Genomic DNA, 144,179 nt, shown 5'->3' with positions numbered 1-144,179 from the left:
CTCTGCCTCTGTTCTCCAGTCTAACACACACTCTGCTCCTTTCCTTCTGCATGCGATCCACCCCACGACCTACCAGATTCGCCCTCCGCTCCGGTCCTCTGGACCCGCCCTCAGGGGTCCGCCATGCCGTCTTTCATTCTCTCCTTTTGTTTGAACTTGGAGCTCCAGTCCTTCTTCCGTGAATGATCTCGACTCTCATTTTCTTCGTGGACTTACAAAGGAGAGTTTAGTCTAAGCAATCTTGTGTAATCACACCCACTCCGATCAAGGTCAACATGCAGTTGGATGTAAAAGTCCACGCTTTTAAAGCTTTCTTTACATTTTGCAGAAGCTACTGAATATTTTTGATGATCTCTCTTGAAACGCTTGTTAGAGAACAGCTTGGAAGGAGTAGAGCGCATCTCCCATAGGTTCCCTGCTAAGCCGTCCCCTGCCCAGAACTCCTCAACGTCTTTCTTCTTATTGGCATCCTGCCGGGTGGTTCTCAGGTTCTCAGGTTCTCAACTGTGGGATTTCAACACACTGGTGTTCTGGAAGCAGCTGAGGTTTTCCTGGCTGGTTGCGTGTTCCTATCCATATTTAAAAAACTAATGTTTATAAAAGGTTTCCTTTTATTTTTTAAACTGGTGTTTATGCTCATGTATGAACCCAGATTGTCTACACCAGCCTAAAAGTATTTCACTGACCATTGGCCCCACAGATTGGGAACAGGATTTATTTGAAAGTGAAATACCTCCATGATCACATTAGTCTTAGAAATACCGGGCTAAGCAAAGTTCATCTTTCCTGCAGGACTTACCCTTGTATATAGCTCATGTGCTTTATGATTCTCCAAGGTGCTAGACAGCATACAACTTCTCCAGAAATTTATTTCTGAACGCAGTACTTTTCAAAGGAGACATCTCGAAGAATTTGTGTTCAGAGAAGATCCCCTTGGCAAATGATGGTCTCAATTGTCATTTTGATGAGAAAACACATTGTTGCATTTTTGAGGCTTCCAACCGACAAGTATGAGGTATCTTTCCATTTATTTAGGTCTTCCTTATTGTCTTATTTTGCAACCGACTACTGTGTTAGAAGAAATATTATGGTGAAGATAATGGTCATGATGCAACTCTTTATGTCTTTGCCTTCTTCTGCAGGGTAAACGGGAAGAGCGCTTGTTGTCCCTAAGTGATCCTAGGTGCATTGTGGGTACACTAGTGGGGGATCCCCTTTCCTCCACCACTGGACTTTCCACACCCCATAGTAAGAAATCGTCTTCCTTCTGCATAAGCCCACAGCAGAATAGAACCAGGTTCCCTGATGGACTGGAGTCCTCAACCCAGAGCTCTAGCTTTCCCTTGAGTCAGGGTTTACTAAATATGTGTATTTTCTTCTAGTCATTTTCTGTGTGTGCGTGTTGTTTTATTACATAATAAAACCATAAGTATAAAGTTTTGTATACTTTTCAACTAACATAAGTCTTTTTTATTCTTGTTTATTCTATTACAGTTGTCCCAATTTTTTCCCCCTCTGCCCTCTTCCATCCAGCCCACCCCCCTCCCACAATCGCCATCCCACACTGTCATCCATGTCCATGGGTCATTCATACATGTTCGTTGCCTACTCCCTTCCCCTTCTTTCCAGCTTTCCCCTCCCCCCTTTCCTCTGACAGTTGTCAGTCCGTTCCCTGTTTCCATGTCTCTGGTTCTGTTTTGCTTGTTATAAACTAACACGTCTTTAACAGTCTTTTAAAAACTGACTTTTAAAACCTATAAACTATTCCATCATTTTGATATACAACACTTTATTCAATCAATTACACATCACTAGTCATTTAGTTTTCCTTTTTTTGTTAAACATCTTTATGCATAAAAATGGGTTCACGCTTCTGATTGTTTTAGGAGAGATTCACATGTATGAAATTCTTATCAAAGAATAAGAACATTTTAAAGATTTTTGGCATATGATTGCCTGACTGCTTTCCAGAAAGACTGCACCCACCTCCACTGCCTCCCCAGTAGGGGGAACATGCTGATCTTATCAGATGTGGGGTGCTGTTATTTTTCAAACATTTTGTTATTTTGATGTTTTAAAATGGCATGTCAAGGTTATTTTGTTTGAAAACTTCTAAGGTTGACTTTTCTTCAAGTTTCCTATTCCTTTGCCTACTTTTTATCATAGTCATTCTTCTTTATTTTTTTAGTTCTTAGGGATGTAAGCCCCTTTTCTGAAATATTTGAGCCAAATGCTTTCTGCCAAAAGTGCTTTGTTGTAAGGTTTTAAAATATTGCAATATTGCCATGACTGGTGTGGCTCAGTGGGCTGGGCAATGTCCTGCAAACCGAAAGGTCGCTGGTTCACTTCCTGGTCAGGGTACATGCCTAGGTTGTGGGTGAGGTCCCTAGTTAGGGGCACATGAGAGGCAACCAATTAGTGTTTTTCTCGCCCTCTTCCTCCCTCGCTTCCCTTCTCTAAAAATAAATAAATAAATGAAATCTTTAAAAAATATTGTGATGTCTTTTGATGGACTTACATTTTGTATTTTTTACTAAGAAACCTATTGTTCTTTTCTGACTCCCTCTATTGGTTATCTGTACAGAAAATTCTTTCCTACCCAGAACTCTGACACGTATTCTTTTCAATATTTTCAAATTTTGGTTTCATTCAAAATATTCTGTTTTATCCATCTGGATTTATTTTGATATATGGTATGTGAGGCAATACATTTTTCTTTGTTTGCAAATAGCCAGATTTTTCAACAGATTTAGATGGACTGAATCTCGATGTTCAGTTGGACCAGAAAAGCAGGGTTGGGGGATGCTGGATGAAAGAGTTGGTGCTGGAGGGATTCATGAAGCCGGGGTGTTCAGAACCCCGAGGGACTGTCGGGTGGGGGCCAGGAAAGACAAGTATTGGACAGCAACTGAATGGGTCCTGGATTGTCCCATCTTTTCTTTTTCCACAAGTGAGGGAACCGTCCTCTTCCACAATGAACTGGTCTGGGTTCTGGCAGTCCAGGGTTGGCACAGGAAAGTGAGGTGCTCTCAGAGCGAGCTGACAAAGATTCTGGAAGGGGTAGAGAAATGTGATTCTCGGGCAGACAGATCTGAGCTAGGAGATCTGCCGACAGCCAAGCTGGTTGCATTCCTTGCATGTTCTCTCAAAATGCTCTGTGCTTCTCTCCAGCATCACACCTACAACATTGTATTATGCTTTCTCTTTGTGGGTTTTCCTTCTTATCCTGCTCCTCACTTTAAAAAATTGCTTAGGGAGGTATAATAATATCTAATAAAATGCATAGATCTTAAGTGTGTCATCCAATGAGTTTTATAAATGTGGAACTCATTTAACACCCCAAGTAAGACATGAAACGTCACCATCCTACTGGAAAGTCCCTTTGTGCCCCGTCCAAGTCATCACCCCCTCCATCCTGAGGCAACGCTGTTCTGGTTTCTGTCCCCACAGACTGGTTGGCCTATTCTTAGCCTTGATATTAATTGAATTTTTAGGTATGTACTCCTTTGTGTCTGGCTTCTTCCATTGCACTACATCTTAGTTCAGAGAGTCATCCGTGTTGGTTCACGTCTCCGTAGTATATTTCTTTTTGTTGCTGGGTAGATTTCAGCACCATTTGTGGAAGAGCCTGTTGCTTCCCCACTGGTTGGCCTGGCTCCTTTGGCAAAGATTACTAGATTGCACTCATGGGTTTTTTCCTATTAATCTATTTGTCTATCTTTTTACCAATAACAGACTCTCTTCAACATTGACAAATGGATACTAACATCTACATGGAAGCATAGTAGACCAAAACAGTCTTTTAAAAAATACTGTAAAACTTCAGAGGGAGACTTGAAAAATCAGGTTGTGTAAGTCCTCCAACCATTTTATTTGTATCAACTTGTCAATTTCTACAGAAAACTTACTTGGAATTTGATTAGAACTGCACTTAATCTGTAGATCAGTTTTGTGAGAATGACTATCTTTTTAATGTTGATTCCACCACCCTATAAGTATGATATATCTTTCTCCACTTACTTGGTCTTTCTTAATTTCTCTCAGCAATATTTTATAGTTCTAGGGTCATGTACATCTTTTTTTAAATATTTGTAGGTATTTCATGATATTGAGTGTATTGGGAATAGTATTCACTTTTTATTTCATTTTCTAATTGATGCCAGCATATAGAAATATAATTGTTTTTCATATTGCACTTATATCCTGAGACCTTGCTGAATTTACTTATTAGATTTAGCAGGACTTGAAGGGTCAGTTCCTTTGAATTTTCCATGTGCAAAATCATGTTGTTGTAGGTAGAGATAACTTTACTTCTTCCTCAGTCTTTATGACTTCTACTTCCTTTTCTGCTTAATGGAAAGACCTACATACAATATTCAATGGAAATGACAAGAGGAGTCATCCTTATCTTGTTTCTGACCTTTGAGGAAAAGTGTTCATGTTTTATCAACTACGATGTTGGGTGTAGAGTTTATATTGATTCCTTTTATCAGATGGAGGGAGCTTGTTCTATTCCTAGCTCGCCTGGAGGTTTTATCATGAAAGAATGCTGATGTCTGCCGAACTCTTTTCCTGAATCCACTGAGATACGTATATAATTCTCTCCTTTATTTTGTTAATGGGAGGAACTATATTGACTGTTTTTCAGTCAATTATATTGATTATTTTAGCCAAACCTGCATTTATGTGTGATAAAACTCCACTTGGCCATTATATGTTATCCTTTTTATATATTGATGGATTTGATTTGCTAATGTTTTGTTAAGGACTTTTACATCTTATTCATGAGGAATATTGATTTATAATTTTCTTTTTTTGTGATGTATTTGCCAGATTTTGGTGCTATGAATATGTCAGCTTTCAAGAAAATATTGAGACAGCCCTTCCTCCTCTGTTTCTGTGAGAGATTCAGATTGGTATTATTTCTCCCTTAAGTGTTTGGTAGAATTCTCTATTAGCACCATCTGGGCCAAAAGTGTTCTTTGTGAAAAAGCATTTAATTGTGAGTTCAATTTCTTTAAAAGATATTCAGGTCATTTATTTTTTTTCTTGTGTCAGTTTTAGAACATTCCATTTTTTAAAAGGATGTATCCACTTCAATTTTATTGGCGAACGTGTGGATATAAAGTGGTTTATAATAGCTTCTTATTATTCTTCTAATGCCTATAGGATTTGCAGAAATACTTTTCCTTTCATTCTTTAAATTGGTCACTTGCATTTTCTTTTTATTTTTTCCCTTGTTTAGTTCAACTAGGGGCTTAGCAATTGTATTAATCTTTCCAATAATTATTTTTCGGCTCTTAATTTTCTGTTTGTCTGTTTTCTATGTCATTGATTTCCATTCTTATGTCCTTCACACCTATTTTGATTTTACTGTTCTTTTACTAACTTCTTGTGGTGGAAGCGAATATCATTGATTTTAGGCCTTTTTTATTTTTTAATACAAGCATTTAACCATCTAAATTTTACTTTTAGCGTCACTTTAGTTGATGCACCCCAGACATTTAAATATGTATGCTTTTACTGTCATTCACTTAAAAACATTACCTAATTTTCCTTGTTTTTTTTTTCTTTAGAAGAGCTGTTTATTTTCTAAATATTTAAAATTTTCAAGATCTCTTTTTTTGTTTTGGTTTGTCATTAAATTCCAGTTAAATATACTTCATGATTTTGATGTTATTCGAGTTTTTCTTGGTGTTACTATGGGAATGCAGTTCCGGGACACGTGTCACATGCACTGGAAGCAGAGCTCCGCCCCACTAACGTGGCCGCTTGGGGGCCAGAATTCTACCTCGCTGTTCTGGATGGCAGTCCTTACTACACACATTCCATGAACATAAGAATTCATTTATTAATAAGCACTGAAGTCTGTAAAACAAGGAAGGCTTTGATGAAAACTTGGACTTGCCCTCAAGTCATTCAAGACGTGCTATGTAAACACCTGGTTCCATACAGTGTTTGGGAGAACTCTGTGATGACAGAAGGATTGGTACAAACTGTACCAGTGGAATCTGGACGCTGTGACTGAAATTTCTCAATTTACAGAGTTACGGTAACTACGCTTCTCCCCGGTCTTTATAGTCAATATGCCTTTTATCAAAGAAGGGAAAGCCTGGTGTAGAATGATCCTCCTGGTTTCTAGAGACCTCACTATTAAGTTCAGAAGTATAATGGACAAAAAACTTGCCCTGGACCATACGGTTAAAAAACAAAGAAGCCAGGATTTGATCCCAAGCACTGTGACTTTTCAGATTTATAAAAAACATTCTGGGGACTATTATCCCTTACTCACTGGGCTTTGTCATAAGTGAGGTAGGGGATAGGCTTTTTGCACACATGTTTGGTCTGCCTTCCCGGAACAGAGTCAGCAAGGAATTTTCAGCGTGCACAAAACATTGTCCAAAATCAGCATGTATGTGTGGTGGGGGAGGGGGGTCCATGAAGGGTAAGCAGAAAATCAAAGTTGGGGCAGAGCCAGCATGGACTGAGTGGGCATAGACAGGAACTGGAGATGAGAGCAGAACCACATGGGGACAAAACCGAGACAGAAACCAGAAGGCAATAGGGAACCAGCATCATTTAACCTGGACCATGTGCCGGGTATCGCGCATGGCCGTTTCAAAGTCATGATACCGTGTCATCTTCGCAACCACTCTGAAGCAATTGCTGTTTTTCTTCCCTTTAGACTGGTGCAAAGCTAAACATACAGTATGTGGTGGCATTTGGTAGACTTAGAATTCCAAGACCCTAACTACCGATTTTTACCAATGCTGGTAGGATGTTTCGGGCCAGGGTCTAACATGGGAGATGGGGTTGGGAAACAGCAGGACTACAGTGACTGGGCAAGAAAGGGTCCCCTTAGTAAGCCACCGCCATTGCAAGCTGGCTGGTGGTGATGTGTCTAGCTTTCTGGGCCCGTCTCCAGAGCTTCTCAGAGGCATCTGGACTTTTAATACAAAGAAAACAAAAGGAGTTTTTAGTTCTATTTTGCAAAGGTCAGAAAATATGCCCATTGCTTGAGATCAATATTGCCATGGGTATAATGTAAATAGATGGCAGAAAGAAAACAGATCCTTTCAGCATTTATGTCCCTCCGCATTCCCCACCCAGGACGGTGACTTCCAGATGGAAAGCTAGGGCTCCCACAGATACCGGTAACAGAAAATGAAACCCAAGGCAAAAAAGCAGGTTCCGAAGGAGACCTTGGGGTCCGGGGCTAGGCCGGATAAATTATATCCTAGCAGACTGCTGTCTGCTTCAAGGGCCAGAAGCTTTGAGGAAAGAGGCTAGATGCCCAGCCACAGTAAAAATGTTGATATTTTAAATAAAGAGCAGGCAGTCTGGGTGATTTACTTTTTTTGTCTGGTGAACTTGATGTTGGTCCCAGGTAAGAGGCAAGGAGTCAGTGCGCTTACCCAGACTTACCCTTTGTTTCTGCCAGAGTTGCTAGACAGGTTTCCCAGGTATTATGTAAACAGAATGCCTTTGAGTTGCTGCAACGCACTTGACAGAGGAAGCCCCTGTCCTTGCCGATGAGACGCACCTCTGGGCAAGGGCTGATGGCGGCCGGGTCAGGTAGATGAGCAACTGATGAGATGCAGAGAACTAATGAAGGGACTGACGTCGATCCAGAGAAAGGATCTTACACACCACAGGTTTCTGGCCTCCAGCTTGCCTTGTTAAGTATTTGTATTAATGAGTTGGATGAAGACATGGATGGCCTGCTGATAAAATGTGCGGGTGACACAAAGCTGGAAGAGATGGCTAATGCATTGGACAGCAGAATTGCAATGCAGAAAGACTCGACAGACTGAGACAGTGGACCAGATCTAATATGATTATGTTTAATGGGGATAAATGTAAAGTTCTACACTTGGTTAAAATAAACAAGCAAATAAAATGGAATAAGCAGCAGAGAGATGTGTTTTGACAGTGGCCTGTGTGAATGCGCTGGAGATGTTTCAATTGATTATCAGCTCAGAATGGGTCACGAGTGCGCTGCAAGCTCAGACTGCAGTGGAACCGTAGGGAGGACATAAGGAGGTGACAGCCTTTCTTACTCCAATGCAATGGCTCACATTTGCAGAGTGCTTTCTGAATGGCCGACATCTTTCTGTGGATTCGCTCCTTTCTTCTCACTACTGGCCTTTGGAGGCTCTTCTCACTGAAGTCTATAGACAAAGAGATTAAGTAACTTGTCTGAAGTCACCTTCTAGAGTCAGGATATGGACGGGGGTGTTCTGGCCAAACAATGGCCTAATCCACCATTCCAGGCTGCCTCGGACCCTTTAGCGGAGACCGAGGGAATAGGTTTTGGTATATCCATTCACCTTATAAAAGTGAGCATTGATACACTGAAGGAGTTGAGGCCTTGAAATCCATTCACGTACACAATGGGGAAGGACGTGGGGCTGCGCTGTGAGAGAGGGGTGCGAGGGAGGGGCCGGGTGTTGTGACCCCTAGCCTCCTGCGTGTAACAGGCTGAGACGGTTTCTCTCTGGGGTCCTGGAGGGCAGAGCCTTGGCCAATGGGGTGAGGATATAAAGAGGCATATTTTTATTCAAACAAGCACACACTTTCTGAAAATTAGAGCACACTGACAATGAACTGACACCTCGTGAGGGGGAGTGGCTAGAGGGCATCAAGCTCCGGCAGATTGACCACTCGCCAGGAGCCAACGCCAGACCAGGTGACTTTTGAGCTCTCATCCCACGGAGAGCTCCGTGCGTCCAGACGGTCCCCAACATCTGGACTGTAGAGTCTGGGCATCTTTGGATGCAGGGAAATTCCTGGGCTTTTCCACTGATTGCATTTCAACAACGAACACTGATATCCTGCTGTCTTCCAGCACGTTAGTTTCTTTCTTTCTTTTACTTTTATTCCTTAAGAATTTTCGAAATAGGTGTTACTCTTTATCTGGATAACAAGTGCCCCTAGACAGCTGCCTCAGGTCCACTGTGAAAGGATTGAAGAACAAATAAGGGAGCAGGCAAGCATGTGATTCTCTCCGCTTCGTTGTGGAATTGGTGTCTTCTCACTTGGTGTCAACTTATCACATATCACTTTTTGGTTCTGTCAGGATTTCATGTCTAACAGCCTTTCACCTCATCTTCCCGATCCCAAACTTGGCCTTTCCAAATTATTTCCTCTATTCTGCTGTTGTCTGATAAAAGGGAGCGATGACAATCGTCATTAGAACCATAAGGAGAAGATGAGTGAATAAGTTCCAAGCAAGGAGCTGAAGACATGCACTCAAGTAAATTAGAGCTATCATACGTGAACTTCAGTCCACCCATTGGATTGCTTAGAGACTTCCCTCTCCGCACCCTGCCGAAATTCTAGAGTATGTTTTTAACCTTTGTGTTGCATAATTAGGATCTGTGGACTGGTGACCCCATGTATAAAATGGCTTTAAAATGTAGCCTCCTGTATTAAAAGAAGAAGCAATGGCCCGACCGTGAGGGCGACATTCCGTCATGCACCTAGCAGCTAATCTGTAGAACAGCTCCTGCCACTCAGCCGGTGGTGGAGAAAGCAGTGGCTGCTGGGTGCAGAGAGACGACATCAGCCATCGTGGGTAAATGTGTCCGGGCCTGCACTCAACACCGTCGTGCTGCAGTCGCATTTTCCTAGGATGCCCCCACCATCTTGATCATGCCTGCCAGGGAAGAAATTCTTTCCTCTTTTTTTTTCCCCAAGACGTATTTCTTCTGTACCGTTTAAACATATTAAATCACTGTTAGTACGCAGAGTGGGCATCATGTTAGCATAAGATCTAATCAGAGCGAGTCTGCTGGTCTCCAAAGGCTTTATTCTTTTTGTCTCTTTCCTCTGTTTTCTTGTTAGACTGAAGAGCTTTTTTTGACATCCTCATTTGTTCTGCTGTGTAATAGCATGGGATCTTTCCGAGCTGTCGACATCTGCTCCACTCTGGAGAGCTGCAGAACCGAGCCAGCAAAGCAATCATAATTATGCCCGAATGGACTGCAGAGGATGCAAGGGATGAGGAGGAAGACAAGGAAAAATACATCCGGTGCAATGGTGTGTTCGTGTGCAGCCTGGGTGTATGCATGTACACGCACTGAGGCCATTCCCATGCGTGTACGTCGTGGACACAGAGTATAACCCTGACAGGAGTGGACTGGCAACGAATCAGGCTCCGAGTTCACTAAAGCCCCCAGTCTTTGCGCCTCCCCCCACAAGGCCGCAGTCAGTGTGGGTGCTGCTTTCCACATGCGCAGTGGTGGTTGGTAGGATGTCGGGGAGGACCTTTGCCCTCGGACTCCCTACCCTTACACACAGCTGGGTCAGGAAGGCTGCAGGCGTGTCTTTTTCACTGGATACTACTCTCTGGGGATAAATTAGTCTCACTGGCAAGATGCAGTAAGTCTCCTTGATTGTCAAGATACTAAGAAGTGGTCTGCTGGCCTCCTACTAATATCAAAACTAGCAGCTGGCATCCATTGAATGCTTAGGGTTCACCTGCCACTGTGTGAGCCCTTCCTGTGCAGCATTACTCACTCTTAAAGAATGCTATAGGGTAGGTGTTGTTGTTATCCCATTTGCAGATAAAAAGATTAGAACGTCTAGTGGTCCCACAGCTAACACCAGGGGGCTTCTGGAATTGACCCCAGGCCTGTGCATTTTTAGCTACTAGGCCATATTCCCAGAGGCCTGGCTTATACAGTAGCAGAGACTGATGTTTTAAGATTGTGTTTACAGAAGAACAAAAGAACAGGTCACGTCATTCATTTGCAATTCTTTAGCTAAGCAGCCAGGCTGCTCAGCGACACACCTGGTCGATTCTGAGAACAACCGATCAGTTTAAGGAAGAGAACCGACATCAAATGAGCCCCCAAAGCTGAGAGCCCACTTTTTTAAAGGGTTCGCTGCTCACAGTGCAGAACCCAGGAACCCTGCCGAGGCCAGGCGTCCAGCGGTCAGTCAGTGCCCAGGGTGAGCAGGCCCTGTGTTTCAGGCGGGTCTTGGGGCCCCACTTCTCCCTGGAGCCGACGCACTGCAGACGGACTGGCCCTCAGCAAAGGTGGGAGACAGGTGAGGCCGTCCAGGGGAGCATATGTTTCCCTCCAAGGCATCCACCTCCCGAACCTTGTTCCCGCCCCGGCCTCAGCCCAGAACTTACCCCACAATGTTCTCCCGACATCCCCTGCCTCTCAGATCCTCTCCTTAGAAGGCCCAGGTGACTCTTCTACACTGAAGGGTCCCCTCCTGAAAAAATTCATTTTAACTAGGAAAAAAATGCCTTAATTAGGCCAAGGGAATACATCTTTAGTAGTGACATTTCGGGGCTTCCCCAAGATATAAGATGGGAGAAGTCTCCTTGGCATTTTTATTATCACACTCAGTGGGGAGGAGAAGGGGCCTTTTCCCTCCTGTGTCCAGGGCTGGCTGGTGGCAGGAGGAAGCAAAGACAAGGGTACAGAACTTTGCACAGGGGCCAGGGTCAAGTGGTGGGACCTGTCTTGCCTGGGAAAGAATTTCTCAAAGTTAACTCTGTCGAGTGTGAGACGCAACACTCTGTGACAGTTCAGAAAGGAGGGTGGGGCGGAAGACCGACCGAAACAAAAGCATGGACAGAAAAAAAGGCAAATGGGGATTACTCTTGGGAGGCAGGCGAAAACCTAGAGCCAGCCAGAGAGAAACAAGAAAAATCACATGCGACACAACGTCTGTAGGCAGCTGTGTGCTGAAAAGTCGCGCCACGGGAAGAGTGGGCAGCCAGCGAGACGGAAACAGCCAGAGCAATAAAGCATCCGGGAGAGCCAGGCTGCTTTGGGCCAGGGACGAAACTGGGGCACAGCTGGGACCAAGATACACCGTGTCCCTCGTGCCTGTGCCCAGCGTTGGCGCACGTGTGTCGGGCGAAGCTGGAGCCAGAAGTAGCTTTAATAACCTGACGATAGCGATGGCCACGGATGCCCGAGGGGCCCGTGGAAACGAGGCTCCCGTGGTCCTGACTGGGAGGTGCACAGAGAGCTCACCCTGAGAGCATCCATGGCAGCCAAAGGCCGCTGCCTGGTTCAAGTCCATGCGCATCAGCAAACCCTTGGACTGTAGTTCTGTGGGGGCTGCTGCTCTTGATTTAACTAGCAGTTCGTTGGTTCACATAATTCTCCTCAGAAAGGACTGTTAGCACATCAAAAGGATGTTAAACGTATCCTTGGTAATAATAGTGTAAACACAAACCTAGTTTATCATTTTTCAGTGTCAACGGGCGCCACTTGGATGCGATAACCTTTCCCAAGGAGGCGCCCCATCGAAGTCAGCAGCAGCTCGGTGGGGAGAGTGAACACAGGCCCAGTCTGTGAACCAGCTGACAGTGAGAGCCAAACGAATTTCTATCATGTTAGATATTTTGTTCATATTTTCCCCAACCTGAAAAATGCCAGAGGCACGTTAGGCGACTTTTCCTTCCTCCCTCCTCGCACTTAAAAGCTTCTGTGGAGAACCCGCTGGGCGGATAGTGCTGTCGCATGCATCTCCAGGGAGGACTTTGTAACAGTGTTTTTAGAACACGGGTTTTCATGAGACCCCAGGGAAAGGAGGCGGGTTATTTACATAAAGTTAAGGATGTCTGTGCAGCGCATCTCTGTCCCCACTCACGAAGGAGAGAGAGGGAGAACGGCACATCTGGAGACGTTAGGAGCCACCTGAGGTTTGATTCTAGAAAGAAAATGCCTCAGAAGGCAGAAAACCTGTGTGTGTGACCAAGGAAGGCCCTCAGTGGCTGCAGACACCCCGCCGTGCGGTGACCCCGAGCAACCAGAGGTCCCCGGGTGTACACCTCAGGGGGACGCTGGGGAAGGTTCCTTCTGCGTGACAAGCGCAGGGGTGGGTGATGGTGGGTTTACAGTCATGAGCACGCAGAACAGAGTTTATTCCTGTATTATTTATTAATTATTGTATTATTTATCTGTACCATAATGGTAGACTTATTTTTGCCCACCCTTGTATACTCAGTAAAATCTATCCAATCTTTCCATGGAAACTCTGACAATGAGGACCTGTGGAATATTTTTAAAAACTAAAATTTAATTTGTTTAGCAAAAAAAATATATTTTAGTCATGTATGTAACACATCCATCCTTACATTCTTAGACAAAAGATACTGGATGTTGTTTTAGCTTCTTTTTTATGATCCTTGGTTAGTGCAAATGAGCCTGGCCTCATTACCTGGGAACTGGAGAAATAAGTTCACAAATTAACAAAATATCACTCGGATAACTGGAATGACTTCTGGCACCGGAGAGGGATGCTGCCCTTTGCCTCCTCAGCATCTGTTCGCATCTCCTCCTGCCGCTCAGAGCTCCGAGCTCTACCTGGCATCGCCCCTCTCACCGGGAAGCCCTCGTGCCTCAGGGGAAGCTGGTCCAAGCCCAGCTTCCCGCCTCCACTAGCTCCAGGGGAGGGCTTCTCTGCCAGGGGTGATCACAGCCTCTTGCCCGGGGTTGGTGCAGAATGGCTGAGTGACAGTTCAAGCCAACGAGGCAAAAAGAGGTGTTTTCTGGGAGCCTCTGGGGCAAGTCCTTGTTGTTCGGAGACTGCTGTGGGAAGAGTCTCTGGACTTGGCTATTCTGGGTGTGACGCCAACTGCTCTGGCCGTCCTGCTGCCGGGCTGAGGCTGAGGTCAGCAGCGGGGGAAGGGCAGAGCTAAGAGAACTTCAGAGAAATGGAGCCATAGACCCATTTGCCACAAAGCCTCAAGTATGTGTAGTATATTAGCTATATTTTCCATTGATGGCAAATTAAGGAATTGGAAATAATACAAGCTGTCAAAAATGAAAACCTTCTACATAATATCAATACTAATGACAAAGACAAAGCATTTGGCTTACACAAGGGAAGACTGTAATGTTGACCCGCAGATACAGAGAAGAGAAACTGCATTGTAATATAACCAAGATGGTGTCCGCTACAGAGCACATGACTAAGTAACGAAATAGTTCAGCACTGGACCTAAAGCATTGCCATCACTCAGGAGAGTTCGATTCTGCCTAGGTAAATGGCTGAAAACTTTAAAACAGGTATCTACCCCAGTTCTACTTAACTTTGGTGTAGAACTGGTTGAAGAGAGTGAAGCAGATACAGTCCAGCGTACCGTTGAAAATGAACCTCAACACGCCGTGGCCAAGAGTCCAGAGACGGCTCTAGAGGCTCTGACAATAACAAGGCAGTCCCCAGTGGGAGTACATGGCTGGGGGAGGGTCAACCAAATTTGTGGAGGCCAAGGCCAGGTGGGGAAGGGGCGGGTGAGGGGTGGGAGGTAAAGAGAAATAGAAGGCTTTAAGGAACTGGGGGGAAAAAATGGAAGACTTCGTGAAATTTGAAAAGTTTCCTCCCTGAAATCCCTGATGTTTAAAACTCAGGAATAAAGACAGTCTCTCAACAAGCGATAGAAGACCTCAAATGCAAATTTGCAGGAGAGCACTAATGTGGTGCCAGAAGGCTGCTGCTCTACAGTGGATATTAGTTGCACTAGCTCTAGAATATAAGCTTCGTGAGACCAGGGATATTTTTGTCTTCTTCATTGCTTTATCTCTTGTAACGGAAATAGAAGAGGAATGTTTGTGAATGGGTGAGTGACAGGTATCTGCGTCCTTGCCTAGAGCAAACGTTTATAGGGGAGAAGAAACTTCGGAGGGTACTCTGTGGCTGAAAGAGATCAAGGAAAGCGGACCATGCAGAGTGAAAGGGGATGAAAATTGGAAACGGCAATTATTTTTTCTCACTTCATTTGGTTGGGGGCAGTCCTTGATGGAGTTCTCACAGTAGGTCCATGTCAGGGAGCCGAAGACTTTGACATCTTGAGGACAGGGAGTCACAGACAGCATTCGAACCGAGTAGCAGAACCAGTTTGTACCTGCACTCTCCACAGGCCTGTCCTTACCTTATTCTCCAAGTGCCAATCTCCGCCCCACCCCTCCCCGCACTCCATCTGTGGATTTATTGTGAAGCTGATGAGGTTAAGCTCGGGTGCCCCTCTGTTCACTGGGAGGAGCCCTAGCGATGCATCCACTTGTCATATGTTTTTGCAAAATTTCTAAACCAGATATTTTGGCCACAACAGCTCAGACTGCTGTCTCTACTCCAGCTTGCCCTCACAGCAGTTGGTATCAGTGGCTGCAGGTATTTGGGGAGCCAGCTAAGGCAAGTGGAACTGGAAACACATCAGTTTGGGTTCAGTGGGATGTATTTATGTGACTCCCAGTCACCTGTATATACAATTATTTGTAGCCATCTTGCAGTTGAAGAGTCTTTTAGGAATATTCCTGTAGCCTACTGTGGAAACCCATCTCCCATTATAGCATAAAGCGCCAGATCTAAACGTGCCGCAGTACGCGTGTATCCTATGGCCTTAGCGGGGCCGGAGGCTGGGGGCGGGGGGAGGTTGGAAATGGAGCCAGAAGCTAGTCTGCGCAAAATGCTTTCCAACCAATCGTGAACAAAGGATCCGGTTTTCACTGCTACCTGGTCCTCCTGTTGGGAGTACACATGAGGATGCCGTGCACATTCTCCTGTGTTTGTGCCATGCAGTCAAATTACTTTTCATATATTTGCAAATGAAGTCCATCGGAATTATTCTGGCATCTAGAAGTGAATTGCACCCCAAAACATTCAATCATTCCAAAAGTAGTAAATCATTAAGGGAAGGGATCGATTACTAATAGAGATACTAAATAGGGGCTTAAATTATTTAATGAAGAAGAGGGAGTGATGTGAACGTATTAGAAAAATACGTAAATGTTTCATGATTTGACAGGAATGTTGGCGTTGACAAAGATGGTGTGACTCCTAAGGCACCACACGGCTCTCAAGACGGTGACAACAAATTAGTCACCAGCGAGGACCATCCATTCAAAACATTTACAATGAGGCGCTAACCAGCAACAAAACAAGCTGGAAACACTCTGAAATGTTATAACTCACACGTGACAAAAGACCTGATGGCATTTTCCAAAGTTGACCATAATCCTACACGTTCACGCGATGGCACTGGTAATGAGTGGTGAAGCACAAGGACACTTCTCTAAATTATTCATGTAAAAAAATTGATCAATCATGCTACAGGAAAGGCTGATTTATTTTTATGCTCTCTAGATGGAAAATATTACAAAATCTTTTCATTTGAACAGGTAATCCAAGGGTTTGGAGCCAAAAAGAAAAAAAGAAGATGATGGAAAAATTTCACAGCGTTATCCAACAGTTAAATAAAAACATTGTGGGTTTGTTTTTATTTTTATTTTCTGATGCTGGTGGAATTTAAGTATTTTTGAAATATGGCATTCATAGGAACTTCTTTTTTCATTCTAAATAAACACACACTCTTGACCTTAATTTTGTATTAGTAAGCTTTTTCTTTAAAAAAAATCTCTTAAATTGTATAAGCTTCAAATCCCAAAAGCAATAATTTATTGAGAAGAGGAGATCTTGGATCCATCTCTGCTTTTGTTCATTCCAGCTCCGGGGGGAATAAACCATTACTCAGATTTTAAAACATACCACACACACGCAAATAAAAAAAATTTTTTTAAATGGGTGAAATGAACTAAAATGGACTTTTCTGTATTATCAATTTTTCCTCAGTAGCACAGAGACCCCCGAGACTGCTTTGCATTTCGGTGGGAGGACGGGACACGTGCACGCTGGGGGTGGGAGGACGTTAATAGGGTTCTGGAATTCAGAGGCCCCCTGAGGGTTTACAGAGTAGAAAAATTGGAGGGTCGCTGCCGTAGGCAATGGTGTCTAGAGAACAGAGAAAACAATTATTTTGGACTTGGAATGTCATGGGTTTAAATCCCAGTCCCTCTACTTACATAGTCACGTGATGGTGAGCCATGGGAGGCTTGATTTTTATATCTGTGAAAATGAGCTGAATATGAAGTGTCTTTTAGAGCTTTTGTGAGAATTAAATGTACCGCCGAAGTGAAACGAAGCTATAAGAGTTAAATGAATGGGGCCGTTCAAAAGAGTGAATGCACTCAGGAGTAGGTGTTCTGCAAACGTTCACTTCTTTCCAAAGTACAGGCAGCAAGGTGTCAACTTATGCACAAAATGTAAATCTGTTCTGGCCATAAATGTCACTGCATTTGCCGACAATGCCAATGAACTCGTCAGACTATGTGGATTACGTTTCACCTTTTGGCCTTATACGAAAGCTAATACTACCAAATAGGGTAATGACATGTACGGGCAATTTATGAAAGAAGAAATAAGAATGTCTGGTAACCTAGCAGGAATTGTTTAATGTCATCCGACACTAGCGTAAACAATCAGGTAGCATTTCATCTCTTATACTGGCAAAGACTAAGAATAACGAGCGTGTCCACCCGCAGGTGGTGAGGTGGTGAGGAGAAGGCCGCCCTTGTAACATTGGATGGGTGGAGTTCAAATCGGTACAACTGTTTGTAAGCCAATTTAAAAGTTGACCCCCGCACCAAAATAAACACTTTTAAAAATATTTACCCTGCATTTAAAGCTAAACAGATGCCTACTTTGTGACCTAGTAATTCTACTTCTAATTTTCATTAAAAAATGCTTGTATATGTTCTCCAAATGACATGCACAAGAGTGTTTATAGCAACTTTATTTATAACTGCCTAAATATCTATCACGGTAAAAATGGAGAGTAAATTCTAGTATTTTCAAAAAATAGAATACTACATAGTAAAGAAAAAAGAACAGAATCCTGCTACATACTATGGCATGGATGAATCTCACAGACATTGTGTCAAGTGAAAGAAGCCAGAAAAAAAATTACACAAGCTATCATTCCATCTATTATGTGAAGTTCAAGATCATGGGGTAGGAATTGACTAGAAAAGAGTGTTGAAAGAGCATTCTGGGGGTGCAGCACATGTCCAACGCGTTGACCTAGTGGTGGTTGTACACTTATGTACACAAAAGTAAAATTAAACTAGCTGTGCACTTAAGATTTATTCACTTGATGCATATATGCCATATCTCAATTTAAAAGTTTTAAGAAAACATATCCTTTGACTTAGCGATTGTGTTTTCACCCTAAAGGAAAAAGTCACATGAATACAAAAAAAGTTTTACATACAAAAATCATGACCACAGGGTCATTTTATAGTAGCAAAAATCTGGAAATAAATCTGTTCCATAATAAGGAGGTGGTTAAATAAATCTATCTTTAAATAATAGACTGCTGTGTAGTCATTAAATAAGATGAAATAGAAGAATAATTAAAAACATAGCAAGTTGTTCATAACACATTGTTGGAAAAAGGCAGGTTAACCAGATGGTATTTAAAGTTTAACCCTCTATGTGTCAGGAAATGATTAGCCATTACGTGACCCTAAGGCACTGGCTAAGACTCCAGCATTCACTTCAGTGTTCTGTTGTTCACCTCGAGCATCTGCTGACCTGGTAGCACCTGTTCTTTAAGGGACAATAGAACACTGCTGGTAACAGAACAACAAACTTATCAGTCATCTGAAAGGACCTGCGGACAGGCAGGTCTCAGGATTCTTCTGCACATGCATCAGATTCCTGCTGACAGCGAGGCAAAGCGCAGCCCGCCATCCCGAGGGCCCCTCGGAGAGGAGGAGCATGGGGCCCGGGCACCCCAGCCTCCAGACCTGGAAGCACACTAGAGAGCCGGCGAAGAGCTGATTTGCCTTGTCCCTGCAGAGGTGCATTGTCAGGCTGAGTTTGTTGTTCACGTTGTGCCCGCGCTCTCCCTCCTTCCTGCTTTCCTGGTTTTCTGTTTCTGGTCCTGCTCTCCTCTGAAACGTCCATTTCCAGAGCTGCTTCTGTGCTCAGGTCCTTCCTCCCCGCCTTCCTCCCCTCCGCTCTCTTCCTTTGCTTCTCTCTTGAGACAGGTCTAGTGGCCTGGTTGCCATCTGCTGCCTTTTTTTTATGAGGTTGAGATCAGATGGCATCTAATCGATCGTCATGGTCTCCATGGTTACCAGGGTGACAGAGCACTTGGGAGAGACACATTCTCCAGCCTGGGGCTGTCAGACCATCTCCGGGAGGGGGGTGCGGAATAAAAGCTCTTCCATCATATTCATACATTTACATCTTTCTCAAATGCAGCAAAACGCAGACCCTGTGTATGTTTTACACAGCTACCTAGTAGCTCGAGGCCAGGGAATGCAGACTTTTTTCTATCCAAAAAAAAAAAAAGTAAAGTTGTTTTTTTTTAACCTCAGAATCTACCTCCTTATCCCCACCCCTGCACACACAGACCATCATCCCATTTTTTTTTCTTTCCCTTTTCAGTGTTTGGTCATTCACTTAGTCATTCTCATGAGTTATTCTTCTTCCAATAAATCACAGAGCAGTTCTGAAACTGACAACGAACACCCATAAGCTTCAGAAAAAGAAACAGCCCTGCGTGAAACTACCCCTTCAGTTAGGAGCAGTGCTGGCGTCAGCCGTGACTTGGTTCTCCGGCCCAGCATTGTTTGTGCTAGAGGATCCATTTTTCCCAGGAAGAACAGTCAGGTGTGGTGAAATGTAAACAAACCTTCCTTAGTGGAAAAAGGTGCTGGGCGTGCTCGGGGTGAGGCTGTAACGCCCAGGGCTGGCGCGTCAGGCCTTATTGTAAGGGAATACCAGGTCTGCTTGAGAGGGGCGTGAGAAAGGCCTGGGGGAGGCCGGGGGCGGGGGTGGTGGTGTGTGTGTGTGGGGGGGGGGATGTACAACTAATGAAACAAAGGCTGGATCTTTGGAGGAACTCAGAGAAAAGGGAACAACCAATCATGGCATCACTAAATAATATTAAAACTGCAAATGGAATACTGTCTTTGATTTATTCACACACCTTTAAAGTTAGGGGTAGATGTCTTGGGGGTACAGGCTGATTTACACCTCCTCCTGGTAGTACATTATGCTTCCCAACGCTGATTAGAATTTTGTTCTGTTGGTCAGAGAAAACCAGACTTAAAATGATGGCGCGGGTACAAGGCCTGCGAGTAATTAGTTTTCACTGAGAGTGAAACGTGTCACCCCAACGGGTGGGCAGAGCTTCCTTTCTTCTCTCCCTCCTTTGTCTGACGGCCCCTCAGCTTTCGGTCTCCAGTACGCCAGCTTAGTGAGATTCAGATATATTCATCTGCAGTGCCTTCGGCTGGTAAGCAAATATCACCGTGATATTTGAAATAGAAATGATGCCATCAATCGGAGGAGAGACTTTAATATAAAGGGAAAATAATTTCTCATGTTCGGGAACCCTCTTATTCACTTCAGACCTCTGCACCAGTGCTAACGCCTGCCCCTCCTTCCCTCTCTGCAGTTCCCACCCCTCCACCCCCCTCCTAACTGCTGATCCTGGGGTCGGGGTCCGGGAGGAGGGAATCGCTTTACTTTAGCCCCACCTCCTCAGAGAAGCTCCCCCATCCTCCGCCCCCCACCAGGCCCCATCACGCGGAGACCTGAGCTCTAATGTTCTTTTGGGCCGCACTTCTCATTCAGACTTGGCCTTGCGCCGTACGCTCCTGCGGATCTATTTGCTCTGTCTCTCTGTTGCCTCTTACTTCCATTGTAAATTTCAGAGGGGAGAAACTGTGACCCCTGCTTGTGAGCTTTCTGTCTAGTTAGCCCTCCCAAACGGCTCGAGGAAGATGAGAGCGGCCCGTTGTGTCCACAGTTGCCGGCTTTCCCTTGCATGCATGGCCTTGGTCCTTGGTGTCCCCTGACCTCTAGAGATTTTACTTTGCGTCCAGCGGAAAGCTCCTCGTCCCTCCTGGTCTCCACAGTGTTATGTGCGAGCCCGCTTCTCAGAGAAGGTGGGTCCCCCCTTTGGAGTGAGATGAGTCGTTTGTTCCCATCAGGAACCACTGCCACAGCGTGGTGTCAGCTCGCTCTTGCCTTCAGTAAATTGAGTTTGTCAGTGCTCAGCCACACAGCTGAGTGAAATGTTGTGTGATGCAGGCTGTCTCCTGGGAGCGGGGAACTGGCGTACACCACATCCTAATGGGATCCAGAAACAAAGAAGCGTGAATGAAGTGTTAATTGCATTCATAAAGACATTAACAAAGGAATTAAAATGGCAGAAGCTTCTGTCCCCCACTCAAGATTCACAGGAAAACATGTTACCCCAAAGAATGTTTTTGACAATAATTGGCAAAGTTTATTGCATGCCCATTGCAGAAGTAACTCTCAATAAATATTATCTTTTCAAAGAGCAAACATTTTTGTCCGTTATCTTGAGTATATTAACTAGCAGATAGTTTAACCTCTCCCCTTGCTACCTTGGTATGATTTAAGTTTCTGGAGAACCAAAAGGCATTTTCAATACTTCTTCCTTCACCATAAGGATGTCTATTACCCGTTGAAACCTGGTCAATCCTACAGTTCTTATTAGAGCAAAATGTTCATTATCGGGAAGCTGTTTTGCTTTTTTTGAAGCAAAATTACAAGACCAGGGATGGTTCGTTTTACAGTCCTTGAATATTCCTGAGATGATCTGCAATGTGGGCAGCCTGGGGCTCTCCCCAACCCACCCCCCCCCCTTTGGCTGGGCCCCCAGGGTTTGACAGCAGGGCTAAGCTGGCTAAAGGTCAGAGGCTGCGTTTGACTGAAGAGGGATCACATTGATGAATATTGCACCTGCTTAATGAAGTCAAGGCCACGGGTTTGGGGTCTTTTATGGTTCTTTTCGTTTCACTCAATTTCACTTTCACAGACCACACCACTAATCCGGCCAATCATTTTGAATGTATATGCAACTGGTGATGGCTGGGTGGGGGTTGGCAGGGGAGACTAGATAAAAGTAAATAAACCCCATCTGGAAAACCGTGACAGGAAATCACTGTCAATACTGATGTTGGAAGTATAAAGTGTGTTCACACAGAACGTCTCGGGTAATGCACAAACCGCTCCTTGAGATGTACAGATACCCGCGTATCCTCATTCCGCAGACAAGGAAACAAAACTCATCGAATCGAAGTCCCAGGATTAACATCCAGGTGTTTTGGACCATGTGACTGCTCTTTCTTCAGCAGGAGTCCAACCCTCTGGGGATCTCATTTGACGCTCACAAGAACCCCGTGAGGTGAGGTGGGCTGTATAAACAAGTGGGTCGATCTGCCAAGAGCCACGTTAATGGAACCAGGGGAGCAGCTGTTCCCAAGCCCACGTCTAGAATTTGGCAGAACCCCTTGGTTACCTAAATGATGATATGTTTCAGTCTCATCCAAATCAACCATACTCGTGAATATGGCATCAACGCAGATTTAAAAGTGACAAAAGGCTGGTTTGTCGCGTGTGTCTGGGCCGGTCCACATGTCCGTCGGAGGAAGGGGGCTCCGAAGTGCAGTCAGCACCTCAGGGGAGCTCATTTTCCAGCCGTCAGAATCGGATCCATTAAATCTCTGGTCACTTCCAATTCTGTCACAGATATTGGGGATATTTTCTCCCGAACGTGACCTACCCGCGAAATCTCAGAATATCCTGAAATAAAAATTTGGGATCACACACCTCTTTGCATTATTGTGTATGGCCTCATAGGCAGTGCGGGGCAAAAGTAGGTTTACAGTTGTTTGTATGGAAAATAGAACAATAATTAATAAAAAAATAATTCAAGAACGAACTCTGTGTTTCCTGTGCTCAAGGCTGCGAACCTGCTCTTGCCCCACCCTGCGTATCACCGGCCACGCAGAAGCTGTTTGTCTTTTTTTCTCCTTCAAACACACCGTCCACACTACTTCATTCCATACTTTCTTTTTTCTTTTCTTTTAAGATTTTATTTATTTATTTATTTATTTTAGAGAGAGAGGAAGGGAGGGAGAAGGAGAGGGAGAGAAACATGTGTGGTTGCCTCTCATGTGGCCCCCACTAGGGACCTGGCCCACAACCCAGGCATGTGCCCTGACTGGGAATCGAACCAGCAACCTTTTGGTTTGCAGCCCATGCTCAGTCCACTGAGCTACACCAGCCAGGGCCATTCCATACTTTCCAAGCTCCAGTCTAGGCATGTCACGAACTTATTCAGAAGTCTGATCCAAACAGCACTTTAAATAAATTATCTAGACTTTATTAATATTATGATTTGCATTGACTTTATTTACACTTTCATAATTTTTTGCCCCATTAGAGGGCCCTGGTATACCTTCTTTTACCGCTAAGATGGCAGATTAGTGCATTGCAATATCACTTGTCCGTGGCTAGGAGTGCGATGCAAAGATGTACAATAAAGGGGGTGGGGATCCAAGTGGGCAGCTGCTTAGTTACATATTCAGTCTAGGCAACTGAGGTTAAAGCCTTCCTTTTGCATCAATAGCAGCAGGCCTGCGTGTTTGTCCTTGGAATTTCCTGGATCAAAATGCATCACTTTCAATTGGCTACACATGTTGACTGAGGACTCAAGGAAGTCTGATGCTATAATTATCTATCGATATGCAAAACACATAGTTCATGATCTGGTAAAACATCTAGGGTTTTTAAAAAATGATTTAAAAAAGAACTTGTTATTTGGGTGCTGAGGAGACAGCCAGAGATGCCACTGGAATATGGGGGAAGGGTGGGGGCAGTTTCAGACATTTATTCTTCCTAATTATGCCCAAATTAAGAGAATTAGTTCATGCTCTTAATTCAAAATTGTTTCATTATCACGAGGTGATCATTTATTAATTTCCATCCATGGAAATCCAAATGGATAGTCATTTCTTTTACTGCATTACTGTTCATTATGGTAGCTACTAGTCAAATGTGACTATTTAAATAAAAAATACTTACCATTTAAAATTCAGATCCATATTCTAAGTGCTTAATAGCTACATGGGGCCAGTGGTTACTGTACTGGACAGTGCAGCTATGTAGAACATTTTTGGCACCAAAGAAAATTCTACTGGGCAGCGCTGTTCTAGAGCAAAAGACCGGAATTCGCACGGGCCACCGAAATACATCCTCTATCCCATCACCTGGTTATTTTTCAAATGCTTAGTGTAGTGTCAGCGGTAGTGACTGGTGGGCCCAGGCGCCGGGGACCTGGGCATCCGGGAGGGGCTGGCCTGCAGCCTTCTCTCTCAGACTGTGCACGGGCCCTGTGCGCCCTGGAGAGGGAAGAGCCAGGTCTCTGGAGAAAGGGCAGGTGTGAACGAGCCGTTTCCATTTTCCACCCCCGCAACTCCCACAGCCTCCAGTCGGACCTGCCACTGCCAAGTTGCGCCTGCACAGGAGCCCAAACCAAAGCGCATTTTGAATTAATTTTCTGGCTGTTATTTTATTTACTTTTTTTTTCTTCACAAAATCTACCTTCTGCCCGTGACTAAAGACTTTCTTTTTGCCATGAATTTAAATACATCTTAACCTAGCAGTGTTCTCCACGAGCCATGAAATCTGGCACAAGCACTGACAAAAGAAATACGGTTTCAAACAAGAAAAGATTATGACAGAAGACGGAACGGTCCCGTCCCCGGCTCCTTGACGGGACATCCTTAAGTAAATGCCATGTGTAGGCTCAACATCATTGCCAGTCGGCACGTAACTACATCCACAGACAACCGATGGAAAGTCCTCCCGGATGGAAAAGGTGGGAACAGCCTCCAGCGTTTGCTGCACCAGCCATTTCAAACTTTTCTCTTTTTTTTTTAAGGGTTTATTCATTTATTTTCAGAGAGAGGGGAAGGGAGGGAGAAAGAGAGGGAGAGAAACATCAGTGTATGAGAGAAACCTCAATCTCACACACCCCAGCTGGGGACCTGGCCTGCAACCCAGGCATGTGCTCTGACTGGGAATTGAACCGGCAACCTTTTGGTTCACAGGCCAGCGCTCAATCCACTCAGCCACACCAGCCAGGGCCATTTCAAACTTTTCAAACTTAAAGGTAATAAATCACATATCATATCTTTTTCTTCATTGTATGTCACTGTAGAACTATCTCTGCTATATTAGGAAGGAGATTGAGGCAGAATATTTGCTCAAGGTTGTTTAGTCAATTACAGCAAGTGCATGAGATATAAAATTCTCATTATTTTTATCACATGAGTCTTCAAAGCAGGCTTATTGGAGGATGTTTTCTCTTCTTAGGAGACTAAGTCCCCTTAAACTGCTAATGAGATGCATTTGCATCCCACAAGTATTTAATACTCTAGGAAGTGCTCAGCACCTTGGTTCAACCTCATGAACAAATATTGAACAATCCAAAGAATGAATATGGATATTGCCAGTAATGTTACTGGCATTCAGAGGAACCCCCAGAGAAGTTTCCAGATGGATTTTATTAAACTTATGCTCAAGTACAAGGGAATCGGCATGGAGGAAAGGAAGTCCGCTAAACTGGCTCAGGGGCTGGCCCCGCTTTGCTGCTTTTAGGAGCTGGGGACAAGGCGGGCTTGCCCAAAGAGATGGGCTTACAGATTACTATTTCAGGATCAGGCGATTTCCTTTTCCAGCTTCACTGACTGGTCACCATGTTCGTGCCTGCGCTGGGGGCAAGATGGCAGACTGCTCATCCCTGCCACCTCAGGAAGGTCATAGAGTGGTCAAACCTTGATCAACGGCTCATGTGGGTCAGTAGTTTCCATGTCAGCAAGGAAGCAGACAGGAGAGAGAGAAAATCAGTGACCTCTGTGTTTTTTAGTAGAGAATGGAGAGGTGGTGACATTCTTTTGGTCAGCTTATGTGGCATTCCTTCTGACCACCTGGTCTTAAGTTGGCTTCCTGGTCACTGGGTATTTTTCCATTCCAGGGCCCAAGTCCCAACGAGACACGATAGTAAGAAGCCAGGAAAATTCCTGGGCAAGCAGAATGGGCAAACTGAGATGGGTAGCTGATTCAAATCGGCCTCATCCAGCACCCTGACTTGCCTGCCTCCTTCTTCCCTGCATGTCCCCTCCCTGGAGCATGGAGCCCTCGGGACAGTGATGTTCCTTCAGCATCAAATAGTCTGAGAAACAAAGACCCCAGTGTGTTGACCGGAGATCGGAGACGGAGTTTGGCCCAGCTAGAGATAACATCTAGGCCTCGGTTTGTAAGTGTGGGCAGTTAGATGCTATTAAAAGAAGGAAGCAAGGGGAATCAGGCATTGTTGAGAGCATAATCAACCTGGGAAGGTAAGCCTGCTTGCTTGGCCAGGAAGCCACAGTTTCCCATCCTCCAGGGGACTGCAGTGTTGCCCAGCAAAGGGAACGAACAGCCCTCCCTCCCCGTCTCCCAGACCCGGGAGGTGAGCACACGTGCAGTGGGGGCTGAAATGGCGCAGGGAGAGGGGCGTCAGTGAGGCGGCTCAACAGGAGCCAAGAATGGCTGAAAGGTGGGCCGAGCACGAGCCCATGAAAGTTTGGGAAATTAATTGGTTATTTTGAAAAAGCTCCCAGTCCTTCCCAAACCTGAGATGATATAATCCCAGGGAACAAAGCCTTTCTCTCTCTTGCCCATGAGCTTGCCCCCGCTCATTTGTGCATTCTCTCCTTCTGGACCACGTGGGTCTAGTAGCCACCCAGCCTGTGACAGACCACGGGCTCCGAAGGCCTCGGCTTTAACATAAAGCAGAAATTCTGGGCACTGGCCTTTGTTTTGGCCTTGCTGAAGACGCGGTTGGACTTCATCCACGGCGGGACAGATGGAGATGGGACACAGGGGCAGACTTCTATTTCTATCCAAATAAGTTTTGCCACACCACAATCTCCCATACATGAGTCCGTGAAATGCTTTTTTCCCAGTCCTGGGAAAGAGCCCCATTTCCACCAACGGTAAGTTGTGTTTCAGCTCCAGGCCCAGAAACGGAGCAAAACCAGGCAAAGTGACGCTGTGACTGACGTCAGGACCAGGTGCAATGACCAGTGACACCCTACGTGGTGCCGACCAGCCATCATAGAGACCATGACCCTGACCCTATATGCTCATTTTGATGAATCAGCATATTAAAGGACACTCCTGGACAGCTGGTGAATACTCTATGGAGATCCTCCTGTAAAATTCCTGTGCGCACTCTCTCTCTAGAGCTTGCCCACACCTTCTTTCTTCAGGTGTGTATCTTTGCTCTCTTTCTTCTGAGCTCTAAGGGTCCCCAAGAGATTTGCAACCGGGGGTCAGAGGGCAGTGGCAGTTCACCCCAGGTGAAGCCCCTGAACCTGTCTCCAAGGGCCCTTCTTCTGCCTCCGTAACTTGTTTCCTGAGCCCACACAGCCCCGCTGGCTCACTTTTTCTGTGACTTTCTTTCTAAAAGGGACAAGGCAGCTTTCTGAGAAGCCTGCCTGGATCTTCTCTTAGAGTGTTCTTTCACTTTGCATGCTGAAAATGTTCCTCTTGCACCAGAGTTCTTGGCTCTGATTTCTTTCTTTGACAAACTCAAGAACCAAGAGCCGACATGGCTGGTAACTTCTACACTGTCTCAGTAAAAAAAAAAAAAAACAACCCGTGTAAGCTTGTAACTTTTAGCTGATAGCTATAGAAAGGGGGGCGGTGGTGTAAGAGTTGCAGAAATTTGAAAAGAAACATAGATTGTGAGCTGAGAAAGCGTATCACTTCAAAGTTTGCTTTGAATTTCCAATGGGTTATGATGTTTCTCTAACCCTCTCCAATGGGTTAGAGAAACATATTCTTTTAAAGATTTTATTTATTTATTTTTTAGAGAGGGAAGGGAGGGAGAAAGAGAGAGAGAGAGAAACATCAATGTACGGTTGCTGGGGGCCATGGCCTGCATCCCAGGCATGTGCCCTGACTGGGAATCGAACCTACGATGCTTTGGTTCGCAGCCCGCGCTCAATCCACTGAGCTACACCAGCCAGGGCGAGAAACATATTTTAAAGGGCAGCTGTGCATTTCGATTGGTGTGGAGGTTGAGAGACAAGCACCCGGTCCGTGGTCTCCTTTACAGAGTTTCCTTTCTGACGTTCTTCCTGGAAGCAGGGAATCCAAAGGTATGGTATTAGTTTGAATTGTATTGTTTTGTATTTTTGGCTGAATGGCACAATAATGAAGTTAGCTGACACTGAGAATGATTTATTTATACCATTGAGCCCAAGCTCCTATACACTTCTTTGCTGACAAAATGGAAATGAATCCTAAAAATAATGCAACCGCAGGAAAACCTTGTAACCTGTCGCCACACTTCATCTCCGATAAATCAGGTCCAACCCAATCATCATCAAGCCCAGCATACAAATATGGAAAAGGCCATAAAAATCAGTTTTTAAGATGTGTGTGACCTCTTTGGGGTTTGAACAATGCCAATCGCCAACTGAAACAAATTTTGCGATGTAGCTTTCTAGCTCATGTACCTTTCAATCACCGTGACTCTCATGTCTCTTGTTCCAACTGTTTTCTGGTGTCTCTCTTGATGAAATGGTTTCAATTAGAGCCTGGAAAGGGTTGATCCAGAGCTCTTGCGTGGGGCCTGCCAATACGGGAATTGGTTTTAAACATTGCTGTTTTCCATCCAAAAAAAAAATCCCCCCTCTCTGCCCTTGAGTTCGAAGAGATTATTCTCAGACAGGCGGTTAGCTGATTTTTAATGTCAAAGAAACTTAATTTGCAAACTCGTTAGGAACTCTTTAGTAAAAGCTGCCTAGTAAAACAGATGATTAATATTGGTAAGCTCCTCATTTGCATATTAATTAGTCTCCATACTCAACTAATTAAAACTGCACTGCCTGTTTGAGGACTTCCTTCTAGACTGCTGGTCCTGTCTCTATGCACAGTCCTCCCCTACTTAATGACAGGTGTGTGTTCTCTGTGGAGCTGAGCGATTTCATCACTGTGCAAACATTACTGAGTGAGTTCACTTACACAGACGGAGACAGCACAGCCTCCTACCCAGCTAGGCTCTGCGGTCCAGCCTATTGTCCCTAGGCTAAAATGCTGCACAGAATGTTTCTGTACTGAATACTGCAGACAAGTGTAACACAATGGTAAGTGTTTGTGGATCTAAATGTATCTAAACACAGAAAAAGGACAAAAAATCCAGTACCAAAGATAAAAAATGGTGTACCTGCATAGGGCACTTGCCATGGATGGAGCTTTCAGGACAGGAAGTTGCTCTGGGTGAGTTGCTAGGTGGGTTGCTGGGTGAGTTGCTGAGTGAGTGGTGAGTGAATATGAAGGCCTGGGACATTACTGTCCACCGCTGCAGGCTTGATAAACACTGTACACTTAGGCTACACTAAATGTATAAAACAACATGAGATTAAAAGAAGCACAAGAGAAAATAATGCAATGAAGAAACTCAATAAACATGAGACATATGAGGCTGCTTCTAGTCTGTACATAATTGTACGTGCTACACTTTTATATAATCGTCAGTGCATTAGGGTTATTTGCCCTACCAGCATGCAAACATGTGAGTAAAGGGTGCACTGTGACCTTACCACCACTCCCGTGTTACTGTGCAATAGGAATTTCTCAGCTCCGTTATAATCTTACGGGACCACCATTGTATATGTGGTCTGTCACCGACCAGAATGGTGTTAGGTGGTGCATGACTGTACGAGCATACATTTGAACTAAAATAAGGGTTACTAAATATGTCTCTAGTTTTCTAAAGCACTAATCTTTCTATCTACGGCTCCTGGAATGGTCCTTGAACCCTCTCTAAGCAGCCACTTCTTTGACCCAAAGGTCACGTTTGGCCCAGGGCCTGTGTGCTCCTTGAGGCGTGGACGGGAAGGGCATAGGTTAGCCAGAACTGGTAATAATTCAAGATAAATGAGAAAGGCACCAAACTGTATCTCAGCATTCGTTTTCTTTAAGGCTTGCTTTAGAAATGTATCCTTTCAGCATGCTTTTTGATATTTAAACTTAGCTACTCTCATACCTACTCTACTTTTTGATTTTTAATCAAGAATTATCGGGTGGGAAGGCAGGCTAATCTGTCTTAGAAAATCATGCCTGTAGAAAGCTCAGTTATGTGAACCACAAACCCCAGTTTTCTTTGGTGAGTATGTATTTCAACTGCAGACAAAATAAAGCCAACTAAACAAACAAAAATACCTACGAACATAACTGGTGTCTGAGTATGGTGCCTTCGCGTGACATGCAGGAGAAATCCTGCGGGTCCCAATAGTTGAGCGACACTGGCCCGGTTGTAGAACTTCTGTCTCACTCCAGCAACCGCAGACGAGTAAGCATGGGGTGTCTGCCTCAGACGCTCTCCTGTGACACGCTGTCCTCACACCGGGTTCCGGGCCACGGCTAGGTCACCAGGGCAAGGCCTCTGTCTGGTTCACGGTCATGCTCCCCTGCGCTCATCGCAGCCCCTGTGATGTAATACATACTAACTAAATAATTGCCAAGTGAACGAACAAATAATACTTGGGTACAACACTAAATAGATGATTATGTTTCAATGATTATTACTGCGAAACACAAAGGCACCCATCTTAGAGTCTAAAAACACTAACTTATTGTTTCTCATGATTCTGTGAGTCGGCGGGCAGTTCTGCTCTTTCCCCCGGGCTCACTCACGGTGCTGCATGCAGCTGAGGGTCTCCAGGGCGTGGGCTCGGCCGGGAGAGCCGGGACCTGGAACTCTCTCTCCACTTGTCTTTCACCCTCACACAGGTTTCTCGGACCCCCTATCACGGTGGTAGCATCATTCTATTGCATCCAGCCTCTTATGTCTCTTTTCTGGCATTCTTCCTGGAAGTAGGGAACCTAACGGTGTTGAATGACTCTGTATTGTACGTGTTGCAACCTCCTTCTAATACAACTTCCTGTCCTCAGAGGCTGAGACAACGAAAAACTCCTGTGTGTTTATCAGGCTCCCTTGCAGTTGAGGCTCTTGTGGTGACTTAGCTTCAACCAGTCAGATGTGCACTATGAGAAGTGACTTTGAAACCAAACGAAGTGGGAAAGGAGGCCAACAGCTTACAGACCACTAAAGGGCCTGAACGTTTGCTGGTGTAGCTCACTGTAGCACACCTCTGGGGCCAACAGGCCCAGGTGGAGCCACGTCCCAGACGCATGGCTTTGATGGAAGGGTCTTTCTTAGAGGCGGCAGTGGTGTGGTGCCTTCTGGACTCCTGGTGTTCCAAACGCAGCAGCGGGGTGGTTCCCTGGGCACTGCTGAGGCGGAATTTGGGAGCCATCATTCCTGGGGGTTTTGTCTCAAGCTTGCACATTTCTCTCTTTCAGTAGTTCTGAAGGCACCAAGTTCCCTTTCTGTTTAAAATAGCTGGAGTAGTTACTGCTTTCTGCACCGAACCCTGATGGACAGATTTCCTTCCAGGATAATTAGGTAGCTAACATGGGACAGTTCATGTGAAAGTAACTGACACTTAGTAGGTAAGTACTTAGTAAATAGTAATGTTTTTCTCCCATAATGTGGTATACACAAATCACAGATGAAACACCCAAATGTTCCCAAAGATTTTGATAACTCAGTCTCTCTAGTAGTTTCTAGTTGACAAGTGAACACAGTCTTTAATAAAAAACCCAGAGTCACATCAATACATAAACATAGAAAGAAAGAAAGAAATGCAAAGTACACCCATCTCTTATTCATTCTTTCAGCAGAGACTCACTGGCCACTCAGTAAGTGCCTGATGCTGCCTGTGGGCAAACCATTTTACCCCCCGCCCCCCCGAGTCTGTTTCCTCACTTACAAAAATGAAAGAGGTGGACACAATTTCTGAGGTCCTTTTCCTTCCTTCCTTCAAAGTCACGTGTTCTTTCCATCGTTAAGCAATTAACTCCCAAGTTAGATTTACAGGGATGCAGTTTGCCCCAGGTTTCTGAGCCTGTCTGTTGGTTCGGAATGGCCACGTGTTTGTATGCACTCATGGTTCATCAGCCACTCCCTTGTCAACCGTAATATGTTTTCTTGACCAAACGGATCACGGAGCTGGCATTTCTACACACAGTTTCTCCATCCCTTTCACTTTTAAGAAAGCACGGTCATCACGGCCATCAGTATCATCCACTGAACAACAGCCGTCGGGCACGTTGCGTTTCCCACATGCAGCCGTGGTCCCCATTCAACCCCCACTGCACCCGGGGTGCGGTTTCCGTGCGAGGAGGCTGAGGCCGAGGGCAGCGCAGCACGTTGCCCAGGGTCACAGAGCTAGTTGGTGGCAGAGCTGGATCCCGACCAAGTTTATGTGAACTGAAAACCCCTTTCTTAATCACTATATTAAATGGCCTCTATATTTTCAATTTTTAAAATATATTTTATTGATTATACTATTACAGTTCTCCCATTTTTTTCTCCCCTTTATTCCCCTGCACCCTGCAACCTCCCTCCAACCAGAATCCCTCTACCCCTTAGTTCACGTCCGTGGGTCATACGTATAAGTTCTTTGGCTTCTCCATTTCCCATACTGTTCTTAACCTCCCCCTTGTCTATGTGGTACCTACCATCTATGCTTCTTATTCCCTGTACCTTTTCCCCCATTCTTTCCCCTCCCACTCCCCACTGATAACCCTCCATGTGATCTCCATTTCTGTAATTCTGATCCTGTTCTAGTTGTTTGCTTAGTTTTTTTTTGTTTTTGTTTTTGTTTTTAGGTTCAGTTGTTGAGAGTTGTGAATTCATTGTCATTTTACTGTTCATATTTTTATCTTCTTTTTCTTAGATAAGTTCCTTTAACATTTCATATAATAAGGACTTGGTAATGATGAACTCCTTTAACTTGACCTTATCTGGGAAGCACTTTATCTGCCCTTCCATTCTAAGTGATAATTTTGCTGGATACAGTAATCTTGGATGTAGGTTCTTGCTTTTCATGACTTTGAATACCTTTTTCCAGTCTCTTCTTGCTTGCAAGGTTTCTTTTAAGAAATCAGCTGATAGTTTTATGGGAACTCCTTTGTAAGTAACTGTCTCCTTTTCTCTTGCTGCATTTAAGATTCTCTCCTTACCTTTAATCTTGGGTAATGTGATTATGATGTGCCTAGGTGTATTCCTCCTTGGGTTCAACTTCTTTGGGACTCTCTGAACTTCCTGGACTTCCTGGAAGTCTATTTCCTTTGCCAGATTAGGGAAGTTTTCTTTCATTATGTTTCCAAATAAGTTTTCCATTTCTTTCTCTTCCTCTTCTCCTTCTGGCACCCCTATGATTGAGATGTTGAAACATTTAAAGTTGTCCCAGATGTAACTAAGCCTCTCTTCAATTTTTTGAATTCTTGTTTCTTCATTCTGTTCTGGTTGAATGTTTATTTCTTCCTTCTGTTCCAAATCATTGATGTGAGTCCCAGTTTCCTTCTCTTCACTGTTGGTTCCCTTTATATTTTGCTTTATCTCAATTTGTATTGAAATACTCCTTCACTTCTTCCTTTATTTTGTCTCTGCCCATCCTACTGGTCTGGATGAATGTTTCTTCTTCAACTCCTTGGTTGTTGGACTTTCATACAGTTTGATTTTTCTGACAGTTCTGGTTATTTTTTGTTTTTAAATTTGTTGTTGCCCTTCTTTGGTTTTGTGAAGAATATCTACCTATGCTTCTATCTTGGCCAGAAGTCTACTTTTTTTTTAATGATTCTGGGGGATGCATACCAAAGGAGCAACAGTAATTATCTCCAAATATTAGGGTAAGAGTGATTTTTTAAAAGATTTTATTCATTTTTAGAGAAGGGAAGGGAGGGAGAAAGAGAGGGAGAGAAACATCAATGTGTAGTTGCCTCTTGAGCGCCCCCCCACTGGGGACCTGGCTGATAATCCAGTCATGTACCTTGTCTGGGAATCGAATTCACCAATGAGTTGTCATTGGTGGTGCTTGGCTGTGAGCTCAGGCATAGAGAACCAGTGTTCTCTTACCTCTCGTGTCTCTTGCCTCTCACTTCTTGCAATGATGGTACTGAGGGGACAGCCTTGACTCTACCTGAAGTTATGGGAAACGTAAATTGTTTGCATACTTATAGCCATATGAGGTCTGTCCAGAAAAAGTCCAGCCACTGTTAATATAACGAGAACAGTTCGCGTGACATCAATGTAACCTGGCAACCAAGGAGAATGAACTGGAATGTGCATGTGTGAACAATGATGACTTCACTGTACTAGTATCTTGTATCTTCTTCAATAAATGTCTCTATTCTTCATATTATGTGGCTGGATAGCTTCTGGACAGGCCTTGGCTAAGTAACAGCTACATGTGGTGTTCCCCGTAGCTGATTCTGCCCATACACACACCATGACACAGTCGCTGGGAACCACTTACACGGAGACCAGTGAGAACAAACAGAGGAATAAGGAAAGTGGCCTGCGTGTGTGAGGACCGCTGGGGTGCAGACGCACTTTCTTTTTCTCAGACGGGTGTGTGAGAACCATGGCAACCCTGTCTACTCTCCTCTCAGAGCTACGGAGTTTCTGACCCTGTTTCTACTGGGGTGGTGGTATGGGAAACCACCCTATATTTCTGTTTTAAACATAATGTTTCATGTTATATAGATATATGTTTAAAATGTATATTTTAGGGGAAAAGAGTATGGCCATTTAAAAAATCGGAATCAATCTTACAAGTGAACTAGATGCCTGCTAGAATGAATATGGAGAAAAACTGTGAATCTAAGCAATTAATTATTAAATGCCTAACAGCCAAATATAGTACCTGTGGGCAGCGAGGGCCTCTCCTTTGAGGAGGTGAAAACTAATTGCAAAGGCAGGGCCGCTGGGGAGTCACACCGGGAAGCCTGGGGTGCGTGTTGCCGTTGTCCTTTTCCGTGTGCTGAGCCGCATTAAACGGAAAGTGGAGATCTAAGAAGGAAAGGTATTTTAAAGCCCTTGGAAAATTTATTCAGTAACCCCCATGGGAAAAATAGGGGATAATGGGAGCCAGTGAGGAAGGAGGGAGGGGTGTTCACCTGGACTGCCGGGAGCTCTGTGTGTCCCGGGCCTTCAGTCCCTGCAAGAGCACAGGTGTGGCACACGGGTGTTCCCACATGGTGCAAGTAACCAGCTAGCCAATGTGTGGATGCAGCATTCTTTTTCCCCAAGTTTGAGAAAAAAGATGTTATGTTCATAAATATTACTGAAAAGAGTACCTGTTACAGACTGGATGTTTATGTTCCTCCAAAATTTATATGTTGAAACCCTAAACCCAAACATATTTGAAGGTGGGGCCTTTGGGAGGCCCTTAGGGTGGGACAGGTCACGAGGGTGTGTCCCTGGTCCAATGGGGTTAGTGTGGGACAAGAGGAGACACAGCAGAGCACGGGCTCTTCCTTTCCCCAGATGCACGAAGTAGAGGTCATGTGAGGACACAGTGAGAAGGGGGCCATCCGCAAGCCAGGAAGAGCCCTCACCTGGAAGCACACTGCCTAGCCTCCTGAGTGTGGACTCCCCCTTCTCCAGGACTGTGAGAAGTAAACGTCTGTTGTTTGAGTCACTCAGCCAGTGCTGTTTTGTGATGGCAGCCCGAGTGGACTGCAGCAGTACCTACAGCCCAGGCCTTTATAACGTACATATCTTTAAATCTTGTTCTACGTGGGAACATGTGTAAGTATATGAATATATGCATATGTATTTGTAGATAAATATGTAAATATTGGTCATTTTAATGTTTTGTTTTTTAGTAAGTTGTTAACTTGCAGGGTAAAATAACTTCCCAACTGAATGAAAATCATACAATTTTCTCGGACTCAGACGCCCGTGTCCAAGCAGAAGCGGGCATTCCGACCCCAGGGCTGTGGCCAGGGCCCTGCAGTGAACGTGGTGTGTGACATCCAACATGCAAGCAGCTCCCCAAAGGAGAAGTTCCGGTTTCCACAGAGGAGGCGGGGCACCGTCCGCACCGTGCAGCTCACGCTCTCCCGTTTCCTCTCCCGTTCTTTCCTCCTGGTGTCGGGTCTTTGGGACACGTGGTAGATAGAAAAGTAAACAGAGGCCAGGGGCCCTCGATGGGGTGTGCTGGCCACGTGATGGGGCTGCCATAGGAAGGGCTGTCAGAGGAGGTTCCCAGGCCTAGGAACCTCTTTCCTGAGGTCAAGTTTCTGGGCCTTGGGAGCACCAGGGGGTAGATTCTCTCACAGTCCCCCTCACAGTGAATACGACCGCCCCCAAACTCACACTGCAGCTGCCGCTTCACCTGTGGGATCAGTCCCTCCCTTGGGCACAAATGACCAAGAGCCAAGAGTCTTCTAAGATTTCTTGTAAAGATGAATGCCTCCCTGTGAGCTTCATATAGTAAAAAGGGGGCAGAATTTTGGAAACTAGGGATAGATCTAATTTCTACTTATTAACCGTGATCCTTAGTACATTGCTTAATCCTTTTGAGACTGTCTTCTTCTCTGTGACATGGGCTAATAATTTCTTTCCTACCTGCTTCAGTGGGTGGATCTCACAGACAAGTGAGGCACTTTTAGGCATATAAAACTCTTGTAAAATACAAGGGGTGGGCAAATGTAGGTTTACAGTTGTATGTGAAATAATAGACAGTTACTGTTTATTAACTATTGTATTATTGTCCAGATGAACAGCTGTGAGCCTACCCTTGCCCACCCTGCATAATATTCTCCACCAGTGAGTAACCAACTCTGGCCACAGGCCAAGTCCATCCCACTGTTTGTTCTTGTATGACCAACTAACTAAGAATGATTTTTACATTTTTAAATGGCTGAAAAGAAGAAGCTTTTATGGCATGAAAATTATAAGAGACTCACATTCTAGTGTCCATATGAATGAGGGTAAGTGACCATTTGTTTATGTGTTATCTACGGCTACTTTAATGCTACTGTGTCAGTGTTGAGCATGGGCCACAAAGCCCGAAAGATTTCCTATCTGGCCTCTTACAGGAAAAGTCTGCCAACCCCTGCTCTACACAGTTCAAGGGATTATTCTTTCCTTATTCAATGGATACACCTTTAGTTACATGGTTTCGCCAAGCAGCCTGACCTACCTGTGTGCAAGGGTGACAGATCGCCCTGTCTTAGCATGTCCTGCGGTTCCACATCATTGGGGAGTGGTAGCACATGGGGTAGGATGAACAGGCCCTAAAGACGTAGTAGTCACACAAGCAGATACTTCTCCATGGCCCATCTTCTTTAATTCACTCCTATGGTCTTGGACCAGGAAGGGGGAAAAAGCAAGCCTTGTTTAGCCATGGCTCTGCATGACGCAGTGACACCAGTGGAAGTGGATGGTGCAGGGTTCCAGCCCTGCTCTGCAGGGACCCGAAGGAGAGTCCCAAAGAAAAATCACTCCAGAAGGCAGAGCTTCAAGGACAACAGGGCACTTTTCTTAGGAGGAAAGATGGCCTGAGATCAGAATCTCTTCTATTTCATAAGCAGGAACCAATGACACGGTCAGATGGTCAGGGAAGACACAAGATTGGAGGATTAATAGAAAGTCCGGAGAAGGAGATCCCAGCGAACGGCCCAGCAATGTGACACTATCAATGTCTCATGCAAGTGTTTACCCAAAAGTCCTCTCCACAGAGAAAGGTTACAATCAGGTGAACAAGCTGACCTGCGCTGAGTTCACCACCCTCCTCCCCCAGACCCTCCAGGGCTTGGTCAACGGGCCCATGAGCCGCCATCGCGGGCTATGACAGGGGGGAGTCAGGATGTTCCCGGGCTTGACACCAGGGGCTCCCCTTCTTTCCTGCTGTTGGTTTCTCCACTTCTCAGTGCCCAGCTTACTCTCAGTGTTAACTAACCTGGGGTCCTGATATGGTGCCCTGTGTCCCTGGGGTTCAACCAGCATCCCCCGAACTGACCCTCCTGCTCCAGTGACATTGGACTCCTGCCTTCGAACGGGAAGGTAGAAATTTATCCTCCCTGAGTAGATCTATGTCCTGGGTTTGGAACCATTTCCCCCGCCCCCCCACCCGGGTCGTCTGCAGAAGCAACGGCGCCTGACGTACCGCCGGGGCAGCCCGCACGGCACTGGGTCTGACCAGGAAACTCGCTGCGCTCCGAAAGCAGGAAAGCAGCGGGCATCGCAAGGCGTATTCCCCAGCACCCAGAAGCAGCTGGCCTTGCAGAATCGCAATGATGACTAACATTTACATGCCAAGCATTGTTCTAAGAACCTCACATATGCCAGCTCACTTAACCCTTATAACAGCCTTTTGAGGTAATTACCATCATTATACCAATTTCTAACAAGACTGGTTAATAAACTGCCTCTGGCCACTTGGGTAGTAATGGGGGCTGAGATGTGAATCCAGGCGGTCCAGCTGCAGAGCCTGTGCTCTAACCACTACTCCACGCGGCCCCAGCAGAGGAGTGGGACAGTTCATCAAAGGTGGCCTCACTAGAAACGAAAACAAGTGAAGTTACAGTGCGGTCCTGGGAGGTAAGTTCTATTCCCTAACCGAGTGGCCAATACGGTACGATTTCTGTCATGGCAAGAATATGCCCACCTGGCTCTCAGGAAGGTGGAAATGGGAGTTACGCCTCACTCCCACTTGGAGAGTTCTGCTTCTGTTCCCCACCAACCAGGCCGCACCGATACAGATGACTGAGAAGCCAGAGGAGGAAGAGTCCAGACATAGAGCAACATGTGGTCCCAGTGAACCAGAAGCCGAGACCGTCACCTGGCCATCTTAGGCTCCTCCTGGCAACGGTGAACAGGCCAAAGGGGGAGCTCCGGAGTGGGTCCGGGCTTTTGAGCCCAACCATCTAACGGGAATAGATTGGTTAAGGTGCATTTGGTTTTAAGTAACTACTATTGCATTTAGAAGTGACCCAAATCATAGCACCATAAATCATAGGACGTCTGGAGGAAGGCAGTCTAACGGTGGATTCAAGTGGCTCCACCATGTCACCCAAGACACAGGCTCTGTCTAGACTCCCACTCCCCCACCCTCAGCTGCTTAGCAATGTCCCCCTCGTGGTGCCAAGGTGGCTGCCACAGAGCCTGGAGCGAGGGGGTGAGTGAGGCAAAGACACAGGGATGAACAGGAGGGGCACGGGGATTTTAGGGCAGTGAAGCTACTCTGGGACTACAATGGTGGATACACGTCATTAAACATTTGTCCAAACCTATGGAATGTACGGCACCAGGAGTGAGCCCCGACATGAACCACGGGCCTGGGCAGTCGTGACATGCCGGTGCGGGCCCATCAGTTGTGCCAGACCTACTGCTCCGGCGGGGATGTGGGTGGTGGACAAGGCTGCACATGTGTGGGGGTCGGGGGGACTGGGGAGTCTCTGTATCTTCTCAATTATTCTGTAAACCTAAAACTACTCTACAAAAACTATTCTTTTCTAAAAAAATTTTAAAATATGTTTATTGATTTTAGAGAGAGAAAGAAATATCAATGTGAGAGAGAAACATCGATTGATTGCCTCCTATATGTACCCTGACCCCGGGGATCGAACCTGCAACCTTTTGCTATACAAGATGATGCTCCAGCCAACTGAGCAACACCAGCCAGGGCAAAATAATAATAACAACAACAATAATAATAGTAATAAAATAATAATAATAATAATAATAATAATGTCTTTAAAAAAAGAGGAGAAGAAGCAGGGACCGTGGAGAACAGATTTCTGCAGCCGGAAGCACCAGCTCCCCCAGCTACCATGCTTTGGGGCAGCTTCAAGGTGGGTGCACCAGCCTGCACATGCGCTGTTCACCTCTACAGCAGGGGTCTCCCACAGGCGGGGCCGTGGCTGTGATCTTGCTGGTGGCTCTCACTTCCTCCCCGGTTGGTTCCCGGTCATTTTCTGACCCTGATCCTCCAGCTTTCCCAGTGAGCCAGCGAGCAACCCATTGTCTGTTCAGTGTCATCTTCCTGCTTATATCTGCAAAAATGGATTTCTGTTGTTTGTACCTAGTTAGTCTGACTGATAACGTGCTTGTATAATTGGTTCATTGAGAATGAGGTTTTCTCTCTTTCTGTTGTTCTTGTTGGTGCTGAGGTTTTCGGAGACGGCCAGAGAGTCAGCAGACTGTGAGAAGAATGCAGACCATGTACCAGTGTCAGCGGCCTCCTCTCAGGAAAGTCTATGCAAGTCCCGTGGCGTGTCCCGGGAAAAGGAACACAGCTGCTCACAAACACCACTTACCAAGTACTTAATAGGAGCCAGGTACTATGAGAAGTACTTCAGTGCGGATCTAATTCTCACATCTTCCTGGGTGAAAGGTGTCACTGTGTTACCTGTGTGTTATGGGTAAGGAAGCTGGTCTGAAGGTCAGTCACACATGGCACGAGTGGCAAATGACCCAGGTCTGCCCGACTGGGAAGACCCAGTGTCCCCCAGGGTATATATACCAGGTCATGCTTTTCACTCGCTGATGCTATCGGAAACGAAAGTGGGAGATTTCACCCTGCCGCCATGGTGGAAGCTCAAATAGAAAGCATCAGCCCTGGAGTCCATCCAAAGGATTTTGTTCGGGAAGGACCATAAAGACATGAACTACTTTTTAATGTGGAGTAAGGTCCGCGGCATGAACGTGGAGGTTACTTTTAAAGTGTGGCTCCAGGCAATGTGCTCATTTTAATAGAGCTTCCCTGGCCTTGTCCTGGACTTAATTGTGGAGCTTGTCCACCCACATACCCTCTCAGAGGCATTCCACCTCACCTGGTCTCTGTAGCTGAAGCAGACATTTTTTTAAAACAGTTTGTTTATTTATTTTTAGAGAGAGGGGAAGGGAAGAAGAAAGGCAGGGAGAGAAACATTAACGTGTGGTTGCCTCTTGTGCACCCCCTACTGGGGACCTGGCCTGCAACCCAGGCCTGTGCCCTGATTGGGAATTGAACCACTGACTGGTTTATAGGGCCGTGTTCAACCCACTGAACTACACCAGCCAGGACTGGACATTTTTAATATTAATTGGACAGCTGATGATTGATGGACAACTTGCCCGAAGGCCGAAAATTTACAGACGAGCCCGTGGCTTGTGCAGCCTGTCTGGTAAAGATGGGCCATTGAGAGAGACCTGGGAGGAGTCAGGAACTGGGAAACAGAGAGGCTGAGCCAGTGAGCAGTGGAGCTGAAGGGGAGCGAGGCTCTGATGGCAAACTGAGTGAGAGCCACACAAAAGCTCGTGCTCTAAGGAGGGGAAGTCCATGCTCTATAAAACAGAGGACAAGGAAGTGATCGGTGGGGCAGTGAGCATGGAGAAGAGGTGCAGAGAGATGCAGAGACGCTGAGGGAGAGAGAAAAAGGAAGGGGAGGGAGGAGAGAAGCCGAGAGGCTAGAGAGAGACCCAGCCCTGGGGCTTCAAGGGCTTTCTGGATTTTCCAGGAAACTGGTGGATTTCTGTTCCTCACAACCACGTCAACCTTTAAAAAAGGAACCCTGGGAACTAATCTGTCCTTCGTCTTTTTCATTTTACCCCGTTCTTCCTCCTGCGAACTAACCAACCCCAAGGCTGGAACCGAGCAAACGCTGAAATGGAAAGCAAGAACCTGACTCCGAAGGGCAGAACGTGTCTGTGTTGTGCTGAGACCGGGGCCTGTGTAACCCCTCTGCTCCCCGCTGCGGGTGAAGGCAGAGTTGAGACTGTTTTTCACTGTCTGTACTCTAGAAGCAGAAGCAAAACACACTTCTTCTTTTCTCTTTCCTTTTCGTGGCCATGAACAAAACACATCAATCCACTTCTTTATGAAAGATTTTTTTTTCTGACTTAGCAACCTGCTCTCCTATGTCTAAGGTGTTCTGAACACACACACACACCTCGATCCTTCCTCTACACCGCCCCAGAGAGGGATCTGCTGGCTCCTCCCTGCTTTTACCCCTTCGTCTGTGCCCTTGTTTTGCTTTGCTTGGCACAGCACAGAACACAAGGCAGCAAAGAAGGAACTGCGGTGTGGGGCTTATTTCCCTGGACTCCTGACACGAACTTCCAGGGTTCGAGTCTTGCTCGTACCCCTTACAAACGGAGAGCTCTCCAAGCCTCGGTCTCCTCATCTGCAAGGTGTAGGTGATATGATTAGTCTCTGTTGTAGGACTAAGTGAGCTAATATTTGTAAAGGGTCCAGGTACACCGTGTAAGTGTTTGTGCGATCAGTAAACGGACCAGCTCGGAGGAAAGAAGCCACCTCCTCCCGGACAGAACAAGCGGCCAGACTGGCGCAAACAGAGCTTTGTGTGAAAAGACCCCAACTGTGATGGTTTGTCATGAAGTGATTTTTTTTTCTTACAGGACATTTCCATTTGCTAATTAATCTCTGCTAGGCCACTGACTATTTTAAAGTCAGAAAGTGTTGCAAATTCTGGATAACTTGTTTCTAGAAAGAAAGGAAATCAAATACCATTTAAGTAGAGGTTAATTAACTGGCAATTTAGACCATGCAAATCGTCAACAACAAAAAGAATGGAGGAGTTGGCAGAAGTTGCGCCAGAGGACCTGGGCGCGGTGCCAGCTCTGCATCCTTTTAATTGTTTGACCTTCGGCGAGGCTCCCGCTCGCCCTGAGCTGTGTGTGCGGGGTGGGGACACTCCTCCCCAGCTGGCAGGCAGGGCGATCCTGAGGATGCGGTAAGAAACTTGGCAGAGGGTGGGCGGAGTGTGCGGCACTCGATGACTCAACAAACGTTTGAATTTAAACATGAAAATAGTTTGCACCGAGCTCATACGATCCTCAGTGTTTGGCTCAGGACCCAGCGAGTTCTTCTTCTTCGGGCACCGTTTTCCCGAGATGGGTCATCCGATCTCGGGCAGCAGGCAGTTCAGGAATGCTGCGGAACAGGAGACACTGACGAGGGATAAGAGGGACAAGGCGACAAGAGACAATGAGTACATACATTAGGAGAAGATAGAACATTTTATAGAAATAAGAAAAACAATTCCAGAGGTTAGTAGTTTGGGGTCTTCACGTAAGTCACCTCCGAGGCACCACAGCCCTGTGCAATGGCTGACGCTCACGTGGCCCGAGGCCGGCTGGCAGACGAAGACACACCCTGTTCGGACTGACGGTGCCGGCACTGCAAAGGAAGGGGCCTACGGGCGGGAGGGACCTACGGGCGGGACTCGCCAGCTGGTCCAGGTTATTTGGAAATGAACCTCAAGAAGCCTAGGAAAGAGGCTGCTTGAGGTCCCAGCTCCATACTACAGAACCTTCAACACTTGGAGAGCCTGGGAACTAACTCCAAGGGGAAGAATCACTCAGAGTGGAGTTAGGTGTGTTTCTATTCCTTGGAGAGGAAACCATCTCCCCTCAAGGAGGAAAAGAAGGCCCAGAACAGAACAGGACCAGCTGGGACGGTGCGAATGGTCAGACCACAGGGCAGGTCCCCGGGACACAGCACAGCGTGTGGGCAGCCCCCCATCCCAGGAGGGTCAGTGCTTGGCTGCTGCAGCCTCAGGCCTGGCTTCAAACCCAGCTCTGCTTCCGTGTTGTTTGCACGGCCTCTGACTTTGTCCTCTTCTATGCAAAATAAATCATCTTCCAGCATTGTTGTGAGCATAACTGAGTGAATAGACACAAGGCACTTAAAAGACACCCTGGCACATGGTGATAACTTAACCAATGTGGGTGATCGTCAAACCCATCCCGCACATAAATTTTACTTTCCTGTCATTCCAGTAACGGATGATTGGGTTGCTTCAACTCCGCTGACCAAAAACAATGCTGTGATGAACACCTTCGCGCTGTCACCCAGCGTGCACTTATTGAGTTCCTAGCACATCACTGGGAAACGTTTCTTTTCTGGTCCTGTGTGTGCCAGGCAGTTAGATAGGTGTGAGCAGAGCGAGGATGATGAGCCAGGAACAGAAGGTCACCAGGGTGGAAAGCCCCGGATGCCTAGCAACGGGCAGAACTGGGAAAACAAGGGCCTTGTTCCCAGGGTAACTTTTCCTCCCTTAGCGTAAGACTAGATCTGCAGCTTAGACCCCTTGACCTTTCCTCCCTAAAGATAACATCTAGGCCTCAGGTGAGTTTCGGCTCCAGGCCCAGAAAAGCAGCAAAACCAGACAAGTGGTGCCATGGCTGTGTCAGGACCAGCTGCCCTGACTAATGACCAGCCCCACCTTGCCCTGCCCTGGTGCCAACCAATCAGTAGAGACCACAACCCTGAAAGAACACACCTGGAGGTCTTCTGCTGAGACCCCCCGTAAGGTTTCTGCCTGCAAGAGAGATGTAAAAACCCTCATGACAAAGGACCCAGTGCACGCTCTCCTTCTGGGGAGCACGCCTGGGCCATCCCCTTCCCCCCACAAGGCTTGCAGCCAGGGGAGCCATGCGCAGCGGCGGCTCGTCCCGGGCTGACCCCCTGAACCTGTCCCCAAGGCCCCCTTTTCTCTGACTTCCCAGCGAGCAAAAGCAGCTCGGCCGAGGCTCTGCTGTTGCTCCTTCTATGCCAATCCCTTCCTTGTTTCACTGTTCTGGGTGTACTTTTGCTTTGCTCAGTAAATTCTTGCTTGCTTTACTGTATTTTGTCTCTTGACCGAAATCTTTACTTCAAGAAGGCGAGAACCAAAGTCTTGTCATCTCGCCAATAACACTATGCAAGAGTTCCCAGAGGCGTAAGCCCACGAATGGCTTGCTCACCTAATTTCACTGAAGGTTGGTCACCTGCTCACGGGTTTACCTGTGTGCTGGCAACGCTGAGGACTTACGTTTCCCCAAACTTTGTCAACATTCAGTGTCATCAGACTTTTAAATTTTTGCCCACCTGATTGGTGAAAAGTGGTATCTTAAGTTTCATTTCTGTGGAGAGTGAGATTGTGTATTCATATACTTGTTATCTATTCCAGTGTCCTCTTCTGAGAATCATCTACACCTGTATTTTGCCCATTTTTCTATTGCATTTCCTGTGTTGTTATTGATATGAAGTTGTTTCTTACATATTTTAGATATGTAGCACTGACTAGTGTTATATATTGGAAATACCTTCTCCCAACTTATCACTTTTTAATTGCCTTTGTTTAGACTTTCCTTACTTAACAGAAATCCAGTGGTGCATTGCATTTTTGAGTAGATTGACTTACACCTGCATACCTATGGCCTGTAAGGAAGAGAAATATACCTATTACTGGACATAGCTGCTACTTATCTCAGTCTCAACTGTGCTTTTACACACAATGACCAGCATCCAGTCAAAAATTATAAGACACAAATATCAAGGGGAAAACAACATTGTTAAAACATAAAGCAATCAGAAAGCCTGATTCAGACACGAACCAGATGTTCAAACTACCGCACAGAGACTTTAAATAACTATGATTAATATGCGGAAAGACCCACTGGACAAGGACAGGAAGCATGAAGGAATTTCAGCAGTGGTGCAAACTGTACTGGTGTCAAAGTTACACATTGTTTTTATTCTTCTAATTATTTTCTTAACTTGTCAAGGCCTTTTCTTACGTGTATCGTTTTTTTTCTCTTGATTTTGTTGTTTGTTTTGGTAGTTTGGCACGTTCACCAACCTCTTTCACTTCCACAGCACCCCTATCTCCCATTGAGGAAAAAAAAAGATTTATAGCTAAGAAGAAATCTAATAAGCAAAAATACAACAAAACCAGAGAGCATGTAAAGGAGTAAGAAAGTATGTCTATGATGATGAAGAATCACTAAGGATCAAGTACAGTTTTGTGAGTCACCCCAAGAGGCGATAGCCAGTTCCGTAGCTGCTGGTCACACTCAGCTACTTAGCACCCAACATGTGGCTGGGACGAACTGAGGTGCCCTGGAAGAATAAAATATACACCAGCGTTTAGACTTAATGTTAAAAAAATTTGAAAAGAATGTAAAATCTCTCAATAATTATTTACTTACTCATGTTGAAATGATATTTTGGATATATTAGATTAAATACACTGTATCGTGAAACTTAATTTCCCTGCTCTTTCTGCTGTTTTTAATGCAGCTACTAAAGAAATTTATGTACTTAGATATCATGTTTGGACAGCACTGGGCTGAAAGTAACTCATTCATGTTCATGGCCACTGAGCTGGGAAGGCTGGGTTCTTTGGGGGACTAGGGGTCTTCTTCAAAGAGCAGCTCCAGGCTTGGAATTTGTGCCCTCAGGGAGTGGTCACCGAAGTCCTTCCTTGGGAGCGACTTTACCCTCACCGAGGGATGTGCAGTTCAACAGATTTCCAGGGTTGTGAGATAGCAGCCTAAAGGCTGATTGCATTTGAGTTGATTTTCAAGCACCAGTTGTGTTGAGTCAAAGCGGACAAGCACAAAACTCCCCGCAGTGAATTTCTGCTTCATCCGGGCACCGGGGTCCAGGTCTGGTAAGACCAGAAACGTGTTAAAGCATGTTGCTCACACTCTGCCTAACAGAAACCTCTCCAAGTTTTAGTTTTTGACATGTCTAAAAACAACTTTAACCAGAATAAATATTTATTTAAGTTTGGTTTCGCTGGAAGGGCTTTCAAAAGAGATCCTGTTGTGAAACAAAACTGAAGTTCTTTTGTTGGCTTACAACACCCTTTCTTTGCCTGGTAAAGCAAAGTCAGGCGTACGAGAAATGGGAGGCCCCGCGCTCAGACCTGAAGTTTGACTAACACTGAAAATTGCTAGAACTCTCAAGGAAAAAACAATGATAAAGAACCTGTTAGGGTGCCAAAAATAAACCAGCCAAAACCAAACAGATACACTTCTTTTTTTTTTTAAGAGGCACTATGATAGACCTTCACATTTGAAATGGGCCCCTGATAGGCTGAGTAATGGCTCTCAAAGATATCCACATCCTAGTCCTTGGTACCAGTGAATGCCACCTTATATTGCAAAAGGGACTTTGCACATGTGATCCAGTTGAGGATCCTGATGCTGGAAAGATCAGCTTCGATGCAGGAAGACGATCCTGTATCACGCAGGTGGGCCCTCAGTGTAATCCCAGCATCCTTCTAAGAGGGAAGCAGAGGGACACTTGACGACAGAAGAGAAGGTGATGGAGAGATGTACACAAGCCGAAGGATGTCAGCAGCCCCCGGAACCCAGAGGGGCCAGGGGACGGCCTGTGCCCTGGAGCCTCCAGAAGCAACAAGCCCTGCGGACGGCGTGTGTGTGGCTTCTCGAGACTCGCTTCAGACGTGTGGGCTACAGACCTGTAAGAGGGTGCATTCCTCTCTGTGTGGTTGTTTCCGGCCAAAGGAAACTAGGACAGGATCCCACAGACATGACAACATGAATCTAGAGGTTGAATATTTTCCCCTTCCATCACATTAGTTTTTATAGGTTGAAAGCACGGCAAATATAAATCTCTAAGATAAAGATCTTGGGAGAAGACAAATCAAAGGGTTAAGTGTTGTATATGGCATTTGGTCCCTCGCCTTTCCTTGCCTTCCCTTCCCTTCCCTTCCCTCCCCTCCCCTTCCCTCCCCTTCCCTTCCCTTCCCTTTTATCTTACTCTCTAGCCTTGCCTTCTCCATCTGCGGCCCTTCCCTGACCTCCCAATACCCCTCACCTCTAGTTTAACAATGCGTCCAGATGCAACTTCAGTTGGCGCTCATGTCTGACTTCCTAGCCCCCATCATGTGAACCAAAACATTCTCATTTTTCTTGTCAAGCTGTGTATGATATGACCATTAAGAAACATAACTATCAGCTCATGGTTTATTATAAACATTAATTCATTTATTCAACAAATACTTATTGGGTACTAACTATGCCCTGGGTACTAACTATGCCCTAGGCACTATGCCAGATCTGGCAAAGCACAATGAACAAAACAGATGCGGTCCCTGTTTTTTTTTTTATGTATAGCTCATTAGTAAAAGTGATACACTAAACAAGTAAAATAAAATGACCAAGCGTGGCTAAATGCAGCGACAGGGAATGACAGAGCTGACCTCCCCAGGGAAGTGGTATTTGTGTTGTAAAGGATCTCGTCCTATGACGAGCAAGGTGAAGGTAAAGGGAGCACCCCACACAGAGAGACAGCACCCTGAGGGACCAGGCGGGAAAGAGCTCAGGGTGCCCCACCTATGGAAACAGAACCCGTCTGGGTGGAACACGTGGGAGGGGAGGGGGGTGAACAAGATGAAGTCAGATGACAGGCAGGGGACAGACGACCCGGGGACTCAAGGGCAACAGCAGACGTCTCCATTCCCTTTCCTGCAGGGGGACAGCCTGAGTGGCAGGAGCTGGGAAGCTAAGACATAAGCCAATCATTGGAGCTTTACCAGTAGAGATGCGCTCCTTTAAGTTTGGAAATTTTATCTGGCTATCCTCCACCCTCCAGGAAGCACTTTAAACCGTTATCACTGGACTCTTGGGTGGGAATTAGTTTTCTGGACTCCTTTCTTTCATTCGACGTGTATTGCATGCCCTCTCTGTGCTAGACAGCTCTGTTTGGGGGGTTGTGTGTGTCCTGGGTGTTGAGGCTTGGAGAGCCCCTGGCCCTGTCCCCATGGGACACAGTACAGTGAGGGGGGCAAGTGAGAGTGGCTCCCAAGGGGACCCAGACCAACCTGCACGAGGGAAGATGGTTTCTGGGAGGAAGAGCCAGGAACTGAAGGGTGAATGGGAGTTGGTCAGGTCGGGGTATGTGTGGGAGGGGACGTGGAAGGGGCCCTGTGGAATGAGCCGGAGCTGAGAGAAGTCCAAGACGTGGTCACGGCCCAGGTGAGGTTGGTGGTGGTGGAGATCCAGTAACTGTACAGCCTAGTTAATCTTTCCATTTATACTTGTTCACAATTTAGGTTAAATATCAAATCTTTATCAATAATGTAGTTCATCTATGGGGTATGAGTTTTATTCCTCTGCAAAGAAGCAGAATATTCTTTTTTACGTAAGTGGTTTTCAGCTTCAAGCTCCCATTCTTCTAAAATTCGGAGATTTGATTTCAGTCAATTTGCGGGTTTCTCCACTCCTTCCTTGCTAGTGGCCTGAATTTGGGGGGAAAAGTATGCTGAGATCTTGTACAAGGTGGACGGAGGGTGATGGATCTGGTCCCCTTGATCTGCCCCAGAATCCGCTGACACGTCCTAGGTCCATCTGACCTTTGGTCAGAGGTTGACCCAGGCTTCTGCTGCACCTTCTATTCCTCCCCGGGTCCACTGGTTCCTACTTAAACTGCTCTCCAGGGACACAGAAAATGTTCTGCTTCTTCCGACACACACTGGCTGTGGACAGCACTTTGAGGCTGTCTTGGCTCTGCTATGTCAACATGTCCCGCATCCCTCTCCCACGCTAGACCCATGCTTGCTGTGCAGGAGCAACGGCTTCTTGTTGGGTCTCAGAGACACACTTAGGAGACATTTAGAAGGAAGGATGGTTGTGTGTGATGATTCACTTTCATTGGGAATGAGGCTTCCTGAGTGACTCCTAGATTTTTCTGCATGAGAAACTAACTGGATGGTGCCTTTCAGTGAGAGAGGAACCTTGGAAGAGGATCAGTGGGCTGTAATCATGGGATCTCTTTAGAGCATGATGTGGTCAGAGGAATCGAGAAGAGACACTGAAGACGTGGCTGGTGATGGGGGAGTCTGAAGCTTGAGGGAGGTCTGGGAGTGGGTGCACACACATTCACACACATGCACACACACACACACACACACACACACATTCACACACACGCACACACCCAAATTCTGCAGTGTAAAAAAGATGGTGGTGGAAGCCGTAGGTCAGCATGAGATCCCCTGGAGAGAGAGAAGGAGTGTAGAGAAAGAGTGTAGAGGAAAATAAGAAGAAGGTTGAGAAAAAAGCTCCAGGTTATTGAAAGGGTAAAAGGGGAACCAGCAAAATAGCCATGGAGGTAAAAGACGAGAGCAAGGAGAATGTCACGAGACAGAAGTGTCCAGAAGAGTGTTCAGGAAGGTGGGAGTGGTTAACAACGTTAAACGCCACCACCAATAGATCAAGTAAGATGAAGACTGAAGAGTGTTCTTTGGACTTATGCCACTGCTGACCTCAGAAAGGAAAATTCTGGGACATAAAGAAGAGCCGCGTGACAAGCCTGCAATGAGAACCTGGGGCAGGCACGCAGCCCTCCAGAAGAGCCGTGCCTTCGTAGGAAGATCGAATCAGCCCTCGGGTACAGACCCCCCCAGGCCCACTTCAACAAAGCTGGGGAACAAGCTTCAACGGTCAAGTGCACACATAAATACATTACCTGCCTGTGGGGACACAGTCTGACACTCTTCACTAAGACAACAGAAGCTGGTGCTCGGTAATAAGAACTCATGATTTCTAGCATTCAGTAAGAAATTACTATACACGAGAAACAAGACATTGGTATCTATAACCAAGAGAAAAATCAGTCCACAGAAACAAACCCAGAAATGAATAGACAGCAGAATTAGCAGATTAGTAGACAAGGACTTCAAAAGTTACTAAAAAATGCTCATCTACTTAAAGGAACAAAAGAATACAATAAGGGGGAGAAACAAAAAAGGAACTATAAGCAATCATATTAAAAGTTATTTTTCAGTTACTCCCCCAATCCACAAAAAGCTATAACCAGCCCTACAGCCCCTTTTCTGTGAAAAATTGTTTTGTGTAACTTTGTACTTTTGTTCCCCTGTATGGAAGTATCTTTTTTAAGTGGTCTTGGGAGCACAGTACAGAACCCTAAAGACAGTGTACAGCGACCTGGACAGGCGCTGGGGCTAGCAGGGAGGAGGGTGACGGGACTCCAGACGCCCTTCTGCCCTGTTGGACGTTGTTCAGAGGAAGGACAGGATTCCCAGGCTCTGAGGCCAGGGCAGCAGGTCAGGGCTGGAGGGGTGACCACCCAGGTGCACGTTCTCCGGAACAGGTCGGTGTCTCCAGCCCACCTGCCTGCTGGTGCCTCTGAACCGGAGGTCTAACAGTCCCCGCCCAATTGTGGCAGAATCTCATCATTGCTGAACATGTTATCTTTTTCCCCCTTCTTTTAACCATCCTTTAAGGGCAGTTTTTACGGTACCTTTAAAGCTATAAAAGAAGTATTAATTAAAAAGAAAACATGGACGTTCAGGAACTTTGAAATATTTGTGAAAGCCTTTATCACAGCTATGTTGAGTCTCAGTCAAATCAAGCAATTTGGGGTGAAAGGAAAAGGCCTGACCTCCTCACTGGCTCTGCATCCCCCCCAGGGAGCTGGAGGTCTCCCCTAAAGATACTCATGCTACCTACACCGGTCTCAAAACCGACTCTTCAAATTCTAAAACTCCCGTAGTATTGGCTATTTAAGTTTGTTCATGGGGTAAAGAACTCACCAGCCTGGCTGGCGTAGCTCAGTGGATTGAGCACGGGCTGCGAACCAAAGTGTTGTAGGTTCGATTCCCAGCCAGGGCACATGCCTGGGTTGCAGGCCATAGCCCCCAGCAACTGCACATTGATATTTCTCTCTCTCTCTCTATCTCCCTCTCTTCCCTCTCTAAAAATAAATAAATAAAATCTTAAAAAAAAAAAGAACTCAGCTGGCTCACAGTGTTTTCGTTCATACACCACCTCAGTTCCTGAAACACTACTGCCAAGCTTCAATGTTAACGCTGTGAATGAACGGACATAGTTTTATTTAGAATCGCTAGCTGAAAACATTCATTTCTGCACCGCCCCAAGCCAATAAGGGAATTAGAGATCGTGTTTTTAGCTGCTCCCCGGGTGGAGGAAAACAGAGACGCAGGTCTCGGTGGAGAGCACCAGGCTGTCGTGCTTACAGCTGGGGCCAGCTGGTCGCCTGTGGCAGGGGCGGAGGAGAGCCCTCCATCCAGCTTCAAATAGAGCGTCTGGGTCAGAACGTCTACTCCCTGGGCAAGCCACTTCACACACTAGGAAACTTCTCCGCTTGACCGATGTCTAGTTATCAGCTGTCTTTTACTATCTAACAGATGAAAACCTAAACCAATTTCGAGGACACATCTTTCCGTTACCTGGTTCAAGAGCCACCATCTCCTTACGACAAAGCACATTTTTACCTCACAAAGCCACACACAGCGGAAAAGAGCAACGCCAAAATAAAAGCATAAACGCAAAATGACTCAAATATATTTATTCTCGTGTGTATGGATGTATTTTGTGCCGTGGACATTTCACTCCTAAAATCGTATCTCCTTTCACTCACCTCCGTTCTGCACTTTTCCCTGCAGGAACGTGGCTCTGCGTGGGAGGGAGACAGCAGTAAAGGAAAGCTGGTCACCAGGACTCTGTAATGGCAGCGAGACGTCATTCGGAGCCCAGTCATTGAACAGGCCAGGCTGGGAATACATCAGCAGCCCAGACAGAAGACCACCCTCTCCCATCATCATTTGGAATTAAAGGGTACCTCAAAAAAAAGCCGTTTACTGCTTTGTCTGCAGAAAGTGCTAGAACAGTAAACCAAAGAGACAAAACAGCCTTTAGTGAATATTTATGGCACTTAAGAAGGTGTAAATTGTAATTAGCCATATGCTCCGCTTGCACAGCCCGGCAAGAAATGTGCCTGGCGGGGCCGGAGCTCCGTGGCTGGTTTCAGGTCAAAAGCAGAATGGCAATTGAGGAAGGAAGGACGGATCCGCAAAGGAAAGCTGCAGCGCTGTCCCGTCCTTTGGCTTCAAACACAACAGATGAGAACTCTTTCTTCATGAGTCTGTGACTGCAGTCGCGTTGCTGATTTATGTCTCCCAACCAGAGTTCCTGGCTTGGGAGACAGGGAGGGAGGGCCCTACTGAGCTAAAGCCCCAGCCTTAAAATTGTAGGTCAGGGGACCTATTTACTCTATTGACAAAGGAACCAGAATGTACATGTGTTACAAAGCTAATGTTGTTTTACATGAGCATTTCCAGATAAGAAAAACTGGTTCAGAGACAGGGCCTACACCTGAGAGTGGTCCCAGAGAGTAAACCCACCTAACAAACAAACAAAACCCCCACAAACTTTTGAGAACTTGGTTTTATTTCCACTCTGCCAACTGTGCGACTTTCAGTAAATACATTATCTAACCTCCTGTAGCCTTAATCTATCATTTTCATAACGTGAGGGCTGCACTCAGCGATTTTTTAAAAATGGCATTCAAAATGCGCGTGGGTGTGCGTGCACTCTCTCCAACAGCCCCATTTTCCTGAGATAAACCATTAACTTTCATTAGATTTGAAAAGGTCCTGTGACCGAAAAAAGAGAAAAAAAAGGTTGAAGGAAGAATCGTAGCCCTGGCAGGAGAGGAAAATGAAACAGAATATTCAAGATCTTGTGCTGGAACAGAAAATCGACAGGAGGATTTCACTTGCTCTGTTCACTGAGAATAAGTCACTTTTCTCATGCAAATGAAGGCCGATAAAGAAGACGAGTTTATATTGTTTAAAATGCAGTGTTATTTTTTGGCTCAAATAGTTGTATCCCAGTAAATTAGGGATTCATTTGACTCTGAAAATCATGCAAATTCTCTTTGTGAATTTGTGCATTAATGTAACTTTCTCCTAAGTGACTGTCACTATTGGGAGATAAGATTTGGCTACATTCTTCTCATGACAGATAAACATCAGGACAAGAGCCCTTAGACTGAAGAAGACTTAATGGATGACAAAGACTCTTTTATAATCTAATCTACTTGGTTCCCGCTGTTCTGTTTTGATTTGGGGTTGACTTCATGATCACATAACAGGGCAGCAAGTATTCAATTTCCACAGTCAACAACTCCTCCTCCTTCTCCTGGCTCTTGCCCCAACCGACTCATCCAGTATTGCAGCCAAGAAGAAAGTCTTCTCCGAAATGCAAGCCCCGCCACGGGGAGGGAGAGGCCTTGCTGCTTTAATGCTGTATTCCTCACCTAGAACAAGGCCCAGTGTAAGCTAGTTGCTCAGCGAGCATTTGTTGAGTGAACTGTAATACTTCTGAGTTTCAGGATGGTTTAGGATTAGTGATGTCTCTTTCTGAGACAGAGTAGGTCAAGTGCATCAAACTCAGTTCTCTGAACTCTACTTTGGCTTCCTATTTTCTGAAAGCAATGTACATTGCTCACTTTGACTGATAAAGCCCAGTTGGGGCTAAGGCTCCCAAAACATAGGTTACATCATCTTTGTGCAACAGTTAAGCAACTAAAGTGGTTCAGGCAGTTCTAATAGCGTCCCGATTTTAATCGTGGGGACCTTGGAGGCATTTATCCTTCAATAAGACACATTCTCACCCACCCTATGGAATCACAGCCTCAATTTATTGACCCCCACGAGATTGGCAAATTCACACTCTGGGCCTGTATTCTGTAGTTGTGTAACTCTCCTGTGGAAGAAACAGCAGCAAGGGCCACAACAACAACACTGACACCTTCACGGAGGTCGGGCACTCAGGAACGAATTTGTCGGATTAAATGAATGCCCTATTGTCTAAGCCCAGTGCCTCTTGAGACAACATGTAAAACTGAACTCTTAGCAAGCACGGCCCTCTACAATCTCAATTCAAACAGGGTTAATGGCTAATTTCCCTCATATTTCATATCCCCCTACTGAACTCCTGAATTTTAGATCTACTTCAATGCATAGTCTTTTGTTGTATGACTAAGGTTTGAGACAGAGAAATGGCCTATTTCTCCACATTAAACTCAGATCTATTTTAGTGTATGTTTTTCCACCAACCTAAGGATGGTTTCTGAATGATGGTTCTTGGGTTGAGAGGCCGGATGCCAGAGACATGTCCGTCTCACTGCTGCCTCCGTTTTTTTGTGTTGTTTTTTTTTTTCACTTCTCCTCCCTGTGTCTTCTTGCTCCTTCCTCCTGGACATCTACCCACAAAAGCTGGCCACCTCGTGACCTGTTTATTCCCTTCATTTTTGCCGTGCTATTTCTGTTAAGGCGTGTTGCTGCGCGCCACACTAACAATCAAAGGTTATCTCAGCAGGAAGGGTTTTGGAGAAGAAAAAATATTCTTCAGATATTTTAAAAAGACAGTAACTCTGGGTACCTTTAGGTTAGTGTACAGCACTGATTTCCAAGGATTTGATACAACACAACCTACATGAAGTCTATTATCTCGCACATCCCATTTCAGTAGACTTCTGGGACACCAAATTACCTATGAAGCAAAAGTCATGACACAGTGGTTAGGTGTACAGGTGTACATGAAACAATTGAGTATATTTGCTTCAAAGCTTTATGTAATACACCAGATAAAGCTAACCCCTTTCCCCCCCTCACAGCCCAAGAAATATGTGCTGGATAGATACCCTATTCTAAACATTATTTTAATTTTTTATTATTTAAAAAACCCTAGATGTTCCTTACTCCTGAGGTATAAAAGATACAGGTACTATCAGATAATGGTAGAAAAAGACTTAAGAAAAAGAAAAATGAGAAAAGAGTGGTTAGATGGGGAAAATATGTCCTCAAAATGGAACTCTTTGCTGAGAGCCACAGATGCAATACCTTGGGTCTCAGGAGAGCTTTAATTAGTCCAGCGCTTCCTTCAGAGCATGCTCAGAAGCCCTGGCAGTGATTGTAAATTAGGGCAAAGAAATCCAGCTGGGCCTGGGTGGGTTAAGGGGGAAGGGCAGGATCTTAAAGGGGCAGTGACCATTTGAAAGAGCAATACCTCTGATCCCCATGATTCCAGTCAAAGGCCCTTGAACCTGCCACCACCAACCTACTCCAACTTCTGTGTTCCCTATCTCAGTTAATAGTGCCTCCATTTTCCCAGTCATTGACGCCAGAAATGTAGGAGTCATTCTCGATTTCTCTTCTGCTTCTGCAAAATGCAATCACTACCACTTTTTGCAGATTTTATCTTAAGTTTGACTTCATTTCTTCATCCCCCATTATCACCTTTCTGGGGTAAGCCCTCCCACCCTTACTGGGTCTGAGGCCTGCCTGGGCCATCACAGCGGCACCTCAGCCAGGTACGTCTGTTTGACTGCTGTCAAATCATCGTGTAAAAATCACACTCCAGCTTCAAACACTTCAGTGGCTCCCCACCACGCACAGGAAAAAGTTCACACTCCTCGGCGCTGCATGCCTGGCCTTTATCACCCCATCAGTCCTCGTTTCTGATGCTCCCCAGGTGCACTTTCTGTTCTCAGAGGAACCAGCTCCTTCATATCAGGACATATATGCTAAAAGGAAGAGTTTTTCACTAACTTAAAATATATAACCTTTTAGGGAGTAAAACAAAATAATCCAATTTCTAACTAGCGCTTTATTAATTTAACTATATACCATGCAAACTATTAATTTATAATTTTTAAAAAAATATTTTGTTTATTTATTTTTAGAGAAGGGGGAAGGGAAGGAGAAAGAGAGGGAGAGAAACATCAATGTATGGTTGCCTCTTGCATGCCCCCCACCAGGGGGCTGGCCTGCAACCCAGGCGTGTGCCCTGACTGGGAATCGAACTAGCGACCCTTTGCTTTGCAGTTCGGCACTCAGTCCACTGAGCCACACCAGCCAGGCTAATTTATAATTTTTTTCACTGCACGCATTATGATGTCAAATTTTTTTTCAAAAGTTAAAAATATAACTCTTTTATCGATATAGAATAAACCCAAATTAGATATTTTAATTAATGAGGGAAACAAGTAGGATTGTAAAGATGATTCTAAGAACATTTGCAGATCTAGTTACTTCCAGGAAAAATCCCCAGAATGCTAAAATAAGATGGCTAGCTTAAATACAAAGTGAGTTAATGTTCTATAGGGCAGTGAAATAATAGACGATCTTTTCTACTGAACATGATCTCTTACACCTCTCCCAAACAAAAATCTACAAAGTTTCGCATAACTGCACGCACGCTTCCTGGACTCTAATTTGGAGTAAATAGCAAAGTCAATCGCAGGTAAATTCTGCAGAATGAAATACTCCTGGGTGAGACTGTAAACAACGCTGCAGGATTGCACTGAAGGGCAGACTACAGTCCTCTTCCTGCTTTCTTATTATTTTCAAGTACAGGATCATTTTTATCAACAATGGAGGTTTTTTGTTAAAGCATGTCTCACAAAGCATGTCTCTTCCATTGGTGTTTTGGCACTACAGCCATCACTTCCTGAGTCAACAAAGTTTTCCAGAACACGTTTTTATGTCCTCCCAAAGTTTCTCAAATAAAGCATTCTTGGAATCTTGTGTAGATTCTCATGAGTTTGAAAAGAAAATAGAGGTACTGTATTAAATAACTGTAAACAGTCTATAGTTATGTGGATGTTAAAAATGTAGTAGTGCCCTGGCTGGCGTAGCTCAGTGGATTGAGCGCGGGCTGCAAACCAAAGTGTCGCAGGTTCGATTCCCAGTCAGGGTATATACCTGGGTTGCAGGCCACGGCTCCCAGCAACCACACATTGATATTTTTCTCTCTCCCTCTTTCTCCCTCCCTTCCCTCTCTAAAAATAAATAAATAAAATCTTTAAAAAAAATGTAGTAGTAACTACCAAAGTCATAGTAATAATGCAATCAGTAGCTCCCCAAAGTAGCAAAGAGAGAAGGGCAATATATAAATGGCTTTAAGACTCCACCAAATGGCCTGAAGGAAAAAGTAAGAAGATGGTAAAGAGAAAAATGAAAGAAAATGGTAGAAATTGTTCCAAATATATAACCTGTAATAACTATAAATGGACTTAACGCACCTATTAAAATACAGAGACTATCAAATTGAATGGATCAAAAAAAAATCCTTCTTCCAGAAACATGCCTAGAATGTAGCGAAACTAAAAGGATGAAAATAAAGATTACAAAGAAAATAATTTCAAAAATCTGATGCAGCGATCATTATTAATTAATAATTAATGTTAATTGTCTAATTAACATTAGACAAAAGTAAGACAAAAAGCATTAAGAAAAGAGCTATTTATTATGATAAAGGGAATGATTCAATTGGTACTTTTATGACCTACAGAAATAAAAAGAACTTCATAAAAACTCAATAATGGTAATCATTTATTAAAAATGTGTATGGTATAAAAACTGATGCATTTATTAAAAACAGATGCATCTAGCAGGAAAAAAATCCAGAAGTAATACACACCATTTGAAAAATATTAACAAGCTTGATATAACATATAGAGAACATTACACCCAAATTGAGAATATTTTCTTTTTTAAAAAATTGTTCAGTTACAGCTGTCCTGCCTCATTGCTCCCCCTGCCCTTCCCCCCACATTGTCCATGACCCTGAGTCCTCTAATCCTGTTCCTTGGCTTGCCCCTTCCCCTTCTTTCCCCTGTAACCCCCCCCAATGCATCCCCCTCCCCCCTTTGCCAGCACTGTCAGTTTGTTCTTTATTTCCATGTCTCTGGTTCTCTTTGCTCATTTGTTAAACTGAGAATATTTTCAATACATTCAGTGCATGTTTCTAGAGTAACCACATACTAGGTCACAAGAAAACGCAATTTCCAAAGATTCAGTATCATCTATGTTCACAAATCATTTAAATTAGTAATTAACAATACAAATATGGTTTAAAAGTGGCAACAACTTTAACTGGGAACTAAAAAAAAGCACTGATAGATAATCGTTCATTAGGTAAAGAGGAAATCGTAATGTCATGGGACATTTCAAACTCAAGACAATGACAGCACCACACGACAGGACCTGTGGGCACAGCAGAGTCGTGCCCAGGCAGGGACACAAAGCCTCGAGCATAGTTATTCTTTAAAGAACAAGAAAACTGAAAGTAAGCTAAACTTTCAAGCCACATGGCTAGTCAGAGAATTAAAGAGTAACAAAAGTAAGTAAAGTAAGCAAAGAATTAGTAGAATTCATAAATTAGAAAACAAAAAATATAGGTAGAAAAAAACAGGAAGTGAATACTGGTTCTTTAACAAATAATAAAGCAGAAAAACCTCTGGCAAGACTGATAAGAATGGAACACTAACAATGAACAATATTAAGATGGAAAAATGGGGCACAAATACAGCCAGAGCATGATTTTAAGAAACCCTAAGAGGACAAGATGAACAAGTTTATTCCAAAATGAACTTGGGTTCATTTTATATTGGTAAAAGAGTCATATTTCTCACTTTTGAAAGTTTTTCTTTGACATCATGATGTGTGGGAGTGAAAAAAGTATAAATTCATATTTCATATGATATATAGCTACATTAATAAACTGTTAGGTAGAAATAGGATGATTTCGTCTTACTCCCTAAATGTTGTTTAAAAGACGTTTTATAAAAACTAGCTAAAATAGAAACGTTTCTATAAAAACATAAGTAGAAGTGATTGAAGAACACAAACCATAAAGATCTGTGATATCTGCCTACCTACCTACCCACCTGTCTCTGAGCTCTCTCTGGAAAACAAGCCAAGACCAGACGGTTTCACGGAGAGTTTTACCAAAGACTTTCCCCTCGTTTTACTAAGCACTGAAATCCCACTGCCAAATCCAGACAAGGTCAGTAGGAAGAAGAGAAAACTATCTGCCTATCTCACGCTCTAAGATGTAAAATCGTACGTAAAACGTTAGCCCGTTCTGTCTTCCGTCCGATATAGCGTGGGGGTCATGACCTGGACAGTGGAATACTATGCAGCTGTTAAAATCAGCCTTCGGAGGTGGAGGAATGAGGGGACTAAGGGAGGCGACCACCGCCAACCCTGGGCCCTGCCACAACCTTCTTCACCTTTCCAACCCACAAGCTGCTGTTTATCCCTCCAGCGCCTTGGCAGCGTCACCTCTTGTCCCACGGATCAATCTTTCCCCTTTTGTGTTTCCTCTGTTCCTCGTGCATATTTCTATGAGCAAATCTATCTCACAGCTATGCAAGGATTGAGAAGAAATGTTGAACAGCACCCTTCTCCAAAGGATCTAGAACACCCCTCCCCACTTTTCATACTGAACTGACTGACACAAAAGGACAAGTAATGCTGAGTCGCCACCAGGCCGCCCAACAGTTACCGCGCCCTCTGAGCCCCGAAGCAGGGGCCTGAGTTGGACGCGGCTGCAGTTCCCATTTTCTCCATCGGAAAGGGCGCCTCTCGCCAAGCCACTTCCTCTTCCTCTCTGTTCCAGCGGCGCGGGCACCGATCCATCTCAGAAAAAAGCTCCGTAACAGGAAGCACGGAGGCCAGGGTACCGGGCATCCAGCTCCGGTCCCAGGTCTTCCGCGCGCAGCCCCGGATTCCCAGCTGCTTACGCCCCGCGCTCCACTCGCCCCGCGCGCGCTCCCACCCGAGCGGGAGCCGGAGCGGGTGCCGGGGGGAGCGAGGGCCCCGCCAGAGTCGGGGGCGCCATGGAAGTGGAGGAGGCGTTCCAGGTGGTGGGGGAGATGGGCATCTACCAGATGTACTTGTGCTTCCTGCTGGCGGTGCTGCTGCAGGTGAGTGCCCCGCCGCCCCGACAGCGCCCCGCACGTCCTGCTCCCGGGCGTTTGGCCGCGGGCGAGGCGTCCTCCTCCCCCCGCAAGGCTGGGCCCCACGCTGAGGCTCTGCGAGAATACCCGAGGTGGGGGGCACCTTCCAGCCTAACCCCCCCCCCCCCCCGTGAGGGCAGGGCTGGGCCCCAGGACGCCAAGGTCACCGGCCAGCCTGTCAGCCTCGGACCCTCCCACTATGGCGGTTCCGCCAGATCCACCCACCCCATCACCTCCAGTGGGGAAAGGAGTGAGTGTGTGTGTGTGTGTGTGTGTGTGTGTGTGTGCACGCATCAGGTGGGGATTGTGACTAGCTGGTTACTAAGGGGGGCAAAATTCTGTTGTTACTTGTGATCCACTGTGAGTATGAAAGCGAATTGTTGCTCTAACCTGTGGCACTGACACCTTGGAATGGAGACCTCCGAGAGAGCCCTGGCGACCTGCCACTGAAGGGTCCGGGCTGGAGCAGCCTCCTTCAGCTTTGGCTGTCAGCTTACCGCCTTTAACTGGATTTCGGGGGCTCCCTATTCCAGACGTTGTCAATGCACAGGTTTATTTCTCTCTGGTTTCCGTTCTGCTGGATCATTCTGCCTAGAGCTTCGGTTGAGCCTTCTGTAAGTCGAACAGTGCCATCTACGATGTGTGGCTGTGAAATGGAACCACATCTCCGTGGCACAGAATTCTCAGAGACTGTTTGCACACCCCAACCTAAAAATGTGGGTTCCCAGAGCTCAAGATCACTGCAGAAGAACGATTTTCCAGGCAACAGTTACTCCTTCTTTGCCGGCTTAAAGGTTCTATTTGACATCAATTACTTCTTCCAATAGTCTCAAAGACATTTTCTGCACAAATTCTTTATTAGTATTTACTATGAGTCAGCCATTTTACACATTCCTTCATTCAACGCATATTTAATAAGTGCCTACTCTGTGTTTAGCAGGGGCTGCAATAGTGGCCAAGTCAGAAACCCCTTTCCTGTGAAGCTCGTATTCTAGTGGGGTGAGCGAGGCAGGCAGCCAGTATGTAATGACAGATATGCTGAGGGAGGTACAGGACAGTCGTAGGTATAACCAGTCATAACTACAGCCAGTTCATCAGTTGCTTAAACCTTGCATGAGGCAACTGCTCAACAGGAAGCTGGGGATGGGGAGAGGTAAGGGTGGATACTGTTTCTTTCCCATTAAAATGATGGAAAGTTCAGTTGATTTTTATCACCAGCCGGCACTGCTCAGATGATGGACTGAAAGGTGAAAGCACTTGGTTCTCCAGCAAAGCGAGTTCTCAGCTCACAAATATGCAGTATTCGGAAGGTTCCTTGTCTTAGCTTTAAATGTACCTTCCCTCTGAGGGAAAAGTACTTGTGCTAAATTACAAAAAGAGTGTTTAAAACAGAATAGGCTTATAATCTTGTCATCTTTTAAGCCTGATTTCATTTGTAATACTCTTTCTTTGGGAAAATTCTTTTCCTGGCCTAACCAAGAATTCCAGGAACATAACTCCGAGGCTGAGGAACCCCACCCCCCATACCCTCCCCCCTGCACTCTACCTTTCGTGTCATCATCTTTTCATCTGCCTAGCCAGGAACCCGGGAACCTGGAATAAGTTTGTATTGAGTGGAATGTGGCACGAAAAGGGCCACTGTTTGGGGTTCAAGTCTCATGAAGTTTCCCTCACTGTTCTTTGTGGTTGACTCAGGCAGTTAGAGTTTGGTACCAAAGAGGCCTAAGCCCATGACCATGACTGTTCACTGAACTCTGCCTGATGTGTGGTTAGTATTTGCCACAGAAAAGCCAGGTCTTGGGATGCTGGGAATGAAGTGACTCACTGTGTATCTTGTACATGTGGCCTGGGGGTGGGGGTGCTTGTCTCCTTGCCTTTGTCAACACAGGAGAGGCCCCAGGCTAGGCAAAGATGGTTCCCAGCTGTCACATGTTTATGAAGACTCAACCACCCCTTTGAGATAGTGAGCCAGGTGGTCCTAAAATCACCCCAAGTTATCCTTGAGATGAGCATGGAGTTCTGCAAAGACCAAGTCTGTCCTTGGAGAGGCTCGAGCTGTGGCAACTGGGCAGCTGGCCTGCAGAGCGCCAGGCCTGGGGGGTCCCACGTGCGGTCGGAGCACGATGCTCTCAGCATTCTTTGGGGGTTGCTTCCTCCAACAGAGGAAAAAACCTGAAGTCCTTTTCAGAGTTGGCCTAAATGGAAGGAGGTTAATGTTGTCTGCTTTTAAAACCAAAGCACTTGTCTGCCGTTGCCCAGGATGGGTATGGACCAACTGCTAGCCCTGCACACTGTAGATGGGACTGTCAGAGGCAGGGCCTGCCTGGGGGAGGGGCCCGGGCCTCAGCAGGAGCCTTTTCTGCAGCTGAGATCGGGTTAATGACCAACCTCAGCTGAGAAACACAAACCCAGGGGGACAGAGATGGAAACTTGACAGGTCCTTTGACGTGTTCTTCCTCCTGGGACTATTATTACTTTTTAAATGGTTTTCAACTCCATTTACTTCAAACACATTCAAGTTCAAATAAAAGGACAAAACCACATTACAAAGCCAGCTCTAAAGATCTTTAGGTTAACTGTTTTCTTGGGTTATTGATACTGTCATATAGCTCCTCAAAAGTGACTTTGGTACCCAGTTCCCTTTGGCTGGGAGACTGTCCTTCATGTCCGCGCACACGTGATTGCTGGTGTCTCTGTAGCGTTCGGCTTTCAGACACCTAAAGGATACATGCAGATTTTACAGATTTCTCTCGGGTATAAGATGCAAATGCCATGAGACAGCGATATGTGGTTTTAAAGTATAAAATCTAAGGGGAAAAAAATGGCTTCATATAAAAATGGTGTCTTGCCCTGGCTGGTGTGGCTCAGTATATTGAGTGTTGGCCTTCAAACCAAAGGTTCAGCGGTTTGATTCCCAGTCAGGGCACATGCCTGGCCTGTGGGCCAGGTTCCCACTGGGGGGCATGTGAGAGGCACATTGATGTTTCTCTTTCTCCTTTCTCCTTCCCCCCCCTCTCTCTAAAACTAAAGAAATAAACCCTTTAAAAATAAATAAAAATGGTTGTCTTAAGAATAAATAGTAAGATTTATAATTTTACAGTTAGACAAATTCTTACCCTCCAAATATATATGCCTTCCTTTGGGCTAGAGCTACTTGTGGTATTTAAATATGAAGAATTCTGTTGACTTTATTGCTGTTTCTGTTTTCTGATGCCGACCCAGAGTCGATGCCATCACTACTCTTTTGAGTTTGAGTGTGTGTGTGCCTGTTTGCCAGCCTGTCTGGAGGAGGAGGCTGGGGTCCACTTCTTTGCATTTTGATTTCTTTCGACATAAATGAAAACAGACCCTACATGTTTGCTCTAAGCCAGAGACTCCAGCCCCTTGATTTTCCTCAGGGTCGTGAATCGTAGGCTGCAGTCTAATGTGCACGAGATTTAAAACATCCGCTAACCAACAGAAACATGTACCCTGTAACAAGCATTTGTTTCACCAGCGAAATCGGGGTGCTGCTGTGAGCCTCAGCTCGAGCTGTAGTGCTCTGGTGGCCCAGAATCTATGAGTCCTATGTGCACCCTTAACAACCCCAACCTGAAGTTTCAGACCCTAAAACTCCCAGTGCATTCAAATCATCCACACAGTGAACATCTTTTCACAGTGTTTTAGAAAGCGGGATGCCTGAACAAGTATTTTGTCGAAGAGGAAACTATTAATATACTAGTCACACATGTAAAGATGTTTACCTTCAGTGCTCATATGGGGCAGGCGTATTAAAATGACTATGAAATATCATTTCACACTTATTAGATTAGCAAACACTAAATAGGCTCCCAGCACACGTGTGATGAAAATGAGAAGTAGACACCGCACCGTCCGGAGAACGATTCCTCCTGTCGAGTGAAATGAAAACCCCGCATCGGACTCCGAGGCACACCTCCCGCGATATCTCTTGACCGTGTGCACAAGGAGATGTGACAGGATGTTTACTGCAGCACTCTTTGTAGCAACAAAAATTGGAGACCTCCTAAATGATTCTCAAAAAGGAACTGGATAATTAAAATGTAGTATAAATTTGATAGGATATAACAGTTAAAACGAAGGAACCAGATCTGTACACAGCTACATGGATGGATCTCTAAAACACAAAGTTAGGTGAAAAAAAATAACCAGCCTAATACGTATGATGTGACACAAACTGTTATTCTACATTTTGAGAACATGTGAAACAAGACTATACTTGGTCTGTGAATGTGTGTGAACCACGGGGCACTGTGGACACAGGGCGTGCAAGGATCCACGCCCAGTCCTTGGAGTTGGCTGCTCTTGGGAAGGGAGGGAGTGGCGCCGGGAGGGGAGGCGTGCAAAGGAGGTTTCCTCTGTGTCTGTAATGTTGTATTTTAAAAACCTGAAGCAGCCCTGGCTGGCGTAGCTCAGTGGATTGAGCGCGGGCTGCGAACCAAAGTGTCGCAGGTTCAATTCCCAGTCAGGGTACATGCCTGGGTTGCAGGCCATGGACCCCAGCAACCGCACATTGATGTCTTTCTCTCTCTTTCTTTCTCCCTCCCTTTCCTCTCTAAAAATAAATAAAATCTTAAAAAAACCCTGAAGCAAACATGATAAAGCATTACTTGCTAATTGTGGTGGTGAATCATGTTTTATTAATTTTGATTTCGTGTTATCTTTTCAAAATAAAAAAATGGCAAAGAAAAGATCTGTGTACCTAGGAGAGAATGCTACAGCTCACTGATTGAGAATAGCAGTTCACTCTTTTACTGGTACTCCTTTAACCAATGGTGGCTGTGCACTGTGGTCGCTCATTTACCACTTGGGAGGGTGAGGGAGAGCGCGTTTCATTCAGGGCGCTCCACTAGACTTTGTAGAGAATGCTGTCACAACTGAACTCTTTTTTTTTAAAGATTTTATTTATTTTTAGAGAGGGAAGGGAAGGAGATAGGGAGAGAGAGAAACATCAATGTGCGGTTGCTGGGGGTCATGGCCTGCAACCCAGGCATGTACCCTGACTGGAATCGAACCTGCGACACTTTGGTTCACAGCCCGCGCTCAATCCACTGAGCTATGCCAGCCAGGGCACAAGTGAACTCTTTTATCTGCTGGCATGCGTCACCACGTCCCGTTCTCCCCAGGAAATTCGTAGGAAGATTGCCTTTTGAGGAGGTGTCTCCAAGGCAGAGAGCTGATGGTTCTCGCCTCGCAACCACAAGCCAGGGTGAAGTTCATACCGTGACCATCAGTGAAGACCTTTGTTGTGTTTCATCAGCAAGGCCAGCTCTCCTGCCCCCGGGGATCCTTACCACCACCAGGGGTTCAGCTGTGACAGAGGCTCTAGTAAGAGTTTCGTGGCTGTCATGGCACCAGAACATGTGACCATCTACCGGGGTCCTGCGCTAGTTTGAGCAAGTTTTACGCCTCCCTGCCCTGTGATTTAGTTCCGCCTGCCTTCGGACAGTGGCTCGGATCTTGGACCATGATCTGGGGATCGTTCACCCAACGTGCCTTCCATTAGCTGAGGTGAGTGGGGCACCATAGGTCAAAGGCAAGATGGCTACACTTGCCCCCAGGAAGCTGCTGTTGTCTGTAGACAGACACCGCCCCCTGGTGTAAAGGGAGTGAAGCTGCAAACCTGTCAGACCCTAGGATTTCCATCGAGGGCATTACTGAGATCCAGGAGGCCTCAGGAGGTTTCGGAAGCTCCTCTGAGCCTGGAGCATCTCAAGGATCAGGATGTGCCTTCAAAAGCAACTAGCCCAACACCTCTACAGCACCCAGAGCTCCAGACGCGTGTCTGGCCAGGGCCACCCACGGCTACTCGACGTGTGCCTTGACAGAGAAGGTGTTACCTTCCAAGATAACGCACAAAGAGTTGTTAAAAATACAACAAGAAGCAATGTGAAGATGGCAGGAAAAACGCTAGACCCAAATGCCGTGACAGTCGGCTGCAAGGTGGCTGAGTGACCTTCCCAGGAGGCCCCTCCCCCCTCACTGCGCTCTTGGAAATGGCTGGATCCTAAAAGTTTACTTCACTTGTTTTGCGAGTTCAGGATTTCTTAATGTTGCCCAGTGCCCAGCAGTTAGTTGGCCTTGTGTCAGCGTTGACCTTGAGAATGCCAGCTTGGCTCGTCACCACAGTCAGACCCTGACCTCCAAGGAGGAGCCATGAAGTCAAAGACACACACAGCTGAGGAATCCTCTCTGACTTCCTGGTGAGCCAGCCCTCTGGCAGAAGCTAATGTCCGAATTCACGGTCACAGGGATCGGATGCTACTCAACAAATACTATGTAACTGTAGAAAAGAGAGACAATACAGAAAAAAAGAACAACAATTACCAGAACACTGTCACCCTGAGCTAAAACATGCTCACCTTTTGGCGTTATGACCTTCCAGACTTTTGATTATACAGATACGCACATGTATCACTTTTTGCAGAAATTTGTATTTTAACCTGATTTTGCTTGTCACACAACATTGGGAATGCCTGCTGGTGCTCATAAGGGAACCAATACATCTTTTTTAATGGCTGTAGCACCATGTTCCAGGACCTGGAACACTGCTGTCATGGGCTCACTTGTCTTTTGTTGCAAAGCTGGGCCGGCCCTCCCCTCTCTCCCACGGTCCCACAGCCCCCACATGCGCAGCCCGTGCTGCGGGGTCGTTCTTTGGCTCTGGCCTTCGCTTCTTCCATCAAACGTTTACCGCTCTCCTTGAGACCACATTTCTCCTGACCCCACTTCTCTCATTGTCTCTAGATGTTCTTTGTTCCAACTTTATGAATGAAAGAGCGGTTACTAGGTGTAAACTCTTTTTACTTCAAAATTCACTTTTATCCTCTCCTGTCAATACGTTTCTCCACAGTGTCCAAGAGGAAGACGTATCCCTGTCCTCTTTCCAGGGATATCCTCTCCCCTTGTCTTGGTTCTGGGCTTCTCCACCACGAGTTATCTCTCGTGGTCTGTCTTTCTGCATTCACTGACACCCCAAAGCGTGGCCTGCGTGGTGGACCTACGTGGTACGTGGAAATAGCATTAGCTAGCGCTAACGTGCAAAGTAAGTGGTTATTCCCTATTCAGTCCTTCCTTAACCTTCTATTTATCAAAGGACAAAGTCTCATTTGGTGCTGGCCCTTCTCAAAACACTTGCAAATATTTCTCTTTTAACAAAGCAAATGAACTAGAATTGAAGAATTAAAGAATGTTTAGCCTTTGGCAGAAAACATTCCCTAGTTAGAATTTAATAACCTTCTGTTTTAGTTGTATTTATTATTCACTTTCTAAAACTTCTTTTTAAACTGTGAAACATTTTAAATGAAATCCAGAGAATAATATCACAAATACACATGTACCTACTTCTAGATTTAACAAGTGCTAATATTTTGCCATATTTATTTAAGGTTCTGTCAGTCAAAATTCACCCGGAGAAGCAGGAAGCAGAACTCCTAGAATGGAGATACACGTACATGTATACATGTGTGTATCTGTGTTGTATATGTACATGTATAGGTATACGGTTATACATGTAATCAACGAATAATTTGTCATGAGGACCTGACCATATGCAGCTGTGGGAGCTGGCTCAGCAGTCCCGGTGGGGCTGCTGTCTTCGTGTCTGACGCTGGGGCTTGGAGCCTGCAGGCAGGCAGTCCAGAGGGGAAGGGGAAAGCCCACTGGGACACACTGGAATCTGTGTCCCTCTCACTGCCTCCAGCCCCGACGAAGCAAATGCCTTGCATCACAGAATTAAACACACACCTGGCCCAGGAGTCAGAGAAGCTGAAGGAGGGGCCGAGGAAGAGGAATCGGGCTGCAGGTCCAGCTGCTGGGTCACACTGACCAGGTGAGCCAGTGAAGAAGTGACAAGGTGCAGGAGGCATGAAGCAGCTGCCCCGACCCGCTGAGCATAAAAACAAGATGGCTGCTCCTTTGCTTTCACTCCTCCGCCCAGATCTTGCCTAAAGACATCTCCCACTGCCCACCTTAAATAAAAGCATACTAGCCGGCACTTGGCATGGTAACAGGGTGCGTATTTTTGTAGTTCCATCTGTCTGGTCCTATCCGTAGTGATGAAACATTTTATTTCTCTCCAGATTTACTTAAGTTGAAAGATTTGAAATAATTTAAAAGAAGACTACCAAGTAAATAATAGGGAACCAAACATGGGCATTTAAACCTCTGACGCGGCGTACTCAGATGACTGAAGTTTGGGAAAAGCTTCGTCAGCTGGCCCTGCGGTATTTCTTCAAAGAACACTAAAAATACGTTCTTTACTCTCCTGACTCTGATTGGGCTATTTCTTTGGCCTAAAATTTCTTTCCCCTGGTTTTTGTTCTGATCAGCCCTCCTGCAGCATTTCACTAGCTAGCTCAGGGGTCACACTTGGGGCCGTTCCCTTGTTCCCTGGGTTGAAATCCCCGCCCACCCCCTTCGTGCCTCCGTAACTGCATTCCGACCACGGCTGATGTGGCGCTTGTCAGAACCTGTCTGTACCTGCAGCTCTGGGTGTATTTGTTGTCTTGACCTGAACACATGTGCCCAGAAAGAAACAACTGTTTCTTATCCATCCTTGATATCACCTGAGACTTATAATATTGTACAATGTGTTACAAAGTGTTGGCACTCAGTAAAATTTTTAAAAAATTAAACTGAAATAACAGGAAGAAGGTGGACCAGTGGTGGTATTTCCACTTAATTTGGGAGAGAGAAAGGAACAGCTGCAGGTTAGATGGTGTGCCCAAAGTCTTAATTAGTGGTTGGAGCCAAGATCAAGTTCTAGAATTACTGGTTTTTAATCTGTTATCCTCTTTCAACCCCCTTACACTGTTCTGCAAGGAATTAGTTGAAATGTATCACAGGCTCTTGGGTTTCTTGAAAGGATATAGAAGTGTCCGTTGGGGTTTTTTCCTTCAGGAGAGGACAAATCACTGGGAAATCAGAATTTAACTATATCTACACTGTTAAATAATGATGCGAAATAATATTCCCACAGTAAATAATGCAGGCACGGCACATTCGTGACTTAAGAAAGGGGACGTTAGCGAGGTCTAGAGTGGTCCGTTGACTCTAGAAGGAGGGCTGACCTTGAGCTGAGCTTTGAAGCGTGGGTTTAGGGAGAAATGGGTCATTCCAAGTGGAAAAACATAAAATCAGAAAAAGCGTAGAAGAGGAAACAACCTGCACCCTTGCTACACACGGTGCGGCCCAGACCAGCAGCCTTGACCTCAGCAGAGCTCGATAGAAAGGCAGACTCTCGAGTCCCTCCCCCGCTTAGGGAATCAAACAGTGCGTCAGAGTTTGGGAGGGGCTGGTGGGGCTGTGCAGTTTACTGCTGGCTGAAGAAACATCCCATCTGACCCTCAGCGTAGGTTAGTGAGATATGAATGAATTAGGTAAGGATGTACTACTGGTGTCCGTTCTTACTAGACGAACACATGAAGTTTGTCGAGGTGTTGGTTTGCTGAAAGGTTGCCAGAGCCGAGGTCCAGGTTTACAGAAGGCATGTTCGTTTCACACCACACGGTGAGGTGTGGTGTCCGGGGAACTGAACAGGCCAGCTCAGAGCCCGGATGTGGAGCAGACAGCAGCAGGCCACGGGTTGGGGGGACCCGGGGTGCTGGACCGTTTATCGTGCATCCACTCCTGCGCTTTGACCGGGAGAGCTTCATGAGGAGTGACTCAGGGAGACTGATCTGGTGGAGGGATTAGATTAGAGTCAGGAAGAAATAAGACTTAGAGACACCAGCTATTCAGGACACGACAGCTAAAAATGTTTAAGTTCAAGAAAATACATCATATCAGTAAATCACCTTAAAAATATTTATGGAATGAACCCTTTGCGCTGGGCCCCAGGCAGCTGGTCGTGCCTGCGTCCTGCGTTTGGCTCAGTCGGTGAGACTCCTGAGCACCAGGTGTCCGGAAGACTAACAATAATGACAGGAATGAAATCACCTTTGATTTTTCCTGCTTTTTTTTCCTCCGAAAAAAGCTCTGGCCCCAAAGGTAGGTGGCTCCCAGTCTCATCCTGGTTTTGCTATTAGTGCTACTAGTAACCTTGAATGAGTCACTGATGGCTCTGGAGCTCATTTTTCCTCCTGCGAGCAGACGTCCCACGGCCCGTGACGTCATAGACAAGCTATTGTGGTGGGAGAGTTATGGAGACGGTTCTGGTTTCCTGAGTATCACAAAAGCTTGTAATGCTGTTAAACATGAAATGGCTTTTAAAACCTTCACTTTCTGAAACTTTTAAAATTTCAATCCCCGAGTGCATTTTAGTCGCTTTTCTAATTAGAATTATGCTGAGAGGGAACGGAGCCCCAGCCATCTGTGGCTCTTGCACTCCTTCCCTGGAGGTGGCACTGGAGACGATAGTGACTTGTTCCAGGTGTTGTCAGTCCCCCTCCGGAGGAGAACGGGTGGCGGTTTCTCATTGTGCCTCGAAGGCCCGTCTGCCGATGGGTGCCATCCATCAGACAGGAGTGTGCGGGCGCGTGTGCGCCTGGCAGTGGCGGAACAGGGGTGTGAGAGGAGACTTGTACTCTGCGGGAAAGAGGCAGCGTGTGAGCTCTGGGACGGTGGGGGAGCAGGAGACCAGCCCAGTGTCCCGTGTGTGGGCGGAGCATCCCCGCGACCAGATAGGGGCTCAGCCTTCAGCTTCATAGGACCACGTGACCTGCGTGTGGCTCTAGGGTAGAGGACCCAACAGGAATCTCTAGGCAAAGCTGAAGCATCACCTTTCACCTCACGTCATGGTGCTTCTTCCGTAGCGTGTGTCACGTGGTACCAGAGCTGCCCACCTCCTCCGTCTCCCTGATCTTCAGCAACACCCAGCCTGGCATGCGTGTCAGACTAGACACAGGCTGGGGCCGCTCTGTGGAGCCCACCCTGCGTAGACACGCTGTGTATTTCTGATCCTTCTGCCGACATGAAGCCATGGCCCTGTGTGTCCATTTGGGGGTCGGGGTGGTGCACATGTGCATGTGCGTGGGGGGGGCAGGGGAAACCTTGTGAGGGGTGCTGGAGGGTAGAGAAGAGGAGAAAGGTGGAAAGTCCTTATTCGGCCTACAGACTGCTGGGAATACAACGGATGAATGCAGATAATACTGACTCACCAGGGTTCCCTGCTCCCTACAGCGTGAATCAGTCTAGGTCTCCACCACCTCTTTGTTTTCCAACTGCCTCCTACCCATTGTGGTGTCTGCCGACAATGGCAGCCTCTTCGCAAAGAAACATGACTCAGATTCGAGGACCCTTTGGAGCCTTTCCTCCTTTGCCTAGAACACTGCTTATCCTAGAGCGATCCAGATAAGAATACGACGTGTTAATAATATGTTTCCAGCAAGCACTCGGAGCAGCGCCTGGCCCGTAGTTGGCCTGAGAGAACCGCTTGCTGTTATTAGCAGTGTTCCACCCTGGCCATTTCTTCGTTCACTCATTTGGCCAGTGCGTGATGCCATGTATCCAGGCCCTGAGTTATTTGCTTTGGAAGCCCAAAAGGTGAGTCAGATGGAGATCCTGCCCTCAGGGAGAGTATATTCCAATAGGAAAAATCGGTCAGCCAGTACGTACATACAATGCAGTGAAGAAAATGACAGGGCTCCAAGGAAGGTCTAGATGGTGCTTGGGTGGGGTGAGCAGAAGCAGAAGCAGAAGCAGAAGCAGAAGCAGAAGGGGCTTCTGGAGAAGCCTGAGAGGAAGGCGGGATGGCGGGAGGTGGCATCCGAGTTGCATGTTGGAAGACGGGAAGGGCTCAGACGTGTGCAGCGGAAGGAAGCGCTTTCCAGGGAAGAGACTGTGGGAGCAAACGCAGAACAGAGCAAGTCTGGAGAGACCATATAACCAGCTCGCCTTGCTGGGCTGAAGCCGTGCATTTACCAGAACCGAGTTTTGTGTCATTTCCCGAGTTTCCCTCCTTGCCCCATTTTCTGTTTTCATTTCTGTACCTATCAATGAAATTTCAGCGGGTTAGAATCAGGAGGGGCTGTGACTAAAACCGACTCCAGTGCCTTTATAATTATAGCTGCTGCTAAATGTATCACCTCTCTGTTGTTGTAATTACTAAGGTTTCTATTTTTATAAGCTGATCGCCTCCTGTTCTAAAACTTCCTTCATAGTATGCAAATGGGGCCAAGGAAGCAATATAAATCCAGAAACATGTTTTGCTTTGCACTTTCCAATAAATCACCCACGAGGCTGACCTGTGGCAGCGTCGTGCATCTCGAGAGGCCTGTGGCCATTCTGCTCAAAGCTGATTGGGCCGCCCTCCATCCCGCAGCCCACTGAGAGGGGGGAAGCCACAGCTTGGGTTTTGCACTAGCTTTCTGTTAGGACGCTCACAATGTGACGACTTCTTCATTCTTACCCTGGCAGTGATTCCATCATCTGCTTGTGATGAATCACCGGGCCTTGGTGCTTTAGCTTATCCACTTCACAGCTGAGTGTGCCCCTGCACATTGGTGTGGAAGGCACGGGGGTCAAGGGTGCGTGCACCGAGGAACGGACATACGCCGTGGGTGGGTCTGTCCGCCTCAGGCAACACGCCATCCAGTGGGGGTGTTACTGGGTGCTGCCGAGCAATCACGAGCTGTGTTTGTTTTAGACCCCTGTTCTGTTTACAGGTATTTTAAGACATCAACTTCTAAGTTAATAGGGATAATTTCTTAAAATAACAGTTTCTCACTTGGGAGAAAGCTCATCCATTTTCTTAATACATGTTCACCTTGAAATAATCATCCAGCAACGAGAGCAGATGTAAACAGAAATCCACAGCACAAAAAGGCTGCATTGGGCCCGAGAGCTTGCAGGGCCTGTTGAGAGCAGCCGAAGAGCCCGGAATAGCCGGGGACAAATAGCACATGTGCTCAGTACGTATCTCTTAAATGAGCAAGTGAGATACTTTTTTCCTCTAGGGAGACAACTACTTGTAGATTACACAATGGTAAAGTATAGCCAAAGGTTATCTCTTTGGCTATATCTCATAAAATGAATATCTCTTCCTGGAATTTTGAATTTCTTTGCATTGTATTGTAAGTTGTGTACTGTATTTTAAAATATCACCTAGTCAAGTACATATTATGCTTTCTTACTTTAATAAAGCACTCTCGCCTGGGTGCCCACCCTCTCATATATATGCTTCGTGTGTGTGTGTGTGTGTGTGTGTGTGTGTGTGTGTGTGGTGTACTGCTTTCTGAGACATTTAACTGTGCCAAAGAGTCTTCTTGTTTAAATAGTGAATTCAAGGCCAAGGTACTCCTGGACGCTGGCTCATGCTGAACTGGGGGTTTAGTGTTGAGGAGAAAACAGTTGAAATGTTAGTCTTCTAGATCCCAGCCAGTAATGTCTTCCCTCCCACCCACCCAGTGTCGAACCATCTATGCAGGTAGAAAAAATATCAGGTGCTTCACACGGGGGGTTGCTGATGGCTTCATAAGAGTGTATCACGAAGCTTCTTTTCTACATTTTTCTCCTTTGTTTCTGATACGTCTAGTTTCTATAGCTCATGAAAACACAAAAGCAAGAAACCGGTCATGCAAGGTTTGTGAGCTCACGGACTGTGTTTCCAGCACAGATGGTTTTGTGTGCTTGCTTCTCCAGCTCTACGTGGCCACGGAGGCCATCCTCATCGCGCTGGTCGGGGCCACGCCGTCGTACCACTGGGACCTGGCAGGGCTCCTGGCCAACCAGAGCCACGGCGGCCAGAGGGCTGGTGAAGACCGGGCCCTCGGAGCCTGGCTCCTGAGGGCCAACGGCAGCGAGATCCACAAACACGTGCACTTCAGCAGCAGCTTCACCTCCATCGCCTCCGAGGTAAGCCGGGCGTGGGGAGCAGGTGAAGGAAGACAGACTGTCAGGGTCGCTAAATGAACAGGTCTCCTGGTCCCAATGGAGCCGCCTTTTTGTCTGTTGATTTAAACTTCAGCCACAACTTCAAATAACTTCCTAGTAAATTTCAAACACATTCTTTTTCCTTCCTACTAAAAACAGGAGGATCATGATTCTTACCAAATTCGTTAAATGAAGAAAGAAACTCCAAAAGAGGTGCCCTTCAGTGATAGTGTCCTTTTAAAAAGTGAATGAAAATGTCCATGTTGGTTTATTACAGACACAAAAACCAACGAAGTGAAGAGAGAGAAATGTCATGACCCGTCTGGAGCATCCAGGGTCCATGTTTAAGTCCAGTCTGGCGTGCAGACCACGTGGCTGCACAACCTCAGGCACAAACGTACCACTTCCTGTGGGCAGAAGGCCTTGCTTTCCAGCGGGGCTTTGCTGGCCGAGAAGGTTCTGAAAAGGACCGAACCTCCTGGGCCGGTCAGAGGGGAATACACTGAGGGTAGACAGTTGGGCAAAGACAGACCCTGGGATGCGGGGCCAGGCTCACGCTCAGCTGGAAAGCACCTGTACTGCTCGTTAAAATAGTCCATGTTCTTCGCCTTCTCCCCACAAGCTCCCCGTTTGCTCACTGCCATCCTGGAAGTTTCTCCTCCATTCCAATTTTCTTGAGTTTCTGTCATGGTATTGAATTCTATAGTATACATCGACTGGCCATTTTCTACATCAATTGCAATGATCCTGCTGTGATTTTTTTCTTCTTTACCTTCTAACAAGGTGGATTATACTAATTGATTTTTAAATATTGAACTAGCCTTATATCTCTAGATGGCATATAATTATTTTTATATATTGCTGAATTCTATTTGCTAATATTTTGCTAAGGATTTTGGCTTCTGTATTCATGATGGATGTTGGTCTGAAGTTTTGCGGGGGTTATATTAGTTTTATCTGGTTTTTGTATGAGAGTAACCCTACCTTCATAAAATGAATTTAGAAGTGTTTCTGTTTCCTAGAAGAGATTATGTAGAATTGGTGTTAGTTCCCTAAACATTTGTTAGAATACTCCATTGAAATCATCTTGGCCTGTAGATTTCTTTTTGAGGAGTTTTAAAATTATGAATTCAATTTCCTTAATAGTTATAGGGCTATTTAAATGATCTATTTTGCATTGTGAATTTTCAAGGAATTGGTCCATTTCTTCTAAGTAGTCAAATGTATACGCATAGAGCGGTTCACAGAATGATCTCACTATCCTTGTGACATCTTCAGAGTCCGAAATGCTGTCTCCTCTTTGACTACCTGATATTGGTCATTTGCATCTTCTCTCTTATTTCATTACTTGTCCGCCCTGAGAGAGGTGTACCAGTCTTATTGATGTTTTTAAAGAGCCAGCATTTATTTCATTGATTTTTCTCTGCTGTTCTATTTTCAATCTCATTGATTTCTGTTCTGCTTTTTATTATTTCCTTCTTTCTCCTTGCTTTGAGCTTATTTTTGCTTTTTTTTAGGTTCAAGAGGTGGTAGCTTAGATTATTGATAAGAGTCTTCATCTTTTCAAATGTAAGCATTTAATGCTATTCATTTCCCTCTCGGGGTGGCTTTAACTGTGCGCCACAAATTTTGACATGCTGTGTTTTAATTTCTATTTAGCTTCATGTATTTTTTTTCCTCTTGGAGATGTCCTCTTTGACCCATGGATTGTTTAGAAATATGCTATTTAGTTTCATAGCATTTGTGGATTTTCCCATTAGCTTTCTCTTTTTTATTTTGAGTTTGATTTATTGTTGTCGGAGGATATATTCCGTACGAGTTCACTTCTTCTGGCCCAGGATGTGGTCTTTCTCAGTATATGTCCCATTGGCACTTGAACCAAATGTATGTGTTGTTGCTGGTGAGTGGAGTGTTTTATAAATATTGCTTAGATCCTTTTGGTTGATGCTGTTATTGAGGTCTTCTGTATCCTTGCCAGTCTTCTCCCCAGTTGTTCTATAGATTGTTGAACAAGGAGTGTTTGTGTTTCTAATTATAATCACAGATTTATTTATTTCCTTTTTACTCTTCTTAGTTCTTGCTTTACATACTTTACGGCTCTCCTGTTTGGCATATACATATTTATGGTTGCTATGTCTTTTGGTGGATTGGCTGTCCTATCATTTTATAATCTCCTTCTCTGTGCCTGGTAAATTTTTTTGCGACACATGATAATTTTGTGAAGCTCAAAATTTATTCTCCATAGCTAGACTTTTATTGAATACAGCCACGCTCATGTGCTTAGGCATCGTTGGCAGTAATTTTCATGCTGTAATGGTGGGGGTGAGTGGTGGTGACAGAACGTAGAGCCAGAGAAGCTCAAAGTGTTTGCTCCCTGGTTCTTTGTCCCTGGTGATTTTATCTGTTCAAAAATGTGCTTTATCTGATATTAATATAGCCACTCCTGCTTTCTATGATTAGTGTGATCATGATACATATTTTTATCATTATATGTGAAGTTTGTTTCTTGTAGACAGCATATAATTGAGTCAGGTTTGTAAATCTACATCTTTGTGTATCTCGACAACCTACACTTAAAGTAATTGTATGTTACGGCATACCTCTCCCATTTTATTTTTTGTTTTCTGTTTGTTCTCTCTTTTTTCTTTTTCTCTTTTGTTTATCCTGCCTTTCTGTAGGCTGCTGGAACATTTTTGAGAATTCTGTTTTGACTTATCTGTAGTGTTTTTGAGTGTATCTCTTTGTATAGTCTTTTTAGTGATTGCTCTTGGCATTACACTGTATATATATGTACGTGTGTGTGTGTATAACTCATCACAGTCTACTGATATTGTCAAATCACTAGCTCAAGTGGCATAAAGAAAGTCTACCTCACTTTACGTTCCTTTGCCCTCCCCTGGTATAATACAGTTATTGTAAATATTTTCCTACTTACTTTTAGGACCACACTGCACAGTGTTACAATGCATATAAAAAGTGCTCCCCGTGCCTTTGGAGAGAGTGAGCAGGCTCTGTCGGGGCTTCTTCTGTTGCCCCCTAGCGTTGCTGAGTCGCTGGCTGTCTCGGTGCCTGGCTGGGATGTGGAAGGCAAGAGGAACCTGGGGCTCTCATCTCCGTGCCATTTTCGGGCTCCCTGAGCCCCCACTGGGTCTTCTTACCCTTTCAGAATTGCCTTTTGTTTGTTTTATGCACAATGTCCAGGGTTTTGGTGACACATCGTGGCATGAATAGGGAGAAGTAAGGTGACTCCGTCTTCCTGGAGGTGCAAGTCCCCTTGTGTCCTTTCGGCCCGCTCACCACTTCATTGGAGCACTTCAGACGTGGTTGGCATGGCCAGACACTCCAGGTTCCTCTCGCACTTTCCCACCCCAACCGTAGAAAGCCATTTCTCCAGAAAGCCCTGGTTCTATTTATTGCCCCCATAGGATTTTGAAATGGGTGAGAAGAATAGGTCTGCTCACGGCGTTACAATGAAAGTGAATTTCAGACCAAACTCTGCCACACCTGGAAGCACTTGCTAACTAAATTCTTTTCTCTCAAAGCACAAAGTAAACCGTCTTGCAGGCTGGAGAAGTCCTAGCTCCGTGCTTTCACAGATGTCCCCAAACTGCGTGCACGACAGGCTAGGGAGACAAAGTTCAGCTTTGCAGAGTCAGCACACTGACCCCTTCCCCGCCAGCTTCAAGCAGACAGAACCTTCCAGAGTTGGTGTTGGCTCAGGACCGAGGAGAGGTGTGAGCCTAGGAAAGCCCCTCTGTAGATACAGAGGGCAGAGGTTGTCTCAGAGATTCACGGAAGGGCCGTGAGTGTCTCTAAGATACATTGAGCTAATCCCTGTATTGGGAATGCCTTTGCTTTCACCAGGGATGGCCCCTGTTTAAAATTCAGCGTTGCTGGTCAGCAGGCCACTATGTTAATGAAGGACCAGCACAGCACCCATTGTCGATAGGGACAAGGACTAGTGGTGCCCTGGTAGGAGGTTTCCTCTGGAGAATGGGCTTTCTGCAGCGGAGGCCAGCGGAGCACTGCCGGGCAGGGCAGCCTTGATGGGCCTGCCCGTGGGGCCGCGGTGACAGCTCGGCCTGAGGACCATTCACGCAGAATGTCCCACAGTACACGCTTAATACCTTAAATTAAATAACATAGCAATGCTATGCTTCAGCACGACAGGCACTCCACACATTTCTGCAGAATCGAATTAAATCAATACAAATGGAATCTATACTTAGGAGCCCTTTTAGGTATCACCAGAGGGACAGCATTATTGGCAAATGCTTATTGAGCAGCTACTACTTGCCCGATGCTGGAGAAAACCTTGGTACGAGGAGGGAGATGGCTGTCAGACCCTGCGCCCCAGCACAGTGGGCCTGGGCGCCTGGGTCGCCGGTGCATCTCCTGGCTGGCGCCCGGGAGCCCTACCTGCACAGTGGGCCTGGGCGCCTGGGTCGCCGGTGCATCTCCTGGCTGGCGCCTGGGAGCCCTACCTGCACAGTGCTTGACTGAAGGCTGAGCACGGAGGGGAGGGAGCCCAGAGAGCTGGGCTGCCAGGCCAAAGAGCTGGTAGAGAGAGGAGAGAAGGAGTTGAACAGCTTCCCTGGCAAGTGCTGACGAGCTGTAAGGCCACTCTGAGAAGGAAAGGATAAAGGGCTAAGGTGGCCCTCACCTTCCCCACCCGTGAGGGTAGCTGCGTGTTCCTCTTCTCGCCACTGGGGTAGATAGGTGGGTCTCTGTCTCTCTTGCCATCCGTCCTTGTCAGACTGTAACTCTCTGTCCCCGCCCTCCCTCCCTCCATCCCTCCATCCCTCCTCTTCTTCCTTCCTTCCCTCCATCCATCTGGCTTTTCTGTCTCCTTATTTCTCTCTGCCTCTGTCATTGTGTCCTCCTGTGTCTGTTCTCTGTTCCCACCTCTCCTCTGTCTGTCCCTCTGCATTTACCTTCTGTTTTTCCTCTCTGCCTTTCTCTGTGTCTGTCTCACTGGACTGTCCGTCTCTTTCTCTGACGTTTCTGTCTCTCTCCATCTCCGTGTGTCCTTCTCTTTGTCTCTTGCTCTTCCTTCCCCACCCCATCTCATGTGCATGTCCTTTTCCTCATTCCCACCACACAGGCCCGCCAATGTGCACATGCGTGGATGTCCGTGCTGTGTTATGCACACAGATTTATGAACATGTGGGGCTTTCCTCCCGTGGTACAGAGACACTCACATTCTCATCCCATCAGAAGGTCAGGCAGTTATCCAGCTCAGAGGCTAGTCTCAAGGCCCAAATATTCCCTGTGCAGACAGTGACCCGCAGTCTCCAGCAGGTGCTCCGAGGTGTGTCCAGACCTGCGGGGGGCGGGGGGGTGGGTGGAGCTGCCAGCCGCCCAGTCAGGTGGAGTCTGTGCGCTGTCGTGGGGACGCTGGGGTCATGGCTGGGTTAGGATGTATTATCTGTGGAGCATCCCAGATGCTGAACTGGCTGCTTCCAGCCCGAGGGGGTTCATGGTGCTCTGCAAGGGTAGCTGTGGCCTGTCCGCCCTGCTGAGGGAGGAGTGCAGGTGGCATCGTTGCCACAGAGTGGGACACAAGTCCACAGTCCCCACGGAATCCTCAGTTGTGACAAGACCGTTCTAATATTTCGCAAGGAGTTTGCGGGTGGGAAGGCGGGTTTCACAAGCCTTAGTGGATAAACAAGAGTGAGGAGGCAGACAACTGGCGTGAGTGCCTTGGGTGCACTCTTGTGTGCTGCTGGTCGAGTCCTGTCGGCAGCCCCGCGCTGCAGATCAAACCACTGACGTGTAGGGACATTACAGAACTTTTCCTGAATCACATACTTACTGAGCCGCTGGTCTGGGAATTTGATGAGCCTGAATTCTTTCTGCTGCACCCGGAATTTCCCCGCTTCTCCCCCTTTACCTTGGCATTTCTGTGTAGAAAAGAGCTGGATGGTTTGCTGTGGTTATTGAAAGGGCACGGGGTCCAGGCCCCAGCACCTGGGCCACCGCCAGTCGTCCTGGGCAGCCCCCAGAGCGCCTCCGTGCAGGCGTGGGGAGGAGCTCGGCTGCACCCAGGAAGAGCCGGCAGAAGTGCGGGCAGGTGGACTGGCGAGAGCGAAGGTGAGCAGGGTGACTGGCGTGTGACGGCATGAGGTGCCCACACAGGGTTGAAAGCTGAGCAAAGTAAAATGCACCAACCTGGGCTGCCCGTCACCCGCCTGCTGTGGCCTCTGACAGGGAGGATTCTAAGGAAGAAGAGCAGGGAATCACGACATTTGTATTGTGGCTGGCAGGTTAAAAATCTAAGAATGCCTGGTCTGGAGTAGCCAGCCGACTTCACTCAGGGCCACACTGTTTGCAGATGGGGGTGCGTGGCCCTGGATTGCCTTTCCACTGCGGCGTGGGACAGAGCAGGAACGGAGGCGGGGAGCCAGCCCACCTGTGACTCCGTCTGGAGCGTGCCTTTCCTGAGGCGACGCAGCTCTCAGACATTTGTTTCCGACTCAGGAGGATTCTGGCTAGCAATCCCCCACCCAAAAAAAAGATCACACCGATATTAGAGTAATGATTCAGTTAGGCTGGTAACCAGTGCAGTCGCTGTGGAAAACGGTATGGAGGTTCCTCAAAAAATTAGAACTAGATCTACTATACTACCCAGCAGTTCCATTTCTGAGTGTTTCTCTGAAGAAAATGAAAACACTAATACAATACAATATATGAATCCCTGTGTACATTGTAGCATTCTTTATAACATCCAAGACATGGAAGCAGCCTGAGAGTTTATCAGTAGGTGAATAGATAGGGAAGATGTCACACACACACACACACACACACACACACAGAGGAACATTACTTAGTTGTAAAAATGAATGGAATCTTGCCATTTGTGACAACATAGAGTAGTATGCTAAGTGAAATAAGTCAGACAAAGACAAACACTGTATGATTTCACTTATAATTGCGATCTAAAGAAAAAAATAAATGAACAAACAAAATAGAAACGGACTCATAGACACAGAGAGCACACTGATGGTTGCCAGAGCGGGGGGCGTGGGGGATGGGTTAAAGGTGAAGGGAAATAAGGGGCACAGGCTCCCAGTTATGAAGCAAATGGCCCCTGGATGGAACGCACAGCGTAGGGAGCGTAGTCAGTGACACTGTGACGACTGTGTGCGGTGAGAGGCGACAACCAGACTTCCCCGGACGGCCACACTCTAGGGTCCCTCAGTGTGGAATCACTGTGTTGTACACCTGGAACTAACGTAGTATTTTATCTCAACTAATCTTTAATTAAAAAATAGTAAAAGTACAACTTGGAAAAAAATTTGTCAAGCCTCCAAAGACTTACAGATTTCCTAATGTAGCAAAACAATAACAAAGGAGAATTAAATAAAATGAACAACAGCTCACGTTCTCCTCAGCGGCCTGCAGCCCCAGGGTTAAAGGGTCGCCCCCACGACTCCCCCTTGAATATGAGGTCTGTCCAGAAAAAGTCCAGCCGTTGTTAATATGACGAGAATGGTTTGCGTGGCACTGAGGTAACCTGGCAGCCACGGGGAGTGGACTGGAATGCGCACGTGCAAACAATGACGACTTCATTGTCCTAGTCAGTGGGGGCGGAAGACGTCGTTGAGTGAGCATGTGTACTGTGTGGCCATCGCATTAAAAAATGAGCTAGTAGAGCAATGAATCTGCATCAGATTTTGCATTGAACTTGAACATTCCTCTGTGGAAACTATTCGGATGATTCAGAAGGCCGCAGCCAAGGGCAACTGGTGACTGGTGGCTTCATCACGACAATGTGCCTGCTCAAGCATCACGTCTTGTGCAGAGTTTTTTGGCAAAACATCAAATCACCCAGGCGACTCAGCCTCCCTGCAGCTCAATTATGGTGCCCTGTGACTTCTGGCTTTTCCCAAAACTAAAATCACCTTTGAAAGGGAAAAGATTTCAGACTGTCAATGAAATTCAGGAAAATATAATGGGGAAGCTGATGGCAATTGGGAGAACTGTGTGAGGTCCCAAGGTGCCTACTTTGAAGGGGACTGAGGCATCATTGTCCTATGTACAGTGTTCCTTATATGTTGTATCTTCTTCAATAAATGTCTCTGTTTTTCATAGTACATGGCTGGACGCTTTCTGGAGAGACCTTCTTATACTCAGATGCAAGAAGAGGCTCATCTGCTTTATGCTCTTAGTGCAGAGTATCATGTTCCCCCCAATTCATTTCATTTTATCTCAGTGTACAAATGGGTGTCCCCCCTGTGTGCTGCCATCCCCCGCTCAGAGTGTGAGTGACAGGTGTGTCCACACCGTCTACTTGTGCCTTGGACTCTGCAGCCCTGTCTGGGTGGCGGTCCAAGTCCTGGAGTGGTTTGGAGCGGGTGGCATGGGTGGCTTCCAAGTTTCCTGCTGCCACTGCTGTGATGACAGGAGTCAGCAGAGAAATGGCAACGGAGGGACGAGTAACTCAAGTGATGATCGGGGGCAGCCGGGGCCAGCAGTGCCCGGCAGGTGGCGACGTCGGCCGGGCTGTCCGCCGCAGTCACCTTCAGGACAGCGCAGTGCAGCCCCAGGCCAAGCGCACCCTCCCCTTCATTTCTCAGCGCTCATTCCTCAGTGCTGATGCCCCCTCTAGTCTTCCAGGTGCTCCTCAGACGCTGCAAAGTGCTAATGTTGAAGCCGGTACCCAAGCTGGTCGTTAGGTTGGTGAACATCCCTAATGTATAATCTGTGGTGTAGAGATAACATATGGTTCTTACTGAAGTCATTTGGTATAAAATGAAAGTTAAAAGAAATAAGTATAAAGTCTCATTGACCTTTCATACAAGGCTTTCGAAAGGAAATATCAAGATAGAGCCTGCAGAACTCCGTGGTTTAAGGAGATGATGTCCGAAATACACATTTTACCACTCCCACTGGCCCCTTACCACATTCAGGTCAGGCCCTGCAGAAATTATTTGTGGAGGGTTTTGGGAAGGGTGAATAAAAGGTTATGTGGATATTAACTTTGAATTAATGCAAAAAAACCCCTCTAATCTAGGAGTCTTGGCTATTTTAAAATGAGTTAATAGCCATCGGGGTGAATTTATGTAGCAAATTGCTGTCTGCTATATTCAAATTATTCTCTGAGCTCTGACTCATTCAGAAAGGACCAAATATCACGGAGACACAATTATTATGCTTAATTAACGTTTGCAACCAAAAAAGAGTAAGGTTGGAATCTTTAATATCATTATAGATAGAACAACTGAGATTGACTGATTATTATCTGGAGATTAATATATTTTCCCCAAGCCATACCCTGGGGTCAAAAGACAGAATATTAAAACTGTTTGAAAAATTCACTGCAATAATTGCTTTAGGGGCTAATTTTTTTTAAATGCCTTGCTTCCTTACGCCTGTACTACTGACTGTTATAGACTGCACACTTCATCCATTAAACGGTAATTCAGAGTGACAACTACACTGAAATGAAGCAAGTTAGTTAATCACCATGAAATTGTTCCTGAACCGCCCTGTCCAAGTTCTTCCTAATCCCAAAGGGCCTCTGATCACCTGGTTTTCTCCTGCAAGCAGAGTTTTCCTGTCCAAAACCGTAAATATTTGGGGGGCGGCGGGTGGGGGGGGATGTGGACAGTGGGAGAGTGAAGTGGGGTTGGAATTGTCATCAGAAGCATTCAGGATATTTGAGAGAACAGTCACCCACTGCCCCGTGGGTGGTGCGGAGCCCTCAGGGTGGGCTGCAAGGCTGGGGAAGCTGCTGTTTGTTCTGGCCCGGCAGTCTTGAGACGCAGAAGCGCTGGGAGTCCGGGAGGGGCTCGGGGCTGGAAAAAGGGCTCGGGTTTCACCACCGTGGGACTTCGGGTGACAAGACGCCCCATCAATAATCACGTGCCCAGGCTCTTGGTCGGCCACCTGAACAGCCAGAGAAGCCTCCTGAGCCTTCCTTGTTCTTTAGGAGCAAGTAGGCTGTGCCCAGGACAGCCACGGGGTCTGTCGCCCTCGCAGGGAGGGCGGAGTTGGGGCTCGTGACCCCCACTGGGCTCGTGAACAAGTCTGCCCCGCTTAGAAGGCCACAGCAGCCAGGTGAGGGGCACAGGGGGCCCAGCCTGAGCACCCCCCCCAACCCACTGCTCTCAGTGGGGACCCGCGGGAGCAGCTAACACACACTGCTTCCATTTCCGGGGCTTCAGGAAGTTTCTGTTTCAGGGGCTCACGTTTTGCCTTTGCAGTTTTTCCAGCCAGGTTTCAAAAAAAAAAGACCTGCCCATTTTTCTTTCTCTTTAGTTTTCTTTCCCATGAGGGTTGAGGATAAAGGTAAAGCCGAAGTATTCCACAGGGCAGGTCGGCTCCGGGAAGAGGGGAAACCCCTCCGATCACAAATCTCCCTCCCAGCCCCTGCGACCAGAATGCCACCCAGTGACTCCACGGGGACGGCAACTAGTCGGCGAGTTCTCTGCCTGTGCCTAAACTCGCCGCTTGATACTTGACGTTGGGACGTTCAGATATTTATTGCCTGTGAGGGTGCCTGTAAGACTGTAGCAGTTACTCTTATTCCCCAAAGAACTCAGCAGGTGTTTAATTAGTGCCGGCAGATACCGTCGGGTAAGCGCTTGGGATACATACCTACACTTAAGAAGCTCACTTCATTGTAGGGGAGAGAAAAGTAACCAGTTGACCGCACATCGTATTAGAAGCAAATAGAGAGGACTCTGGTGGGAAGGGGAGCGCGGTCAGCCCTTCTCCAGGGAGTAAGGTAGGATTTCAGGTGAGAGGAGCCGCTTACGCTTAAGGTGGTGTGTCCTGGATGAATGGGACTCATGGGGGAGGGCGGGGGTGAGGGTGGAGGACAAAGGCGGGGCCTGTACAAGAGTGATCAGCGCCAGGCTTCTTGGCAAAGGTGGACTTTTCCCTGGGGAGCCGTGCCCTCCCCTGGGGGCTGTGAAGATCCTGCATCAGTCACGCGTGGGCAGAGCAGCCATTCGCCCTCTGCGGGCCAGAGTGAGGACTGGAGGGGCACAGCTTCCTTGCAAAGGGCACTGACCGGACCATCCTCAATGAAGCTTAGGGTGCAGGGTCTTCATCGCCCACCCGCCTCCCCTACCAGGAGAGGGGCCTGTGCTGAGAGCACGTTTCTCAACTCTGGCACCATGAAATGTCGCCGTGCGATGGGAGGGGGAAAGAAGGGGCCGTGCAGGTCCCAGGAGGAAACTGAAGCAGAGGCAGAGACACCTGAGACAGTGACCGAGCCCAGGGGAAGCTGCTCACAGCAGAGGCAGGTGTGTGTCGTGATTCTCAACGCTCCTGCTCTGGAGTCTTCCCAACATTCACGAGCAACCTCAGAAGCAGCTCTCTCAGTCCGCCTGGTGCAGTGGGCAGGGGAGGGTGAGGCAGCCCGGTGCAGTGCTATTCAGAGCAGCCAGGGCAGCAAGCAGCCTGGGGGCGGGGTTTGGTGGTGTCACGTGGGTGCCCAGGATGTCACACGGATGGTGCGTAGATGACAAAGGCTCAGTTAAAAAACAGAAGTTTGATTAACTACTATACTTTAAACATGCACTGCGGGATGAGATAAATCTCTTAAAAAACATGTTGGAAATGGAGTTTAAAATTCATTATTCTCTTTTCCTCGCCCCCAGTCTTCTCCTGCTATTTCCCAAGCCCACGGGCTCCCTGTTTGACAGAGAACCTTCCTTTTTCTTCCTTCTCCCTTTCCACCAGCCCCTGGTTCCGTCGCCCGGAGCCGCAGGACCCACTGGTTCCTCGGTTCCTCCCAGTGTTCAGTCGATGTTGGCATGGCTTCCTACATGGAACACCCGTTAAGGGTTAAATAATAGAAAATCGTTACCCAGCGTATTGTAACTTCAGTGCTTTTGGTTTAGCTCTCCCAAATGTAATGTGTTATTCCTCGTTAGCTCGAGGACTCTGAGACCAGACTAATTCAAGCATTTAGCACTGAGGGAAGGAGGTTCTGAGACGGGCGTCTTGGCGTCAGGTCCAGCCCCCCTTACTCTAGCGTCTGGGCTGCAGACACTGTATCATCTGCAAATTGGGAATGACAACAATCACAGCACACCTATTCCAAAAGGTGGTTGTTGGGGTTAGGGGGGAATACTCTGTAAAAGTTGGTGGGTTATTAATGATCTGGCTATGAGGGTAGGGTAGCCTTCCGATTTGGCATATCTTTGATATACATTTTTCATTACTCAGATAGTAATTTGTTTTAGGATTCTATAAGCATGTGGCCCATTTTAAAGCAGTCGTTTAATTTTGCAGGTTGTCATATTTCTGCCACATCAAAGAATGATTGATTTGATTTGTGACGTTTTCATGAAGCCTACGTTTTCATGATTTCAAGACACTTTTTAAAAGATTTTATTTATTTATTTTTAGAGAGGGAAGGGAAGGAGAAAGAGAGAGAGAGAAACATCAATGTGCGGTTGCTGGGGGCCGTGGCCTGCAACCCAGGCATGTGCCCTGATTGGGAATCGAATCTGCGATGCTTTGGTTCGCAGCCCGCGCAAGACATTTTGTTGCTTCCTCTAAAACCCGTCTTCGGCTCTGGCTGGCAGGGCTCACTGGGTCCAGTGCTGTCCCGTGAACCAAGGGGCCACCAACCGGATTCCCAGTCAGGGCATGTACCTGGGTTTCGGGTCAGTCCTCGTCTGGGGCATGTACGGAAGGCAGCCAGTTGATGTTTCTCTTCCACCTCGATGTTTCTCTCCCTCTCATTCTCCCTCCTTTTCTCTCTCTCAAAAAAAAATAAAAATAAAAAAATAAAACTTGTCTTCAAGCTCACTCAATCTGTGGTCGAACTAATCCCGCTAGTGGCTTCAGATAACACCTCACGCAAGACTCAGCCCGGGTCTCTAGAACGAGCTTGAGCCGCTCCTTTCCCCGAGCCCCCACCCCGTCCAGGCTGGCGGGGTCCCTGGCATGACCTGTGGCAGGGCTTCCCACACCCACGCTTGCCCCTCCATTCCACTCTCCGTATGGCGGCCCCAGCCACTTCTCTTGGCATCCACCCGTACTTCATCCCTCTGTGGATGAGCCCTTTACTCTCAGCCTCTCAGCGATAGGAATTCAACTATTAAAAAAAAACCCTCCCTGTAACTGCCTCAACTCCCTGCACCGCTGCCTGCCTGCCGTTCTCTCTCCGGGAGGGGGGAGGCGCTGCCCAGCGCCAGGCCCTGCGCTCACTGCGGCATTTGTCATGTTTGTGTCCCTGTCACCTTTTCTTGTCTAGGTGCCTGCTGTGGGGGGCTGTCCCAGCTGTGCCTGATATCTGGGGATGAGTGGACAACTGTCCCTGTGCTTGTTATGCTAGGGCCCCACAAACCCTTTTTGAAAATACAGTGTAACAAGCGAGCTGATGAACTCTGTCTTTCCATTGCAGTAATAAGCATATGAACAGAAACAGATGTGGGTTATAAAACAGAAGAAGATTTAGCGAGGTCATCCTGAGAGACGGGAAATATTTTGTCTTTGCGTTCTTCCTTTTCTGTGAATGCGTCAGAGAAGAAAAGATTTCCTCCTTTTTAATTCGCAAGCGATTTCTCAGTTTGAAATGAATTACTATAAAAAATTCATTCTGTAGCTCTAGAATTTGGCCTCTTTAAAAAAATTGTAGGAGAATCATCACTTTAATAATCTCTAACCAATTAAGAGTTTGAGTGATTTATAAATTTATGATTTTTAAAATTTAAAGCCTCATGAAAAACACATTTTTCAAGACTATCCCACTCGTCACGTTTTAGGTTTGTCGTAGCTTAATTTCTGGTGTCCGGTGGTATGCTGGCTTGGGTTTTACCTTGGTACTAAATATTTGTCAAAAGGGCAAAGGAAAAAGCTAACGACAAGTCTCATCTGGTGGGTGACATCTTTCAAAAACGTTCAGTCCAGTCATCTCAGTCCATTTTCTCAAATACTGGAGGGGTCACTCTCCTAGCGTATCCTATCTGAGCTCTGACAAAATAAAGCTCTTCAGTTCACACAACAGGTATGTGGTGAGTGTGTAAACTGCATGTGAAACACTGTAAGATTGAAAACCAAACCAAACATTTACGTTGGAGTCTGACATAGTGAGGGGGGTGGGATATGGAAAGCCGGTTGTGAACACATTCCCCCGTCTGGCTGGAGTCAGCCCCAGCTCGCCCAGCCCTGTGGGTGCCCTCTGGGTTCCCCCCTCACAGCCTCCGTGTGCTCCCCTCCACCCCGGCCGGGCCTTCCAGCTTTCCCGTCCGTCCTGAACGCATCCCAGGAGACCCAGGGGAGCGCGTCAGCCCAGCCAGCACCGCCCTGAAGAAGAATCACGGGAAATTGCTTTGGCACTGGAACGGACAGCCTGAGAATCGGAATTTGGAATTCGCGGGTCAAACATCCCTCGGGCCACTGGTTCCTGAAAGTGCCAGCCCGGCCGGTAGCTGTCCTGTCGTTGGGAGGCTGGTGTTAGGGGCTTTTTGATGGATCGGAGAAGTCGTGCCAGTGTGGTCCACAGGATGCTTGGTTATGGCACAGCACGTGAACCACTGTTTATGGGTTAAGCACAAGACAGATCAGTGTGGGCCCAGACATCTCGGCCATGGGAACGGACTGCCAGAATTGTGCTGCAGGATGATCGAGGCTGAAGTTGCGGGCCAGGTTTCAAAGGCACAAGGACACCAAACAACCCCTAAGCACGTGGAAAACATAAACGCGAGTGTCTGAGCTCCAAGGCATTAAAACCCAGTGCTATGGGCCTGGTTCACCAGCCAGGGTAAGAGAAGGGCTGTCTCCATGATAAATACACTCCTCTCTTTTCTCGGCCAACCTGATATTACCTGATTCATTTTTCAATCTGGAAAAATGTCACCCTCCTCATAGCCTCGTGAGCTGAAAATTCTACTGCAGAACTATCCTGTAGCCAAAATAAATTAGTTTTTCATGAAACAGAATTTCTCCAAACTTCAGAACTTTTCCAATCTCTTTTATGTGCAACTCTAAAATGTGGTTTGCCCTTTCCTGTACAGATCTGTAAGTTGGGGCTTCTTAGCGTGATCTGGTCTTTCCTGATGACTTGGGCCCTACTTTTTCATACAGAGTTTGGGGGGTGGAGGACTGGAGGAGGTTGAGGAGTGTCTGGAGCGGCAGGGGTACTACAGGAACTGGGTCGGAAGACTAGGGGTCAGTGGTCTGAGGGTGGGATATTCAAGACCCAGAGTTTAGAGGTGATGCAGTTACTGAGGATGACAGAGTCGGGACAGGGGTTCCCAACCTGTGAGAATCATCTGAAGAACTTAAAAAATACACCAAAGCCGGGGCCCTACCCCTGTGTCCTCAGGAACTAAGATTCCTTCCAGCTTTTGACTCGACTGCCCCTAATACGTGTCCATCTTCATTACGGCCTCAGACAGAGCTGCAGCGTTTCACATGGACGGTGTGGGCACTAGGATGGTAGAAACAGAAAAAGGGCAAGGGGCCACTCGGCTGTCCTCGAGAGAAACTCCTGGCAGCTGCCATCCCATGCCTCTGCTTACGCTCACTGTGCAGAACCTGGTGGCGTGGCCGTAGCCAGTTGTAAGGGCTATTGGGACATTCCTTCTCATTCTGGGTAGCCCCATGCCCGGCTGAGCAGTCTATTCCTATGAAAGAGTGGATACTTCAAAACAAGCTAGATTCTCTGCCACAGGAGGGGGGCGGGTTATATAGACTCATCACATAAACTTCAGACAAGCTGCTGATTTTGAATTGTGGCCACCCACTCCCATCTCAGGTTCTCAGGTCCCAGGAAGAGCGGCCTCCCGTGGAGGGGGTCTGGTTCCGTGAGTGATTTCCTCCGGGCACAACCAGACTTCTACTAGGGCAGGAACGGAAAATACAGAGAAGAACAGAGGGGATTTTTCTGATGCTGACTTTGCACTACCTCCCCCTCTTATGTCTTCCTTTTCCCAACGCATACTCCAGGATGGCAATGCCCACTGCTCTGCAGCTCCCGGTGCCCCTCTCCCTCTGCGGCACTCCGGGAAGCCCTCGGCCCTGTGCGAGCTTAACTGCCCTCCTCCTCCTCCTCCTGATCACTGCAGAGTTCAAGGGCGCACCCAGCTGGCCTGGCTGTCCCGCACCATGTCCCCTGAATGGGCCGTGTCCCACTGAGGGGTTCCTATACCAGGACATCTTCCTCCGTAGACTTCTGCCCCCCTCCACCTCCATCCCGCCAGCTGTCGACCTCACTCGGTATTTTCAGTGGAAGAGAAACGAAGCCATCAGGCCCGGGGTTCCTCCACTGCCGGCCTCGGCACTCACGTCCTGCCCGTCTCCCTCGGAGAGCGGCCCCTCCCTGCTTCCACAGAAGGCGAACCTCTTCACTGCGCACAGCCAAGCCCACGCCTCCTGGCCTTTCTCCTGCACAGATACCGTCTCCCCTGGGACGCTCTCATCGACATGCGCACGTGGCAAAAAACACACCGATCATCTTTGACCCCATACATCCGTCAGATTCTGTCCCGTTTCTTGGCTCTTCTCTACGGCAAAACTCTCGGAGACCATTGTGTACACACAGCTGCTGCCGGCAGTGCCTCAGCCTCCTCCAGTCCCTCTGCCACGCCCCGTCTGGCTTCCCTCCATACTCCACCGAAATGCTGTTTTAAGTGTCCACTTTGTTTCCGAGTGTAACCGCTCTTGTCTGTCCTCACCTTGACCTCTAAGCAGCGTTTGACATACCCGACCTCCCCTGCCTCCCGAAATCAAGTTGGTCTGTCACACCACAGTCCCCCGTGTCCCCGTGCTCTCTCCGCCTCCTACTCGTGAGTTCTCTGCGACGGCTTCTTCCTTTCCTCACCTCCGACTGTGGAAGGGGCCTGAGCCCCGTCCTGAGCCTGCTTCCCCATCCGCAGGTTCATAAACCTCCTGTCCTCTCCCTTGAGCTCAAGACTCTCATCCAAATGATACCTTGCCTGGCGTCTCCACTTGGAGCCCTCACCCCTTGCCGCCTTCTCCATCTCAGTATCTGTCACCGCCATCCGCTGAGCGGCTGAAGTTAAAAACATAGATGAGATCCTGATTCTCCCTTCCACTCCTCATCTCATCATCAGCAAGTTCTGCCTCCAAAATCCGTCCCAAGTCCGTGTAATTCTCTCCATCCATCACCTTAGCGCCTGCCCTGGACCAAACCGTCATTGTCTCCTGAGCTGCTGCTGCGGCCGGCCCGCCCGCCCCCACTTTTCCTGTTGTGACGCATTCCCCAGGAGCGGCCAGAGTGGGCCTTGGGAACATAAACCCAAGAATTCAGCACCTTCCCTTTGCACTAGAATGAAATCCCGCCTCCTGACTGTGGCTCAGGGCCCTGCGTGGTCTGACGCCTGCCCCCTTCCGGCCTCCTTTCTTACCACCCCCACCGGAGGCCTATGGACGTGTCTTCTTCACCCTGGGGCGGTGGCCCTCATTCCCGTGTTCCCTGAACAGCTTCTCAGGGTTGATGGCTCTCCCGTCATTCAAGCCACAGATGTCCCCTCCCCAGAGAAGCCTTCCCTGAATACCTCTTGAGAGGTTTCCTCCCCTTCTCTCCCTGTGTGTCGACGTGTTTAATGTCTCTCTTACTCCACTGACACTTGCTCTGCATGCGAGCGGGGACCATGTCTAGCTCGTTCACATCTGTATTCCCAGTGTTTAGAACAGCCATTCACCCCTCGTAGAAACTAATCAAATATTTATTGAATCCCTAAATGAAACAAAATGTCTGGGATGTAGTTCATTTTTTTTTTTGCCCTACCACATCCGTCACACTCTCACTGAAATGATGTCTGCCACCCAAAGCAGAAACTTCCTGATCACCACTTCTAGGGGCAGTGACACCCCAGCTCACTACTGCTGATCCGCGCAGGGCTAGAGAGCCAGTTAATGAAGCTTGTTAATGCACTCGAAGGACAGGAGAAGTCAGCAGCAAAGCCCAGCACCCGGGAGGGGCGCGGCCCCTGCTTGTCGTCCGGTGCCCGGATCCTGCTGCTGCTGCTGCTGCTGCTGCTGCTGCTGCTCGCAGATGTGCAGAGCTGTCTGGCCAGGATCTTCGCCGGTTCAGTCTCACGGGACGTGCGAGAGAAGGAGAGAAGTTCAGCGGCTTTGGGGGCTTTGGGCCGTAAAGACGGGTGGTCAAAGCGCCATGGGAAAGGAGCGGCCTGAAAGGGGAGAAGAGAGGAGACCTCCTTGCGGGTGTTGGAGAAGGGGCTTTTCATGGCCCCGTCTTCGCTGATTCTGGGAAATGGGCTGGGAGGGGGAAGGCTGCGCGTCCTCTTAGTTCTCTGAGGCAAGCGTCCGGCGCAGGTGGACGTCCATCCGTGTAACAGAGGTCACTTCACTGCGTCCCGAGCCAGGGCTCCAGATAAGGGCACTTTGATCAGAGGGCTGCTTTCTCTTTAAGCTTGCACGTTTCCCTAAAGTAGAAGGCAATAGCACTCAAGGGACGTTTTTATTGTGGTAGCAGATCCACAACATAAAACGTACCACGTTCATCACCTTGCAGTGTGCGGTTGTCTACGTAAGAAACATCCGAACCTGCAGAGGATTATCACGCGTTTGTCTCAGCCGGACGGGTAACAATTGCCAGGAAGCAAGGTCTCAGTGGACTGGGAAAACGCCCTGGAGAATGGCAGTTTTGCAGTGGACTTGATACGGTCGGATCAGAGGAGGATGCTTGAGGAGGCCTCCGTGAAATTCCCAGGTGGCAGACTGGGGCGGTGGGAGAAGGCGAGGTGGGGAAGTCTCCGGGACTGGATGCAAAGTAAAATGGAGAGGCACCTGCTTTTACATCGGTGGGTGCGGGATAGTTACCAACGAGCAGTCGCAGCACATGGAGATGGTGTTTGGGGAGCAAGCAACAATGGGCGAGGTTGGGCTCTGTGGTCTGTGCGCTGGCGGGAAATTGTGCCCGAGGGGCGCACACCGTGCGGTGGCGTTGGGCACGCTCATGTTGTGCGACTGTCACCGCCGTCCGTCTCCACGCTTCCCCGTCACCCCACACTGAACCCGGTGCCTGTCACACAGCAGCTCCCGGTGCTCCTGGCCCCTGGGGAGCACCGCTCAGTTTCCTGTCTCCGTGGGTTGGTTTGACAGCTCCAGGGACAGGGACACCCTCCGTTTCTGACACGTCCGGCCGGTGGGGATGGAGAGGGGCCGCGCACCACACCCGACAAACTCTGGGGAGGCCTGCCCGGGGCCCTGCCACGCTCAGAGACTGGAAGCAACCATACAGGGTGGTCTGACATTCAAAAGTTCCCAACTAAAATCGAGTCATGGCGAGTAATCTGTTCTAGGCCAGTATCTTCTTTGACAAGGGTCAATCGTGACCTTAACCAGTCTGTCTGTCAGTCTTGTTGCTTCTACAGTGACCCTCCTTCGGAATGTCAGGGTAATGTCCTTTCTCCAGACCCCTCAGGGCACAACCCCTGCCCAGAGCACCAGGCTAGGAGCCCCTTGTTGTTACTGTTATCATGTTAACTGTTCATTGTTAACCATCCCATGCCCATCGATGTAAATGTGCGTGTCTGTTCCTCCTATTTTTTATCCAGTCCCAGGGATTCCCCCCTCCCCGCTTTGCTTTCTCCTGCCTCCCTAACCTGCCACCAGTAAATTTCATGTAGCCCCCTTGTGTCTCCCTCTTTGATTCTGATGCATAAAACAAGCGGTAAAACTGCCATTTTCTGGAGCATTTCCTCAATCCATTGAGATTTTTCTTCCCAGCAATTGTCGTCAGTTTGGCTCAAATAGATGCACAGAAATTCTGTACAGGTCTGGACGTTTCTGAGGTCAACACCACCAACCGTGTGTGTGTGTGTGTGTGTGTGTGTGTGTGTGTGTGTGTTGGGGTGTGGGGGAGTGTTTCACAGCAGGCTCTCCTGCCACACCAGCTGGGGATCTGACCGTTCCATTCAGTTGGGGCCCTGTCTGCCTGGAGTGGACATTAAACCCCACAGGGTGAGGGTTCAGCCCCACAAGGCTGCTCCTGCCGCCCCCGCCAAAGGCCAGTCTCAAGTCCTAGGTGCCACCTGCGCCTGTGATGGGCTGACTCGGCGGAGTCAGCGGCTCCTACAGTTTCCTCCATGTTTTAGGTTGACCTGCGTGGGCAGCCCAGAGAACTCAGGAAAACGTGTCACCCACCAGCGCACGGGTTTGTTATGGAAGGACATAGCTCAGACACAGCTGGAGAGGGGCACAGGGCAGGGGGTGGGGAAGGAGCACAGAGCCCCATGTCCCCCCTGGGCGTCCCACCACCCCCCCCCCCAGCGCCTCCCCTTGCTCCCCACCCTGGAAGCTCTCGGAACCCCACCCTCTTGGGCATTTATGGAGGCTTCATTACACAGGCGTGATTGATTACAATATTGGTCATTGGCGACCGAGTCAACCTCCAGGCCCTCTGCCCTCCCTGGACACCTAGAGGGCAGGGCTGAAAGTTCCAACTCTCCTGTCCTGGGGTTCGTTCCCCTGGCAACTGGCCTCCATCAACCGGGCTCTCCATCACCGTAATCGGGCGTGGTGGGAAGGGGCTTGTATAAACAACAAGACCTCCCTGTCACTTTTATTGCTGCGAAGCTTTTCCAGGAGCTGGCAACAAAACTCAACATGGTAACAAAGGATGCCCCATGGCTCTTCTGCAGGAAATCGCAAGGGCCTCCGGAGCTGTGTGCCAGGGACAGTGAGTGCAGACCAGATACACATTTCTTGTCCTGAATCTCATCACACTTGTGAACCTAAAAAGGAAAGGCCTTAAGTGAGAAGCAACAAACATTTATTTCAGATCCAAAATAACTGCTGTTCTCAAAGCACTGATTCAGGAAGAACCCCAAACCGTGTTCCACTTGGGGGCGAGGGCAAGGGGCATTCCTGAGGAGGGGAAGGGGAGCAGTCGCATGAGTACACAGAGGGAGTTTCTGTATTGCTGAGCTCATGACGCGTTTCCGCAGGTGCCGGTGAACTAACCTGGTGATGCTAACTAACCCTGAGGAACGACTTTGGTTTTCAGTCTGTAGTCACAACCAACAGCTCTTTGGGGCACAAAGCAGCGTTAGGCCCCGTCCACAGGTTATTTTGCCTCCAGCTGCAAAGGTTTGAGGACCAAGACTTGCAAGGCATTTCCCCTGTTTGTACTTTTCACACATTCATGAAGCAGAATCATGCAATGTTTGTCCCTTTCGTACGAGGAAAGAGTGAAGAGAGTGGAGATCTAGGGTCACTGTACCAAGCTGCTAAAGCTAATCACACAATGAAGGTTAAGACGTGAGGAAAGGCTCTCTTCTTGTTCTGACTAGCCTGGGACCTTAAACATTTTAAAACTTTCTGGTCATATGTCTGTGCCTGGATGTACCTCTGGGTGCCCAGGTCACCCTCTATGTACCTGCTGGAGGACCCAGGTGTCCAGACCATCCGACCGCCCCTCGAAGGACTCATGTAAACTTCCCCCTGGCATCTGGCATCTGACGGCCTGACAGCTGACTGGTACCCGTCCTGGACCAATCCTAAGGCTAAGAGCGCAGGATGCATAATTCTCAAAAACACACTCTTTACTATAAGAACGTTTACCTTTCTTCTTTGGAACACTTGTGGACTCTTGCCTAGCTATGTGAAGTAATCTCCATCGTTTAGTTCTAGCAAAGCCTCCAGATTCTTTTCAGGTTTGTTTGACAGTGTTCTTATTTTACTTCTCATGGTGTCCTCAAGATGTATCCATGTCATAGCTTGCCAGAATCTTGTTCCCTTTTTAAGGCTGTATAGTATTCCATTGTACGGATACACCACAGTTTCTTATCTGTTCTTCTGTCCATAGACACTTGGGTTGGTTCCACCTTTTGCCCGTGGTGAGTAATGCCGCTCCGAACATTAGGGCACAAATAATCTGCTCGAATCCCTGCTCTCAGTTCTTCTGTGTGTATACCCAAGACATGGAATTATTGGACTATATGGTCATCGACTGGTTAATTTTTTGAGAAAGGTGCTTAAGGGATTTTAAACCCATTCATCTATCGGAGAAAAGGGGCGTTTACTTACTGCCTCCTGTACGTTGTGCGGTGTGTTCAGGGTCAGAGAAACGCAAATGCTGGGGCTCTAGAAGTGCAGGGGCTCAGCCTGAAGGACACACAGATGCGTGAGGGATTAGCCACTGTGCACCGTGCTTGGCGCTGTGATATGATGTGTACAGAGTACTCTGGGGTCTCATTCAGTAATAACAATTTCTGGTGTTTATGGGGATAAGATCTTTTTGGGTGTGGTCCAGGATGGGTGCTCTGCGGAATTCTGGTTAATCATGGGTCATGCTGCAGAGAAGTTTGGGTGGACAAGTTTTGTTACAGGTGGTTTTTTAAGGGCTAACTCCATCCAGCCAGCCTTTCAGTGACCTAAGTGCCTCCCTTTGGTCTTTCCTTCCTCTAGTGGTTCTTAATTGCCAACAGATCGTACAAAGTGAGCGTAGCAAGCTCTTTTTTCTTCAGTGGCGTGTTTGTGGGAGTGATCTTGTTCGGTCAGCTTTCGGATCGCTTCGGGAGGAAAAAGGTCTACCTCACAGGTAATCCGTCCGCGTGTTCGGGAGCTGAATTAGGGGACAGATTTCCCAGGGGAAGCGGTAAGGGGACCCTTTCCTTCCGGTTCTTGGGGAATTGCCATGTCGACACAGAGCTGGGTTTTACGACACAGCTAAGAGGCCGGATGGCAGCCAGAGTTGATTCTGGCATCTCTGGAGACGGCCAGACAGCTGCACTGTGAGCTTTCAGAGGTGCTGGTGTCATCGGCACCCCCAGATTTTAATTTACGCCCTGTTTCTAGGGAGAACAAAGATTGAGACGGCCTGCTAGATCCATTTCCTCCTTTCTTGTGTTGTTGGCTCATTTCAGATGAGCTCTCCAGGACTCAGCGTGGTTCTCTTGACAAGCTGAGTATGAGCCAGGATGTTGTAAATTTCCAGCATTTTTGCGCATAATTGAAAAATGTGCATGATGGACAGAAATCACCTTGTAACAAAGAAAGAAAATCTCAGTTTTTATTGACAGCTTTTAAAAGAAATATTTTTAAAAAAACAAACCAAACCCTCAGAAAATTTACATTTACCAAGATTTCATTTTACAAACGAATGAATAAAATGTATTACTTCCATCCAAAGCTGTTTTGTCTCTGGATTATTGAATACTGTTATTCTCTTTCTAGGTTTTGCTCTTGACATCTTATTTGCTATTGCAAATGGGTTTTCCCCGTCGTATGAGTTCTTTGCAATCACCCGCTTCCTGGTGGGCATGATGAACGGAGGGATGTCGCTGGTGGCCTTTGTCCTGCTGAACGAATGTGTGGGCACCGCCTACTGGGCACTCGCAGGTACTGCTTCAGTCCATGCACATGGGGAGGTGGTGAGCTGCTCCTGAAAACTGCAGGGAACCAGTGTAACCCTGGAGCCTACAAATGCACTTGGACGTGACGTTCTCTCTGTCCAACTACTAGATTTGCTTTTCCCAGTTGGTCCTGTCTGACCGTGAGCGAGTCATTTTATTGATATTTCTTGGTAGAAAGTCTCCCCTGGGGCCTGCCTCCCAGAGGGGAACGCGCCCCCGCCCTCGCAGGCTGCCTCTACATTATTGGGAGAATGTCCATTTCCTCAGAAGGGTGGTCACTGCTTTCACCTTAAACTGAAAAGCAGTGCAGACAGGAAATATTGGAAACTCCTTTCTCAGAGCCTTCTTATCATATCTTATGAACCCATCTCTCATGGATCTTCTGGCTTTTACAATATGTTCAAGTCAACAGACAGTACTCATTGGAACATTTCTTCACTGTTTTTTTTTTAGTTTCAACATTGAGGCCATATTCTGTATTCTTTTCAACCATCTGATCACCTTCTTAAGAAATCAAATACTTACAGCTATGAAAATTTTCATGTTAATATAGTACTTATTTTCCTCTTGTATAACTATCGTACAACAAAAAGAATTGATGTCCGCTGTAAAATAAAATCAAGAAATACAGTCAAGTACAAAGAACACATGTAGTCCTCCCCAGCCGGAAGCCACCACAGTTGACACATTGCTGTGTGTCCTTGGAGCTTTCCTTTGCCTCTCTGTTCCACCAGACTCGATTATTACACAGACCCTCCCACAGACCAGACTCTACTGTGTCAGGCACGTGGGATAAAAGGGTGGACACAGTGGGGTAGGTGAGGGAAGGTTCTTGTTCTCATGGAGTTTATGTTTTAATCAGGACAGGCAGAACAGACCTGAGGTAATTTCAGAAAATTTTAAGTATGGTGAAGAAAATTAGACATGACAATGGACTAGACAGTAACTGTGGAGCACAAAAATTATATTAAATAGGATAAATGGAGAAAACCTTGACGCAGGTGTTTGATCTAAGACATGAATGATGAGGAAGACCTAGGTGTGTGAAGTTCTGAGAGAACATTCTAGAAGGATGGAATGGCAAGAACCAAGGTCCTGAGGCAGGAATGAGCGGCTCTGAGGACCTGCAAAGATGCCCGTGGTGTAGTGTAGAGAGGAATGGGGAAGAGTGGGGAGAGAGCAAGTTGGAGGTTCTGGAAGATTTAGAGCCCATGATAGGCTAAGTGAGAATTTGTTTCTTCCTCGGAGTTCAAGCCAGCAGGTGAGTTAAACAAGGGAGCGGTAGCACTGTGCACACAGAAAGACCCCTCCGGCAGGTTTGTGAAGAGTGGATTGCAGAGGAGCACGGGTAGCAACTGGCAGGCCATTCAGGAGCCCGTTGTGGTTGGCCCCGTGGAACTTGGCGGTGGAGAGCGAAACCTCACAAGGTGGGGTGGGAGGAGGAGCGGGGAGGGTGCATTGGAGCTGGATTTGGGTGGGAACATGACCCGTGAAGGAATCAGCTGAGAGGGGACGAGGAAGAGGAATCAAGGAAGCTTCAAGACTCACGTTTGAACACTGGACGGAGCGTTGGTGCCACTTTACAAAGATGAAGTCGTCACTGTGCACTGTTTTCTCCACCAGCTGGAGTTTGGTTTTTCCTGCCACAAACCCAGCAGGATCGGCAGACTTGAAATTAACTCAGAACAGGCAGAAAAGAAATCTGGAAAATAGGCACGAATATCTGAAGACCCATAAACAGCCCCCAAACCACTTCTGGTACTCCAGAATCACGCAAAAGCGGTGATTTGAAATGCTCATTTTTAATTAAATGTTTAAACCAAACGACCCAGAGCCTTGCCTCTCCTCCGTCTCTACGGCGTACCCCTGTCATCCTCAGGCTGCTGCTTGCTGGGCGTTCGCTGTGAGTGTCGACCGGCCTCTCAAACAAAACGGAGGCTCTCTTCCAGCTGAAGGATCCCCATCCCCTTCTGGGACCTCCGTCTGCGGTAATGTCACGGCAGTTCTCAAGGTCATCAGACTAGAACCTTTGAATCGTGCCATCGTGTCCCTCATATCCAGAGGACACCAAGTCTCACCGGTTGTGACCAAGAGGCGACACTGTTCACCTGGGGGTGCAGGGAAATCACTTGGCTGACATGACCAGACCACAGAAGAGCCGGGCCTTGGAGGCGCCTGGAGCCAGGAGGTCAGGTGCTTCCCACCTCTGTCCTCACCCTTTCCGAGAAGCTTCCTCTGCTCAGTCGGGGATGCACCTAGCGGCTCTCAGATCTCCCAGTCTGGGCAACAGCTCTGACTGCCCAGCTGGGGTCACGCCTGCAGCTAGGGGAGCTCTGAGTGGCAGCCCCCACGTGAACCCCTGGGAGGAAGTAAGCGGGGACCAGCTCCCCAGAAGAGACAAGAGGTGTACTTGGAATTAGGGAGCAGTGCTAGGCGGACAGTAGTTTGTAATAGATACTCACTGCAGGAGGCTTTTAAGTGGCTCTTCTTCAGGGAGGGGTTACTAGATACGAGGGGCCATATCCATGTCACAGGAGGACAAATGCACATTTGTACGGCATGCATTATTTTGTCTGAAACAGACAACTGCCCTTCAAAGTAGGTTTTATTATTTCTGTTTCACTGCTGAGGAACCTGAGGCTCAGAGACATTTAGTGACTTGCCCGAAGTCACACAGCAGCACGTGGCGGAACGAGGGTTTGGAACGGTCTCATCCTGGGCACACCGTTCTTTCGCCCGCACCGCGGTCAGCGGGCGTGAGTGCGCAGACGCATGCTGAGCACCGACAAAGGGCCTCGTCCGTGGGAGCCAGGTGCTGCTTGACGCGCCGTAACGAACCTGGAGCAGCTGTTGATTGTCCTACATTCCCAGTCACCCTCGCCTACGTACTGGGCCACACGCTCTGCTTCGGAGTTCTGGACAGGGAACACGACCTCACGTCAGCTCTCCCTTAGGTTCCCCCTTTGTCTCACTGGGGTGCAGAGTGCACATGCCATTATTTTCAGTTTTAGCTCCATAACCTAAGGCCAAGAGTAAAAGCAAACCTTTGTTTTACAGAGCGTTTGTAGAAAATGTGCGTAACAGCATCACTCGAGCCTATTGTTCTGGGCTGCCCGCAGAAGCCCACCTTTCCCTGGGAGGGCCGTATGAGAGAGGAGTGAGCGAATGCGGTCCCTCCTGTCAGACCGACCAGGGTTCAAGTCCTGGCCCAGCCACACACAGCTCCACGTCCTCGGACAGCAGCGCCTAACCTTTCTGAGCTGTGTTCTTACTCAGTGGATGGCCAATAATGGTCCCTGCGTTCTAGGATAACATACGTAAAAGGCTTAATGCTCAGTACACAGTAGCTACTGTATAAATAGTAGCTATTTCTGGTACCATTAGCAATAGTAGCAGATTTGGGAAGTGAGACAGAGCTGTAGAATTTGCAAGTGTGTTGGGCAAGCCAGTGGATTCAATACCTGTCTTGGCATTTATTCTTAAAAATATGGGTTTCTTAACCACCCTGTGATTGATTTTTTTCCTATCAGTGTGCTGACAGAAAGTCATGCTTCATGGAGCTTATTATATTCTACTTGGGAGAGACAGACAAGAACAGCACAAATATGAAGTGTCCCATCTGATGGTGATAAATTAAGCGGGGAAGGGCAATAGGGAGGAGAATTGGGAGGTAGGTTGTGATTTAAAATAAGGATTTCAGGGACAGCATCCATGACAAAATGAAGTCCCACTATTGCCATAAAGCCTCATGACCTCAGACCCTTATTGTCATGTTGCAAAAAACGTTTCCAAGCCCCCATCTCGGGATCAGGCAGATGGCACTACCACGTGCAGCACAGAGAGTGTTTCGTCATCACAGCCTTCAAATCCACCTTGACCGCATGTGGTCGGTGTCCTTCATCTGACCTTCCCCCTTTCCCACTGGTTTGCCGTCTTTTCTTCGAGAGCATCATCGGACGCTCTGTGGGTGTGTGGGCTTTGCTTCCCCACTGACTCTGAAGGGAAGGGACCGGCTCTGGGACGTGGTGGGGGATGGTCCGCAGGCGGTGCCTCTGCAGTAACAGGCCTCTTCTCCCCGAACCAGGGTCGATCGGCGGCCTCTTCTTCGCGGTCGGCATCGCCCAGTACGCCCTGCTGGGGTACTTCATCCGCTCCTGGAGGACCCTGGCCGTGCTGGCTAACCTGCAGGGAACGGTGGTCTTCCTCTTATCTCTGTAAGTCGTGCTTCCTTGCGGAGTCCAAATTCAGTGAGCAGAAGGCGTGTCTCAAGAGGTTGCGGGTCAGCGAGCGGTGTCGTTCCCTTCGGGGAGCTGGCCCGAGCCGACTTCAGTGAAGGACCACATCCCCGAAGTGCTCCGGTGCTTGGCAGCTCCTGGGAAGAGAGACACTTAAGTATTTTGGGTGCCCGTATCCCTTGTTCAAAGTAACCTCTCAACAAACTGCATCTTATCCTTCGGACTGTCATATTGGGGCGAATTTCTTTTGAACCTGACGTCTCAAACTTAGAGATCTTCAGGCCGGACCACATCAATAGGTCTGGGTGTGAGACCGGTATGATTGGGTGGACCGATCTGTTTGTAGTGATGCATAGCAGCAACGGTTCACCCCAGAGATGAGGCTCCTTTCGGGGCCCCTGAGTGCAGCTGCAGGAAGACCCTCAGATACGGGAGAAACCCTCAGCTGAGGCACGGGCTCAGCGCAGGGGAAGGACGGTTTCCTGGTTGGGGAGCTCTAAGTGCTGAAGGCGTGGGCTGTTTCACCAGGAGTTTCAACGTGCTTGTGAAGGGTTTTCCTCTGAGGTATCAGGCCTCAAGTTTTAATTGTGAAAACCTTTGGGATAAATACAGTTTTCAGGCAATGGTGCCAGCTTTCTTCTGTGCCTGAAAGTGAGGGGTCCCTGTAGTGGAATTTTCACTGAGGTAGCTCTCTCATTTAGTAGTTCTTTATTCAGGTTCAACAGTACGCACAGAAATGAATACAGTAGAAATAGTTAACCTATGTTTGAAGTGGCAGTTTATTCAATACATTGAGTTGTATGGATTGGAGCGAGGTCATCTTATCAAAAAGGGAAACAATATTTTGTTAGCTTATGCATTGTAAATTTTTGGAATAAACGGATGCCTCATGTAGACCTTGAATTAATAAGCATTCATGCAAATACGGGTAGATGAAGGAATTTTCTTTTAAAATGCTTAATAAATCTGTCATTTCTCGATCTAATCTACCCCTCCTGTCCCCTTCAAGAGCAGAGTGACTTTGATGGATGACAAGCTATTCTGCCTTTCTTTTTTCTGTGTGTCAACTGAGTTGGTTGCTCCTTACTGGGAAATGAATTCACGTCATGAAAAATAGGAAACAGAGAGAAAGGAGCTTGTGAAATTGAAATATATGCTTATTCCCCTAGGCCAGGCATGTGAGGCTTCCTGCAGCTGGCCTCCAGTTTGTCTTTCCTGGTTTCCTCTTGTCCCGTTTCCCACACTCTGTTCCAGGCACAGTGAGCTGCGTGTTGTCCCCAGTCGTACTTTACGCTCAGCTGCGACAAACACCCCGCCACTAGGTGGCGCCTGCTCAGACGCAACATCATCCTCCCCATTTCCTCTTAGTTAGTGAATAGCCTTCCTGGTTTGTTCAAACGCTGCCCAGGCAGAGCTGTTCCTGATCATGCCTCAGGTGACAAGACACTCACTTTCTTTTCTGATCCTACAGCTCTTAGCCCGTGCCCTGCGAGTGGGCCTCTTATTTCTGCCCCCTGCTGGAACCCGTCTGTCTTTACACACCAGGGGCTCTGACGGCTGCAGGCTCTCTGCCTGGTCACATTCCCCCAGCACCAGGCAGGGCCCAGGACCATCCACACGGTAGACCCTGCGTGTCCACTGGGTGGATGTTGGCACAGAAACGTGTGGAATTAGCTCTGAGCAACAGAAGAAACAGTCACGTTATTTTAGAGTCACACTTTTTGGTTTTATTAAAACCATATTACTTAGCTTAAAAATTCCTTATTTTCACAATATTAGAATTTTAATAATTTATTTTATAAATTAGTGCCCCTTTAGTTTTCAAAGTTTTCCCACTTGTTAAGAAATCTGCAGAAGCCCTGACTGGTGTGGCCCAGGGGTTTGGGTGTTGTCCTGTAAACTGAAAGGGTCACCAGTTCGATTGCTAGTCAGGGCACATCCCTGGGTTGTGGGCCAGGACCCCAGTTGGGGGTACGCACGAGAGGCAACCAATTGACGTTCCTCTCATTAATCTTTCTCTCCCTTCCTTCCCCTCTCTGTAAATGTGTGCATGTGTGTGTAAAATAAAACAGAAAGAAATCCACAGAACATTTCTGAGCAGACACAGCGTTATTAAATTAGCACTGTAGCTTCTGAAAGTGATCACAGCACTGTAGAGGGCAGAGGTTCCAAACCCGCCTTTTCTTTCGAGAAATGGCATTGCTCTTTGGTCTGCATGTGCTGCAACTCCCATTCCCAGACCTGCCCACTGGCAACTGGGCGAGCCTTTGTTGTGGAGAAACCTATTGGCTTCTCAAAATGTGGAGAAATATCAGGTCCTAAGTTTTCATAATCAGGATCAACCCTTTCCCCAGTAAAAATAATTTTATTAACTCAGAGTTAAATTTCCAAAGCCTGAATGCCTCTCCACCACTGTCTTTAAAAATGATTGATAAAGTTTTAAGAGTAATTTTTATTGCCCACAAATAATTCTGAAAACACAGAGAATTAAAGGGGAGAGAAAAATGACTTCAATTACTCAAAGATAATGACTTTGGTTTTTGGCTATTTCCTTACTGGTTCTTTATCCCTCTTCCTAGTCCTCCTCAGTTTTAAATGTTATTACCATGTATTTTCTAGCATCTCACTTATTTTCCTAATCTAAATGTACCGTCTATATTCATCCCAGTAGCCTTCTATTCTTTTCACATGCAGTCGGACTTAATCAGGTAGTTTATGCAATACCTCGCCTGTGGACAGGACCAGCTGATCTGGGGGGGTGGTTGGCACACCTAACTGCCAGCAGAGCAGTATTTTACTTGAGTATTTACTTGTGTCTAAGTAACAATAACCAAATAGTAATGAGGAAGTAAATAAAGGGATTTTTCAGGATGTTTGATGCTAGAAGGCCTTGGTTACTGCTTTTGTTGACAGTTAAACATTATACATGAATGTTCTCTCCCCAGTAGCAAAACTCCTGGGAAAGCCCTGCCCTTTTTTTTAAAATCCTCACCCAAGGATATGTTTATTGATTTTGGAGAGAGAGGAAGGGAAGGAGAGAGGGAAATATTGATGTGAGAGAGAAATGTGGATTGGTTGCCTCTAGTACGCTCCCCAGCCAGGAATCAAACCCACAACCTTTTGGTGTAAGGGATGATGCTCCAACCAACTGAGCTACCTGGCCAGGGATATTCTTGCCTTTTTTGTTTCCATTGCCTTTCCTCTCTGTACCTATTCCACTGCTGGACACAGATGAAGGCGTTCAGTAAATGGTGATCGATGGCCGGCTGTCCAGGAGGTTCCGCATTCTGTAGTGTTTGTTGCCAATTCACCATCCTTACGGAAAGGCGCCTTATGTAGCCAATGTTATTTCTACAAGTTTTGTTTTAGGCCAATAATGTCAAATCAGGTCCAAAGGGGGCTGTGTTTAGTAAATAAGGCTTCCACGTTCCTACGATAGTTGTATATATGAAAAGTCGTCTGAAGGTGTCTGCAGATGTGGGAAGAAAAGAGAAATATAAGTAACGTCCATCCTTAAATTGTTGGAAGATGCCAGTGGCAACGTAAATGTTCAGTACTTTGTAGCTATAGAAGAAAGTAACTATTGTTTTGTAACCAGGGGTTACAGTAACCAGAAAGAAACTTTTATCTTTTAAGGTCTTGGGGGACTCAAATAAATATCCTCATGACATTATAATTCAAGTCAGTGTGTCAGCTGATTTGAGTATTTTAAGTAGTAAATACTCAAAGGAACTAATTTGTAATAAAACCTGTTTCATTTTTATGTGGTCTTAAACTAATCTCTGCCTTCTTAATTGTATAGCACTATGTTAAAAACACTTTGTACGAGTTTATTTTTCTGATGAGATGATAATGACGTTTATCTTCTTCGTGGAACTTTTCCAGAACTTAAAACGACTACTAGCTCCATAACATTATCCTCACAACCCCTGGCTGTGACTTGGAGCCATGACTGACTTGGGCTTTATGAGACGTTTGTTCTGTTGAGTACTAGAGACTTCCCTTGCTGTTCATATACTAAAATCTGCTGAAAAGTAAATGCCTGCTGTTTGCCAGCCTCGCTGCTATTTCAGAAGCGTGGTCTTGGTTCACATCTGTAGAGCAGACGACCATTTTATGTTGGCTGGCCGCCCGGTAGCCTGCCCCCCTCTGCCCCCCGACACTGAGAGGTAGACCCTAGACCCACGTGGAGTCAGGGGCCCCGCACACAGCGTCGGTCGGTCGGTGGGTCGTCTCCTCCTCTGCACGTGCACCTGTATGAATATACAGCCTTTGATGACATCTCTTTCAGATTCATTCCTGAATCACCTCGTTGGTTATACTCCCAGGGTCGCCTGAGCGAGGCAGAAGCGGCTCTGTACCTCATTGCCAAGAGGAACCGCAAGCTCAAGTGCACGTTCTCCCTGACGCACCCGGCCAGCAGGGCCCGCAGGGAGATGGGAAGTTTCCTGGACCTGTTCCGGCACCGGCTCCTCCTGAGGCACACTCTCACCCTGATGTTCATCTGGTAATTATGTCTGCGGGGCGTTCTGGCGGTCTGCCGTGGAAGGTCTATTGGGGACCTCTTCCTTCTGCAAGGTGACAAGAAAGTGTTGCCTATTGTCAGCATGAAGTTGTTCTCACAGAAATAAGTGCCCCCCCTGCACACCCTGGGGCCCGAAACTGGCCTCTGTTTGCATGCCCTCCCTCTCAAGGAGGAAACGAGGGCGCCCGAAGGCAGTTTACCGAACTAGACGTCAGAAACCCATCTTTGCTCAGGACGTATTTTATGTAAATATTTGTCATCCTGCCGAAATAAATAAAATAAATAAATAAAGCAAGCAAGCAGAGCAGAACCAGGAGTTTCTAACTAGGGTGTTACAGACACCCACCTTTGAACTGGGCATCAAGCGGTGGGGTCGCGCGTGGAAACGGGCCCGCGTGTTGTGGGGCGTCCCCACTACTCGCTGGGGCGGCCAGTCACTGTCCCCTGGACAAATGGGATCCTGGGAGCGGGAAGGGACCTGACGCAACACCACACAGGCGGCTCAGCGAATGGATGGACCAGCACTCTCCGAACCTGCTTTCGAGTTTAGTGCATTCCAGCCTGCCTCTCAGGTGCCCTAAGCACTAATGTGGATCACCCTGGACGGCTCAGAGTGGTTCTTTTTAAAGAACGAAGTTGGGGAGTGGGGAGAAATGGGTGGGCAGTGCATACAGTTTGTGAGGTGCACATGTGTTTTAATACTGTGCATTCTGCGAGGGCGCCTTTGATGTTCTCTGGTCCAGTGTTGGGCGTGAGCATCCGATTCACCGGCCTAGAGGACCCCTGTTGTGCTGTGGTTTGTTTGTATTTACCGTGAAGTCTGCAACGGAAACCTCCATTTTCACGTGGGGGTGGAGGGGAGTAACTCTATATGAAAGTGATCTGATATATGAAGTTCAAAAGAATAGCAGATTGAGACTAAGAAGCTGTGAGACATTTTCCTATGTCATGATTCTCTTTGCTGACTCCACCAAGCCCTGGCCACCGCCTGTGTGGTCAGGGGCCAGGTCACACCGACGACCGCCTCCCTCCTGGGGCCGGCCCAGTGCTGGGGCATCACAGGTGCATGGCACATGTGGAAGGAAGGACATGAGCTTGGAGGCGTGGAGAATAAGAGAACCTTCCAAAGCACAGCCTGACCACACAGCACGGGAGCTGCTAATTTGAGATCCCATCTATGGTAACGAAAATACTTAGGAAGTGTGTTCGGGTACTTTGGGCTTCATAAAACTCTGCCTTTGTATGCTCAATAGACAGACAAACCCCCTGCCTTGGAGGAAGCCCCTATTTGTTGGGGAATATTTACTCTCGTTTTTAAGATTTTTTTATTTTTTGAGGCATATCAACTTTTGGGTTCTGGCTTTTAGGGAATTAAAGAAACAGGTGAACCCACCCACCAACCAACAAACTAGACGTAGAGCCAGGGAGAACGTCCCTGCTTATGTTACATCTCACGCAACCAAAGGGACTGTTCTCAGAGGAAATTCCTTCCCCTGGGCTCGGAATTTTAAAATACACGATGACAGAGACACTGTCATGCCACATACAAGATGCTGTTCCCCATGAGGATGCTGTGACATTCACAGACCTGTTCTGCATCTCTGTCATCGAAGAAAGCCTAGACTGGGGAGCAAAATGATACCTCCGTGTTCAACACCCGTTCCTGTGCTGATTTCCCACAGCCACGCCTTTTTCCATGGCTGTTGGGTGCCCTAAATCTACTGGTAAATACTATGCAAGTGTTTTAAATTTTGTTTGGGGCCCGTAAAGAGGATCGAGGTGACTTTAGTCGCTATAGTCCCTCACCCCAATGGCCAGTTCTGCTGTCAAGGAAGCGTGCAAGCAGAGTCCCTCTTGCCCCCCTGAACCCCCACTTGGGACCAGAGGCCTTCCTTGCCCTTTTCTCTTGCCACCAGCTGGTGACTCAGTCCCTCTAGTATCCTGAACTGGCAGGGTTTCTTCATGCCCTGGTTGCCGCCGTCACGACTCAGTCTAAATAGGGCTCCATCCTTCCATGGGGTCCCTTCCCTGGGGTTTCTATTTTACATGCAGAGCAGACACAGACGGGAGCCCACAACACATCAGGAACAGCATTATGTAAGAGCAGGGTCTCTCCTGCAGGCGGAAGGGGGGTTCAAACATATTTTAGGGAACTGCATGAGTCTGAATTTGTTTACTTTACCATAGGCAGGACCTCAAATTAGTAGCTCCACTGCTGTGTTGTCAGGTTTGGCTTTTAAAGGTTCCCTTAACCACCACACCTCCCAGCTTGTGTCCTTCGTTCAGGCAGGTGCTAGGGGGACAGGAGACACAGGCGCTCAGTGGCTCCTTGCATCCGTAATGTGATGTCCTGGCTGCCACGCTGCTCCTTGCCCTTCACATCCAAGGGGCTGCTCTCCCTGGTAAGAAGCCATGGGAAGTAGCTGCTGCCTCAGCTCCTTGGCCCGGGAGGCGAGAGCACTAGGCAGTCCAGCCCCAGGGCTCCCCTGTCCCTCCTCCCCACCCTCTCATGGTCAGTGTGGCCCGCAGACAACCCAGGGCGCTTGGCCCGCTGTTTTGGCAGAGGTGGAAAGGAAGCTTTCCCTTTCCCCTTTGATCTCATCCCAGCCACAGCTCATTAGGCTGTTTCTAAGGAAGACCAGAAGGAAGCAAACAAAGAGCTTCCCCATAATAAACACTTGTCAAAGTGAGTTGCCAAAACATAAAAACTGGTGAACTTCCAAAGCCCAAGCGTTTCACTGTTTGTGTAGAAATGTATGGTTTACGAAATGCATTCCCATGCTAAGAAAGCCTAGTTTAAGGGGTTTATTTATTTTCGTTCTGTTATAGTTTGTTTTGTGTTAACGATGCCATTTCCTAGACACCTAAGTTGCTGTTGTTATTCTCTTCACTGCGGTTGAGGAATCCCCAGCTTGCAGCTTCAGGACGGCACTGTGGCTCAGCTCCTGCGCCCCTTAGTTCCCAGGAAGCGCAGGGAGGCTCAGTGCCAGGGACAGCGCCTGCCACTAGGAGGCGCTCCCGCGGTGTTCTGGCAAAGGCGCGCACACGTGAAGGAATGGCTTTTCAAAGGGCTCTTCCCGCGCTGATCCTCCTGGAGGAGGCGGCCCCCACCGTCACCCCGTCTTTTCTTTCCTGTTCTGAGTGTCCACAGCATGGGCGCCTGCGGAACACTGGATGGGGTTGAGAACAGGGTTGGGGCTGGAGCGCCAGTCACTCCTGGCCTGCGGGTGACCTGCTGACGATCCAGTCGCTTCTCAGCTCCTGTTCTCAGTGCCATCTGCCGCTGACTTTCTCCTTGGGAGCTCGTTTCTAGAGCCATTTTGATGCTCTCACAACAACTGCCTAAGGCAAGGGCCTATAAATCCTGTTAAATAGAGTAAGAATGGAGTCACTGTCTTCTATTAAATGCAGAAATGCTTGATGAAATCACGAACAATGTTTTTTTCTCTTTCAGGGGCTGGCCAACAATTTGCTTCACCTAGCATCTAGACAAATGATTTCCAAGTCCCCTTTATTTACTGGGTTTTGGGGTTTTTTTTTTAGTGTAGAAATTTAGATTAGGATAGAACTGTTCACGGGACAGCCAAACTGTCTCTTGCTCGAGACAGACCGCGTTATACCAAGCCAGCATTTGAATCTTCTCCAGCAAATGCTTACGTGCTTTTTCTGTTGCCCTCTGTCTCTCATCCTCATTGCAGGTTTGTGTGCAGCCTGGTGTATTACGGCCTGACCCTGAGTGCGGGCGATCTAGGTGGGAACATGTACGCCAACCTGGCCCTGTCTGGCCTCATAGAGATCCCGTCCTACCCTCTCTGCATCTACCTGATTAACCAGAAGTGGTGAGTGTCGGTGGCCGTTGAAGTAGACCACACGTGCGCACTCTCGTATGTGTAAATACCTAAGTATTTGTCTGCGTGTAGTATCCGCTAATGCCGCCACAGTGATCAAAATTCTTCTCAGACCGAGCACAGTAAGAATTCATTTTTTAGTACAGTATTTCTAGGGTTTCCTGTGTATGAGTTTTTATGTAGGTTTGCAATCCAGCATTAAAAGGCATTGTTACCTGAAGGTTTGTGAGTTGTGTGCGCATAATTTGTTAGTCTTAGCAGGTGCCATTACTGGCTCTATCCAGGTGGAAGTGAACCCCATAGACCCAATCACTGTCACCTAGAAGTCCAGGACAAGGAACTGGAAGAACTAGAAAGACATTTGTAGTTGAGAAGAAGAATATACCCTGTTTTGCTACTCACTGCAAATGCAGTTTTGAAATGCTTTTGAAAAGTTCCTTTTTAGAACACCCTTTCCTCCGTTTTCTCAGAGCCCCCTGGTACTGAGCCCCCGACCAGGGCAACTAAGAATCCCATCATTGTGAGCCAGGAACCAGCTGGACTGGGCCATTTCTCATTCTCCAGAAATAATTTTAACCGAAAACAGCATTCCTTGAGCTTTGCACTCCATGCTGCGGCCATGGGTGTTGAGCTAGCACATTTTGCAGGGTGGGCTTGGGTTCTGCTCAGCTGAAGGCTTTTCTCCGGGAGGTGGCGCTCTGCTGACCCCTCTGTTAGTGACGAAGCTGATTTTCGTTGAGGTCTAAGAGCTGGGTGAGGCAGCGTATTCAGAAATCTGTCCCCAACGTCCCCAGCGTGCCAAACACCCCTCCTTTGTGCTGATACGGCTTCCCATGCACACCTCTGATGACCATGTACAGTGTTACAAGGACGCTGCCTGTCCACGAGGGCATCCTACCTGACTTTGCATCCCCGGTGCCTGCCTTGCATGTGGCCTGTCATTTGCAAGGCATTTGGCACTGACTGTTAAACTAGGCAAAGTGACCTGGAGACTCAAGGCTCTTCCCGCCTCCCAGCAGCCACCACCGGAGTCAGGATTAAAGTCTGAACACACAGAAGGGATGCTGCCTTCGGGGTCAGGGAGACCCGAGTTCAAATCCAGTCTCAGCCGTGTGTTTGGCCTTGTGACTTGGACAAGTGACCTCCCCAGACCTCCATGTACTCATCCTTACACAAGGGAGGACAAAATGCCCCTGGCAGAGTTGTCATAAAAATTATAAGAAACGTCAAAGTCCCTAGAGAGGACCTAACAGGGGGCGGGGCCCTGGAAAGGCGGGGCTTATGAACATTAGCATCTTTCTTCCAAGTCCAGAGCGCTGATTTGAAACCGGCTTCTCCCAAAAAGGGTGCGATATGTTTCCGTTAATTCTGCCCTGTTAACGAGGAGATTTTTCTGTTTGTACTTTTGAGGAGAGAGGAAGGGCAACGTTTACAGCTTTAACTGCTTAAGATTCAAGTAACCAGAAATTGAAATTAGCCACGAGACTGCGTTTTCCATGTTTTAATTCCATTCTCTGGGAGATGGCGAATATAACAGTGCAAGCCTTATGGCGTAGTATTAGGATTGAGTAAGATACTAGGCAGAAAGCACTTAAAACCGTGCCTGGACCACAGTGTGTATAGAGATAGATAGAATGGTTCCCCCGCAGATGTTATTTAAGCCTGCGACCCAGTCAGTTTTCTGTCGTTTTATGCTGGTTGTTTATTTCATGTCCTGGGCAGTCGCACTGGCCGCCTGCTCCTCCAGGAAAGATGAACGTGTGTAAAGAAACAGAGGCCCTTTCATCAGGAAGGCTGGTGGGAGGAGTAGATGATTCTGTAAGATTCTCCAGCGAAATGTGTCATTGCTTCCTGTCACTCAGGTTTGGCCGGAAGCGGACGTTAGCGGCGTTCCTGGGCCTCGGAGGACTGGCTTGTCTCCTTGTCATGTTCCTTCCAGAGAAGAAAGGTAGGCCTTTTGGATTCCCGCCGACGGGTTTCGAACAGCAAGCACTTCCACTGCAATCAATCTCAGTATCATCGAGAGATCACCATATGCCAGGCTTCGTGTCCGTGATTGCATATTATTTAGCAATCGTGTGGGGTATAATGAGCCAGATTCTTCCCATTGCCCAAACCACTCTCTGGGTGCATAATGTGCTTAGAGGCGCCCTATTAATTCTTTCAGGCGATTAAGCTCCCATCTGGGCTGTCCGGGCTGCAGGACTGGCACTGCTGGAGCTGCTTATTCAGTGAGGAGGACCGGTTGGTGCTGCCCGGACAGGGGCTGCGTCCAGGGCTGCAGACCATGCTGTCACCCCAGCCAGCCACGAGCTGGCGCCTCACAGGCACTGGCCGCCAAGGTGGCTTTGGCACCTCTCAGTGTCCCCATCAATACTCCCGACAATAACAACGGCAGCAAAAAGAATATTCACTGTGGGTGACAGTTGACATTTTCTCAGTCTCAGATGAAGTATAACGCTTTCAGAAAACTTCGGTATTTTTATGTAGTTATAGCTTTGCTATGCAAACACAGCTTCAGAAAGGTCCCCCTGAGCACCCTGTTTTACCTTGCCTGAGCCTGTGTGGGAAGTCCGAGGAGAGTGCCGCTTCTCCCGTGTCTCGGTCCGGCACGCCCGAGGCATGCCAGCTCTCCACGCTCCGGGAACCACGGCTTTGGCAGTGGCTTTCAACAATGAGGAGGGGGTCAAGCAGACTCTGCTGCTGGGGCACAGGGCTCAACAAAAGCCCTGTTTGGGGAGCTTTTCGGTTTTGGTAGAGCTCCATCAGGGAGTCTGCACTCCATGTGGGAATTACTGTGAGACGGTTGAAGTTTGGCCAAGTCCTGGGAGGGCAACGGAGGAACTCGCTTCCCGTCAGAGCACAGGGCGTGATGATGCTCCTTTGGTCCTGGCTTCTCCTCGAGGGTCAGCCATGCCAGGGTCTCGCTGAAGACCCCAGGGCCACGGGCTCTGACTCTGTCACCCTCCAGTACACCTGCCGTGTGGTCTCTTGCTGCCTGGAGTTCTAGGCCGTGAATCCAGGGTGCAGTTTGTTGACGAGTTAGGATTTTACTCAGTAGGACAGCCTTATAGTGATTTTCAGGAAATCACAGAAGCCAGAGAATTCAGTCAGTTCAGCTGTTTCTCGTTCTCCAAGCAGATCATTGCCCCTGCTCGTGCCCAAGAGGAGAGACTCCTCCACGGCCGCCGCCGTGGGCTCGTGGAGCTGGGTGCCCAGGTCTCTCGGGCAGGGCCAGCGCAGTCATGGGCTTCCGATCCTTGTAGCTTTAGGTTCAGCAGATTTCACTTTTTAGAGGCAATGTAGAAATTCAAGTTGCTTACGTTTTTTAACCTGTCCCCATCCAGTGTTCTGTTTGTCGTCGAACAGGGAAAATCCTTCCCTCGTTACTGTGAGCGTACCTGGTCACGCCCCTGCGCGCCTGACCAGTCCGCGCCCTCCCTCCCTCCCACACGTCTGCAGCCTCGGGGAACCCCCAGCCTGGGACTCCGCACGGGGCCCTTTCCACAAAATCCCAGAGCGGAGCAGGTCTGGACCGCCCTCATGCTGCTCACGTGCAGTCGGTTCTCAGAGAGCAGCTGGCAGCCCTGGTCACCTGTGCCCCTTGGTGGCCGCGTGGCCGCACGGCCTGGAGGAGGCTCCGCAAAGCATCCTGCACGCCCCACGGTGTGCCGCCTCGGGAGCGCGATGCCTCGGGAGCGCGATGCCGCTGCTGCGCTGGGAGAAGGGGATGTTGAGTCTGCTTTTGAAGATTTCCAGGGAAAGAAGTCCCATGATATCCCTTAGCAAATTGTTTCTGCTTTTGATAAACGTTACAGAGTGAGAAGGATCCTCTTCCTCTACAGCTGAGCTCATGTCCTTTCACTGCACTCATTGGCCCAGACAGAGAGCAGATGGCCACGGCTTCTGGTTCTGCATGTCCCACTCTGTACTTGCAGGGGTCGTCCAGCAGTTTCTGAGTCTTCGCTCCTTTGACCTCGAAAATATTTGTTACTTAAACATTCTTTGACTCTTTCATAGGTACTCACTAAAATATTTGGGTCTTTCTTTGAAATCTCATTTTTTAAAGTTCTGAGCTTTTACCTACATGTTCTGAAAGTTCTGATAAATACACATTAAGAAAGAAACCTACTAGTTTGAAAAATCCCATTAGCATCTCGTGTGAGCTTAGAGAACACTCGTTTTCTCACGGCTTTTTATGCTCATCTTCTCTTCACCCCCCGCCCCCGCAAACAGGCATTCATTCTCTCCTTTCTGCCGACTCAGGGGCCCCTCTTCCTACCAGCTTTTTTTAAGGCATCTTATACGACTGGCTGTCTGTGTCCAAGGCACAGACAGAGAGAGCTCTAAAACTGGAGGCAGCCAGGAGATGAATTGTCTGATATTTCCAGCCTGTGGTTTGTAATTTTTAGACTGAGTTGCCCATCCAGTTCAAATTTGCACCTTGAAGGTAGTTCCCAGGTAGCCACTAATTTCCCCCCAGACTGACCTTTGGACATCTTCCCTGATCTCTACCGTAGCTTGAAGGGTCCTAACGAAGCTTACAATACTGGCTATTAGTTACTGAGCATCTTCATGAAGACAAAGGGCCAACTATGTGCTGGGTCCTCTCTGCATGCAGAAGGTATTACATATGCCCATTTTATAAGGAAGCTAAAGCTCAGAGAGGTTAAGCAACTTGTCCAAGGTCACAGAGCGAGTAGCTTGCACACCTAGGATTCAGATCTCAGTCTTTACTGAAAATGATGAGGCTGTTGCTTTAGAGGCCTAACACAGTGTGCTTAGGACCAAGTGCTTAATTCTTCAGTGGGCATTCCTGACGGGAGGTGGCCAGGCGTGGAGACAAGGAGGTCAGCAAGGAGGTTTCTGTCACTTTTAGTCCTACAGGAGAATCTGAATACTAGGAAGTCGCAGCATGCGATAAACTAGATAAACACGGTTCACAGTTGGAGAAACTCAGCTCAAGTGGAACCTTTACATTTCACCTCCTGTCTCAGCCTCGGCCTGCCTGCTCTGTGTTCATGTGGCTTCTGTGGAGCCTGCTGTGTACAGGATCCTGCGTATAAACCAGACCCGCTCCCTAAAGCCTCTATAAGCTTACGATCTGCTGAGGGAAATGAGTGACTTAGGAGGAAAAACAAACAAACAGGCCATAACATGTGAGAATTGACAACAAAATAAGCGATGGGAACTTGAACTGCAGACCATGATAACAGTTACAACCAGCTGTCCTCCTGCTCTAAAAACTGGAAAACCAGAAAATGTAAGAAACGCTGATTTTCAGACGTTGAACTACATGCTGCACAGGACAGACAGTGTCCCCGAAAGAAGGGAAACAGACGAAGCACACCCTCCAGTGCCCCGGCTCGGGGTCTCCAAGCCACAGTGTGTGTGTGTGCTGGGGGGGTGGGGGGGGGGCGGCGCCACCACTGCTGCTGCTCCTCCTGCATTGAAGAGACGGATGTGGACCCTTGGGAAGGCTGAGGCACCTAGACTTTGCTGAGCAGAATGCTGGCTGGAGAGCTGTAAGACACACGGAGGAAGAATTCCAAGATCTGTGGAGGGGCCTCGAGTCCTTGGCTGCTTACTGGTCTGCACGTGCATTGGAGGAGACTCCGGAGGCAGGGGGAGGACCACCACAAAGGAGCGGGGGGCGATTCCTGGAGCCCAGCGCCGTGCCTGGCGTGTGTTCTCTTCTGGTAGACGGGGAGCACGGGGCGGGGGGGCCCTCCTGGTTGAAGGGCCCTTCCTCGGAAGGCTGTCCGTTCTCTGCTCGCCCTGCAGCACTTAAACAAGTGCTCAGGTGATTCCTGATCCTCAGGATCACCTGAAGGATCAGGTGATTCCAGGCAACTTAACTGCATCCCGGGAAAAGAGCAACAATATTTAAAGGAATATCATTATTAATAACCCAGTCCCTAACAATGTAACATTCACAACATATGGCATGCGGTCAATGTTAACAGGCATACCAATAAGCAAGAAAATACCTCCCACAGCCAGGATGAATGTCAGTGAAACACAAAACCCAGAAAGACACAGATGATAGAATAAGGAGATAATGGCATTAAAACAACTGTCATCAGTGTACTCCCACTGTTTAAGGAGGTTGAGACAAGTATGGTCATAATGAGCAGAGAAATGGACAGTACAAGAAAAGGCACACACGTAACATCTGGAAATGAAATATGCATTATGTGGAAAAGCTACAGAAGAGAAGATCAGGGAGAAAAACGTAAAAGACACTGCAGAATGAAACAGAGAAAGGTCGTAGGGCAATACCAAGCCTACCACACGTGTTGTTGGAGCCCAAGGGGGAGTAAAGAAAAGATATTTGCAGAGATCGTGGTTAAATAAGCCCCAAATTTTAAAAAAGATTTTGCTTATTTATTTGTAGAGAGAGGGGAAGGGAGGGAGAGAGAGGGAGAAAAACATCAATGTGAGAGAGAAACATCCATCAGTTGCCTCTGGTTTGTGCCCCAACCAGGAACTGAACCTGCAACCCAGGCATGTGCCCTGAGTGGGAATCGAACCAGCGATCTTTCACTTTGCAGACAATGACCAACCAACGGAGCCTTACCAGTCAGGGTGTACTCTCCAAAATGGATGAACACTGTAAATGCATAATAAGAAAGCGGTTAGTTCATCAAGAAGATGTAGTAATCCTAGATGTGTGTGCATCTGATAGCAGAATCAGAGTACGTGAAGCAGAAATGGATAAAACTGAAAGGAAAAAGAGGCAAATCCAAAATTATAGCTGGGCATTTCAGTATCCCTCTCTCAGTGACTGGCAGAAACAGCAGACGGACAACAACGAGGGATGTGGAAACTCGAATGGCCAGCGGGACCTAACTGGCATTTGTGGGCTACTCTGCCCTGAAACAGAACGCGCATCCCTTTTGAAGGGTACACAGGACATGTACCAAGTCGTGAAACAAGTTTCCATAAGTTTAAGATAATTAAAATCTTACAACAATAAGTCCTTTGACAAGAACAGAATTAAACTGGAAACCAAGAACAGAATGATAATCTAGGAAATCCTCAAATATATGGATTTCCAAAAGCATTCTTCTATAAACACATGGGTCAAAGAAGAAATCACAAAGAAACCCAGAAAATAGTTTTAATTAAGCAATAATTAAAGTGCACTGTCAACATTTGAGGGATGCAGTCAGGCAGAGAAGTATACATCATTTCAAGCACATCAGGAATAAAGGAGGCTTTTCAAATCAGTGATCTAAGCTTCTCCCGTAAGGAAATAGAAGGCAAACTAAAAAAAATGACAAATTCAAGCAAGCAGAGGAAGGAAATAAGTATAAGAGCAAAATCAATGAAGTATAAACAGGAAAATGATAGAGACAAATCAATGAAACCAACAGCTGGATGTTTGAGATCAATAAAATCAATAAACTTCTAGCCAGACTAATGAAGGGAAGCGAAGGCACAGATGACCAGCAACGGTAATAAAAGATGAATGAAAGGAGGGACATCACCAAAGAACCTGTGGGGAGCTATAGGGAACATTATAGACTTTTTATGCAAATAAATTCAACTTAGGCAAAATGGATAAATTCCCTGAAAGATACAAACTACCAAAGTATACTTAAAAACATAGATAACCTGGGTAGCCCTGGACCTATTAAAGAAATTGAATTTAGAGTTAAAAAACATTCTCACAAAGAGAATTCCAGGTCCAGATGGCTTCACCGGTAAATTCTGTGAAACACATGGGAATACCAGTTCTTCACATTCTTCCAGAACATGAAAAAGGAGGGACTACTTCCCCAACCTAGTCTGGGAGACCAGCACTTATCCTGATACTAAAACCAAAGACATTACGAGAAAACTGCAGACCGATAACCCTTATTAATATAGATACAAAAATCCTTAACTAAATATTAGCAAATTGAACCCAGCAATGCATAGAAGGGTAATAATCATGACTAAGCAGGGTTTATCTCACAGATGCAAGGTTGATTTAACATTCAAAAGTTACTCAGTGTCATTCACCATATTAAAAAAAAAAAAGAAAAGAAAGGGCCTGTCTGGTGTAGCTCAGTGGATTAAGCGAGGGCCTGCGAACCAAAGGGCTGTCAGTGTTTGATTCCCAATCAGGAAACATACCTGGGTTGCAGGCCAAGTCACCAGGAGGGGGCGCACGAGAAGCAACCACACATTGATGTTTCTCTCTCTGTTGCCTTCCCTTCCCCTCTCTCTAAAAAGAAATAAATGAAAATCTTAAAAAAAGGGGAAAAATCACACGATCTTTTCATTATATTTAGAAAAAGCATTTGTCATAACTCCACACACACTCACTACAAAAACTATCAGCAACTGGAAGTTTCCTTAATCTGATAAAGGGCATCGAGGCAAAACCTATAGCCAGCACCAAATTGAATGGTGAAAAAATAAGTACTTTGCTCCCTAAGATCGGGAACAAAGCTACGATGCCAGCCTACCACTTCTATGGTGCATTGAACTGAAGTTACTAGCAAATACAAAAGGTGATAAAAAGAAATTAAAGGAATTCAAATTGGAAAGAAAGAAGTAAAACTCTTAATTCATGAGACCACATGACTGTTGCTGAGTCATTTTGAATGCTATGGTTACACAGTGCATTCACTCAACCGTGTCTACCGTCCCACTGACTAGTACAATGAAGTTGTCATTGTTCACACATGTGCATTCCAGTCCACTCTCCTTGGCTGCCAGGTTACATTGATGTCATGCAAACCGTTCTCATTATAGTAACAATGGCTGGACTTTTTCCTGACAGACCTTGTATACTTCTGATGGAAATGCAAAATGACACCGAAACTCTAGAAACTGTTAGCAGCTTACTTTAAAATGAAACACACACTGGCCGTATGACTCAACTTTACCCAAGGAAAGCAGAAAATAGATCCACACAGATTTCGATGTACATGTTCATAGTAGCTCTATGAATAATAGCCTGAAACTGAAAGGAACCCAGATGTCCATCCACTAGGGAATGATAAACAAGTTGTAGTATATCCATACAATGAAATATTACTCAACCAAAAAGAAAACAAAAAGGAATGAATGACAACAGGGATAAATTTCAGGAGCATGTGCTAACTAAAAGAAACCAGACACAAAAGTTACTTCATTCATGTGAAATTCTCACGAGGGCAAAACTCTAGTGACAAGAACTGTGTGCAAAAATGGTGCTTTTCTTTAAAAGAAAAAAAGGCCAGAAGCAAACAGAATGAATTGAGGTTCTATGCCCAACCTATGTACCAAAGTAGAGGGCCTACAGCTGCCTTAGAGACTTTATACATGTGCAGAAACAGTAATAAATCTGCTATCATCACCGAGTGAGTGAAGTGGACGAGTAAGATGGATTTTTACTATTTGAGGTTAGCTACATTTGACTATGATATACTGAGACCCTCTGTCCTGGCGACTCCAGATGGCTCTGAGAAAACTTTCAGATAGTTAGTTCTGAAAACATAGCTGCATTATTGGAATAAAATTTAACCTCTTGAATTCAGTACTTTGAAGGAGCCACGTGTTTGGAGAATTCCCCCTTTTTCCCTCAAAGATAATAGAGTTAAATTTCCCCTTTCAAATCATTCTCATATCAAACAGTCTCTCTGAACATTCATTGGCAGTAGCCAATAATATCTGTTTCATTTTTAGATGAAGAACCGAGGTCAGGAATCCATGGAACCAGCCCAGTGGCTGCAAAGCCTTCCTACACATTAACTTAGGAGGCCCAGCAGCCCAGCAGCGGCACAGGCAGGAGCCCCAAAGGAATCGGAAATAATTTTCTAACAATCAGAGCTGTCTGAAATGCACATGGACGGGCTAGGGAAAAAGTGGATTCCCGCAGGTTGGAGTGGCAACCCATGGCAGACTGTGCTGGCAGGAACAGAGAGGGGAAGTTTCAGGCGTCAGAGGAGCTGTTAAGCTGACGCTGTGGGCACGTGGCTGAGCCAGGCTCCCCAGATGGGCTGCACAGTCCCGAGCCTCCCGTGGGGGACTTCTTCCAGCCTTGGATCTTGTGGCGGCTTAGATGATGGGCTTTGTGTGATGTGCCACTTGAATTCAGTTTGCAGCATGGCAGCCCCTCACCTGTTGTCAAACATGCGGCGCGTCTGCATACGGTTCTGAGAGATGCCATCTTGCGCGGGTGGAAAACAGACCCGGGGTTCATTTGCAATCAGACAAATGTGCACGTTTCTGTTTGCTTCAGTGCCAACCCAACACCTTTCCCCGACTCCCTCAGTTTTCGGGCAAGTAATTGATGGGTTTAATTTGCCCTCATTATTGGTTTAATTGAAGGGGTTACATATCAAGAGTCCAGATACATATCTCAGGGTAAGTGCCAAAAGGCAGGAATCCTTTTCCAGAGGCACCTCATGGCTTCAAATAATATATTCAGTACTTAAAATTGCACATATCTTCTTCCAAATAGCCTGGCAGAAGAGGAGAAGGCCCCAGATGGTCGAGTTTGGCAGTGCCTGGGCCGCTGAATGCAGGACGCCATCTTTAAAGTAGATGAAGATTTATTTCATTGTCAAGCAGGGAAGGGGAAACATATTGTAGAATGGAGTGTATTACATGCCTCCCTCCTCAGATAGTCAGGGGGACTGAACACAGGTTCTTTTCACTGAATTTATCCCTGTCCTTATCCTTCCATGTATTTGTTCAGCGATGTTTAGTGAGCATCACCGTGCATCTCACTAGGGGAGGTGCCGTGAGGGACAGGATGCAGACACGATGCCTCCCTCGGCCTGAGCTAACTGGACATGTATTGCGGGCAGACCGGATGCAAGAGCGAGCAACAACTAGAGGGTGTTTGGAGCAGGCCGGTTGAATGGACTGGTAAACGGGGGCAGTGAAGGTCAAAGGAAGGAAAGGATGTTGCATATTTGAGTCATTGAAGGGAAGAAGGGTTTGTGTATATGAGTATGAGCCGTGCGTGCAGTCCCGAGGAAGGGGACAGGTGTATTCTATTGGGCAGAAATGTCAAGGACAGTGAGAGGCAATTACTTTGATGATTAAGACATCGCTGTTGACCTTCAAGAGCAGGCATTTTGGGAGAGGCTGGCATTGGGAGCCAGACCATGCAGAGGGACAGGGCAGCCACGTTTGGGAAAATGGAAGGTTGGTCACTCCTTGGAGATGTTCGATAGTGAAGGGGGAGGTACAACTGAGTTGATGAGATTTTTTTTTCCTCGGAAGAAAATTATTATTTTGAAGGTAGAAGCTAGTGGGGTGATTGAAGGGGAGAGGTTAAATATGTTTGAAAGGGAATGATTAAATTGTAAGATCTCAGATGGGATAATGTTAATAAGGAAAGAACCACAGGATAATGGATCGTATTTTTCATAGAGAAGTGAACTGACGTAAAATGTATTTTTCCATGTTATGTAAAAATGTTACATTCAGGAACTCAAATATCGTTGATTAGCTGGGGAGGAGGAAGGATTGAAAGTGGTTTCGTATTTAAGTCTCATCTTTCACGATCATTAATGTTTCCAAACTTCTGGTAGTAATTTAATGGGACTATTCCTTATTTTTGCAATGGAACACCAAGGACTGCGAACAGAAGATAGAAGTTTTTCTGCCCTCACCCCTGCCTCCTTCTCTAGAAGATAGAATTCCTCTCAGGGGCCAGAGTTTGTCACTCTGACCACCGTCTTTATGTCCTTCATGGTTGAACCGGGTTGGGGGAAAAGGAGACGCAGTTACCACCTGTGGTCGATGAACATTGACAGTTATCCTGAAGCTTACTTTACTGCGGTGCAGAAGTTTTCAGGGAGCTCTGTCATTCAGGAGTGAGTCCAAGTTTGGTCACACAAAATGACTGTGGCCGTGTAAGATTTCGTGGGAATAGCCAAATCACTGAGGAAGTATTTGCACGTGTGTTGTGTGTGGTCACTAAACTTTCTGAATGGCCTTCTCTCTTTGCTGTGTGAGATCCACATTAATGTCTCACTCCTTCAAAACTGTTAGGTTGGCCATAAAGTCCATTTGTTTTTTCCCGTAAGATGGCTCTAATAGCACTTACTTGTCTTTAACTTCATGTGAAACAATTTTGTTAGGTTGTGTCGGGACAGCTGTCATATCAGCGTGCATTAAAAAAAACTTATCAAAATTGGTAAATTTGTGTGTAGCCATTTTAATATTGAAGATGGAAGAAAATACACAACTTTTTGGCATATTATGCTTTATTACCTCAAGACAGGTTAAAATGCAGCTGAAACACATAAAAAGATTTGTGCAGTGTATGAAGAAGGTGCCATGATTGATCGAATGCATCAAAAGTATTTTTGCAAAGTTTTGTGCTGGAGATTTCTCACTGGATGATGCTCCACAGTTGGCTATACCAGTTGAACCTTATAGCGATCAAATCAAGACATTAATTGAGAACAATCAACATTGTACCATGCTTGAGATAGCCAACATACTCAAAATATCCAAATCAATAAAGTTATTGGTGAAAATGAAAAATATGTCTTTTATTTTATGGAAAAAAACTAAGCAGATTTTTTGGCCAACCCAATAGCTGAGTCATTAAAAACAGCTCTGTCACACCTCAGACCTCACAGGTGTCGCTTGTGCTCCCCAGGCACAGGTGTGTTTGCCGTGGTGAACAGCCATTCCTTGTCTCTGCTGGGGAAGCTGACCATCAGCGCCGCCTTTAACGTAGCGTATATCTACACCTCTGAGCTCTACCCCACCGTCATCAGGTAAGCCCCGCCCCCCGCACACACACCCCTGCTCCCACGCTTTGGTGGACACGCTGGCAGCGCCAGAGGCAGGGTTCTCACCTCCCGCAGAGCAGAGTTAGTGGGGGCCCGCAGCAATTCAGCAAGTAGTGATTAGCTCGGAAACTGTGCGTGTAGGCTGTTCCTTGCTCTCTCGGCAATGGACTTGTAGCTTTATCGTGAGCTGAGCTCCCGCGAGTCAATTGAGAGCAAAGCGCTCTGCTCCAAACTGCCCTGGCACCCAGATAGTGCTCAGGCATTATCTAATTTCAGTGGGCTTCGTTGATTAACACAGTCACCCATCCTGTGTCAGGCACATGACAGCCAAGGGGACAAAGTCCCTGTTTTCACAGAGCCTACATTTTAGCACAAAATATACATGTTTTTAAAATTAAATGTATTGGGGTAATGTTGGTTAAAACATTATAAAATACACACATTTTAAAGAAGATAGTTCCATAGAGTAATAAATATTAGATTTGTATACTGGTTGTTAAGATGGTTTTAATGAGTAGGACATGGTTATATTAAAAAGAACATATTCCAGCCCTGGCTGGTATAGCTCAGTGGATTGAGTGCCAGCCTGTGAACCAAAGGGTCGCTGGTTCGATTCCCAGTATAGGACACGTGCCTGGGTTGCATGCCAGGACCCTGGTAGAGGGCATTCAAGAGGCAACCACACATTGATGTTTTTCTCCCTTCCTTTCTCCTTCCCTTCCCTTCTCTCTAAAAATAAATAAATAAAATCTTTTTTAAAAAAAAAGCATATTCCAGCTCTGGCAGGTAGCTCATTTGGTTAGAGCTTCATCCCACTACACCAAGGTTGTGGGTTCCATCCCCAGTCAGGGCACATACAAAAGTCCATCAAGAATGCAAATTAGTGGCCCTGGCTGGTGTGGCTCAGTGGATTGAGCACCAGCCTATAAACCAAGGGATTGCTGGTTCGATTCCCGGTCGGGGCACATGCCTGTGTCTCGGGCCGGGTCCCCAGCTAGGGACATATGAAAGGCAACCACACATTGATGTTTCTCTCCCTCTCTTTCTCTCTCCTTTCCCCTCCCCTCTTTCTATAAATAAATAAATTAATTAATTAAAAAATCTTTAAAAAAGAATGCATGTAAGTGGAGCAACAAATTGATTTCCCTCTCTGTCTCTCAAACCAATAAAAAAAATAGGAAGACCATCCTAAGTTTCCGCCATACCAGAAAACAAGACACGAACACCGACCGGAGGGGCAGGGGACAGCTTTGTCCTCACAGAGCTGCCCTGTGAGCTGGGCCAGGGTCCCCGCAGTCGGCACTCCCCCAGTTTTCGATAGCTGTTCCAGATGAATCCCTCTGTTTCCTTATCCATGCAGAAAGCCTAGCGGTTTGTTCTGCCTTTTGCCCACTAAGAGATCAGATGGCCTGCAGCTGGCTCATCATTTCTAACTGTTCCTGGACCCTTACTTTCCTGGCCGCTGGCTGCGAACCAGGGTGACCACTTCTTCCAAACTGGGACACACTTGAGAGGAATGTGTTACTGGCCGTTAGTGTGGGGAAACGGGGTGATGTGCGGTAGCCCTAACTGTGCCCATTATCGAAATGCTCACTTCCTCCCACCTCTTTCATGCCCACACTCCGCAGGAAGGTGATGTTCTTGGTTTCCTGTGAAAACATGCTCAGTCCACTCCTGCTGATATGCCCAACGGTTTAGTAGTCGATTAGAGTTTAGATGAAGGGACAGACTTTTCAGATCCTGAAGCTCTGGCTCTCTGTGGCTATACTAACTGGCAGGAGATGCAAGGTCCCCGAACCCATGAAAGCACGTTGGACAGGGAACAGCCACATGCTCAGTTCTGCACCCGCCTCTATAACTAACCTGCCCAGCAGGGTAGGTAGTAGCCTCGCATGGCAGTCGAAATTTAAATTAATTTAAACAAAACAAGTCCAAAACTCAGTTCCCCACCCCATTCCGAGCTCAGTCGCTGCATGTCTGGTGGCTCCCATGTGGGGGCACCTTCTCAGCGTCACAGGAAGTTCAGGAGGCAGCGCTGCTCTGGGGGGTCCTGCACCTTCCCTTCGGGTTCTGTTGTGCTGGGCCCCCCGCCCCCCGAGGTCGTTCAGTGGGGCCCCCGGAACTCACTGATTTTGTAAAAGCTCTTGATGCCTTTCAGGAACGTCGGGCTTGGAACGTGCTCCATGTTCTCCCGAGTCGGCGGGATTCTCGCCCCCTTCGTCCCCTCACTGGTTGGTTTGTATTTCCTCGCATTGTTTTCCACGACTCTCTGCTTTGGAAACGCTTGGGCCCTGGAAGCTAAGGACCCTTTCAGATGGAGGGTCTGTGGGCGCGGATGGACCCCGACCGAGGACGTTGTGACCGCTCCCTCCCCGCGGGCTCTGACTCTCTGCCCTCTGCCTTCATTGGAGGCTCAGCTGAGGCCAGCTTGTCCCTTCCTTCCCCCTCTTCACAAGTTAATGAGCAAATATTCATTAAGTGTCTGCTGTGTGCTGGGCTCTGAGCTAAACTCTTTCCGTATATAACCCCATGCAGTCTGCACAGCAACCTTGGAGGCAGGCATTGCTGTCTCCCTGCGTGACAGAGGAGAATGCAGCAGAGAGAGGTGCCACGCCCTCCCCAAAGGCATGATACCACTCAGAAAAGAAGATCAGATGAGAAATGTGCCTAGCAGTGCGTTTCTTAACTTTTTGCCATTTCCCAAAGTTTATAGTCAAAGCAAAGGGGTTAGACTTAAATGACAGCCCGCAAGTCCTTCCCTGCAGGAGACGTCAGGTGCTGTGACAGCCCGCGGAGCCCCTGTGCGTGTCCCTGCTGGGTCCGAGCTCTGGCTGTCCCAGCTGAGCTCAGGGGGAAGAAGTCAGGTTTGGTGTGGCGCTGGAGTGCCTGTCCTGCAGACGACTGTCCCTACCCTGGCACCTTTCCTCCCCTCTTCCTAGCACAGGACGTCTCCCAAATGCCACCGTGGCTTTTCCTTCTTTGGAAAGCCACAGTGCGTGTGTGCCCGGAGGTGGCTGGAGGTCAGAGACTATCTTCCTCCCACCACCCATCCCCCTCCCTCTCCAGCCCTCGTTCCCCCTCCCCCTGCCGCCCCCCCCCCATCTCCTCCTCCTCCTCCATCATCTCTTCACTTTTGCAAAATCAGCAAACTCATCCACATTACCCAAGGGGCCGCCTTCACCAGCAGTGGTGGGGCCCTCAGAGTGTGGAAGCCCAGCCCAGGGAGGGAACGCCCAGCAGCTGCCGTGCAGGAATTCGAGCACGTGAGTCAGCTCAGGAAGGCCCCGGGGCAGCATCCCGCAGGGACAGTTTCTCCTGTGTTATCTCTGAACCTGCTTTTATTTAAAGAAACTAAGTTTTCCTGAAAATATCTTTTGGATCTCTGAGGCCAGTGCTTGAATGACTGGCCCTCAACCACGCTCCGTTCAGGTAGTTTCCAACTACGGGTCCATGTAGGGTGCTTTCCAAGTCTCCTGTTCTTTTCAGGATGCGTGCACCTCTGACCCCTCTGCCGCTCGGGAATGCTGCTGAGCGAATCCCTGAGCCTGTGCGGGATCGTTTGGCTGGTGCCAGGGCTGAGAATGTTAAAGTTCATCATCGGCCAGTGTTTGGGCCATTTCCCAAGTGAAGACTCTGTGGGGAATCCCTGTGTTATAAGCTGCCCACCTAGAAGCTGAGCACCAGGTTCCCCGTGAACTCTGACCACGGGGGCCTGGCCTGCTCCTCCTACAATGAACGCCCCGCCCCCCTCCAACACAGCAGGCTGCTCTGAGGCCTCTTGGATCCCCAGCAGCTGTGTTATTTACTTGCTCCCATCCGAGTGCCCGAGGTACCACTGATACCCCAGGGTAATTCTCTTTGGGGAAAGAGGTGGTTTATAGTGCCTTCCAGTGGGAAGGCATGAACTGGGTTATAAACAGGGCAGGTCCTCAGTCCAGACCGCTGATGTCATCTCCATGGAAACTGATACTGTGTTTTTGTGTGTTTCCATTCTGCTCTCTGCCCCCACAGAAATATGTGCAGTGGTCTTTGCCTTTCATTGTCTTTGGAGCCTCGGGCCTGACCTCGGGCCTCCTGAGTTTATTATTGCCAGAAACCCTCAACACTCCTCTGCTAGAGACGGTTTCTGACCTTCAGGTGTATTCGTACCGGAGGCTGGGGGAGGAAGCTCTATCTTTACAGACCTTGGATACCCCACAGGTATGGCTGTATTTGTCTTAGTCATTCAGAATTACCACTTGGAGGATGATAGTTTGGGGAGGGGGAAAGTGTGTCTGGTTGGATTAAACAGATTTGAGCAAAACTGCTGGAAAACAAAGGTAGGGGTCTGATTTTCAGAGCTTTTATTTCGGCAGCTGATTTTCAGAGGAATAAAGACGGTCGATGATTCATTAGCTTTCTCAGAATACCTTAGGGGCTCATTCTTAGGGGACTAGATGTCATAGACATACATTGGTCAGTTAAGTGCTAGATAGTAATCTTCATTTCAGAAACGTCATGACGTCCTTTCCCGCCCTCTTCTCCTTCCGTTTCAGTCCGTGGACAAGGAGGGCGCTTTCGGGAGTGAGAGCGAAGAGGAAGAGTTTTACGATGCCCATGAGGAGACTCAGATGATCAAGTGAAAAGCCCCAGACCCCTCCTCCGAAGCAGCAGACCGCCGTTTGTGCCTCTGGCCAAGGCAGGCCCTGCCGGAAAGCCTGAGCGCTGGGGAAGGATGGGCTTGAACGGGCGGGGAAGGCACTCAGCTCAGCTCCCAGACTGACTTTTCCCTGGCCCGGAGCGAGTTGGAGAGACTTCATGAGCGGGGCCATCCCTGCGTTGAGGACATAGACGTTACTTGGTCGAACATTCAGGCTTACCTCAGAATCATGACCTCTGGCCAGACAGCTCAAATCCACGTGCCCGAGTGGCAAGCTGGTTTGCTTCTTAGAAGTTTGATTGGGTTGCTTTTCCTTCATCATGACCTAAAGGAGGATATGTAAAAAAAAAAATTCTTTTTCTCACAATTGTCGGGGGTTGAGCTAAACACCCCTAAGACTGAATGGTTAGGCCGTTAAGATTCATCTTCCCACCACACTGGATCTCCCCCCTTCCCAGCTGCTCCTCACCAGGAATCTCTGGAGGCAGTGTTGGTAGGAGCGGAGCAGAACCGCTGCGTGTGGGCGCCCCAGACCCGCCAGCCTCGCCCCGATGAAGCCTGAGTGCTCCGCCCGGTTCCCAGCCTCCCGGCTGGCCTGAGCTCCAGGCGTCTTCCGCCCCACGGGCCACCCTCTGGGAAAAGCCCACGGCTCCCAAGCAGCTTTCTCGGTTGGAGGTGTGGCCGAGACTCCCCGATAGCTCCCTTCCACGTTCAGATTGTGCAATTTCTTCAGTTCCCACTCGTGTCCACCTCTCGAAAAATTGCCATCTCAGGTTCCAGTACCAGCAATAGCTTCAGAGTCGTCCCCAGTCAATGACGAAGCTTTATGGAGATAGAGGACGGTTTGAAAAAGGACATGTTGAGCACGTGGCTGTTGGGGCTGTGGGGGAGAGGGTGCCGTTTTTAATAAGGAAGAAAATTGTCTTCCACTATATTACAATCTGTCTGGTTTTCAGTGTTGTGCAGTGCGGAACTTGGGCAACGGGTAAGAATTTGAACCCTTCTTATCCGAGATCTGTCCCTACCTGTTCAGTCAAATGGAAGGCACAGTAATTTCATAGGCAATTTTGGTTTTTCATGAAGTACTAACAACTTGCAAGTAAATAAAAATCATACTTAGTTCCCTAAAGTCATGTGCTGAAAAGATCTGTTTCCCCACGAAACCTGAAGGTTCTCTCCAGTCGGAGCGCTGACCTGGAGTCAGCGGGCTTGGTCAGCCTTGCTTTAAGTTACTTTCCCAACCAGGAAAATGTCTGCATTTTCAGAATTCCCATTTCTACGAATCTCTTAGAGGAAAAGATATTGCATTAGAGTAAAAGGAAGACATGGCCATGACCGCCTCCGGAAATCGTGGAGGCATCACCCCACGATTTCAGTGCTCCCCTGCTGTCTTCCGCTTTGCCCGCTCGGTTTACACTGTGTTGGGCTCTGTGTTTGCTGAAGCACGTTTATGTTCTTTACGCCCCTGATTACGTATTGCACTCTTCATAAGTAGGGGCCATCTCTACTACTTTTTATTTCTCTCTGCTATGCCCAGAACTTGGGCCTAAACAGCATACAGACTAGTAAGTTATCGCTGTTTCTAGCCATCAGGGAAATTATGGAATGCTTCCCAGGATCATTTTTTTGTAAAGCCCAGGCAGACCTGACCCAGACCCCCATGCTGTGGAATCCGGCTTGTCTTTCTCTGGAAATGAAGGCTCTGCCCACAACCAGGAGTGGAAGAGAAGGAGAATTTACGAGGACTCTTAGAGGCTCCTCCTCAATGATTTGGACATTAATAATAAAACAGCAAACTAACACACATGTGATTTGGGGTTGGTTGGAGCTCTCTTTGCATTGTAAGAGTAACACATCCCACTATAGAAAATTTAGAAACTAGAATTTAGACACTTTATCACTCACAGGCCCCACACCCCGAGGCAACCAGTGTTTTGCCTTTGTTCTGTCTGAGGACCAGTTAGGAATCTACCTCTGTGTTGGCACGAGGGTTCCCTCTGCCCCTGGCTAAATAAATGAGCATTCTATTCATCCCATCCGGGGGTATCCTTTTTTCCAACCTCGGGGTGGAAGAAGGGGGGAGGGACACACAGTTTGGACACATGTTCCTCACTGAGGCGGGCAGGCTGTCGGCTGCCCACGTCAGATGTGTTGCTCAGTTTTGTTTCTTTCCTTGGCAAAGTTTCATAATGATTCTTTTTTTCATTCCTCTGCCTTTTATAAAAACAGATTTTTTTCTTTTGATAGTAACTGTTGAAGAATGGTGGATTGTAGAGAATGTGCATATGTGTACTTTGTGTTAATTACGTTTTTGGAAGGCTTTTCCGTTCTAGGCAGCATGTTGAGTCCCAGGCCTACACTGGGTCGGGGACAATGACGTCACTGTGCTCCACCTCCGCATCTCATCCTGCTGGAAGGTCCTCCCACCGGGGCGGGAACAGACGGAGCCGGCATCCCCTGGGATAACAGTGCCTTCTTTGGAAATGCCTCCTGGAAAACCCACCTGGGGCTCTTCTCGAGGAGGTGTTACTCTTTCCAGAAACATGTCCGTGGCAGTTTGCTTGGTCTCTTTTTTTTCCGTCATAGATTTGCCGGTCAGCCAATAATGCCCATTGAACACTCCTCTCTGTTGACAGCTATGACGTCACTTGGTGACGGACATGTTTCAGCTCCACTATACTCTTACGGGGCCACCATTGATGACCGAAACATCATTGTGTGGCATGTGATTATATGTTTAAATATATCTGTGTGTGTGTGTGTGTGTGTGTGTGTGTGTATAAAACTTTCATGAAACAGTACTTATTTTTGGTAGGCCTACTAACAATTTATATTTTGTTTTATTTCATTTTATAAATGCCATCTGTGAGCCACTCACAGAATGCAGCCCGTAGTTTGAAACCCACTCTTCCCTGCTCTGTCCTGCTAAGGCTCTAAAGCCTAAGTGCACATTTCCCAAAGTGCTTTGGCTGGGCGTCCAGGTGCAGCCGCGTTTCCATCAGACAGAGACGGAGTCCGGGAGGCGGGAGTGCGGCGAGGCCGGACATGGGATGTGTGGGTTTCTTCCCACTGGGGTCCAGGCATTCAGCTCTGCTGAGTCAGTTTCAGCAGCCATGCTGACAGCAGATTTTCATATTGATTAAAATCTTAGCAAGAGTTTAGGTAGACAAAGAACAAGATAGGACAAAGCTAGAGCACGATTTCAACATAAAGCCTAACAAAATAATTTCAATATTCATATGGAAAAGTGAACATCGAAAAAATAGTCAAGACAATGCAGAAAAACAAGAACAAACAGACGAGATTTGAATCCCCATATCCTGAAACTCCTGAAGCTGTAGTCTTGGGGCCTCCATAAGGAAGTGTCCAGCAGAACATAACAGAGACTCCAGCACGAAACCAGGCATGCAAAACGTTTTTCTAAAGATAGTATGACGAATCAGTGGGAAAAGAGCTAACTATTCAATTATTGATGTGGGAACAACTGGGTTTCCATCTCAAAGAAAATGAAGTAGGTTCTTTTCTCTCACCATAACAAAAATAAATTCCAAATGAGTTAAAGGCCTAAATGAAAAAAATGCAAAACTTTCCAACTATTTTAAACTGATAGAAGAGAATATATTTATGACCTTGGGGGATAGGTTGGTTTCTCAGACAAGAAGTAAAAATCATAAATCGTTTTTAAAAAAGAAAACACGGATGGAGTGACTATCTAATTTAAAACTTCCTTCTATGTACTAACCATACCACAAAATTAAAAGAAAAGCAATAGGAATAAGTATTTACAACTTCTTTGAGACAAGGATTACTATTCAGAACATATAAAGAATTAGTGAAAATAAGAAAGAAAAGTAATGGGAGAATTTACAATAAATGTTAGGCAATTCACAGATGAAAACCTCAGCCTCACTGGAGGATCAGAGAAATGCAAATTGAAACAAAGATATTTAAATCCATAAGATTGTGGGGAGTCATAAAATCAAAATTTGAGGATATGAAGAAAAAGAATTTACTTATATCGATAGAAGCATAAATGGCTTCATCATCAAACTATCAGTAGCAGTCAGGCTGAAAATGTGCATATTCTGAGGTATAGAAATTCTGCTTCTGGGTCTATATCATGGGTTGGTTTTCAGATGTTTGGTCTGTAACCCATCCTAAGAAAAAATGTTTTACATTATGACACGCACAGTATACAAACCTATGTGCCTGTCTATATATTTGTGTATATACAGGGTCTGGCAGAAGTGTGGCCTGCTTGAGTGTGGCTGGCAGGGTAATCATATGAGTGTAATAATTTATAGTTTTAATTTGAACATTTCACCTAAAATGTCATAGGGTGTGCTTGAGCGTGATATTGTCATGTTACAGAATTACATGCTTAGGATTTTGTAATAAAAATGGGGTGTTATATGAGTGAGACCTTGTATATAGCTAAAATGATATTTCATAAAATAATACTTGCCCTTAATATATACATTGCATGGTCTTTTCTATTTTACTTTATAATGGAAATAATACTGGTGAGCACACAAAAGTGATTTCACAGTTCATAAGCAGATTAGAATATGCAGCTGGGAAAAGTGAAACATGATACCTTTTGTATTTTCCTTATTACTTGCCTCGTGCAGATGTGCCAGGAGATGTGTACAGAGATGTCCCTTGTAGTTGTAGTAAAACAGTGACATTAAATACCTTCAGTAAGGAAATGTAAAGATACAATTTTATATTCACAGAATGGAATAGGAAGGAGTTCTATGTACAGAGATGGCTGAATCTCAACGACGTTGAACCGATTTTGCTAGATCAAAGTCATTTCAAGATTAAATTATTTAGTGAGTTACTGGAACACTAGCTAATTAAATTCAAATGTGTTTTATGTCATATTTTACCATCAAGACTTGATATTTTCTTGTAAAAATATAGAAGTCTCACTATTATTCCCACCTGAAAGAAGAGTTATTCTTCTTCCCTGTAGGTCTAAATTTCTTTTGAAACAGACTGGCTTTGAGTCTGTGGCAACATTTAGAAAACTTCTCAACTGAGACCTCAGAGCTCTGTAGGATAAAGCTTAGGAGAGATTACCTATTTATTGAAAAATGTCAAGGGCAAAGCCAAAGAAGTATTACAATAACTTCAGTCTAGACTCTGCGGAACAATTGATTTCAAATAGAATAGATTCTGGTGGAATTGCTTTGCTTCCGAATGTAACTTTAAGAAATGATTGTGTGAGCCGAGCAAATAAAAAATGCACACACAACTTGGAGGAGAGTTTAATGAATGACTTTCCGATATGCGGGCAGAGCTTCCAGAAACCACAACAGAGGCAGTATGTGGAGGGAAGCCCATTGCTGTAATTCACACGCATCAGCCTCCTGGGGCAAAGCGTGGGGTCAGGAGCAGATCTAGACAGGTAAACAGGAAATGCTCTGCACTGGGAAGCATTTGAAAGTTGGTGAACATCCATCAGGTCAGACTTTTTTTTAGCTAAATTCAATTTGTTCTGTTAATTTAAAAAAGATTCAATATTAGAACATCGGTTGATGTTAAAATAACAGATTTAATTTTTAAATTAAATTTATTGGAGTGACCTTGGTTATATGAGGGTCTTTAAATCATTGAAACTAAGCTACTCTTGCTAGTAATAACACGACAGATTCATTTGCTCCCTAGAACCACTTTAATTACTGTGGATGCATTTCATCACATTAGGAATTTGCTTTCCGATTTGCTATTGCAGGTGCCATCCATCCACTCAACTGTGTATCAGGGTCAACTTGTATATGCGTGGATGTAAGAGAAGAGGCTCTGGAACACGTTCCACACTGCCCACAGCTGGAGTGGGATCTGACAAGCAGCTTTCCTTCTCCACTCTAATTTTTTTTTCATTCTTTTCATTGCTTTTAGAGAGGAAGGGAGAGAGAGAAACATTGATGCAAGAGAGAAGCACCAATTGGTTGCCTCCTGTATGCATTCAGACCAGGGTTTGTACCTTTCCAGACTGGGGGGCCCATGTGCCTGTGCCCGGACTGGGGATTGAACCCACAACCTAGGTATGTGCCCTGACCGGAAATCAAACTCACAACCTTTCAGTTATAGAACAATGCTCCAACCAACTGAGCCACACAGGTCAGGGCATCCACTGTAATTCTGTTTTTTACTTTGCTGATAACTTTTTAAAAATTTTACTAAATTTAGTAGGGTGACATTGATTAATAAGACTATACTGGTTTCAGGTGTACAATTCTATAATACATCATCTGTACATTGCATTGTATTTTCACCACCCAAAGTCACATCTTCTGTCACCATGTATTTGACTCCCTTTACCCTTTAATACCTCCCCCAACCCTGTTTCTGTTTGGTAAGCACCATACAGTTGTCTGTGTCTGCGAGTTTTTGTGTTACTTTCTGTTTCGTATCCCTCATGAGTGGAATCCTGGGGTTCTTGACTTTTTCCTCCTGATTCATTTTGCTCAGCCCAGTGCAGTGGTGGCGTGCAGCAGGAAACAAGAAAGGCGTGTACCTGGTTTTCACAGAGTTATGATGGAGTAGAGGAGACATCTTGATTTATTAAATCAAATTGAGCTCTATAATATTCTCAAGATCAATGGTATAGAGGAAATACTGGCAACATCAAGGACAGCATCTCACTGCACTGATGATCCTTTTGGAGGAAACAGATGGACTACCATCAGCAAATATTTTAAAGTCTCACATCTACGCCCTTATTTCCTTGAAAATAGATGATAGAATAACAAGGATCAGCAATGAATTATGTCTATCATGTGCTTGCTTCTAACACGATATAGTTAGATCGGCAAACTTAACTCCAGAGCTTATTGGGAAGAAAAGCAGAGAGCAGCAGTTTACTTTCAAGCAATATTCTCATTATTTATTGTAATTACTTTTCCATTATAGTTTCCTATGTGTGGATACTATAACCGAAGAGGAAGAGGAGGATGAAGACCCTTTTGCTTTTATAGGAAGAATGGCAGCAGAAAACTGAGGTTAGGAAATGACAATCAAATGGATTTTCCAAAAGATTCCTGAGTTTACATAAGTAATTGAGGGTTACATTAGTTTCCTATGGCTGCTGTTACAAATGGTCACAAACGAAGTGGCTTTAGACCACACAGATTTGTCCTATTGTTCTGGAGGTCAGACTACAGAGGGAGTTTTGAGGGAGTAAAATGACTCTGTCAGTGGAGCTGGTCTGGTCTCTTCTGCATTCTCCAGGGGAAAAATCCGTTTGTCTCTCGCAGCTTCTGGAGGCTGCATCATCCCTCAGCCGCAGCCGCATCCCTCCCGTCTCTGCTGCTGCCGCGGTCCCTGAGCCTTCTGCTCACCCCAGTCTCCCGCCTTTCCTTGTAAGGACCTCTGTGGTCGCATTGGGCCGTCCTCAGTAACTCAGGCCTATCTCTCCACTTGAAGGTCCTTGCCTTGGTCACATCTGCCAAGTCCCTTTTGCCATGAGAGGCAATGGTCTCTCACAGGTTATGGGGACTAGAACGTAGGTAACTTTGGGGGCCAGTGTTTAGCCTATCACAGGTGCCTTACGTGTATCCATGAAGGGCCCTAACTGGATGGGACCTGCTGGAGTCATCAGCATCCATTCTAAGTTTTATAAAAGTACCTAGTCATTGTCAGGAGAAGTCAGACCCAGACTCCAATCTGCATTTATGTATATTGATCTTATTGGCCTAATAGGCTAAGCCTGAAGTCTCCCACTTACTGTTTGGAAGAATGAACTGCTTACAGAAGCATTTTGTAAGCCTTTGTTTCTGAATTTTACTTTTACTGTCTCTTCACAACTTCCAGCAGTTATTTTTTTTATCAAAATGAATTCTGTTACTACGTCTACCTTTGCTATGTGCTCTTAAGCACCCTAAAGTTTCCATTATAGTGCTCAATTTGACTTAATACATCATGATGCCTCCCCCACTAGGTCATAACACTATGAAAACTGGGTACACGCCTTTCTTTTCTCCTGCTGCATGCCGCCACGGCACTGGGCCAGCGCGTCACGGGCATCCGAGTGTTTTTGAGGGAATGCATAAATCTTTCCCCATTCTTCCATATGAGCTTGATTGCTACCTTGCACTCAAAAGCAAACAAAGACTGTATCTCATTCATCTTAGTAACTCTAAGAAGGAACAAACACAGTATCTGGGACACTGTAGACATTTACTAAACTTTTATTTTATCTTATTTTTTTAAGGTTTTATTTACTTTGAGAGAGAGCGAAGGGAGGGAGAGTGACATGGATGTGAGAAACATCGATCGGTTGCCTCTTGCTCATCCCCAGCCAGGGACCTGGGCCGCAGCCCAGGCATGTGCCCTGACCAGGAATCAAACTGGTGACTTTTTGGTTTGTGGGATGATGCCCAACCCCCTGATTCACACTGGTCAGGGTGCATTTCTTACATTTTTAAGTGAATGAATACCCGACACAAGGCAGTCGAGGTTGGCTTAACTCGTCTACTAGGTAATGTACTCAAAAAAGACACTCTTCCCAAAAATCAATTTGAGAGGGGGCTATGGATTATTTTGCTCCAGTAAAACCACTTACAGATAACAACAAAAACCTTCATTCTGAGCAAAGCCGCGCCACAGCAGATCCCGGACACCCGGCGGAAGCTGGCGGAGCTCACGCAGTGGCGAAAGCAGGAGCTGGCGGAACGGCTGGCAAACTTGGAGAGACAGGTGCTTTTGAAGGAAGCTACCTGGAAGACACTCAGATGCACAGCAATATTATTCGTGGCTGGGATAGGTATCTGACCAGCCCAAAAAACTCAGACAGCAAAATCGATGGAAGGAACTGGAGGTTTAAGGAAGCCGTGTGGCTCTCCAGTAAAATCCTCGGTTACTCCAGCAGCTGCGGTAAGTGCGTGGGCAGGAGTCCAGGACTAGCTCGTTGAAAAGAGGGGACCGGGAAGTGGGACAGGAAGGGACACGTCTCCAGACTCCCACAATCAGGAAAACGAGCCCCACCAGGAGGACCCCGAGGACCTGGGTGGATCTGTGCAGGGAGCAAAACCTCCGAAGGCTGCTGCTTCTACTCCCTCAGGGAGCCATCACAGCAGCCATAGAAGACGAAAGAACGAAAACCGGCACAGGACTGATCGGCAGTTAAACAAAAATCCACGAGCTGACTATTAGAAGACTCATTGGTGCAGAAGCTTCCAGGCTGTGGAGCCCTGCTTCCCCCTCCGGCCTGGAGGAGACACACGTCCCTCACCCAGGTGGTGGCTGTCCCGCTCTGCTCTCCCAGACCCAGTGCCTGTGACTCTGAGTAGTTCCATCTGAAATGTGGTGACAAGTCATTTCCATAAGACCGCATTGGATCATTCACTTTGTGCCATTTTTAGTAACAGCAGCACTGCAAGGAGACCGTGACATGGTGACAATCCCAGCAAGCTGCCGACGGAGCCTCCCCCTTCTCCAAACGAAAGTCTGCCCCCGAGACTGGCCTGGCCGGCCTCAGCTCCATCCGCGATCCCCGTCGGAAATGGTCTCTGCTTTGGGTTTACACTGAAAGTGGAGCAACCATCACATTTCAGAGGGAGGCTGTAAATACTGGGCATTTTCTTATTCCGTTTGTGTTTTATCATTTTTCTCCTGTTGTTCTTACCATTTTACTTTCTTTGGGGACTTTTCGTAATGACTTGGTACAGCTCATACCCGCCTGCTGACAAATCGAACAGTCTGTTTGGCAGAGTCGCGGATGTCCTTGAACTGAAAGGGGGCCGGTTTGCTATAAGTAAAATGGGGAGCTTGGCTCTTTGATTTTGTGCAGGAAAAAGGTAAAGTGTTTATTTAATAATCACCTGCCTTACATCTTTCTGAATTGGAAGCAGTTTCCATGTTGAAGCAATAGGAAAAGCTGAAAAACGTAAGTTTTGGTCAGTCCTTTTAAAATATTTTTATTCTTTTGTGTAAATAAAATATCACAGGGTTTGACTTCTCATGCTTTACTTTTAAACCTGAGATTTTTTTTCATCTATTTATTTGTATCGTGCCTTATAGACATTTTTCTTCCCATCTTATCTCTCTTTGCGGGCATTTGCCTGGTTAAATAGTGCTTTAAAAATCACTGAGGATACGGAAAGGCTAGAAATTGCACCCGAAGCTGGTAACACGCGGAGTTCTCAACAGAGTGAAAGACAGGGTCCGCGGGTGCCCGCAGCACCCGCCGCGCCCTGTTCTCACGGAGGAGCCGAGGACCTTCTGACGATTGTTACCAGCCTCTGGAGCAGTGGGGCTCTGCCCTGGCTGCACGTTGGAATCACCTGGGAAGCTTAAAAAAATACTGATGCCTGGGCCCCACCCCCAGAAACTCTGGGCCAGGGTGCAGTCTACTTATGGGGATTTCCTCTCAGAGACTCCCTGGGGTTCTGATGGGGTGGGGGGGTGGGAAACCCAGCCAGGAATTGCCGCTCTGGGAGAGTGGCCAGTGCGATTTAAACCCCGTGTTGTGAGCCGGTCTAAGGGATGAGGTTTGGGGATGAGTCAACGGGCTGTCCTTTGACTCGATTTAGTCACAGTCCTTATGCCTCCATCTTTGTTAGAAAAATAACATGTTCCATTTGTGATAATATTGGTAGAGCTGAATGTGGGTGGCATTATCAAAACAATTCTACCTTGTGTGTGCAAAAGCTTTCACTCTTGTTCTCAAATAAACCTTTTTCTTTTCTTTTCTTTTCTTTTTTTTGGACTCTGTGGCTATTTAGATATCTTTGGCTATATCTTTGGTAGCAGAACTCTAATGTCAGGGTTTTTAAGGCAATAGTTTCTTATGTTTAGGTTGTTCCTTTACAAAATGATAAGCTAAAACAATGGGAACCAGAAAAAAAAACAACCTTAATTCCAACATAACTTTCTTATTTGCTAATATCACCATTTCGTGCAAAATTAGAGCTAGGATTAAAATACATTCAAGAAAGAAATGGTCCCTTTTAACAAGGTCTCAGATTTCTACCTTGAAAATGGAAGTAAGCAAAGGAGGGTTGATTATTAAATAATAATCTCGTCTATGTACTTGCAGGCATTACTGCACTACCATTCGCCCTGCTGAATTGTAGAGTGAATGAGTCGATGGTTTTGAACTGAGGCCTCTCCCTGCCGCACAGAGAGGCAGTCCTCCCCAGGAAGGTATTCTTGAGAGGAGCTTTTGGCATAACCATCAATGTTATAACGTTCAGTTCTCTTAAAATAACTCATCCAGTGGAAACAATGGTAAAAACTTGGGAAATGCTGTCAATTAGATTCCAGGCATTTGAGGGATCAGCACCTTAAGAAAAACAATCGAAAGGTATTGGATCAATGTCTCTATTTTCCTGTTTGCTAGGTAGCTGAGAAGCCGGCTCTCCCACGTTGGCTGAAATACAGGCCACCTTTGATGTAGCAGAGGAATGCTTTGTCAGGGGAGTGAGTGAATGCCTGGAAACAGCTGGAAGTAATGCCTAAAGGGGAAGTCGGACAGTTATGCTAGTTGAATTTATGTTTCCATGCTGCCACCTTTCAGAAGAAGCTATTTATTTGTTGGTGAGTAAGTTCCAAAACATCCTCAAGCAGGAAGTAGCATAGCGGGCATATTTCTCTCAGGGGGAGAATTTACGACCTTGCCAATCCAGCCTGTCAGGACAGGGGTCAGGCTCTCGGTAGGGATCCAGCCTGCAACTCTAACAGGTCGGAGACCTGGGACAGGAGCCCCGAACTTGGCGGGGGGTCCGGGGGGGAGTTTGGGGGGAGAATGTGCAAAGTTCATGTTCTTTTTCTCTTGTGCCACAAAGTATTTGATTTAAGCAGAGGAATAGAATCTTTAACGAGTTTAGTGGACAAAGGTGTCATGAGAAAGGGAGTGGCCACCGAGCCTTTGTCCGTCTTTGAGTTTCCTTCCGAGCGTTTCAAACCGCCCCATGGAGCGTGCAGTTTAGGGCAGAAAGATGTGCACCAAACATTCAGAAGATTTTCTTAACCAGTTTCTGCTAGTCAAGAGATTACTTCAAGACAGGAAACAATTACATTTATTGATTAATCAAATGTTTTGAGTGCCTGCTGCGTGCCCCGCCCTGTCCCAGGCGCTGGGTCGAGGGAGACAGCACGCGCTGAGCACCGCTCTAGACAGTCCGTACTCCTCGGCACATCCAGTCCGCAGAAGAATCCTCTGAAATGTATGCTGTTGGTCCCATTTTGTGGATCAGAAAACTGAGGCCCTAATTAGGTAACTTTCCCCACATTAAACAACTAATACTAATTGGCAAAGCCTGAGTTATCACGTGACTTCGGATGTCATTTCTTAAGTGCCTACGCTGCACTGCAATGCTTCTTGCAGGGTCCTTGAATTTCAGCCAGGCCTAATCTCTCCGTGGGCTGTTTGATGGCAATAATGATATTGACGGAGATGCTAACCGCCGTGCATTAAGGATCGTGCACCATGTCACCATGTTAAATACATTCATTTTGTGGTTATGTCATAGAATTCTCACAACAACTCGGTTGGGTTAATAATCCCTCCTCTGTTGATAAAAACAGTGAAGCTTACGGGCATTCAATAGCTTCCTCAAGATCACAGCTGGTAAGTGGCAGTGCAAAGTCTAGATCCTGTTTTGTCGTTTGCCAAGGCTGGTGCACTGACACCTTCTGACAGGCCTCCCGTGAAAGAGGGGACGCTGATCTTCTAAAGACTCCTAGGAACGGCCCCACCTTCTCCTTGGCATTCAGGACAAGAACAGGAGGTTGAGAAGAGCAGACGCTGGTGGAATCCTGGCGAAGCCAAGGCCCGGGTGTTTTGATGAGGCTCCTCGTGGGGGCAGACCGTTTTAAGAAGGATTCTAAGTTAATGGTCCTCTCTGTATCTTAGAACCATTGAGATTTTGTCTTAACAATTCAACCAATGGAGAAATACGTTTGTACATCACTAATATGGATGGAGAGGCTTGTCAGGATTCAGACTGCACGTTAGTGGGCCAAATCCAGTTATCTTACGGAAGAAGATGGAAAAAATTCTCTATCTCTGGGGCGCCCTTTGGGATTACTTTTATTATTCACTTTAAGGCACCTAGTAACCTACCATTCCACCAAATACATTCCAGAAAAGTTCACTGAGAGCCTGCTGTGTGCCAGGAAGTGCAGTAGGCTTGCAAGTGTCCAAGCTTAGTGATCTGGGTGCCTTCAGTTGTGAGCCTTCTCAGAGCCTTTGACTTGAGTGGCGCATGGGGGCATTGTGAGGTATTGTACAGGGGAAGAGGGAGCCTCAGTGGCATCAGAGAGAGCCTCTGGGATCCGAGTGCAGGAGACTGGCTAGTAATATATTGGGAACTACCCTGCCTGGTATCAGAAGCTGTAACCCCCGCTAAGGCTAAGGCTGAGGGAATGACCTTGGACCATAAGCCACCAAGGAGACAAAAGCTTATCTCCCTGGCAGGAGCACCGCTTCTGCTCCTTTTACTTCACCCTGCCTGGCCCCCAATGCTTGGTTGGTTAGCCAATGACAGGTAAGATTCCCCAAGGGGGGAACGATCTAAGACAGGCACAATCACGTGGGAGGCCCCCAAGGAAGGACTTTGGGGGCTACAGCAAAAGGGGGTGATGGACCCTCGCCCCTCAGCTTTGACATAGCCTGAGTCCTCATTGTCTGCAAGAAAATCTCCTACTCTCTTGGCTGCCTTACTTCCCTTGCTCTACCTAAGCCTGAAATAATGACAGAGGGTGGTGCAGCTCTGTGCTGGAAAGGGTGGGTTCCCCAGGTGATCAGGCCTAAGAAAGAATATCTAAAATCCTGTGAAACCTGCTTTGTTTAGAATGCTCTCAATTAAATGGTAAAGGTCCAAGGAAGAAGTAAGTTTGTTCCTCAAAGTTTTACAGCTCTTTAGCTATCTGACCCTGACTCATAATAGGCCCTCAGGGTTCCTTGTTATTTGATCCTTACTTTCCAGCAATGAGTAATGAGCTTTACTTGAATTCCTGTGTAAACAAACCCAATAAAAGATGTTGAGGAAAAAGCTCTTGGTCCTTCTCCTGTGAGAGATCGGCCACCTTTCCTCCCCAAGCAGACCATGTCTTGGTAGACCTATTCTCATCCATGGCAGACGGGGGGCTCTGTGGACAAAGCTCCCCCACAGTAATAGTCATGCATTTCTTTTTCCAAGACTTTCATAAGAAGTGAGATCACAGGCTGAGCCCCCTGCTAGTAATTTTGAGGAAGTCTAGAAATCTCACAACCTCTCAGCTATTCCTCTCCCTATGCTTTTAATTATGTCAAGAATTAAAATTAATTAACTGACGGGCTAACCCCTGTTATCTGGGAGAGAAGCTTGCTGCTGTGATCAGCACGGGAGCACAGAAACATTTCCTCTTGTAGATACTCTCTTCCTGTGTCCGAGGAGCCACATTTTTGAAGCCCAGAGCAACTGCCACTGTTTATCCCCACACCCCCCTGAGACATCTCTATTGGATGCATCATAACTTCTAGCTTTGAAGTGGTTCCAAAGATGTTTTAAGTATCTTCTGATGTCTTCACCATATCTCACGGATATAATTTTAGAATCAGGGAGACCTATTTCTCATTCTCATTTCCCTTCTGAACATGAAATGCAAATACCATTTTTATTATAAGTCAAAGTATATTGAGTTGATTACTAAGTAATATTTCTGGAAAAGTCCAACTGCCTTGTAGGACGGCTTCGATAAATTTTACCACTTAGGAACTACCAAAGATTTTAGAACATGTATTTAATCCACATTTTTTTTAAAAAAAGCATTTTTATAAAAGAATTTTCATGGTGCCATGTTTTTTCCAAAAATGAAACTGATATGAAATGTTTCAAGAAAACATTTTCACTTGATCCACTTCATTTGCCAACTAATGAAGAAGCAACTGGAGAAATAACTTTTCTGAGACCACTTCCACTCTCTTTATTGTCCTTGAAGATTCGTCATTTCCTATAGAATAATGCCTGTGAGGTGACTTTCCCCTTTCCCCTCCCACTTTTCTGAGAACTCCTGGGGCGGGGGAGGAGGCAGGAGCCACCTGGTGAGAGGAGTGGCTGGAGTATAAAAAAGCACTTCCTCTATCCCTGGACGAGAGTTCTCTCTCTTTGGAACCAGCCTGGAGGGGTAAGTGTGGGGCAGAAGTAGCTGGGCAGCCCGCGAGTTTCCCTCTATAGCTCTACAAGGGAGCTGGGGAGAGGCAGCCAGGGGCACTGCCTGCACCATTCCCTGGGCCTTTAGGCTGAGAGGATGATTCCCAGGCTTCTTTCTGGCTGCAGCTGTGCTTAGGAAGAGTGATCTGACCAGAGTGCCACCTGTGTTTCAATCAAAGGTATATGAACAGGAAGTAAATGCAATGACACGATCTATATACCACCCTTCAGGGTGATGAATGGGGCTCATGGTTTGAAGGATATGAATGTATTATTACCAGACTCACAAATAAGTACTTGTTCACCTGGGTTCTGTCCTTGGCCCCGTTCCCTCCCTACTTTATACATGCTTCCTGAGCAATCCAGCATCTTCTGCTCTGGTTGCTGAGTGTTATTATTGGTATATGGTACCTTTTTATGATTATGAAACTACCAGTAGGTTAATTATTAAAAAAAAGTCAGACAATAAAAAAAGCTAACATAAAAAAATTAGATGCGATCCCACACCCCAGAGAAAACCATTCCTAACCTTTTCTCTATGTCTGGGTGGTGTTTTGTGACTCACTTTTTTCTCCCACTTGTCAGTGTATCATGAACATTTTTCTGTTGTTAAATATTCTTTTACTACATAGTTTGTAAAGGCTGCCAAGTCTTCCAGCATATGGATGCACTATAACCTACCAGCCAGTATTAATTATTAGCTATTTAGTTTATGTCCCATTCTTAGAGTTGGCATGTTTCACGCTTCCTTCGGATAAGTCTTAAGGTACACATTCGTTGGATCAATGGGCATGATTTTTAAAACTTTGGTGAAAGTTGTCATATCAGTTTACATTGCCATTGTAAATGTATGAGGTCCAGATTGCCCACTACCTCATAAGCACCATTACCTTTTCCTGATTTTTGCCAAATTATCAAATTAGTGTGTTTGCGGGTGGGAAGGGTAAGGGAATAACTCATTGAATAAGTGTTGAATTTGTATGTCTCTGGTAACTAAAGATGTACAGTTTTTACGTTTATTAACTGTTTGTATTTCTGCTTCTGTGGATTGCCTATTTGAATTCTCTGCTTATTCCATAGGGTGAAATTACATTTTCTAATTTCAAAGTTTTGAATTTTTATTTAGTTGATGTTTTCAGGACTTTCAGCCCGTGTTCCTCGTGCACACAAGTGTAGATCAACATTCCTCTCCTTTTTCTTCGACTTCTTTTACGATTCGCTTTTATTGTTAACTCCTTAATTTACTTGGAATTTACTTTGGTGTTTGGGATATAGGGACAGGCCTTTTTAAATTTTTTTTTGAACAGATAAGCCTTTCCTTTCTACCATTTGCTTGCTCAGTCATTCATCTTGTTTCCTTGATTAAAATTCTGCTTTAAATTCATTTTTGATGGTTGGTATATTTCGCGCACTCCTTTAACTCGGTCCAGCCGCACCCCTCTGTGTCTGCTGTGTGGGGTGGCATCTTTCACCTTCCACCGAGTCAGCCCAGGTTTCCTTGCATTCTATCTCCACTGCGCAAACAGACATTGCCCAGTAGTGGCACCTTCTTTGTTATGGTGAATCCTCCCATTAATATCCTCCTGTCCCACATCTTGGGTGATTCTTTTCCTCTATGTTTTTAGGTTACATAATATTTTTATGAGTCCACATTAATAATTAACAGATCTGTAAACAAAAGGACAAATCCAGTTCTGATGTTTGCCAGCAAAAGTTTGGGCTTCTCACTGGATCCCCTAAAATTAGAATTTCACTCCCTGGATTGGAACTTTGGGAGACAGTTGATGAAAGTTTCCTTAATGAGTTTAATGTGCAAGGATCTGACAGGCAGGGGTCCGAGCGGGGGCTGCAGGCCATTCCAGCGGGGGAACTTCTCGTCCAGGCCGGGCAAAGCCTCTGAACCAAGGTCTGGTTTGCCGGATTTATTTTTCTGTTTGCTCCGACTGTATCGGGTTCCTACTAGACTATTCTCCC

General features: G+C 46.8%; 1 protein-coding gene and 1 pseudogene across 1 annotated transcript; both read left to right on the top strand.

The window, feature by feature from the left end:
* The first annotated feature begins 59,600 nt into the window (after positions 1 to 59,600).
* On the top strand, positions 59,601 to 128,188 carry SLC22A15 (solute carrier family 22 member 15). The gene is made up of 12 exons (XM_045817205.1): positions 59,601 to 59,900; positions 73,533 to 73,745; positions 96,129 to 96,261; positions 96,897 to 97,061; positions 101,160 to 101,289; positions 105,602 to 105,817; positions 109,534 to 109,674; positions 111,546 to 111,631; positions 122,285 to 122,405; positions 124,579 to 124,651; positions 126,432 to 126,620; positions 126,956 to 128,188. Exons 1-12 carry the CDS (start codon positions 59,814 to 59,816, stop codon positions 127,040 to 127,042), a joined length of 1,641 nt encoding a protein of 546 aa, XP_045673161.1. The 5' UTR covers positions 59,601 to 59,813; the 3' UTR covers positions 127,043 to 128,188.
* Positions 128,189 to 132,352: 4,164 nt separating this feature from the next.
* LOC123804623 lies at positions 132,353 to 136,221 on the top strand (annotated as a pseudogene).
* The last annotated feature ends 7,958 nt before the right edge of the window (positions 136,222 to 144,179 follow it).

Source organism: Phyllostomus hastatus, unplaced genomic scaffold (genome assembly GCF_019186645.2).
Source record: "Phyllostomus hastatus isolate PE091 unplaced genomic scaffold, TTU_PhHast_1.1 phas_scaffold_216, whole genome shotgun sequence".
NCBI classification, from domain to species: domain Eukaryota; kingdom Metazoa; phylum Chordata; class Mammalia; order Chiroptera; family Phyllostomidae; genus Phyllostomus; species Phyllostomus hastatus.
This window is presented reverse-complemented; position numbering and strand designations above follow the sequence as displayed.

Excerpts from the sequence above, each read along its gene's own strand:
- SLC22A15 (XM_045817205.1), top strand. The coding sequence starts at position 59,814 with ATGGAAGTGGAGGAGGCGTTCCAGGTGGTGGGGGAGATGGGCATCTAC. Across the intron at positions 59,901-73,532 it reads TGCTGGCGGTGCTGCTGCAG|CTCTACGTGGCCACGGAGGC; the intron begins GTGAGTGCCCCG and ends TTGCTTCTCCAG. Across the intron at positions 122,406-124,578 it reads CTCTACCCCACCGTCATCAG|GAACGTCGGGCTTGGAACGT; the intron begins GTAAGCCCCGCC and ends GATGCCTTTCAG.